This window comes from Taurulus bubalis, assembly GCF_910589615.1.
Source record: "Taurulus bubalis genome assembly, chromosome: 14".
In the NCBI taxonomy this organism is placed as follows: Eukaryota; Metazoa; Chordata; class Actinopteri; order Perciformes; family Cottidae; genus Taurulus; species Taurulus bubalis.
In genome coordinates, this window is record NC_136602.1 from 16,603,385 (window position 1) to 16,747,563 (window position 144,179).

The 144,179-nt window shown below is 42.5% G+C and overlaps 6 protein-coding genes across 7 annotated transcripts; 3 read left to right on the forward strand and 3 right to left on the reverse strand.

The window, feature by feature from the left end:
- The first annotated feature begins 3,647 nt into the window (after nt 1-3,647).
- micu1 (mitochondrial calcium uptake 1) lies at nt 3,648-33,676 on the forward strand. Of its 2 annotated transcripts, none has more exons than XM_079229475.1 (12): nt 3,648-3,739; nt 7,739-7,903; nt 8,732-8,924; nt 10,947-11,109; nt 13,532-13,593; nt 24,526-24,640; nt 26,437-26,519; nt 27,059-27,259; nt 29,116-29,253; nt 30,743-30,851; nt 32,549-32,638; nt 32,831-33,676. In XM_079229475.1, the coding sequence occupies exons 2-12, from the start codon at nt 7,740-7,742 to the stop codon at nt 32,992-32,994; spliced, it is 1,482 nt and encodes a 493-aa protein (XP_079085601.1). In that variant the 5' UTR covers nt 3,648-3,739; nt 7,739; the 3' UTR covers nt 32,995-33,676. The 2 variants fall into 2 exon arrangements, with proteins under 2 accessions (XP_079085601.1, XP_079085602.1); XM_079229476.1 differs by having other exon boundaries at nt 13,532-13,575.
- A 2,653-nt stretch (nt 33,677-36,329) lies between these two features.
- Nucleotides 36,330-43,525, reverse strand: nolc1 (nucleolar and coiled-body phosphoprotein 1; the record flags this gene model as incomplete). The annotated part of the gene is made up of 14 exons (XM_079229556.1): nt 36,330-37,368; nt 37,471-37,572; nt 37,645-37,766; nt 37,963-39,918; nt 40,344-40,451; nt 40,547-40,633; nt 40,711-40,827; nt 41,286-41,385; nt 41,544-41,668; nt 41,781-41,883; nt 41,990-42,144; nt 42,251-42,414; nt 43,045-43,100; nt 43,415-43,525. 14 exons carry the CDS (start codon nt 43,523-43,525, stop codon nt 37,210-37,212), a joined length of 3,465 nt encoding a protein of 1,154 aa, XP_079085682.1. The 3' UTR covers nt 36,330-37,209.
- A 508-nt stretch (nt 43,526-44,033) lies between these two features.
- On the forward strand, nt 44,034-46,492 carry mrps6 (mitochondrial ribosomal protein S6). Its single transcript, XM_079229629.1, has 2 exons — nt 44,034-44,463; nt 46,369-46,492. Exon 1 carries the CDS (start codon nt 44,125-44,127, stop codon nt 44,455-44,457), a length of 333 nt encoding a protein of 110 aa, XP_079085755.1. The 5' UTR covers nt 44,034-44,124; the 3' UTR covers nt 44,458-44,463; nt 46,369-46,492.
- Nucleotides 46,493-48,038: 1,546 nt separating this feature from the next.
- psap (prosaposin) lies at nt 48,039-56,249 on the forward strand. The gene is made up of 14 exons (XM_079229967.1): nt 48,039-48,143; nt 50,808-50,941; nt 51,164-51,238; nt 51,361-51,486; nt 52,207-52,419; nt 52,501-52,644; nt 52,741-52,797; nt 53,732-53,866; nt 53,968-54,060; nt 54,193-54,376; nt 54,705-54,868; nt 54,955-55,035; nt 55,164-55,271; nt 55,440-56,249. The coding sequence occupies exons 1-14, from the start codon at nt 48,110-48,112 to the stop codon at nt 55,473-55,475; spliced, it is 1,584 nt and encodes a 527-aa protein (XP_079086093.1). The 5' UTR covers nt 48,039-48,109; the 3' UTR covers nt 55,476-56,249.
- A 481-nt stretch (nt 56,250-56,730) lies between these two features.
- On the reverse strand, nt 56,731-60,995 carry slc29a3 (solute carrier family 29 member 3; the record flags this gene model as incomplete). The annotated part of the gene is made up of 5 exons (XM_079229700.1): nt 56,731-58,117; nt 59,322-59,484; nt 59,660-59,886; nt 60,150-60,232; nt 60,675-60,995. 5 exons carry the CDS (start codon nt 60,993-60,995, stop codon nt 57,460-57,462), a joined length of 1,452 nt encoding a protein of 483 aa, XP_079085826.1. The 3' UTR covers nt 56,731-57,459.
- A 12,408-nt stretch (nt 60,996-73,403) lies between these two features.
- Nucleotides 73,404-115,593, reverse strand: unc5b (unc-5 netrin receptor B; the record flags this gene model as incomplete). The annotated part of the gene is made up of 17 exons (XM_079230001.1): nt 73,404-73,569; nt 74,059-74,237; nt 74,361-74,525; nt 75,020-75,169; nt 75,951-76,190; nt 76,277-76,451; nt 76,888-76,975; nt 77,099-77,467; nt 77,879-78,073; nt 80,552-80,584; nt 82,556-82,720; nt 83,226-83,393; nt 83,904-84,081; nt 85,107-85,210; nt 85,695-85,838; nt 86,168-86,398; nt 115,506-115,593. 17 exons carry the CDS (start codon nt 115,591-115,593, stop codon nt 73,404-73,406), a joined length of 2,838 nt encoding a protein of 945 aa, XP_079086127.1.
- Nucleotides 115,594-144,179: the final 28,586 nt, after the last annotated feature.

Sequence of the window (144,179 nt, forward strand, 5' to 3'; positions counted from 1 at the left end):
TTTAAGATAAGATGAGGTTTTGCATGATTTACAACATTAAATCAGTGTAATCAGCTCATAAAAAGAAGCTATGCAAAGGGTAATTACTTAAATCAGATCTCAATATCTGAGTTTGTTGGATCCTGATGCAAGTTATGCACAATATGCTAAATGATTACACCAATTTGGATTCAATTCAATTCTCATCTTACTGTTTCCATAGCAAATAAAGCCCTTTATTATAAAAGTAATACACAAGATTATGCAAACAATATATCTACGGTACCAACTGCATGGCTATTCTTATATGACATATACATAATAATCAAATCAGCAATTTGCCAGCATAAAGATAGATAGTAACAGTGCAGATACACAACAATAAGATTAAACACTGGTGGCGCCAATATTCAACTAGTAAAAAAAAAGTTTTGGGACAGACACTGATTTTCATTTCAAATTGTTCCTCAGAAATTCCAGTTTCAAATGCATTAATGTTCTGAATTATGCAATTATACAATATGAGCATGGCAAATTCTCATTAACCTAGATTTATGTAATTCAAATATAATGTTTTGCCGACACTAATCGTTTTTCAAAGTCGTCTACAGACTGTGAAAAAAATGTAAGCTTGAAGAGAGACAGAACTACACCCATATCTCAAGGTCAGAAATTAATATATTGAGCACAAGAAGAGGTGTGCATGCATGCCTGTGTGTGTGTGTGTGTGTGTGTGTGTGTGTGTGTGTGTGTGTGTGTGTGTGTGTGTGTGTGTGTGTGTGTGTGTGTGTGTGTGTGTGTGTGTGTGTGCATGTCTGTGCATGCGTGCCTGAAACGTTTCCTAACAGCAAAGCATGAAATAGCCCCTCCCATGGGTCTACAAAAAAGGCAATGCCCAAAGCAAGCACGCGTGGGTGTGTAACTATTTCATCACACCACCCATCTATCTCATGTAAACACAGACCTAATCAGGCAGTGCGTGCTGCCTTTTCTTTTGGTCTTGCTTACCCTTATGATGGCTCAGCGACACCACACAGTAATATGACTGCTGAAACCTGAGCCTGTTCTTGTCTGCCAGTCTTAACTTGAACCATCTTTCACCATTATGGAGAGCTACAGCTTGTGGATCAGGTTTCAGCGTATAGTTTTCATTACAAAGCAGCTCTGCTGCTGCCTTATCTCGGGTGCACAGAAACACAGAAAGGTAGCACTCCCATATGGATTAAGTGTGTTCTTAATGTCGCACTCAAGAGTGAGACACCCTCTTTGACTAAACACAAGTCACAGGGGTAGCAACACTGTCGTTACGTACTAAATGAAGCGACTCTTTTGCAGGCCCGTCTTATCACCTGCGCCACCTTTGCACCGCCATAATAGCACTCTATCGTAATCGGCATGTAATGCTATTGTTAAGATTACCGTTGCAATGCAATGCAAAGACTGCAAGGTAAACAGTTACCTTATAGGCATAACCTTCAACCCAAATAAAGTCAGACAATTGGGAATTACAGAGTAGAAACTTGAGTAACAGAAAGCTGTGGTCTCATTTAAGGTTTACACGACTCAGTTAGTTGATGCCTAACTTCCAATAGGCCAGGACACTGAACCCTACACCATGAAAAGACACCCTGGATATGGTGACAGATTTTTAAAAACACTCTGGTCATTAATACTTTAGCAGCAATTATTTTCCAACTTGTTCAGACTCATTATCTGAGTATGTATTTTGCATGTGTAACAGAGTGCTGGCCTATGGGGTGCTGATTAGTTCCATTATCCAAATCGGTATGTCTTTAGGACAATTTCAAGAACTGATCTGCATTGTGTTATGCATATTTATAAGAAAAATAAAAGACTGACATAGCGATTGCGAACAAGATTAATGGCTTTAAACCAGATAAAAATGAACTGCCATTATGGGCATCTTGACTTTGCTGAGGTTATTACTTTTCTTAAGCTATTCAAATTCAATATGCATTTTCAATAGTTGACAATAACATATTGTGTGGCCCTTTTGATAAATTGCTTGCATTAATGAACCCTGCACTGGAGGTCTGCAGGCACAATTAAGTAGCCTCCCTTATTAAAAAAGAAGGAAGAGAGAGGGAGGGAGTGAGGAGGAAGAGGAGGAGGGGGTTTTACAATTGCTAGAAGATGGTAGAAAAAGACAAAGAGATTAGTAAAGACAATAATTTGGAATAAGAAAAGTGGAGATATTAGTTGCGATGTAGTTGCTGTTAACTTCGCTGACACTTTACTGAAAACAGTAACAGAAGCAACTATAAAAATAACATACAAGCTCACAGAAAACTGCAGATGCCCCCTGACCTTTTCGACCACAGGCCATCCACAGGTTATTGTAATTCTTGTGTGGATTGAAAAATATAGACAGAATGCTCAGATTATGTTCTCCTTCGTCAGCACAGTGTTACATTTCTAAATGCAAAAAAAAATCTCATTCTCTTTGAATATCAGGAATGCTCAAAGGAGACACATTTGGCTTAGTTTTCAATGTTTATACCTTGAATCAATTCTAAAGCTATTACACCTGCTGGCTTCTTGCATCATACCCAACAAAGTGTCACGAGAAATTGATGATCTGATACAACAGAAGATTGCAGGACTGGTGTATTAACATTCTGTAGTTAATGTACCAAAGTGGGATGACATTATTGTGTTTCCATAAACAGCATGCTAAATGAGGAGTCCCAGACCTGCTGAGCAAAGAAGGTGTATGGCTGTTTCCAACGTGCCCCCTCCTGCTTTTAAATGTAAAAGGCACTTTTGAAAGTAACCAGCTGATATTTGGAATCGACCAAACAGTCACTGCTGTATAGAATTGTATTGTATCTTCACTCTATTCATAACCTCATTAACATATGGCCACACCAAGCTAAAATTTGACCTGCACTTACACTGGATGTGACAAGTCACTGACTTCCCCAGTTGACTCAGCAGCTCCCCAGCTTTTCCGTTCACATTATGCTTTCAGACCAGCAAATATGTATTCAAGGCAATAATTAGAACTGGCACACAGCCACAAGGCAAGTCATTTAGTTTTGATACATTTTTACACTGGAGATCTTTCTAGGCATGCATGACTGACAGGAGAGACCCCCTTAGCCTCAGCTCAATTCAGTTATGTTATTAAAATGATTTTTTTTTTAATCAGAAATAGAATTGCCAAAGCTGTATAAATCAAAGCATACAAACAGTTTATTCATTGAACTCAAATGCTAAATGCTCTACAATAGTCCGATTCACAGTTATCCAATTTCATTTAAAAAAAAGTAACATAAAAAGATACTATTCAATCCAATGGGATTAGTCAATAATAACAGATTGGATTTATTTAGCTCATTGTGCTTTTAGAGAACCATTTTCTGCTGTTTGCCTTTTGTTGATGGCCAAAATGTAAGACCTATTAAATATCCAGCTCTTGCGTTTGGGGAGAGGCTGTGCTGAATAGAAGCTTGTAATTGCAGCTAGCTGATGAAATTGCATGAAATGCGTGACAGACATTTGATTTTGGGCCATTCACACAGTAACCAACAGCGGCGGGACGGAGCCGTCTAAACTACACGGGGCGGGGTGCGCGTGCGTCCCGCCCAGCCCCGCTGTCTCCGCGCGGTTGTTGCTCAACGCGGAACTGCTGTTTACGCTGCGCTCCATCTCTGCAGACATAAGAGAGGAAGACAACACGTCGGAGACTTTTTTTGTTATCTTTCAGGACTGACGGGCGTTTCGTGTCCTCGCTAACGTGAGTAACCGTGACGCCAAGTTTGTGTATAACCGATGAAGTCGCCTCTCCACGGAGCGGACAGGAGACGTCATGCTAACGGTCATCGTTAGCTTGCTAGCTAGCGTTAGCTGCCCTGCGAAACAATTAAGCTACCGGACTGCTGGACTCGACAGCTGAGCGCTGTCACACCGCCACGAACGTGTGAGACACAATTAGGACCGGTGTTGGAAACATGTCACGTTATTGCCTGTTAAACAGCTAAACATTAGCTAGGTTATATCATCGCAAGCTGACGGCTACGACGTCAACTTAACGGCTAAAAACAAAACATTGGGGTCTGTCATGGGAACAACTTTTCGGGTTTCCGCTCTGACACGTTGACACCATTATGTTTTTGACCATTATGTATTTGCCACGTTAAAGATAGATATGTCTAACTAGTTTAGTGTGCCGTGGTGAATGTTGGTGTCAAACATCCTCATGTCATCACTTGCTAGTCGTGCGCTAACTCCTGCAGAAAGTAGACCTTTCCCCATTTTACCTGGGGACGGTTTCACGTGAACCTTGCAGGTTAGGACCCCTGGGTGTCTCTGGACCCCTGTGTGTCTCTGGACCCCTGGGTGTCTCTGGACCCCTGGGTGTCTCTGGACCCCAGTTTTCCAGCAGGAGAAATTGACCAAACTGAGCTGTCAGGTCTGTTCAGGCCGTGGCACAATAAACGCGTTGGACCATTCATTTGTGACACCTTTACTCCAGTGTTTGTAACCTTTTTTTGACCAATTCACTTGCAGCACACACAGTCCGTGTTTGAAATGGCTAACTATCTTGTGAGTCACCACCCTGACCTCCCAATAGCCCAACCTTCGAGTGGTGTTACCTGTTGCCTGTATGTCAAGCGTACTTGTTTTTATCCTGATGCATTTGCATGTAATAATTCCAAACAGTGGATAGGTGAAGGTTGCTAAACATTTTTACAAGGTGCTTTTGTCAACTTAAATTAACAAATTACTCACAATCAAGTCACAGACCTGCCTAAAAATCTAAGCAATTTAAAAGTGTCCCAATTAGATAGGTAGAAGGTAGACATGCAAACTTCTCTTTGTCTGTGCGCCTTGTACTCCTGACAATAATCCCCACTTTCTCTTTTATTTACCACTCGGAGGCAGAAAGCATCCCCAAGCACCAGAGGAGCTGCAAAGTTTAGCGTCTTGTAGAGAAATGGATCACCAGTTTGTGAGGGCAAAAGACATAATTTTTAGTGCCTCAGGCTGTTGAGATGACACTGCCCACCTTTTTGGGTTTTATAGGATGCAATCGTCCAAGTACAGAGAAGTGTACACAACATAAACACTTATGTTTCTCTTGTGGGCCTCTCAACACATAACTGTCAGGGTGCGGACAATGTTGATGACCAACGGCGATATTGGTTTACCAGGTCCCAGGTAGATTGAAAGGTCTGAATGTGATTCTGGATTGAGCTGTTGGACTAGCTTTATTGTAACCGCTAGGTAACATTGGATGTAAACTATAGCCAGGCATCCATTGTAAATAAGAATTAGTTTTGTATTGACTTGCCTGGTTAAAAAAAGGTTACATAAAATAATACATACTTTGCTAGGGTTTGATGTTAATATTTGAAGTGTTCAGTGATCTGATCAATTTTGGACAATCATTAAACATTTATCTTTATAACAATGACGAAAACTATCTCTAGAAAGAAGAGTCTTTCTACTGTATTATGTTATAGACACGGCAAACTATTCTAATGTTGTAGCTTACTTTATGGAGGTAGAACAAAGGCAAGAAATGGGGGATGCCAGTGACTTGATGATAATTGGCTGTTGTTCAGCGCCTGTTAGGAGCGCATGGCCGTTTGGAGCAGACCAGTTGCTTGGCCCTCAGAAGAGCTGCTTGCAGCGCTGTTGAGAACAGCTCATCTCTCGGTAATTCCTGGGAAGTGAAGAAGAGTTTGGTTGTAACGTTAGTATATCCAGCAGCAAAGGTGAATGTGTCAATGAGCTGTGGGCTGTAAACACTGCTTGAGAAAGCTTTTACCAAACATATGAAAAATAACAAAATGATGTCCATCAGTGACCCTTAACATCACTATTGATATGTGTTCTGTCCAGCTTTTACAAAATGCAGAATGTGTAATAATGTACTGTTTACATTGCTAAAACCTCACTCCAACACACGTACATCTTTATAATATATCAATATTTGTTGTCATAGCATATTGTAGTCCCTGAATCTCCCTCAACAATTGTTCATTGCAGTGTGTGTTTCTGCATTTGCAAGTTTTTGAATTTATGGTCTTCAAAATAGATTTCTCCACCGAAGGTAGTAGGTCACCATATTTTAATAACACAGTCCCCTTCAGTGCCCTGTGAGATACAGGAGTTGTAGCTGTAGTCTGGCTCACTGTTTTTTCATTCAATATAGCTTTCACATTCCCAGTGCTGCTTCAAAAAGAGTGCAATGGTGTGTCTCAGCTGTAAAAAAAAATCTATTTTCTTTACAAGCGCCAAGCTCCCAACTGGGGATTTCACAGATCATGGGTAACTTTCACTTTGAAAATAATTAATTTAAGCTCAGTTGACATATTCAGAGACCCAGGAAAATATCAATTATACTAGCATAAATAGGCAGTCCTCAGCTGGCAGCTTGGAGTCAAATGGACCGAGAAAAACAAATCTGTGTTTTTGTTGTTTTGTCCTTTGCCTCTTGTATATTTAGGCTTGTTGTGGCATATATATGTATACATATCTGTAGCTGAGATGAGGTTCCAGTTGAACATAAAACCATCTGAATGCATTTCAAGTAGATCTAATATGGGCATCAATACATTCTTCCATGTCATTTGTGAAATTATTCAGAAATGATTGCCTCAATTCATCATTTCACTTTGTTATTAAAAAGGTTATGGCTAATTGTTCATAGTTTTTTTGTACTTAATTACTTTATATGACACGCTCATTTGGTGAACGATTTTGTCCAAACAGACTTACAATGAGTGCATTTAAACAAACCACATTGAGCAAGAGCTAGAGATCATCCAAAATTGAAAGTGTATCCCCTTTTTTCAACAAATAAACATGTTCAGAACCACAATACAAGTGCTTAAAGATTTTTCTGTGCCATTGACTTTCATTCAAGTGGTTCTGTTTCACTGAAAAGATTTTTCGTCTCACTTATGTCAATAATATCTTTGGCACCGGTCTTTAAGCATCTCTCCAGCCTCATAGATTGCTGTGCATGCATGCTTGCTGTCCTCCTCGGTCCCAATAGTAATGGGCTGCCAAACCCCCCAATTAGCATATGCCATGTCTTCTCTCTTTCTACGGAATCCGTTTGACAATCGATGTCTAAATAGTTGATAGGATATCGACACGTGGCAGCTTCGGGCCTCAGTGGAATAAACTCATCTGTCCCATCCTTGGGACACACAGGAGAGCTGCAGATACACACTAGTGGCCCCTCGCCTAATTGTTATTCATCTTTCCATGACATGAAGCAACAGTCTGGTTTAAAAGGAAGTTCTGGAGCTTAGCTGCACTGGTTGCAATTTGTTTCATCCTTTCTTTCTGTTGTTTATTAATTGAGGTTGGTGAGGATTCCAGGACATTAATGCATTGACTTTTGAAGGTACAGTTTTGTCTGCAGCGCTGTGTGAAGCCGGATCCCACGAGTGCACTGCTATTGTTCTAAGCTTTGCCTCTTGAGATGAGTGTTAATTAGTTTTTTAGTCAAATTCTCCAAATTCCTACCGAAGACTTCCATGACTTATGACTGCAGAAGGACGGGAAGGCAGTGTCAGCGCTTCTGTGTTATTTAGTTGTGTGGTTTGAAACCGCTTTATCCACCTATTTGCAATAACAGAAGCTGTTATTTGCCATCTAACATTACTGTTTTTATTTAATGACATGCCAGAAAACCTTTTTTGGACAGTACAGTCCTGTGTAGGCCTTGTTAAGATTGTCAGCTGTTTCACTGCTTCCTTTATTCTTTTCTCTGCAGAATGTTCCGCTTGCGGGCGTTGTCCGCCGTTTCGCTGGGGCTAGTGCAGCTATCCCGGCGCTACCAGAGCGGGGCAGTGCGAAGCTCCGGCCGCAGGAGGCTGATGCTGGCAGCCCTGGCTGGTGTAACTGGTGTGTCTGCTACTGGTGGGCTGCTCTGGAAAAGGTAAGTCTGGTACAAGTTATACCTGTGTGCTTCTTTGTTGTACTGAGAAAATGGTAATGGCCTTCTGAAACTCCCATTAAATTTAAAAATACCTAATTTGTCCCTCAAGGCGCAATTCAGACCAAGCTAGTTTGCAAATTTGGTTCCCCAGCAATGTAAGGGAACCAACCCATACAGCTGCTTACCTGCATTCCTGTTGCCATGCCAAGCCACCACCCCAATTGTGTCACATTCTTTTCCCTACTTTTTTTTTATGGATATCCATTACGAAGGAGGCTGGTGTTTAGTTAAGGCGAAACAGTGGAAAGGGTGTTGACGTGAGAGCTCTATGGGGACAGGATGACTGTGCTGCAGGAGGCAGAGTGATGGATGGTGCCTTGGGGCATTTGAGTCTGATGGGATGAGACTGTTCCAGACCTTCACCCCAGGCTTCATTCTCCTTGTGTCTCGTTAAACTGAATTATTCAACCTACCCCTGACAGACTTGGCTATTCATTATTATTATTATTATTATTATTATTATTCCTATATTCAATTTAAGGGAAAAATGGTCAAGTGGAAGTTTGCCTCGGTAGACCCCTCTGCAAGCAAAACATAGCGAAGAACATAATCACTTATTCATCATTCCCTCTCTCTTTTTTAACTGTTAAGCATCATAGATATAGTACATACTTAGCTGCAAAAAAACATAGTCACTACGTACTTCCTTGATTCTACTTGGTCCCAGAGCAAAAGAAAAATTGCAATACTAAACCTTCTTTGTAAATGACATAGAAATGTCTCTCAGGTGTTAACGTGTTTCTAATCCCTTTTTTTGCTGAAAACTAGAGCATATGCAGAAGCAGGGTCCTCCGTTCGACACGCTGAGCAACCAGGCGGAGAGGGGGTTGAGTTTGTGAGGGATGCAGTCGCTGAGGCGGAGTCCGAGAAATCGGTGGAGGCCAGCAGTGGAGACGAAGAAGCAAATGACGGTGCTGAGGGGAAAAAAAAGAAGCCACGCTCTGGATTCCGTGACCGCAAGGTAATCAATAAACAATAAACATTCAGTAAGTCCAGTATTTAATTCACCTCTAGAATGGTGTTTTGAAAGCCCTCCCAATCAATGTCCAATATGCAAACGGCAGTATATTTTTTGACAGAATATTTTACGAAGACACACAAAGGTAATCAGCATGCATTGCTGCCGTCGTAAACAACAGGAAGGCGCCACCCATAAGATTTTATTGCTGTTAATTAGGCAGCAGATGACAAATGACAAACAGAATAAAGGGTCTTTGAAACGATGCAGAATAAACACAGTTGGCAGATCTGTCGTTGGAGGAGACAGAAGAAATAAAGAGGAAGAACTTTGAATGTTCAATGCCATATTTTTCAGAGGAAATGTGTTGCAATAGTACTTCTGACTTATGGATGCATGTCAGAATTGTGCAATCAGTCTTGCCTCAGCAGAAGCCTCAGTCTGCCGAAAGCATAGAGACTTCGAGGGGGGCAAACTATTTTAGTTATTCACAGCATCGCAGGATTCATTAGTGTGTTGGTAAAGATAGATTGTTTGTGCCAGCTCTCTCACGCTGTCAAATGAAGAGTCTTGAGGTTTGATGAAGCGTACTGACTGAAGTAAATTCTGTGTATGTGTGCAAATGTCCGAGCATGTGCATCACTGCTTCAGACTGAGAGTGCCCTCAAATGGGGATGGAGTTGTACTGAGTGTGCTGGGAAGTACTTACTACATTTCTTTTAGATTTTGGTTCTTCCATATGTTTTGTCTTTACCTTTCTTCAAAGGGCACTGTCTGAATAATGCGCAAATAACTAAAATGCTAAATAATGCAGAAAGAGGGAATTATCATTCAAATGTGTTTTAAAATACACTACTTTTACCTTCTTACTTTTAAACTGAATCACCACTCTTGTCTCAGATGTTGCACAACCATCTTTCAAAATTTGAGGAAGCAACAAATAAATGACTGTTGTGCTTTGAATTGTACTCCTCTGGTTGTAGACGTGCACTTTTTGTCATGGAAAGTGAGGGCATAAATGGCTGAAAGCTGAAAAGAAGGGGCTTGGGTCTCCATCAGTGTGGGTGATGAATTGATCAGTAGCCTGTAAATCTGAAGAGATGAGATCCAGAGAGAGATGACAGCGTGTCCCAGGCTCCCTGGCACTTCCACACGACTGTCCTATTACCTCTCATCCATACACTGATGGTTGTCTCCTCTGAGGGGGCATGCTCTCGTGATTTCCCTAAAGTGCAATAAGGTCTGCTAAAGAGCGGGAACCAACACAGAAGCATGCAATCATCGCTACAGACTCATTGAGAGAATCTAGTTTGATCAAAGTCTGTACAACTCTCACTCTTTCTGTTATCAAATTGTAGTGGATAACAGCTTTAAAAAAAGCTGAAGCTGTGAAATGTATTTTCCCCTCAGGGAGCGTGTGTAGTCCACACAATCATTCAACGTCACATGAAATAACAGTCTGTGAGGATTTACATGGCTGAGCTCGGCTCTCAAACATACTGTCAGTTTCCCAGTTATGCTGCATCTGTTTGGAATTTGTGCTGAAAAGTAAATGGCAAACATTGACGAGGCTAATGTGTTTAACAGAGCTGAATACATTTGTTTTTTGTATTTTACAAAATGTTGGACTTTGGTATGTCGGTGATGCCAATGCTGTTGGCCTTATGAGCGGCAGGCACAGCTCTGTGTGGCTGTGTTCGATGGGCAATCTCTTTTTATGTTAACTGGTCCGTCTGATGATGCTATACTATTTCCTGTTTTGATTATGTGATAGTTGAGTCAGGAGGTGAATATACTTTCCCATCAGGACTGTCATCCTGTTTTCCTGCCGCCACCTGCTTCTTTATTCTGGTCTCTCCTTCCCCCTCTCTGTTAACTTTACTTCAGATCGTTTACCTTGTCACACACATGATTAGAATATTGCTGGGTCTTTTGATTTGGCCGAGGTTTCGGTATGTTGAGGGATGCTCGTGTCTAATGTATCACATTTAGTGTCATTAATTGTGGCTCCCGTCTGGTCGGCAGGTGATGGAGTATGAGAATAGGATAAGAGCCTACTCGACCCCAGACAAGATTTTTCGCTACTTTGCAACGCTGAAGGTCATCGGCGAGCATGGCGATGCTGAGGTTTACATGACGCCCCAGGACTTCATACGCTCCATCACACCTAACGAGAAGCAGCCCGAGAGTGAGTGTCCTCTCTTTCTTTCTTAACCTTTACTTCGTCTTCATCAATGACTGCTTTGCTCCTACTGGCATGCTACAGTCATTTTCAAGGGTAAGTTTCGACTGGTTCTGCCTCTCATCCAGGTTCTTACCCCAGAATATACCCTGCAAACCTTGCTGAGATCATATTACTCCGGTACTACCGGTACAGCATTACTCAACAACACCCCCCATGCTCCATCCCACTACCGGGACACTCAGCACGCGCTTGGCAGTTCCCTACTAATGACAGTTCATGGTATAACTGTCCCGCTGACTGTGTTCACAAATATGAGCGGCGGAGGGGAGGAGGGGGCGAGTGACGGGGCTGTCCGATCCCGCTGAGTTGAGAGACTCGCGACACAGCAGTTGCTGCATCAATTAACAGGTCCAAACCAGAGCAGATCTCAGGCGTCACACATGGAGCGAGAGAGAGATATGTGATCTAAAGCCACGGGAGGGTTGGGAAGGCGGGGAGCTGAAGTTGGAATAGACATGTTTCAGCACTACGCTAGTCTTTAACTGTCCTGGTTATTCAACACTAAAATTAATTTAGATTTACATGACATGGGAGTGTATTAGGCTTCATCTTAGAATTGTGGTTGAATGTACAGCGTGTGAGGGCCATTAAATCCTGCACATTCACCCACAGTAACGGAGGCAAGCCTGCAGTTAGCACTTAATAAGGACTTAACGGGGCCTGTCACGTCTGCGCTGCCATTCATGCTCACCTCAGCACTTCCTATGTTAACTCGAGACTTGGCCTATCTTGGCCCGCATTGGCCTTCCATTCTTAGACCCGGTAACTTGCCTCCTCACTTCATGACGGCCCAGCTCTTCCTTTATTTATCCTGCTTCCAAACTGGAATTTAAGTAATGATGAGCTGAGCTCTGTCGGATAAGAGAAGGTTCAGCAAAGCAGATGAAAAAGCCAATAGAAGCTGCAGTTTACTTCAAAGGGAGCCACTTCAAGTGAAGTTAACCAACTGGCTTCCCGGGTCAATAAAAAAAAAAAAAAAAGATTAAGTCTCCGTTGCTGATTAGTCTGCTTTTGTTGTTTGAATGCTCTGCAGATTCCCTGGCCCTTATATGATGAATAAACCATGACCCTGATTTAAAAACAAACTCTACTTATAACATATAACTGAGTGTGTGGACAGGGTCTGTAAAGATGTAGCATGTGTATATTGCAAGGTTCACATAAGGGCTCCTTGTGAATTGCATGACGAGGTTGTTCTCTCTGCCCTTAGCAGAATAGATTGTGGAATAGTGAAGAATGCTGGGAAGACCAGTTGTGTCCGATTAAATTTAAACTAAACAAGGCTGCCTTTTTAAGTGCATTTGACAGACCTTGTTTGCCTGGCATTTGGACAACAAATGTGTCCCTTAGCTTCGTTATCCAGCCGCTTATTTGTTAAATATATTGATTGTGTTAACTGACCTGAAGTTTAAAGGATTACTGACTCGGCAGGGAAAGGTGGTAGGCTATTTTCAGAGGTCTTAGGTGATGAGGTTTTCTGTAATGCTGATGAAGCCAAGTTCAGTTTAATGAGATTATATTCTTGCCCTCAAAGTAAATCTGATTTGATGAGGCTTGTTTTAGCAGGTCACTGTGCTACTAGTCTTCCAGCGTGATAATAAGAGCCTGTGTGACTCCTTGAATAATGTTATATAATATTTTAATACGGCATGCTTCATTTAACCGATTAGAACTGCTGCCTCACGCTGGAGCTTAGAAACGAATCACCTCAAGAAAGTTTTTTTTGTTTGAATTTCATTATTTGGAGGTAGGGTTGTCTTTTTCACACAAAATTCACAACTCATGTTTGAAGTATATTTGATAAGGAAGAAAAAAAACAAATAATTCTTGCAGGGAGCAGAATATATTCAGCCACAGAATGAATTGCTGCTTTCTGCAGAGAAATAAATGACACAGACCAGTGCCCGGTGAAGACTACTCATTTATTAACTGATCCATATGTGTGTTTCATGGGAGTTAGTAATGAACCACAACACCCAGACACTTTGAGATACTCATTTGAATAACTCATGTGAATAAATATACAAGAAAACACAGTTTTTCTTGGTATGCTGGTAGAGAACTTTGTTTTAACTGATGAACAGAAGAGTCAAAGCTGAATGCTGATGATTGTTTATTATAGAAATTGCAAAATGGAAATGGATTGTTAATGACTATTATTAATCTCCAGCACATGTCAGTGATTACGAAATAATCAGTAATGACACCATGTAAATACATTTGCTCTGCTTCATGCGAGGCATAAATCTTGATGCTCCTGCTGTGTAAATGCGCTGCCTCACATCTTGTTTGTTATAAATATTTGTGTCATCTATTTGTCTCATCTGAACAATAATTCAATACTTTCTCTTTTTTTTCTCTTCAGGTCTAGGCCTGGATCAGTTCATTGTAAAGCGATATGATGGAAAGGTAAGAAGTGGGAAGAGGGTCAATTTAGCAATCCTGAGCAGCAGGGAATTATGTCTCAAACATTTCAACCCTAGTTTATCAATTCAGTAAATTCATAAATATACTGTAGTGAGTATTATTGTACTAGTATATACCGGTATTGCATTTCCCAGAAAGCTGTGCTAATAACATATTATTACATCTTATTTATTTTCCCAGTCTTCCAGAGGGGTTTATTTCCCAATATGGCAAATGGCAATAATTGCTTAGGAACTTCTTCTAACTAACCTAATTACCCATGTTGGTGTCCTGCCATGAAGACAATTTCAGTTTTATGTGCTGAAGTTTTTAGATATGTTTCTAACCCAATACAACGGAGGTGAATAGAGTTAGTGGCGCAAAAAGCCCCTTAAAGCAGTGAAAAATGTAATTTTAAAAACAGTAACATGTCTTTGCAGAAACAGTATTCCAGTTATTATTCACTCTTCCACAATTTACATACGGACGTTTGTAGTAAAAAGTAGTTCAAAGTAAAAGCTCAACGTTCAGTCAAACTGTTAATATCCTTCTTTTTTTTTAATCCTTTTTTTTTTAAGTTATCGTTTCAGAGTTTTGTCAGAAATTTGTCCCTTAACTCTTAAATATTTATCTTAATTTCAAATGACATCTGCACTTAATATTTTGGCATTATTATCCCCAGAGTACTGGGAGGGTTTTATCAGTTTATGGCTTGGATTTTGAATATGCATAAACAGAGAAGAAATTAGTAAAAAAAAAAAAAAAAAGGTCTTGTTCTGCAGCATCGGCTTTAGTTTAATTTGAATTTGTCTTTTGCTGAACTAAATAGTATCTGTAGAATACATCTATGAATAGCATCTCTGAAATGCAATATAAATCAAACAACTGCCACATTCATTCATCGTTTAGGCTGAAATGACATTGAGAAAAACTGTGTATAAATTGTGGTGTTTACTCAATGTCATAGAAATAAACTGCTACTCCTAAGGAGCAGGGGGATTACATCATCGTAAAAGATGACCTATGCAAAGAGATAGCAAATTCTGTCAGCAAAGAGTGCAGAAATTAATTTAACAAAACATCTAAATGATACCATATGAAACACAGCTATGAAAATGTAAGCTGGCATTTCTGGGTCTACTTTGTTGTTTGTTGGAAGCATTTCTGTTGATATCTTGTACACAAGCTGCTGCAGCCACTGCAGGTACAAGTTTTACAGGAGAAAACATGTGAATGACATAAAACATCCATAGTGCATGTTCAGAAAATGTGGTCTCCCTTCCCTTAAAAGTTAAAGGATGTTGTTTTTCACGGGCCAATCCTTGATCCATGATATTATGTTCATCTTTTTTCATGTCTTTGCTTTAGTTCCTGCTTTGCTGTTTCCTTCTCAACCGTCACCTCATGTTATTTTACAGTCACTAGAGCAGATGAGCAGAATATCTTGCTTTCCAAATGTTGCTTGAGCTCTTTGTAGTTCAGAACAGGAATTAAAGAGTAGGGTAATTAAGTATATTGTTTTCAACCTACAACTGGATCTTATGTGCCTTCAGTTGGTTAAGCCTGGTGCATAGCAGCCTGGTTCTTTAACAGATCAGCTCCACACTTAATCATCAAGAGGGACATGTACAAAGTGTGTCTGTCCAGTGCATAATGACCCATTTAAAGACAATAACAGCAGGTGAACTTTGGACAGTCTCCCCCCACCTCTTGCCACAGGCTGGCTTTAAAATGATCAATTCCCTGTTCTCTAAAAGCTAGGATCTTTCTGTTCAGTCAGGAAAATAGAGGTCATCAATATAAATCATCAAACATCATTACTTTCATTACTGCTTTCCTTGATATTGATTTGTGACCATTACTGCCCTCTCACTGATCCCATGCCACATCTCTCACACCCAGGAGCCAACCGTCCTCGTTCATTTAGCATTAGTTAATCTGCAGTGTGATGATTGTAGTTTCTAACCTCATTAGAAAATCCACCAGCCCCCAGGCTGATATAATGATGAATAAAGTCTGGACCTCATCTCCATATTGTCGTCCGATGAACCACACAGTCAGTGTGGCTAAAGACAGCACTCTTTGTCACAACTTCCTCTTTTTGCTTCCTCCTGCAGCTCCGTAATGAGTTGCAGGTTTAGAGAAAGTCCCCGGGAGAAACTTTAACTCGTATTTCAAAAGCAGATTAACCTCAGAGCTTGGGCTATTTATTAATCAGAAGTAAATGTAAAATTTCGTCGAGTCCTTAAATCAAAATGTAACACTTTTTTGATGGCCCTTTTCTGCTTATGTAAATGTCGTCCCTATCTCCAGGCCTCCCTTATTTGCCTAGCAAATCCCTGGACACATGGTTTTCTTTGATACTGTATTTAGCTTGTATTGTCCCCTGAGATTCTCCTGCCCAGGCAAGAGCGACCCAAGAGCTCCACTCCCTCCCTGGCTGTGCCCAATCCCGTTTTCTTCCCAGAGACGCGTGCCTCCTCCTCATTGGCTTGAAGGGCCCCCTTAGCTAGTTGGCAGAGGAATAAACTGTTTTGCGTTTTCCTGCCATGAAATTTAGTTAAAATGAAACCTAAACCTACAGAGAATTATGTGGTGCAATATATGTAGTGTGCAAATCATGGAGTTGATGGAGGGTGTGAAGTACAAGGGAAACCTTTCATCTGGGGGTCGGGTGGTAAACAGCAGTGAAGCTACGGTCAATGGCAGAGAGGTGTGCAGTATTGTAACATGAGAGCTCTTTTAATACTTACTCCCCCATAGTTTGATTTAAAAATAGCCACGCCAACTGAGAGATTTGTCACATACATACAGTTTGGCTGCAGCTAAGTGGAAGAGTGTTTAAACGTGTACGTGTTCTAAACCTCTCACTTCTCTCTACTCCCGTCCCCTCCTGCTGACACTGATTTGTCCAGGTTCAGTCTGTATGTAAACATAACACGCCCTATAGAGTTGTTTAACAACTGTTCATATTGACCCACCCTCATATTGACCCACCATGTTTATTTAATTTTGTATTTTCCTGTCAATGAAAACAGTTATTGGAGAAGTTGTGAAATGTCATTGTTTGCTCAACCAATTGTTTTATTACACCTTTCTCCCTCTCTGCGTGGTCTTCTGCTCCCCTAATCACGTGGGCATGCTCTCTGCTGCCTTATGTTGATGTGACCTGACGTTGCCATTGTTAACTGTTGATTATTCGTTTGTGCTTTTATCAGCCATCCTCCCTCATTCACATAACGAGTAATCCTTCCATTTTTTTCTCTCTTCCCTTCCTCGTGAATAACCATCATCCTCAAACTCCCTCTTCTCTCAAAATCCTCACTTTTCGCTGTCTCCTCAACCCCAATCATTCCATCTACTGATTCCCCAATCTCCACCGTCCCTCCTCTCCTCTTCTGTCCCCCTCCCTCCCTCCCTCCCTCCCTCCCTCCTTATTTCCTTCCCGTTCTGCCCCTCCCTCTCTGCAGGACTTCTGGCAGGTATGGGGTGTGTGCCGAGCAGCATGTGTGCACCTGAATGAAAAACTGCACTTTGTATTCTCTACCTACTTCCTCTTCTTCTGTCTCTGAATTGTTTTCTATCTTTTTATTACTCACTCTCTCTCTCACTGCTCTGTAGTAATATGGAGGGCATAGCTTTTTAGTGTTGTTAGTCCAGGGGAACAGCTAAATAAGTAGTTTTTCTGTATTTCCCACATCTCAGCTTCAGCAAGTGTGAAACCGGAGTCACAGGTTAAGTTTGTGACCGCCGTGTATAGAACGGCAGCCAAACTGTGCTTTTTTTTTCTTTCAATTATTCATTTCTAACTAGAAATCAGTGGACTGGTAATAAAATGTAGAATTTGCATTGAGCTTTTCTCTCAAAGGGTATACGTGCTGTAGGTGTTGAACACAGCTTGATGGGGGGAGGACGATGAGGCCGACGATATCATGGCAATGGAAAGAATTGTTTCTGATTGGCTGGTCAACAATTTAACCACATTGCAAAATAATATTAAACCACAAATGACCCCCACATTACTTATGATAACCAGCAGTTAGGTCTGTTTCAATGACAACCGTTTTTAAACAAAATTTAAAGATGATTGATGAATGCGTACAGCTTATCTTATTGCCTGTGGGAAGTTGCCATGGTATAAGCACAATAATACACTCAGATGTCCTTATATGGAAAATAACATATAAGGATGAGGAAACGCCACTCTGCCTTATCTGTTGATTTCATATACCAGGACACTTAAACCGCTTATAGCGCTTACATAAATGTGTATGAGTCAGTTCATTTGAGCATTTACTTGCTACTAGTTTCCAGAGATGCTCCAAAATGTTTTACCAGAGTGCGCTGGAGAAACCTTTTGTGATTCAAATGCTTCTGATATACACATTTTATATCGGTACATGAAAATAAATGAGCCTTGACCTATAAGCTTTATCGACTAAATATTTTGGCCTTTGAGCCGGTCTGAATGCCTCAGTCAGTCGGGATGACGCAAAGATAAGCCAAAGGGCAGGTTACTACCTGTGCACCGTATAATGACAGGGAGTGTCAGAAACAGAAATAGGCACACCCCTGTGTGTGTGTGTGTGTGTGTGTGTGTGTGTGTGTGTGTGTGTGTGTGTGTGTGTGTGTGTGTGTGTGTGTGTGTGTGTGTGTGTGTGTGTGTGTGTGTGTGTGTGTGTGTGTGTGTGTGTGCAAACTCAAACTCTGTATTGTTATGAGATGGTGCCCTTTGTACAGCGTGTTGGAGGCAGCTGCGTGCCAGGCCTTCCCTGCTGAATTATTGAAAGTGAAGACTTTATACGTTGCCTCTACAGGGATTATTAAACACTGCAGCACTTCTACATAATTTACACCCTAGCCAGTGCCCCAAAGTAAAGTTAACATACATGTATTGCCAAATTCTAAGTGGAACATCAAGTCTTGCAAAGCTGAGATGCAAAGAGCGGCTAAAATGAGTCATTCAATAGGAACTCGTATCAGTCAATGCCCAATCATAGCAGTGCTGTTCCCCTGCACTTCCTCTGTCTTGCTTTATAAACGCACCTTTTCTTCCTCATCCCTTCTATGAAATATCAGCTCTAGCTTTTCACATGCTTTGGCACTCTAGCCTTTTTCCCAGCATGCACTGCTCTATTGCCTGTGCCTCACAGAGAAAGTAGCTGGTGGCGGCGCCCCGTCTCTGCGCATGGTGGCCTTCACAGGGTTGTTTTGAACCCAGGAAATGGCTCTGTTAGCTAAACGTCGAGGCTGTATTGATGTGCTTGATAGCCCTCACAAATTCATCCTCGGGATTGTCCGGATGTCAGTGCTGCATGATTTCTGTCGAGCATGGTTTAGAGTCACTGAAGGCAGGACATCTAAAATGTATCCAAACTGTTCCCACATGCTGTGGCCTCTAAAGTCACGGCGTCTTCCATGTGACCAGCGACGACCGAGTGCGGACACCTGTCACTCGGAGGGAGTGCGGAGGGGGGGCTGCTCCGATGAAAACGAGCCTCTTGTCACACCAACTTTTATCACGTTCGCTCTTTCTGATTTCACAGGAAGCTCCCAGGGGCCGCAGTTTGGACAGTCGCCGCTCTATTACTCCATCTTTTCACACTGTCTTCTATTCTCACATGCCTTCTTTGCCCTCTCTGTCAATGTTCGTCCCTATAAAGGCTAACGCACACAGTCACACTCACACCTAGTCTTTCTCCGTCTCTCTCTGCTTTATAATCTACAGTAAAAGAGGTTGGGTTGTCTGTACTCGTGGTCGGCTAAATCGGTTCCTTCTCTCCCCTTGTGAGACAGCTGGCATTCCTCAGTGACTGAAATCTTTTTATTGAGCGTTCCACATCAGGGTACATTATTCTATTCGAGGTTCCCAGAATAATTACAAGTTATTAACAGTACACCTGCTTTGCAGTGACTCCTGGGACAAGAGGTGGAAAGCTAATTCATCAGTGTTCTCTCCGCCCACACACCCGCCCGCCTACAGACTGCGGTGTTTTTGTCCCAGAGTATCATCGCATACGAGCAGAAAATATTCACCCTTGACCACTCAAATGGTCACGGATGAATTTTGGTTATGTGTGTTTTGGTAGTTCAAGGAGTAGGAAGTAGTGTAGAATAATTTAGTGTGTGTGGTCTTCTTCTTCTGGTGCCCACGTTGTAGGTGGTGTAGCACAGGCCAAGTGCACTTACACACGGTGAGAGCTTAGAGCTGCCATTCAGAAATGTCAGGCGGAGGCCCGGGTTGACTTTTCCCCTCAAGCAGGTCATACCGAATTCCCTTTCCCTTGAAACACTTCTTTCATTGAACCTCTCAAAGTGACAGTAACCCCAGAGCTACCCCATCACACAAAGCCACGTAAAGGTGTACTCATCCATTTTTAATGCATTTGTCTCCCCTCCGCCCAGCCCCCCCCCCCCCCCCCCCCCCCCCTCCTCTATCACTCAGTCTGCGCTGTCCGTCTGTCACACTGTACACATCTCTCTCTCTCTCTTTTAATCAGTAATCAGTATATACCTGCTGGTGTAGCGCTCCAGTACACCAAGTTCTAGCGAGGCTCACCTTTACAAAAGATGAGAGGTCTCTCAGGGACCGGCATGACCCATGCAGACACACACTCCGACAAAGAGAGTGGGGGCAGATCTCCTCTTTTTGCAGGTTGAGCTTGCCGTCTTCATTGGCAGGACTCAGCCTCCACCCATACATGCATCTCTTTGTTGTGATGCTCACGGGAGACCACGCAGACAACAGTGTCTTATGACATTATCTGAGAAAGGTAATTTGCGTCTGTTGTGTGATAATTAATATTGTAACACAAACGGTTTGGCTCATATCCAGTTCTTTCATCATCTGCTTCCCTCTTCTACACTCTGCTGTTATCGGGATGTCTGCAGCTGCAGTGTGGGACGGGGTCACAGATCTAATCAATAAAGAAGCGCTGCAGCCAGTACAGTAGTATTAGAGAGGGCCAAGACTAAGCTGCCCTCAGTGCCACAGCCAAGCGCATGGCCACACAAAGTGCTGGCGGAGCAGCATAAATAACGAGACTGAAGCTAGCAGAAAGTGGACGGATGGCCTGTGATATCATTTTAGTAGCCAAGTGTCCATGTTAGAAATCTGCAGTATAGTGTATTAAATTATGTCAATCAGTCACTTTGCCAACTGCCTGTTTCCTTTTATTACGACATGATGATGCTGGATGTCTGCGCCGCCTCGTCAGCACAGCTGTGATTTAACTTGACCCATCAGTGTCATGCGGTAGATTTGATCATGTACAAGTTGGTTATATTCGTGATATATCATTGTTATTATAGTTTTAAGATGTACACTTTTATGTGTATAGTATAATTTTGGTAGTTAAAAAAAAAAAAAAGGATGTGTGTTGATCATTTGTTGAGAATTTTCTGCAGTCAGATATTCGTTAAAAACTAAGGCCACATAAAAATGTAGAAGCATATAATTCTTCAGTTTTGGATTTAACAATGAAATGTTAAAATCCTGGAATGTGAGAAAAGCTTTTTATGTAGTCCAAGTTTCCAAGTGTGCCACATCTTCATAGTGTGCTTAGAAAGTGTTCCTCTCGTGTGAAATGAGCAGAAAGAGATAACGCCTCTTTGCTGGCATGCCTCTGGCTGTACTTGACTTGTATGGGCCTCATTTGTTGGACTCTTTAAGTTCGGGTTAGTTTAATATTGGCCAAGGCAGCTATCCGGCTGCTCTGTCGCCCGGTGCACTGGAGAGATTAGCCCGTGGCCAAGCCCATAACCCATAACGCAGGCTGTGTGTATATGAGAGCAGTACATTTGATTGCCCAGCCAGCAGCTCTGTCAGAACTGTGTTTCTGCCCCAGCTCACAGGCTAGTTGGGTTGTCCATCATCTGGCCCGTGGACTTGGCCAAAAAGTAGCTGACACATACAGACATATATGAACACATGAGCAGGCTCAAGGCAAAGATGTAAAAAGAAATCACGCTCGCCTACACAGACGGCTACGAAGTTGACGCTAATCAACAGACGCGCGCTGACAGACGAGGCGTAAGATGTTAATTAACTTGAGTGCTGCAGCAATTAGAATTACAGTCATTTGAAGTTCAGTGCTTTGGGAAAAATCTAAGATGGGTGTTCAATACATACTCCAATGAAGTTGAGATCCTTTTAGTGATTGCGACCGCATATTTGAAATGCATAATGTCCTCTGGGTAGATGCATCAAAACTGAGGAAAGTATAAACCGATAAGATACAGAGTCCGGAGAATCAAGTAACCTAATAGGAATCTCTTGTAGGTAAAACCTGTTTTACCAGTTATCTGAATTATAAATGCATTTGAAAGGCTTGTTGCCGGAGCACCTAACTACTTCAGTGGGAATTTAAGGCCTTGCATCAGTGAAGGAAAGATGAAGAGTAGATGAGACAGGGTTTCACAGCGGAGCCACAAGCTCCACGGAAAAGGCTTAAAAGCCAAGGTGAAAGCCCCAACACAAGCGTGATATACACACTGCCATCCCTCTCTGTCTGCTGGAGAGAGTGCAGCGTTACATCATACAATTGTTGGAGAGATTTACAGCATGATAGCACATTATGTATGTGAGAGAGAGCAGGGAGTGAAAGCTATACTGTACGCTCAGCAGTGAGTCTGCGGCTGTCGTGGGCTCCTGAAAGAGAGACTCGTGTTCTCTTCTGACAGGAACACAGGCTGCGTCAGAGAAGACTAAAAGCTCCATGTTGGTGTGTTTTATTGGTTCATTTCCATACACACCTTGAGATCTCTTTTATCAGCTGAATATGCTATTTGGCTCCTCTCTTTGGCCAATTATATTTGCTTTTTCGTTGAACATCACTTTGGCTATTCTGCGGGGGTGTTTTTGTCCCTGACTCGCCGGGAAAAAAGAGTTATTATGCTTAATGTTCTCTGGGCCTGTGTTCTAATCATTATAATGAGGCCCAGTGTGTGTGTGTCTCGTGTGTAGCTTTCTGTGCAGGCGTGAGTACGCGCTTGCCCGTTGAAATACACATGTGCGCGGTTGTGTGTTTTTTGGACTAGTGCTAGGACACAGGCCTGGAGTCTCTGTGTGTCATTGGTCCAAACTTGGGGGGGAGGGTTGGAGGGGAGGAGGGGCAATACCAACCTCTTTTACTTTGTTTTTACTCTTTTCTTTTTTTTCTATGTGTACACACCTGTCCCTCTTTAGTATTCTATTACATCCACCTGTATGTTTATGACACAAAGAATACACATTTTGCCTTTTCTTCTCTCTGCCTCTCAACCACTAGCACAGCTCCAAAAATAATTTTTATTCTCTCTCACCTCCCCCTCTCTCTCCCACGCCCTTCTCCCTTTTATACTGTAAATGTACAGCAGATACCATAAATAATAAATGTGACAGTAAAAACCACTATTTCTCATATATATATATATATATATGTATGTATGTGTGTGTGTGTGTGTGTGTGTGTGTGTGTGTGTGTGTGTGTGTGTGTGTGTATGTATGTGTATATATATATATATATTTATATATATATATGTGTGTATATATATATATATATATATATATGTATGTATGTATGTATGTATGTATGTATATGTATATGTGTATATATATATATGAATGAGAAATAGTGGTTTTTACTGTCACATTTATTATTTATGTCATCTGCTGTCACTGACTTGTAGAGTCAAGACACCAATTGGGGACAGTGATATATTTTAAAAGCTTATACCAATTCTTTAGCAGCGATTTCTGTTCCTCATGAGGAGGGAGTTGGTTTATGGGGAAATAATGTGATGTTATGCTGTTAAGGGGGTTGCCACCAAATTTGTTGTATTCAGTATATGTTTTTCCTAATTAATTTAAGTCCATGTTCCTTTTAAGAGAGAACCCTGGACTAGCTTTCATTTGCAGATTTCACTCGGCATACAGCTCCATTGGCTGATTGTTATAACGGACTTGTTAGTGGTGCTGCATCAGTCTCACAGCTGCAAAGACAGCGAGACATCATTTAATTTGAGTGGCATCCCCCAATTATCTTGTTTTGAGCAAGATACTTTCTGTGTGTGTGTGTGTGTGTGTGTGTACACTATGAATGCACATACGTGTCTACTATGAATGCACATGCGTGTCTTTGTTGTTCAAGGCCCTGCTAAAGACAGCAGAGGCCACGCTGCTCTCTAACAGTTGTTTCTCCTCCTTCCTCCTCTGAATTGGACCTCTTACAGACGGAGGTAACTCCACATGGGCAAAGCGTGGCCCCGCCCCCCCTCCCTCCTCCCTCGGCATGCTCTGTCCGTCTGTCCGCTCTGTTTGATGGAGCGTCTTTCGGACGCTGTCTTTTCAAGTCTCTATCACTGAGTGTGTAGTGTGCATGTGATTAAGTCACTCTTTCATGCAATGCTGTGGATATACACATGCTGTCAGAAAAACGTTAGTGAACTGTGCGTTTGCGTGTGTGTGGAAGAGAGAGCTAAAGTTGCTTTGTTTTTAATGATTAATACATTTCGGTTGTGTCATCAATATGGTTAATCAATAGTGTGTGTTTGTGCCACAGTCTCTCGTGATGTTTTTCCTCTCTTTGTCAATTTCACACTGTGAGTACGGCCTCTGGTGGATAAAGCGTTTGGAACTGACTACAAACTAATTGCTTGTCACCACAACCTTGTCTTGCCTGTACGGCTTCATGTGTATGCAGCATTTGCATGATTGTTATTGTGAAAAACCGTCTCTCCATAACCATCCTTGTGTACCAGGAATATTGTTACTGTGTGTGGAAGTATAGTAAGTGTGTACATTTCTGTATTTTGAACATAGCCAGACTCTGATTGAGCTTAACTCTCGGACACACACATACACACTATGCTTACACACACACAAAGACTGTTGTAAAAGCTGTAAGGCTTGTGCTGAATTATGTGAAATGTTTTTAATATACATTTTTCTTCTCCGTCAACCTAAATGAGCAGAAGATCGCCCAGGAGAGAGAGAAGTTTGCAGATGAGGACAGCATATTTTTCACATTGGGAGAATGTGGCCTTATCTCCTTCTCTGACTACATCTTCCTCACCACTGTGCTGTCCAGTAAGTACTTTGTTGACTCCACAGAGATCTCCAGGTTAATAATGTGTGTCTACCAAGCTAGCCGCCTTGGTGATGTTTCACAGAATCTGTTTGCTTGAGCTGGATCTAGCATTGGTGGTGAATACAGAGAGTTAATGTCACATGAAATTACAGTTCATAGTACTGAAAATCAGGCTCTGACTCCTAACTCTTTAATGCCTAGTAAAGTCATATTCCAATATTAGCTTGACCATTTTATATAATCCGTTCATATGGAGAAAGTCTCTGGGGATGTTTTCAAGGACGAGTCATTTTTAAGCAGACCCGACAGTATACTTTATGGTTGGTTTCAATCCATTTAACACAACCACAAAAATTGTGCAAAGGAGGATTTCACCTAACAGACACACACGGGTTCACGCCTGGTGGTCGTACATATTTACTGCTTTTATGCACTTATGAATCCTTCAAGATAAGACTCAATTTATCTTTAATGTATCCCTTGAGGGTGTTGGTTTGCTAAAGCAAGAATTGTTTATCACTGTATACGGTAGTAAAAAGTGAAGCATTGAAAATAATTTACCGAAAAGATGTTGTATAAGTGTAAATAATATTGCGTTCTCTCTATATTAAATCAAATAAACAGTGTTGACATTATAGCCCTTGTGCACACTGTCAAAAAATGGGCAGCACTGTGTATAAGCCGGAAGTGGGCCAGATAGTTAAAGCTCAATAAAGAGTAATTATGATGTAAAAATGTACCAACGAAAGCTTAAATATAATGGCCTAAATGGTTACATGATTGCTTATGCAAATGATAACATTCTTTTTTGTATTACTCTAGATATAGATACAGGATTTGTGAGAATGTATAGTTCATACATCTGATCATTTCAAGAATCCTACAGGGGGCCAAAGAAAATGTTAATATGTTCACATTATTCAATTTAATGTAGTTCTATTGCATCGGATCATAGCGGATGTTGTCTTAAGACCCTTTGACCTCATGATCAAGCACCGGGGCGATAGTGGCAAGCAAGGAAAGAAAGCGGATAGAAACCTTGGGCAGAACTCGGCTCTGGGTGGACGGCCATCTGCCTCGGAGAGAGAGAGAGAGAGGGGGAGAGAGAGGGGGAGAGAGAGAGAGAGAGAGAGAGAGAGAGGGGGGAGAGAGAGAGAGAGAGAGAGGGGGAGAGAGAGAGAGATAGAGAGAGAGAGAGGGGGAGAGAGAGAGAGAGAGAGAGAGAGAGAGGGGGAGAGAGAGAGAGAGGGGGGAGAGAGAGAGAGAGAGAGGGGGAGAGAGAGAGAGGGGGAGAGAGAGAGAGAGAGAGAGAGGGGGGGAGAGAGGGGGGAGAGAGAGAGAGAGAGAGAGGGAGAGGGAGAGAGAGGGGGAGGGGGAGAGAGGGAGAGAGAGAGGGAGGGAGAGAGAGAGGGAGACTGAGTCTCTATAAAACTCTAAATGGAAGTAATGTTTGTCTAACCATTCGCTTTTGTGTTTGTTCTGTCATTATCAGACTGGGTGCTAACACTGTGAACTCAGCCTTGTTATCCTGCTGTACTGAAAACTAATTTCACTGTCTCTGGCCGTGTGGTCATTAAAGTGACGTGGGCGTTTAGTAGCAGAAGAACAGCAAATGCCATTTGCAGAAAGTGTCCACGGATTGGAAAAAAACAACATATTTTGTATTCCAGATCTGTACAGTCTGGTGGCTGTAGAGCATCTAAAGTGTCCCATGTTGCACCACTGGAGGCTCCAGTGCCATTTTTATATTGTCGTATTGATTTCAGAATGTGTGTTTGTGTCCTGTGGTGTCCAGCTCCCCAAAGGAACTTTGAGATTGCTTTCAAGATGTTTGATCTGAACGGTGATGGAGAGGTGGATCTGGAGGAGTTTGAACAGGTAACTAGCCACACACACAATCAGCATATTGAAAGAGACATATGGTTAAAACAGCCATGCCACACGTTTGGACTGTGCTATATCTACAGTGGCGACTGATTGCATTACAGTAACCATTAACTCAAACTGACAGGCACTAAAGGAAGGTTGATGTGCAGGACTCTGACATTTTCTCAGAGGGAAAAGATAAGTGCTGTGTTCGGCACTCTGGAATATATCATGATCTCTACCCCTGGATGTGATGGGGTTTATGATGTACAGTAGTACGCGTACAGTATTGTTTGTATAGAGTTTTTTTTTTTTTTTTAAGTGAAACCTCATTCTGTAAGAAAATGAATGAAAGATGCTTTTAATTGTAATATGAAGCAACCAAGTGATCTGCTTCTACAAACCGTAGAGGCTTTTTATTGTTGGCGGTTGTATGATAACATCTTCTTTTTTAAACAATTAATGGATTATCATAAGTAAATGGTCACTAGTACTTCTGACACCTAGTCTACACCATCATCCTGGCTGACATGGGACCTCTCAATCCTTAGGTCCAGAGCATCATTCGTTCCCAGACCAGTATGGGCATGCGACATCGTGACCGCTCCACCACAGGAAACACGCTGAGGACGGCCGGCTGCAGCTCTGCTCTCACCACCTACTTCTTTGGAGAAGACCTGAAGGGGAAACTTACCATCGGCAGCTTTCTGGAGTTTCAGAGGAAACTGCAGCATGATGTGCTCAAACTAGAGGTAATGAAAGAGGAGGAATAGAGTATTATACTCTGAGTTTTCATCAACTTTAAGGTTTAATGTACTATTGCTTCCAATTACAATAAATACATGTGAATGCTACAGCTTAAATCGTAGTCTCTGCTGCAGCTATTCAGGGTCTAGCCTATGATAATTGACAGCGGATAGCTGTAAATATTATTGTCCTTGTAACATTTAGTCCCCCGGTAAACACGCAAATAAACCCCCAAAAATGTGAGGAGGTGAGTGACAGGTGAACGTTGTGTATGAAACAAATGAAAACCAGTGTTGAGGATGACAGAAGCGCTATTCGGATTGTCTGTCAGCACTGGCCAGTGTCAGTCTCTCACATTTGGTTATAAAAGCCATCTTCTGTCTGCTCAGTGACACCCGACCCCTCCCCTGCCTCTACAGTTACAGCAACCGATCAGTGTTGTTGAGCATATGGTTATTCTATTTAATTAGCGTGGGTGGTGCCTAACGAATCGCTGAACCGCAATGGGCGCCGTCATCTGATGCTCCAAGAATAGGATAGGAGTCGGAGCATCTGCCAGAAAGAAAGAGCTATCTGTCAGGTCTTAATGATACCATAATGCTATGCGAGGGAAATCATAACATCACAGATAAGGAGGACACCAGGATGGATAATCCAATATAATTCCTCCAATTCACTGCTCTGTTTCTTGATTTGCTGACCCTGCAGCTCACCCAAGGCCATGTTTCACCAGCTGCCAGGTGCTCAGCTACGTTCTTTTATTCTGTTCTTAACTTTTATGGTTCCCCTTGTTTTCAAAATCCCAAACAAGCTGGATATGCAAAAAGGTTTCAGAGCATCATGTATACATAACAAACAAAAAAATGCAGTAAATCAAACAGAAATGTAAAAATAATCGTACGGTCATGGAAAACCTGGAAAAGTCATGGAATTTTAAAATGGTTATCTCCAGGCCTGGAAAAGTCCTTGGGAAGAAAAAAAAATCCCAAAGGTTTTGGAAAAGTCGTGGAAATTTGTTATATTCATATGTTCATGTCGTTCATTTACGCTGAGTTTAAAATAATCAATATGCTTTTAAAAGAAAGACGCTCAAAACATAAGCAGGCATACGCTCTTATTCTCATTGTTGGGTTGAATACTACATTTTCTCACTTTTTCATGTATAGACCGAGATTTCACAAAATGTTTGGTCATGGAAATGTGGTTTAAAGTCATGGAAATCCATTGGTCAAAATGTGTATGAACCCTGCTTAAGCGTGTCCTGCTATCATCTTTACTGTTTTGGTTCACTCTCACCGCTCCAATAGTGTCATTTTCAGCAGCCGTCTGTTTTCAGCAGAAAAGGCAAGAAAAGAACAAGTTAAACCACTACGCCACCGGCGCATCACCTACTTTAATGTGACTTTGCCTGACAACAAGTAGATCCTCTGCGGGTGCATGAACGGTCAAGTCACCCCTGAAATCTTTACTCCAAGCTTATTTCTGCTCAGTCATGAGCTGCCTCTCACAAGTGCGACAAATTACCATTTTGAGAGGTCGGCATGTTCAGAGAGAGAGAGAGAGAAAGAGCGAGAAAGAAGGGAGGGAGCTGCATAGGCTCAGACATAAATCGACTGGATTGACCTGACACAGCCACGGCCCACTGCTGTTAAGCCATGCTCCAGTGGAACATTGTTAAAAAAAAAATACAATAAAAGCATGCAGATTTAGTGTCACCAATGCCAGCTCCAAGCATGATTCAACTTGAAGCCTGACACCAATATTTACCGTTTCCCATCTCGCCAGGCCCTCCTCCTCCTATTAATGTGTTTGTCCCTCTGCACGGCACTGAGTCTTCATCTGTCTCTCTCCTACACTACAGTTCGAGAGGAACGATCCTGTGAACGGCAGAATCAGCGAGAGACAGTTTGGGGGTATGCTGCTGGCCTACAGTGGCGTCCAGTCTCGGAAACTCAAGCAGATGCAGAAGGGCTTAAAGAAGATGTTTAAGGATGCACAGGTAGATACGTGTGTGTTCTTCTTCACGCTTCTACGGAGCTCTGAGATAAGTGATTGGTGCTTTGTGGTTATATATGGCGCTAACTAAGTGGACTACATGTGAGGATGCGTGACAGACGGTGTGTGTGCCTGAGGGGGGAAAGAGATTGTGCTGGGACATTGAGAGTGTGTGAGACAGACTGGATGTAAGGTAATACATCACCCACAGAGGACAGTCTGACGTTATCCACTTGACTGACACTTACTCTCTCCCATTCCTCTACCTTCCACTATCTCTGTTTGACGACCAAATACAGTGAAGCCAGTGCTCAGCAGCTGGACATAAATACTCCATCTCTCTTTGAGCTTCTTGATAAAGCCTTCTGGCTTTGTCCTCCTGGGTTGCTCTTCTATCAATAAACAACTTAAGGAGTCAGTTTACTTATTATACTCAGTATAATTATTTAGTTTCAATCAGATGCATGGTTTCTTGCAAACAACAGTTTTCACATTGCTCTATGCAACTAAAATGACTCCGCTGGGACCGACCAAACAGAGGAAATAATTTAAAAATATTTAAGATGCAGGAGGCTCGGAGCCAACATCAGTATATACCTATCCCGCTGCCATTTCCACACCGTAATGAGCCGCATCAGTCAATTGACTAAAGATACGCCCATGCATATCGTATATCCCCCAGAAGTGATGCAGCAAAAACACATCCCTTTTATTTTTTTTACCCAAAGATAGTAAGCATCACATGAGCCTTAATAAGGCACGTTTGATGGTTAAATGCTGTGTTTAGTAGAGAAAAGAATGAATGAATGAATATATACTTCATGAATCCCAAGGGGAAAGTTGTTGTCAGAGTAACAGCAATTTACAGACTGAAATCAACATATTAAAAACAACAACAGGGATGAAATATATAAAAATAAAATAGCAGGGATGAAAACTGAAAGCTGGGACGTTACCGTGTCTCCAAGGCATTACAAAAGATGAGGCTGGTGCTGCCAGAGTGGTGTCTTTCTAAGGAATTAAACTGCAGTCCCCCCTCCCTTGTTATCCCTTCTTTTTCCGTGTGTGTGTGTGTGTGTGTCTCTCAGCATTGGCATAACCTGTAATGTAACTGAGAAAAGTGTTATTTACAGCCTGAGACCAGCTGCTCACTTTTCTTTGCAAATGAGCTCATCAGCAGTGTGGCAGCTGTGTGACGATGCGTCTCTGTTTGTCTGTGCATGTGTGTCTTTAGACCGTCTGTTCTCTGTCTTTCCATGGAACGCTGTTCATCCACGTGTGTCGACTGCCTCTGCCCACCTCCTCTTGTCATTTGTGTCACACTGCTGCTCTTAAAATGTGTTGTGCGGTCTCTTGTAGTGACAACGTTAGGCTCGTTTTTGTAGTGATCGGGCAGCTCTCGTGGCTGAGGCGGAACAGCAGGAATGATTTGTTTCTGATTTGTCAAGAGTTTCTCACCAGACTCATTTTGAATGTCTTCCCATCTTGTGCAGGGCATCAATTTTGAGGAGGTGGAGAATTTCTTTACCTTCTTAAAGAATGTGAACGACGTGGACACGGCCTTAAGTTTCTACCACATGGCTGGAGCCTCCATAGACAAAGGTACACCCACGTTTGCCCTTTTCCTCTGACATTCTCACTTTCCTCCATAATTACTCCCTTTTAGACTCAACTGTTGTCACTTTCACTCTCTGTCTCTCAGAGCTGTTAATACTTCTCCAGCCAGGCTTCCCACGTCTTCTTTTGCTTGGCTTTGGTCCCAATCCCTGCTCATCCATTTTTCATCGGGTTGTCCATCCATCCATTTATCTACCGCGTCTTTCTCCAGGCCTGCAGGAGAACGCGTGCTTTAACCCAAGAACCTCAAACATGCACACATGACGCTTCATTTTGCAGGCTACCAATGCTCACGGACACAAGCCAGCATCATCATCACTGAGGGAAGGAGAGAAGGTTGGGACTGGGCTGAGCATCATGACCTGGTGGCTCCAGGACGGTGTATGTCACCTGTAAACTGGAGCATAACAAAACCTCAACCAACACTTCTAAAGTACCCTAAAGCAAGACGCTAAAGTACCCTCCAGCTGGCTCTCACTGAGCAAATACTTTGTTAGAAATACTACAAAGGAGCGACTGGTGCATCTGTTAAAAGTGCAGCTCAACAAACATACATTGTTTGTATAAAGGATCAGTCAATAATCTGCCTTTCCCATCAGAGGGGTATTGAAAACATCCGGCTGCTGTTGGTTTGTTGGGAGCTGTCAATATGCGGCTGCATATTATCTCCGTCCTCCAGTTGGACGTGCAGTTAAACCGTCTTCACACCCGTCAAGCCTTAAACTTTAAGGAATACTTCGCCCACAATATGATCTTTTGTTTATCAGTTACTCGCCTCTTGTTGCCTTGAATCCCTAAAGGAAGCTTTGCTTTTCACGCATGCCTCCACGGGGAACGATGGCTCAAAAGAAACAAACTGTCACACAACTCGTGCGGTATGATCCGAGTCTCATCTATCCAGGTGATTGCTCACGGTGCACGCCAGCGTTAGACTGTTCATGCGGACGTGTTTTAAATCCTATGGTAAGTTTTCTTCAAGAATTCAAGGCAACACGAGGTGGAAAAGGTCATTTTGTGGATGGAGTATTCTTTTAAGGAGCGCTTATATTCCTCTCTCCTCTTTTACATCTTTTGTGTCTCTTTTTTCTGTCTTTCATCTCACTCTCTGATGATTTCACACCCTTTTTAGTACGGTTTCCCACATGTGGGTGTTATCTGGAACTGCTCATTGTTGAAGGTAGAAAAGAAGGCCACTAATGAGATTCTTGGTGGAGCCGGGTTCTTTTTTGTCTTGCCATTTGCAGGGGGATTTTGTTGAGATTTTATCCCTTTCATCCCCACCCTCTTCCTCATACTCCTCTGTTTCTCTTTAACTTCGCTCCTCCACTTGTGTGCCTTTTTGATGTCTGAGACTAGGTACGTTTTCACCATCTTATTATCTATTTGTTTTTCTGAAATGACCCCAGAGGCTTTTTTTTCATTCCCCTCAGCCAGTCTCCTTTTAAGCGAGATGTCTTGCTATCCGCTCCTCCTCCTCCTCTCAGCCCCTTTCTCTCTCTTTCACTGTCAGTTAAAGTCTGAATTGGAGTCCTGCCTGCTATCGATCCCAAGCAGTTTGACTTGCACTCAATGTCCTTCACATGAGCCATTTATGAGCCGGCTTGTGTGACACGCACTTCTATTATTCTCTTCCACAAATGGTGAATCTCTCCATCTGTGGTTTTTTCCCTCTCGTCTCTCAGTCACGATGAAGCAGGTGGCCCGCACCGTGGCCAAAGTGGAGCTGTCGGACCACGTGTGTGATGTGGTGTTCGCTCTGTTCGACTGCGACGGTAAGTCCCTGGCTGACTATATCCATGGGAAGCAAATAAAACCTCAACTGACGTGTGGAAAATCATCAATAAATGGACGTTGTCTCCTCCCCTCACTTCCTCTTGCCTCTATTATTCTGTCATCTCGCCCCCTGTCAATCATCCTTTCTCTCCCTCCTCCTCCTCCTCTCTCCACCTGTCTGTCTTCCTCAGGGAACGGAGAGCTTAGTAATAGGGAGTTCATAGCAATTATGAAGCAGAGGCTCATGCGCGGGCTGGAGAAACCGAAGGACATGGGCTTCACCCGGCTGGTGCGGGCCATGTGTAAGTGTGCCCAGGACACGGCCTGGGACTTTGCCACACCGAAGACACAGTAGACGCTGCGTGTGAATAACGCAGCAGCATCAAAGACCTTCACTCTCAACTGGTCTCAACGCTTCAAACGGACAATTAATGCAACGGACTCATTCAGACTGCAGCTCTGAAGTGCATCTTCAACCATTAGCGCATGTTGCTGTAGTTCAGACTATCAATATAGTGACTGGAGCATGCTGACGCAGCACTCTGTCCCTGCAAGGCTCCTCTAGCTCGCCTGTCCAAGGCATCGTGGGTGTTTGTATATATATTAATTGTTATTATTTCTGCCATGTTCTATTGAGGGAATGCAGTGTCAGCAGGTAACTGTGATCCTGTGTCAAACGCAAAGAAAACACTCTTTTATGTTTGCATTTCACACATTTCACTGCAAAAGAATCAATCTGATTTGACCTTCAGCTGTGTAAATGCTGCACTATGTCTGTTCTACACGGTAAACAGCGTAGGTATTTCTTTGTGGGACAGAGCAGACGTCTGTAATCTTGTTAGCGCCTCTTCATCCCGTCTGCTGGCTCCAAGTGCGTCTTCATTTTGTCCCTGAAAAGATCAATGATGCTCATCTTGTACTGTTCAGAGTGTGTATTCTTCTAATTATTATTGCCCACTGAAACACTTTATAAAAGACGGATGTTAAAAGAAATGCAATATTAAAGATGTTTTTAATAAATATAACTGTATGTAAAAGTGATTAAGCTTTATTTATGAGCGCCTGTGTTCCACTTGACTCGTAAGTTGGATTGTTGTCCTGCCATGTTCTCATTTTCGCTCTTTGAGGCTGAAGGGAGAAGAACAGACGGAGATTAGTGAGACTAATCTGTGGTGCACCGAGGAAGTCATTTGTCGTGTGTAATGAAATTGGGTGTAACATTTCAAAGCAAAAGTGTGTGTGTGTGTGTGTGTGTGTGTGTGTGTGTGTGTGTGTGTGTGTGTGTGTGTGTGTGTGTGTGTGTGTGTGTGTGTGTGGTGTCAGCAGTTTTGTCTAATTGAAATGGACAGGATGAGCAGTCCTTGGCCTGTGCTGCCCATTTAAAATATTGTCCTGCAGCCCCTCATCAGCTCACACTGCTGCATTGGCCTGAAACACACACACACAGCGACTAACACAGAAGAGGTGCTCCGGCGTGATTGCTGGGCAGGAGATTAGGTTGAAGGGCCTCTCAGTATTCCTCACCCAGGTTCTTGTCGGAGCTTAAGTCTGGCGTTCCAATCACACGGATTGTAAAATGATTTTTTAACAGCCTTTTTGTTGTATCAACTTTACAACACTTTCCGGTAAGAACCATCTATTTCCAAATCATCCACTTTCCATGAGCAAAAAATAAACGTTTTCCTGTTTGTGAAAATGCATTTCTTTTAGTCCAATGGGTTTTTAAATGTTGAGATCCCAATAATAGAACACCGAATCCTTTTTCTTTCTTTTTTTCAGAAAGATTTGAAACTTCCCAAACTAGGATTTGGTTTCCTTTCATCTGCTGTAGAGCCTTGCCCACCAGCACTTCCGTCATCATAACTAGTTCTGCTGATACTGGGCAATTATGAAAATTGGGCATTATGCAGTCAATTTGTCGTATCCAATCATCAAACCCCCCCAAAACAATCTATTTATCTTGATATAAAAACAGAAAAGCTGCTAAAACCAGTGATGGTACTCGATAAATGACTTTCAAAACTAATTTACTATAAAAGAAATGTTGATTTGTTTTCTATCAATTCATAATAAACTATTTTATTCCAGCACTAATAGCCGCAAAGCCAAACACTGGTTTCTTCTGCTTTAAAAAGCCTCAGGACTCCTGCAACTGGTCGTGTCGTCGAAGACTCCAATGTGCTGCCGGCACTAAAATTGCCCAACTGCATTGAGTCTCTCAGCAACAGGTCCATCTGCACTGAGAGATTGCCCGGTAACAGTAACGGCTCTACAGGAGCTGTGAGGCAGACCCCTCCTCCTCTCAGCACCTCCGCTGTGTAAACCCCAAGCGAGCGCGCTGTCAGATCTCCCTGCTTGGTGAGCACTGAAGCAACGCTCAGTGGTTAACTGTTGTCAGGCTTTGGAAAGGGGGCTATATTTGGAAGGACTGCAGACCTCCCTCCAAAGTCAACAGCTCTTTGTGTGTCGGCACAGAAACGTACTCGCCATCTCAGTGGAGACTCCTGAACTGGAGGGACAATGCTCATGCTGTTTGTCAAGTGTGCCGGGAATTAGGCTTTTTTCCTCACACTGGATGCAGCGAGTGTGTGTATTATACGTTAATGCAAAAATAATGAACTATATTTATTATTTATTGCAGAAACGTGAGAACAGAGTTCATCCAGTCAGCTTAGGCTAAAGTGTACAGCCAAAGGATCACTTTGCCCGCTTCTCCATAAGGTTTTAAAAAGGATATACACACACGGCTTGATTAAGTTATTGACTATCACAGCTGTTAAAAATGGGTTACCAAGAGAAGTTTTATCTCTGAAGCCAGATTATTATACTGTTTGTATTACAGATAGATTAGCCTTAACATTAGTTAGCTTTTTTTCCCTTCACTTTTTATGTGGCCTACCTATGGGCAAACGTTTTTATTTCATAAAACACAAGTGACTGAATAAAAGACCCAATTGAGTTGCTTGAAAATGTAGTACAGTATTGAAATAAATAATAGGTGATGAATTTATCAGATCATCTGCTTGGTAAAACAATAAAAGACATCCTGCTCGTCTCCACACTGAACACTCTGGGCAGTTAAACTGAACCATTAAAAAACCCTTAGTTATTTAATAAATATTATAAAATGTAAGTTAAACTGCATTTGATATAGTCTATATTAAATCAGACACTGATGTCAGTGCTGTGTATTACATCTTTTTTTCCACGAAAATGCTTTGTGCTGGTTAGGGGGTACACTGCTGAAAAAATATTTCACTGAAAAAAAAGGTTGAGAACCACTGGAGGTAGAGGTGATCTCCCTTTGGGCTTGATTAATAGGCAGTGTAAGGTTTGGATCTTACACTTCCCTCTGGAACTTGACCCATATTAGCAGCCACCCTCAAAACTGTCCCATGGCAAGTAATCAGCTGTCAGTTCGGTGAATTGACAGCTTATTAGCTCTCGCGCTACCCGACTGCCACCTAGTGGCATCGATGAAAGTTTAGGGAGGGCTTTTCTATTGTCCACTCTGCTTCCCCCCAGAGAAATATTTAATTTCCTTATAATCCTTTAATAAATAAAAAAAACTTTGCTACATCACCACCATCCCCATTTCTACATAGGTAAAACACAGCAAGAAACAGGACATATTGACATCAGTATTATTTGAAGTATAAAAAAAAAAAACATTTAAGCATTTAGATTTTAATTACAGCTACAAGAATGAATAAAAATTTAATGAACAAACATTCATACGGGAAATTCAAATAATTGCAACACACACATACATGGCTCTGTTACGTTGGCGAATAATAAATTTGATACCACGGATGAACAGATTAGGGAAGGTTTAACAAAAGTATCGTATCAGAAGAAATGATGATTTCAAAGTAAAATGGCTTGAGAATAGGATGGAAAAGACTTACACATTTAAATGGAATACAACTAAATAAATACACAGTATAAAACTCAGTTCTACTCCAAATGTTTGTGTAATGTAAAAAGAAAAACAGCACAGAGCCCTCCACTCAAATGTGGCCAAATAAAAGTTGACAAACCAAACAAACTGATCGAACCCATGTAATCCATTAAAAGTCCTTACCAGCCTTTTCCTAACACACTATTATAAAGAACCCGGTGGGACGCATGGCTGTCATTCATACGTAGACAAATGAGAAAAACGTACAGGTTAACAAAGTCATAAAAGCCCAAAACAAAAAGGGCTCAACATACATCCGAGTTATTTTCCATTAACAGGTGGCCTGCAGCCACCTAGTGGCTATAAGTGGTAATGTCACATGCACGTCAACCTTTAGCAGTACAGTTTTAAATCAGTTGGGGACACCTCTCTCTTGCTGCCAAAGCTCCACTAACCGTTGCTGATGATCAGAGAAACAAACCAACGGCATCCATAATGAACTACAGGCAGCAAACGGAATTTAAATGCCAGCTCAGCAGATCACATCCCTGTCAGTGTGCTGCTGCTGGATAGTGATGATAGAGGACCGTTTACAGGGGGAGAACGCAGACAACGGATAGTCCTGATCACAGGTACGGTAACGTTCAGGTGGGCGGGACCAGATTGTCCTTAATCACTGTCAAACTTAATAGAGTTGACTGACTGGGAGATGGCTCCGCCGCAGTAGCTTCCCCTCTTCTTCTTTGTCTTTTCTTGGCGGAATGACTTGCCTTTTGTGAACCTGAGCGTGTCGTTGGCTCTCTGGCCCCAGTCCCCTCTGGATCCAGCCTGGAATAGCAGAGACAAAATTAACATGTTTGAGAGTAAATTATTAGAACACTAGGATCATTAATGGCTTGTAAGAATGCTCACAGCAGTAACTGAGCTTACCTTTGCATCAAAAGAGTTGTCTTGCAGACGGGGATCCACTTCTACGTCTTCTTCTCTTATTCTACGGAATGGCAGGTTGGAGGTCTGAAAGACAAGTAATTTCTATCAAATTATGGCTCCTCCCCTTCAGGAAACTCAGGCTAAGACGAAGTTCCAGTATAGCAGACTATTTACCTTGTTGGCTTTAGGAAACGTTTGTGGTGTGGTGGTTATTTTCTTGGTTTTCGGTGTCTTGACTTCCGTCTCTTCCTCTTCACTTTCTGTTGAGTCATCTTTTTTTCTCTTTCCATTGGTACCTGCATACATCAGAGGGAAAAAAATTACTTGTGCTGCTCATATAAGTGGAGGATATTTGTGAATCAGTCAACAATGTAAGTGTTGCATGAAATTGTGCAACATTTTTTAGGAATGGCTATTTGAGGGATCCAGAGTGCCGTTAACAGAAATCAAAAGGTATCAAAGTGTCCACATCATTATTTGTTCGGGACTCACTATTTGTCACAGGGGTGGTGGGTGCTGTGGCTGCCTTTGTTGGTGCTTCCTCTTCATCTGATGAACTGTCTGAGGAGCTGCTGCTCTCCTGAGGTTTAGAAGCAGGGGTCGTCTTGGGTGTTGCAGCAGGTGTAGCGGGTTTTACAGTACTTTTACTAGCTGCCTCTTCCTCATCAGAGCTGCTGTCACTGGATGAGGACTCGGCTGGCTTTACTGGGGTCTTTGGCGTTGCCGCCTTGGGTGTTGCCGTCTTTCCATTGGTGAGTGCAGGCTTAGCAGGGGTGGCCTTGGTCTCCGTCTCTGAATCAGAGCTGTCCGAGCTGCTATCCTCAGCCTTCTTTGTTGGAGCTGCAGCTGCCTTTGTGGCTTTGGGCGTGCCAGCAGGGGCCGCTGCTGCCGGAGTTTGTTTCTTGACTGCCGGTTTGGCTGCCTCATTCTCAGAGTCTGAGCTGCTCTCTGCTGCTGCAGCAGGCTTTGCTGCAGGAGTAGCAGGCTTAGCCTTGACTGCTTCATCTTCAGAAGAGGAGTCTGAACTGCTTTCTGCTGCTGCAGGCTTTGCTGCAGGTTTAGGTGTAGCAGGCTTAGCCTTGACTGCTGCTTCATCTTCAGAAGAGGAGTCAGAGCTGCTCTCTGCTGCAGCAGGCTTTGCTGCAGGAGTAGCAGGCTTAGCTGCTGCAGGTTTAGCCTTGACTGCTGCAGGTTTAGCCTTGACTGCTGCTTCATCTTCAGAAGAAGAGTCTGAGCTGCTTTCTGCTGCTGCAGACTTAGGTATAACTGGCTTTGCTGCAGCAGGTTTAGCCTTGACTGCTGGTTCCTCGTCTTCAGAAGACGAGTCAGAGCTGCTTTCTTTTGCTGCAGACTTAGGTTTAGCAGGCTTTGCTGCAGGCTTAGGTGTAGCCGGCTTTGCTGCAGCAGGTTTAGCCTTGACTGCTGGTTCTTCGTCTTCAGAAGAAGAGTCAGAGCTGCTTTCTTCTGCTGCAGGCTTAGGTGTAGCAGGCTTTGGGGTAGCATGCTTTGTTGCAGGCTTAGGTGTAGCAGGCTTTGCTGCAGCAGGTTTAGCCTTGACTGCTGGTTCCTCGTCTTCAGAGGACGAGTCAGAGCTGCTTTCTTCTGCTGCAGGCTTAGGTGTAACTGGCTTTGCTGCAGCAGGTTTAGCCTTGACTGCTGGTTCTTCATCTTCAGAAGAGTCAGAGTCAGAGCTGCTCTCTGCTGCAGCAGCAGGCTTTGCTGCAGGAGTAGCTGGTTTAGCTGCTGCAGGCTTAGCCTTGACTGCTGGTTCCTCGTCTTCAGAAGATGAGTCAGAGCTGCTTTCTTCTGATGCAGGCTTTTGTGTAGCAGGCTTTGCTGCAGGCTTAGGTGTAGCAGGCTTTACTGCAGCAGGTTTAGCCTTGACTGCTGGTTCTTCATCTTCAGAAGAGTCAGAGTCTGAGCTGCTCTCTGCTGCAGCAGCAGGCTTTGCTGCAGGAGTAGCTGGTTTAGCTGCTGCAGGCTTAGCCTTGACTGCTGCTTCATCTTCAGAAGAAGAGTCAGAGTCTGAGCTGCTTTCTGCTGCAGGAGTAGCTGGTTTAGCTGGTGCAGGCTTAGCCTTGACTGCTGCAGGCTTAACCTTGACTGCTGCTTCATCTTCAGAAGAGGAGTCAGAGTCTGAGCTGCTCTCTGCTGCAGGAGTAGCTGGTTTAGCGGGTGCAGGCTTAGCCTTGACTGCTGGTTCTTCATCTTCAGAAGAGTCAGAGTCTGAGCTACTCTCTGCTGCTGCAGCAAGCTTTGATGTAGGAGTAGATGGTTTTGATACTGGCTTAGCTGCTGGCTTGACTTTCACCGGTTCATCCTCAGAGGAGTCGTCTGAATCAGAGCTGCTCTCAGCTTCCTTTGTTGGGGGTTTCGGAGCAGCAGGCGTCGGTGTGGCTGCAGATTTAGTGGCAGGTTTGGCTGGAACCTCATCTTCAGAACTGCTTCCTGAATAGACCGAATATTAAAATTATGTAAATATACAGTAATGTACACTAAATTGCCAGTTTATTGGTACACCCAGCTAAAATGATTACTGTAAAACAGCTCTGTAACAAATAATTTCACAGTGTCAAACAGTTTCAACAAAAGCTGAATCGCATATCCCTGATGAAGGTAGAATGTATTATGGGACTGTTGTAATTAGACTGCATTAGTTTTAACTGGGTAAAGCTACTAATCTGGCAACTGGAGTGTATGAAACAAAGCAATGGTAAAATGGAAATCATTTCATAACTCATGCTGGACTTTAATAATGAAAACTAGTCTTGACAAAATGTTAAAACAGGCAAAGTGATTAACATAAATTACACCAAATTAAAGCTATTACACTTTCAGAGCCTCTCACATGCTCAAAATCTGGTGTCTATTACCTGAGCTTGAGGACTCGTCTTTCTTTGCTGGGGTAGTCTTGGCCGCTGCAGGTTTAGCTGCAGGTTTAGCTGCAGGCTTCTTTACCACCTTTTCATCCGAGCTTGAATCTGGAAAAAACCCAGGCATGAGGAAAAACATTGGTCACGTGTTTGTCACCGAATGACGGCAGGGATTTTGTGTGTGCAGATGATCTGATTATTACCCGAGCTCTCAGAGCTGGACTGCTTCTTTGCAGCGGGTTTGGGCGCCGCAGATTTGGAAGCCGTGGTTTTTGCCAGTGCAGGTTTTGCTAAAGATTACAATGCTGTTAGACTTGGCATTAAAAACACAGATACTTCAAAGTTGGAAAAGGTGGGCCCCTCTTACCAACTACTTTTTTCTCTTCTTCCTCGTCACTACTGTCTGAGGAGTCGCTGTCCTTGGCCTTGCTGGCTGCTGGTGCCGCCTGGACCGAAGCAGGAGGTGGGACTGCACTGTATGCGCCTACCAAGGCAAAGGAAACTGTCACAACATAGACCTCAGAGTCTCTGTACAATATTTTAGGCACTCACCTGATGTTCACTAATATTCACGGCACCACTCATCCTTTATAACTAAACATTTTTGAGGTATTACATTGCGGTATGGCTTCCATCTTCATTTAGCCATATTTCTATCACCAAAAAACTAGCTCAACAAGATTTCACTAAAATGATGTCCATTCAGATTACTTAGTGTGTTGTCCAGCGATAGTCTGGTAGATGAAGCAGGTGGTTGAACAGAAGGTCAACGTGTGTGCGTGTTAAACTACAGCTACAAAAATAAAGGATATGCCGCTGCAACAATCCAACATGATACTTTAACTCAATAAGAAATGTAGCTTGCCCCTTTTGGCTCCTACACATTGTGTGTGGATGCCATTAAGGATATAATGGTATAAAGTAAAGGCATTAAAAACATACCTGCTTTAGCTCTTTTGATGGGCGGAGCCTCGTCTTCAGATGAAGAGTCTTCACTGCTTGATGCAGCAGCAGCCTTTACCGGGGCAGGTTTGGCTGGAGCCTATCAGGACAGGTGGCGTAAGCATAGTGTCGATATATATTTACCTCGTACAATTGCCGTTTGATTGAGGTTGCTCTACATCTTTCTAACCTCTGGAATCAAAATTATTAAGAACATGTAGTGATATTCAGATATGGCCAGAATATATGTTTGCATACCTTGGCTGGTTTTTCATCTTCAGAATCTGAGGAACTATCTTCACTGCTGCTTTCCTGCTTTTTCTGAGCTGCAACTTTAGCAGGAGCAGTTGGTTTGGGTGCTGTGACGGCACCAGCCTTAGGTTCTAATAATCAGAGGCAAATTAGATAAACACAAATCATCATCAGCTCAATTTTAGTTCACAATTCAAGGCATTTGCATGATACAATATTAATGACTTCTGGCTCTATACTCACTCGGTGTCGGGGCTTTGGCGGGCTGCTCGTCCTCAGAATCAGACTCTTCACTGCTAGAGCTGCTGTCTTTCTTTCTTAATGCTGCAGGCGACGTCACAGGAACCTTTTTGGAGAAACAAAAGTCAGATTTATAGCATAAATGCACAAGCACACCTTTGCACCCCCGACTAGGTCGGGGATGACTCTTTAAGATGGATGCTTCCTCTCACCTTTGCAGGCGTCTTTGCAGGAGCCTTTGCAGGAGCCTTTGCAGGAGCCTTTGCAGGAGCCGTCTCCTCTTCAGAGTCACTGGAGTCTTCACTGCTGCTGGAAGCAGCTTTACTAGCTGCTGCTGCTGCTGCTTTAGCAGGCACAGCTTTGGCTGCTAAAACAAACAGAACTGTAATCTGATATAAGATTTCAGAATGGCACATTACTGACAGAATCCAACCGGATGCATCAGTTCTCGATATCCAAAATATTGACATTACCTGCAGGGGCTGCCTTTGTTGGTTTGGCAACGACCTTTTCATCCTCGCTGCTTGACTCTTCGCTGCTGGAAGTCTCCGTGCTATTTTTTGCTTTCTTGGCTGACGGGCCGTTTGTAGCTTCACCCTCGTTAGGAGGAGCCTTTCGTTTCTTGGCTTCAGGCGATCTGGGAAGACCCGTTTTTATATTAAAGCTTACAGTTTATTTTTGCAAAGGTTTCTCTTCAACAACAGAACAGAAGAGCGAAAGAGTGTATTGATGTCCACTCGAGACAAAGCCGGAAGCAACTTCTCCGGGAGCAAATAAATCCATGAATACTGGGAGAGCAGCAGTGTGGATTCTATACATTAATTTATAAATACAGGGAAAATGTATAATGGCTGGCATCACCATACATGTACTAGTGTTAACCAAATGCCAAATGGTGTCTTCCATACGTCAGATATTAAATTAGCTATTAAACATGCTTTTAATTATATATTAGGATACTTTCTACTTAACAATTGTAAACAGAGTTAATCACAAATTCAAGGATTTGCAGATCATTTAAGTGTCCTGCTAATGTCACCTGTTTTAAGCACTAATCTTCCAGGGAAAACGTTGCCTATGTTTGCACATATTGACAGTATGCTTTAAGGTAGATTTGTGCTTTGGAGGGATTACGAGAGACACAGATCTGGTGAGACGTGAAAGCATCTGAGCTGCTAGGCCACATTTTCAAACTATATTGATAATCGTATAAACTAAATAGACTTTAGCATTGCATTAAGAAGGAAAAAGACAAAAAAATACTCACTTCACCCAGAAGTCGTAGATGTTGACGAGGCTCTCGTCATTTTGATCTTGTTGAGTCTGTAGAGAAACACGTGAAGCACCAACTCAGCCACACAATTCCAGGAGTTTTAACGTGCACAGAATGTAACAATCAGTTGCATGCTCACACAATGCAAACCACCCACTGTATGGTTCCCGTTTACAGTTTAAAAGATGCCACGGTTAATTTTTTGCAACTAAACAAAGTGGGAGATGAAACAACGTGTGCGTGCGTGTGCGCCGTGACACGTGCCAACTTAACCGGCGGCTAACGTTGTACTTTTACTCCTCGTGAAACGACTTCACGCCAAAGCCACAGACGGACCGTCAACCACACGCGGGGAGCCGCTTACCACTTTTGTCTGTTTTATAAACTGCTGGGCCGCCTTCGTGAACTTGTTCTCCAGCAGAAACGAATATACGCATTTGTAAAGATCACTCGGCTTCGAGTTCTGCTCCGCCATCTTCAACACGCTCCTGGAAGGAAAGGAAGTGAGCGGAACATGTGAGCATGTGCGCAGGCGCCTAGTGATGACGTAGCACGTGCTCCATCCCGTTTACACGACTTTGGTTTTTGAATGTTTGAGTTTGAGGCATTTTAACCTGTTTTAAAATCGTTTTCATACATCCATGGTTTGGACTAAATACTTTAATTTCATCTACAGTTCCCTGACTATTTTATCTTTAAAATAATGTGACGCCTTTATACAAGTTACAGCTCTGGGTTTTAAACATGTGTATATCCGGTGTCACCAGGAAGTTTCGTCACACCTCATTTCTCGATATCAATTTCCTCCTATGATTTTTTTAACGTTTTAAATGAAAATATATTCGTTTATTGGCAGTTTACTAGTAGCACCACATTTTTTATATCGCATTTTCCACATTGTATTCGTAATTTTGTTATCAACATAGACGCAGACTTTATACGTCATCACCAAGGACCTTTACTGTCCCCCTCGTGTCATAACATGGTTGCCTTAAGCCGAGTACTCTGGCAATGACACCGACCCATTTCCAGCTGAATTAAAAGTGTGAATCAAGGATTTTCAACGCGGAAGCCATGCCTCGCTACGAGCTGGCCCTGATCCTGAAGGCGATGCAGCGGCCGGGGACATCGGCTGCTCTCCGGCGGACGGTGGAGACCTTGATGGAGCGGGGCGCGGTAGTGAGGGACCTGGAGAACCTGGGGGAGAGACTGCTGCCATACAGGATAACCAAACACAACCAGAGGCACAGCCGAGGGGCTTACTTTCTGGTCGATTTCTACGGAGCCCCCAGCATCCTCACTGGCTTACTGAACCATCTGCACCGTGATGTGGACGTGGTGAGGCCCACTGTGCTGAAGAAGGACGACCAGGTTCCCAGCAGCAACTGCTGTGGCCTGCAACAGTGATTGAATGTAAGGAATGGTGGATCAGAATCAGCCGTATTTGCCATGTGTATGTACACATACATGTCATTTGACTCCGGTTACACATTGGTTGTACATATTATATACAAATAAACAAGATAAATATAAAAAAGACATTAAAGACAACAGAGTAGAACACAGAAACTAGGCATCAATATTAACATTCAACTACTATGTACAATATAAATATACATCGAATAATATATATTAACAAAATAACAATGGACAATTCATTTGGGATATTTAGTGCAGAACGGTTGTAATGGTGCAGATGGAGGTGTCTAGTTAATTGTCCATCAGAGTGACCGCCAGTGTAAAGAAGCTGTTCCTGTGTGGTGGTTTTGGCGTACAGTGCTCTGTAGCGCCTACCAGAGGGGAGGAGTTGGAACAGCTTGTTTCCAGGGTGTGAATCAGAATCAGAACCATTTATTTGCCAGGTATGTTACACATACGATGAATTTGTCTTGGCGGGTGGTTGTCATTAGACAAACAACAGCAAATGCAATCAACACAGTGCAAGAAATAAAAACATAAAATGTACAATAGAATATAAAATAAAGTGCACAGACAAACCGATAAGGGTCTGCACTGATCTTTCCAGCCCGTTTCCTGATTCTGGAGGGGTACAAGTGATGTGGCTAAAGCCAAGTGCATCAGTGCTGCTAACCATGTATCTGTTTAAAAATTAAACCCACAGCTGATCAGTATACAGGCGCTGGCTCAAATTGGGTTTTTATTTACACTAGTTTGCACAAGTTGCCAAAAGGTTGGGATTCTTGCATCCACTCATGTAGGATAACTGTTCCATGCATACACACTACAACTACAATTTGTTTATTAACCTGCTTAATCAATCAGAAAATAATGTATTCTGTGAAATGTCAAACACAATGATACATGCCTATTACCGGTTAAGATGGAGCTCAATGTGATTCCTAAAGTGAAACGCTGCAGTTTCAGGGATCTTTCTTTTAAAAGATCTTTCACCGAGAGGAATCCTGGGAATCCCTGATGAGGTCTTCAAACTAGTTTTTGTCAGGGCGCTCACATCTTCCAACAGTTCACACATAGCGCTTGAACGTAGATTTGCCAGCATCAAGCCAACGTAGACTTGCCTCTGATCTGGGGCTTTTTTGTGTATCGTGAACTTTGCATGACAGTATCGCTACATTGAATCGTAACCCCTGATACCTCGTAAATCCTGATCCTTATCGTACCGCGAGATTATTGCCGATAAACAGCCCTAGTCTGTATTAGTTGACAAAAACAAATTCATAAATGTTCTGTTAATGGACTAGCCAATGAATTCACTTCCAGTACAACCTGGTTAACAACTAACCATGGATCGAAAGGGCCCAACACCATGCATAACCTTATTTATTTTCTTGGAAGCTTTACGGCTCCATTATGGATAATGTAAGGCAGCAGGGCTGTCCTTCAAGTAAGACAATGTGTATGGTTAGCCATAATATTACTATTACTTTTACTACTACAGTCTAATATGTAATGGTGTTGGCCTCCTTGTAGTTAATAGTACTGAATAAAGGAGAAATCCCCAGATACAATGGAGCAGTATAGGCTAATAAATAAAGAGTTGCAGTCCAGAAAGTAAAACAATTAATGATAGTTTGTCAAACATAAAGCACTTTTTATTCAACTGTAAAATGTCATGCTCCACATATCTTTGTCACAAGTCTTTAAGAATCAACTGTAGTGGATTTTGTATCAAACTTTTATTTATGTGTTCATGATTTTTTGTTTAAACAGTATTGTTCAGAGTGATTTCTAATGTATTAAATGTGTCAATGTTCTTTACCTTCTGTAAATGGAGATCATGCTGTGCTGACTGTGTGGTAACTTAACCCTATTGATTGTTCCCTTGTTGTTTTACAGGTTTCCACATCTCATATCCAGACCATGTACAGTGTGATGCTTCCCTCTTTGACCTTTTCTCTAGGTGTTGGCTTACATTTGAAAGTTATGTCATAATAAAATACTTTTTTCGTTTTCTATCTCATTTAGTTTACTTGACTTTTTGTGAAAACATGATTGTGCATCACATTATGTTAAGTAATGTGATGGCAGTGTCAGTTTATTTATTTTCATTCGCCCAGAAATGGTTAATGCAGTTCTTTTATTTTTATTTATTAGTCTTTATTTTACCAGGTCGGTCCCGTTGAGATACAATGATCTCTTTTCCAAGGGAAGCCTGGCCAGGATAGCACCATAGACAAAGTTTCAACATAAATAAAACAGATAAAAGACATTAAAAGATAAAGCAACAGGACTAAAACTCCGGATTTATACCAAAACAAGAACAAGTGCAGTATGAAGCCCCTCCAATTTCCCTCACACGAGTCTTAAAAGTTTCGAGGTTGATAAGCTCCTTCAACTTTAAAGTTTTTTTGCAATGCGTTCCAAGCAGCAGGTACAGTGAACTTAAAACAGTGCTTACCAAATTCAGAATGAACTTTGGGTATAATTAATAAATAAAACTCATTGGAACGTAAGCAGTAATTGCTCTGGGATTTAGAGATGTAGTTGCATAAATAGTGGGGGAGCAGACCCAAGATAGCTTTATAAATAAAAATATGCCAGTGTATAAGGCGTCGTGCTGCCAGCGATGGCCACTCAACTCGAGCATATAAGATGCAGTGGTGAGTGAGGGCTTTACAATCAGTGACAAACCTTAAGGCACCATGATATACAGTGTCTAGAGAACGCAGACAGTTTGCTGGGGCATTCATCTATAAGAGATCACTGTAATCAAGTACAGGGAGGAAAGTGGTAGCAACCAACTTTGTTGTGGTAAAAAAAGAAAAACAAGATTTGTGATGGAAAAAGAATCCCAGTTTCACTCTTAATTTTTTTTACCAGATTTTCTACATGTGGTTTAAAAGAAAGTCAATCATCAATTAAAATTCTGAATTCTTGTGGATAAGTAGCATTTCCGACTCGACCATTGTCCTCTGAGAACTGTAAGTAATAAACAACTATTGCACTGCCACTGCACTTTTAAACCTGGGTGTGTTCTCCTCATCAAATCCAACAACAAGAGATCAAGTTTGTTTTTCAGGGACTTTCTGGGGCTTGTTTCTCATTAGTTAGTTAACCGGAATGGCATTTGTGTAAATCCACCTTTGCTTGGCTGTGCCTAACCCCACCTGGAGTAGGGAGAATTCATATTAATGGTTTTAATAAAAAACAAATGTTTTGTGTAGAAACACAGGCGGTCTAATAATAATAATATTTTCCTCCAAACATCCACACAGACCACTGCACTATTAAACTCTCGCTCTATCTATCTATCTATCTATCTGTGTGTGTGTGTGTGTGTGTGTGTGTGTGTGTGTGTGTGTGTGTGTGTGTGTGTGTGTGTGTGTGTGTGTGTGTGTGTGTGTGTGTGTGTGTGTGTGTGTGTGTGTGTGTGAATTGAAACTAAACTCCTTGAAATACGTTTTGCTCTTGGTGTGATCGCATCAGCCGAAGGCTAGGCGGTCACGTGACTCGTCGAGTAGTCAGCTGACTGAGACGAGATAAAGGCGGACCCGCGGCCTCCCGTCTGCATTGCAGTGCTCGCAGCGCCACAGCGAACGTCAGCCAGCGGAAAGACAAACAGACAAACAGCGGAGTCATGCTGCTTCTAACTCTACTTTTCGTGTCCTCAGGTAAAGGAAACGTTGTTTTCTTATAGAGTCTGTGTCGCCGGTCAGTCAGTGGTCAGTTGTACAGTGAAGGGCGTCTGGTTGTGTAACTACGTAACGTTAGCTAACGCTCGCTATGTCTCAACGCGGAAGCCTCTACGGCGGCGGTTGCTTTTGTAAACAAGTTCAGAGCGTTGCCTTCCCTCAGCAACCCTCATACCGCCGGTGCTTGTTGTCTAGTTTTTGTCCTCGTTAAATTGAAACGACAATGTATAAAACAATATAAACTCGAGTTATGTTCTGTGAATCTTGACGTTTGCCTTTGTTAATTTTTTAGGACGTAATTGTTGACCCGCTCGTTAACATTAACTAGTTAACTGTTACATGGCATTAGCTAGCTAGCCTGGTACAGGTTGATTCAACGTGAGGATAGACTTAGAACATTTAAATAGTCCTAAATAATTGTTTTTTACGTACGTATGAACCTCACCGTGAATCTAGCTGCATCAGCAGCTAACGTTAGCTTACTAGCACATGAGAGATCGTGTGTGTGTGTGAATAGGTATCAATAAAACATATATAAATAAGGGTTGATACGCCTCGACTTCCCTGCTTTGACCAGACAATGAATGCATGTGTTGCGTTGTCGACCCGTGGTTTGGTTTGACCAGGAAGTTCCGATGGGATCCTCTAAAGTTAAACCAGACACTTTCAGTTCAGATTTTCAGTAAAAGGTCAACGTCGTTTTTGTTCCTCTTTGTCAGTCAGTGACTGATACCCGGATTTTTCTTCACGTGCTCTTATGGCACTAATGGCTTTACTATTTTCACTGTATGATGTGGCAAAAATTCGGGCCATTGAAATCAACAGTGGGCCAAGTTATTGCTGCCATGAAGCTAAGCATGACACGGTCTCCGGGGCTTTTAATACGATTAAATTATGTTGCCTTTTGGAAGTCTGGATCTGAAATGATTAATGAATGACTCGTTTCTTCTTATCGGAGCACAAGCTGGCCGTCTTTTGGAACCATTGGTTCCTTCAAGCCCCGGCCTCTGCGCCTTTTTGTGTTCGTTGCTTAGCTTCAATCTGACTTCTGGTTCAGTAATAATGTTTAATTTAATGTAGTCTTTGCTCTTGCACATTATTGCATGTGCATGTTCTACTGTTAGGCTTCAGGTATGCTACTCAGCAAGTATCATGTTTGACTTCCTTCACCGGTGTGTAGCCTGAGACACTGAAACTCTTTCACAGCCCACTAGATGTTGTTCAACAATGCAATCTGAATGCTATTTTAAGCCTTCAGAGTGACTTGTGATGTTGATTCACTGTCAATACGATGAGCTTTCTGTTTCAGGATCATGGCTACAGAAAGTGAGTCAAACATGGGCCTGGTCATGTTTTTTTGCTGAACTCACATGAATCTAATGAATAACTTGTTTTTCTGCTGCGTTGATACTCGGCATAAAAACAAGTTATACATAAAGTATTCAAGACCCATTTCCCTCTGTGGATTGCCTTGTTAACAGTTTACTGCTGTGCAATACTCATGCGCAGAGATGTCCTTGTAGTCTGTCTGCTTGGGAACAGTTTGTTATTTTGTCTCACTGCTCATGTGACATAAGTGGGGGAGGGAGGGAGTGCCCTGCCTGTACTGGAGCAGGAGGGGGTCTCTCAGTGGTGTAACTGGGTTGTTTGAAGAGTTATTTGACCTCCATTGCCAATCCATGGTCGTTATCACCAAAAGCTAGTCTCTGTACTCTCAACTTTTAGTGAAACAGGAAACGGTGCTCAGAACTTTTAGGTTCTTTCCCATTTAACTTTCCACTGGTGTAAAATGGAGAACTGAGAATTAACCTTTTTTTTTTGTTCCCTTTTTTTGCATTGATCCAAAAGATAGTCTTCATTGTATGCAAAAACACAAACTCACTTCAGCACAAATATTTAGTTCCTCTTATGGTGTTTGCTTTCTGACTGGCTGGTTGCTGGTGGGAAATTGTGTCGGCTTGAGAGGCATATGCTAATGAGATTTAGTAGTTGGAGCTAATAGGATTTAATGTGTTTTTCCTTGATTAGTTATGAAACGGTTTCGAGAGTAATTACCCACAATTCTCAGTGTTTGAAGTTCTGTCTTCACAGAGCGAGTCCACTGATTTATCTTGATCATCAACAGGACATTTGTTTGGTTTAGGGAGACAGACGAGTGAACGTCCAACAATTGCATTTCTTTGTTGAAATGTCAAAACTTTCTGAAACGTGAAAGCGGTTCTGGGGGGGAAAACAAATCCTATATGACCCAAGTGATGCATAGTTGGTTTCAAGGCATTTGAGCACTTCAATGTAGTAATTCATGCTCATCCGACTTGGTTAATTAAATAAAACACTGCGCGCTTAAAATGTCAGCTGACAAGAGTTTAGTTCACTTTTGTCGTTTTTTTTTTTTTTTTTTTTTTAAATATATGATACGAGGAAGTTGGCCTTTAAGTACGAACTTTTATAAAAAAAAAAAACTCAAACCAATAGGTGCAGGCAGTGGCTCCTAAAAAATGAAACAAATGTTATATCTGCAGAATAAAAGACCATTTTGGGTAGTGCCTCGTTTACGGAGTAATAACCTACATCCAGTGATATGGTTTTGTCATGAGCCTGCTTCTGAAAAATATAACATTTGACCATTTGTTTGTTTTTCAGTTGCAGCGACTCCTCTGCTGGGCACTGAGCAGTGCGCTCGTGGCCCCCTCTACTGGTGCCAGAATGTAAAGGCGGCTTCTCTGTGTGGAGCGGTGACTCACTGCCAGCAGAATGTCTGGAACAAGCCCCAGATGGTGAGGGGTTTTTTTTTTTCCCCCAATTGAGTGACAATGCCATTTATGTTTTTGTTCTACAAATTATATTGAAATGTATTACTAACAGAAGGCACATGCTAGTAACAAATTTCCCCTTGGGGAGGAATAAAGTATATATCCTATCCTTCCTCAATCTTTCACACTTTTCTTATCGGTATTGGAGATATTATTTACACGACACACCCAATTGTCTGGTTTCAGAAAACAGTGCCATGTGACTTGTGTAAAGAGGTGTTGGTTGTCGTGGAGCAGATACTGAAGGATAACGCCACTGAGGTAAGATTTAAACAAACAACTTGTGTGTTGAGAAAATCTTTGATGAGAAAATGAGTTGCTTTCAACTTTACCAAGACTTTCACACTCTTGGAAGACTGATGTGGGAATTCATGTTATTGCAGGCTGAGGTTCTTGGGTATCTGGAGAAGGCCTGCCAGCTCATCCCTGATCAAGGCTTGACAGCCGAGTGCAAGGAGATGGTGGACGACTACTACCCCATCCTCATGGGAATCATCAAAGGAGAACTGGTGAGCACAGTCAACCTGTTTGTCCAAGTCTTGGCATGTATTCAGTTTGAATATAGATGGAAAACCTGTGGGCGACGGTCCAGGGTTGTGACTATTAAACTAACAGTTTATGCACATCACAAGTTTGCATGAAACTTGCTTTGTCAAATCTTGTTAAAGTTTATTTTGAGTTCAGTTCCTCGTTCGGCCTCATTTACGACTCCAAGTAAATGGTCCATCTGCCCCTGTGTGTCCAAACGGAAAAGAGCAGTGCGCTGAATAAGGGCTATTGATGGGGAAGTGAGTCAAAGTCTAAATGGGAACAGGGTAGCCATTGTGTCATACTCAACCTCATGACTGGGAGCGTTTGGTGTGGCTTTCTTTGTTTCAACTCTCACCTGCTGCAACTTTGTGAATAAAAGATGCTGCTTTACAATACGTAGTATAAATTAAGCGTATAACAGGATCTGTATTGTCCAGTTTATTGCACATTGATGGAGACTCTTAATTAAATTTACAAGTTGACAAACTAAACAAACAATCAAACATTTTTGAGATATCTTGTTCAAGTTGGATTTCTGTTAAAAAACATTTGACTTTGTCATCTAGAGTTTAAGCGAGGGTTAAATTTTTTACTTCCGCTAACGCCTAAAGACTTTTGAAAATCGCATAATTATGAAGTGACTATCAAAATGTTCCAGTTATTGAATTAACTTAAAGTTGTGTGGGTTTTTTTTTTAGGAGGATCCCAGTGTGGTGTGTGGGGCCATCGGGCTGTGTCAGTCACAGCAGGCAGCCCTGGCTAAGGCTCATGCCAAGGAGCAGCTTGTGTCCAATGAAATCCCTTTGGTGGACCTCGCCCAGCAGGTGTCCCCCTTCCTCCTCAATGTGCCCGCGCTCCTCTATCCTCAGAGCCCAAAGCAAGAGTCCCCAAAACAGGAGAGCCCAAAACAAGTACAGTGTAACTGCCCTCTATTTCCACTTGTTGATGAATATTGTCTGGATTTTGGGCCCTGAATCTTGTCTTCCCTGTAGAACAATGATGAAGTGTGCCTGGACTGTGTCAAGTTCCTCACTGATGCTCAAGCTGAAGCCAAGACCAACACCTCATTTGTCAACGCCCTCATCGAGAATATTGAGAACCAGTGTGACCTTCTTGGACCAAGCTTGGCTGACATGGTGAGAGCTTTTTATGAGTGAAGGAGGTTTGATCAAATGCATGTTTTTCTTTGTGAAACAAATTCCATAATGCAATTGTTTTTTTCCTCATTGCAGTGCAAGCAGTATGTCTCCCAGTACGGTAGCCTGGTTGTTCAGCAGCTCATGTCCATGGTGAGTCTCCTCCTAATGCACCGAACGATTTTAAAAAATGAATGTTGTTTGTATATTTGAGCCACAGTTCAACCTGACTGATGATTATGTTCTAATATTTAATGACAAGCGTAATCATCAAAACTAATGAGTCTGATAATTTATCGTTTTGCTAGTGCTAAGTCCAAATCAGTCTTGCAGCGCCTGCTGACCTCAATTTATCCACGTCTTCAAATCGTTCTGCCATTCTTTTATTCATTTGTTCCTCCTTTACTTCTCTCCTCTCCATTAATGTTCTCCTGATCTGTTTTCTCCTGCTCTGGGTTTTGTGTGCTGCTCCCCAGGAACAGGTAGGTCTCTGTGTTCCGCCTGTGGCTGCTTAACCCTTAGCTCTTGTTGCTTGTGCTGTCCACTCCTAGTGCCACTCACCTGACCCCCGTAGAGATGCATGTAAACGATTATCTCGTGAGGAGTGAGACTACTTTACTTCACCTGAACACCGTGCTTGTGTGGCTAACGTCTTGACATTTGAGTGCCTGTTGGAACGCTGTGATGAAGGACCACATCAAGAGTCTCCTGTTTCTTCACATGAAATGAGCATACAGCGCTGTCATATTTTACAGTATGCTTGGATGTCGTGAAGTTACTAACATTAAAGTAGCTATCCCCATTAAAAAAAAAAAAGCACCATCTTTTTTTTGACGTACGGCGGTTTAACACTGGCTGAGCTCGTTGGTTTCCTGAGGGCTGCATATGTTTTTGCCAGTATGGGTGTGTTGCTTTGTGTTTGATACTAGTTAAAGTAAGCTGTTATTTTTGTAAAAAAAACTTCTGGATATTGCATGGGTGGCAATGCTGTGGAATGTTTGCAGATTACAGACACATGGCATGCTGTGTGGCTCTTTGGAGGCCTTTCTCCGTGTATTCTAAAGTAACCATTTCTTTGTGTCCTCAGGAACCCAAGGACCTCTGTGTCCACGCTGGCTTCTGTTCTGCGACGAAGAAGTCCGTTCCCATGCTGAAGCTGCTGGCCGCCAAGGCTGTGCCTGCTCGCAAGCTTTTCCCTGCCACCAAGGTCGGGTCTGCCAAGGTAATTCATGGCGGGCGCCTAACTGCTGACGTCTACCAGTCCTTCATGATATGCGATGGAACAGTATTGTACATGCGAGTGAGACTTTCTTTGTGTTCCAGCCCATGGCGCAAGTCCGTGAGTCCCCAAAGTGTGCCATCTGTGAGTTTGTGATGACACGGTTGGAGTCCATCTTGCAGGATCAGAAAACGGAGGTGGGATTTGTGCTCCTAGATGTATCCAATATGGCCATAAAACAACTCTACAAAACTGCTGTAAACGTACTGCTGGTGCAATAAGTTGGCCTCGGCTCCCATGTCAAGCTGACCCATTTGTCTCCGTTTCAGGAGGAGGTGGTTCATGCTGTGGAGAAGGTGTGCACATATCTGCCCACCTCGCTGAGTGGCCAATGCAAGGACCTGATCGAGACCTATGGCCAGGCCATCATTGAGCTTCTAGTGCAGCAGGCTGACCCAAAGACCATCTGCACAGTGTTGGCACTCTGCAATGAAGGCAGCCGTGCATTTGTCCGTATGTTCTCACCCTTCAGAAGCACACTGAATGCAAATTAATAAGAATATATATTGTCATACTATTTTAAGGCACTCATGATTAGAATCTGGCAACATAATGTGCCGTTACTGTAACCACAGCTGTGTTAGGCTATTTATTTTTTGCTGGTGTTTATAACATGTTAAGGTGGCTTCATAGGAGGCTGTATGTGTGATCCCTAAAATCAAACTGCTCTGTAAGTTGTGACGTCTTATTGTAGTGTTTATTTTTTATGTAATACATCTGATGGCCGACGCTGTACTTGCCCATATTGATAACGGTGGTTTCGGTTCTAAATTCTCTCCAGCGGCACTCGACCAGACTCTCTTTAAGACTGGTGGCTATTGCGACGTATGCAAGATGGCCGTTAATTACATCGATGGCATTCTGGAGAAGAATGCAACAGAGGCACAGATTGAGGAAGCTGTGAGGAAAGTATGCAGCTTCCTGCCCAACTCGTTCCAGACCGAGGTGATTAGTTATAGTAATTTGAGCTCCTTAGCTTGTGTACCTTTTACTTATCCTCCTTGTAAACCCTTGTGTGTCTTTGTCAACAGTGTGACCAGATGATTCAACAGTATGAACCAGTGCTCATCCAGCTGCTTCTCCAGATGCTCGACCCAGACTTTGTGTGCATGGTAAAGACTAAACTAGATCGTCTTGGTTGTACCAGGAAATCTGAGTGCTCACTTTGTCACACATTGTTGGTAGCAAAAGGTATATATCTGAGCTGTTTATTTTTTTTTTTTTGTTGTGTGTAAAACAGAAAGTGGGAGCCTGTCCTGAAGCTGTGCAAAAGCTGCTGGGAACAGAGCAGTGCAGCTGGGGACCTACATTCTGGTGCAAGAACATGGAGACGGCTTCTCGCTGCAATGTGAGTAGTTCAGTCATAGTGACACCCAAAGAGGTGGTTTTAAGCTGGTTGTCCTCTTTCTGTATAACTGTATTGCCTACCACTACTGATGATCTAAACCTGGATATGTACTGTTCTTTGTCAAAATTTGCTTCAAGGCTTGTCTAACCACTTGTTTCTGTATTTTAGGCTGTGGATCATTGCAAACGCCACGTGTGGGTCTAGAGGAAGCACCAACTGACCTGGAAGTGAATTAAAAGAATCACTGTACTGCTGCTGCTTCCCTCTTCTAATTGTTTTAATTTTTTTTTTTATAAATGACTGCAGTTTGTTTAAATGAACTTTGATATTTTGAATGATGTCATGTTGGAAAGGGACTGGGCTTTTGTTATTCGGGGGGGGGTGGCAAGGGAGGAGTGGTCTGCAGCTCAGCTTGTTACTGCTTCACTAGGCAAAAGTCCCAAGGCACCACCGTCAGGCTTTGCAGATTTGCATCATTTAGGTTGTACTTAACAATGTTGCTTACTGGGTGTGGCGTATGAAAGTACACGGATTGTATCATTTTTAAATCGGCAGCAGAGTGCTGCTGTACTAGTTTGTCTTTAGACTCCACCCCCATGTTTGCTTCTGTCTCCCTAGATTAAGTGAATACAAATGGGAGGAACTGCTCAGTGTGTTTTAAGAATGACCGGCAGTACGTCTGAGCCCTAAACAAATTTGTATTTTGTAGTGGGGGAAAATGTGTTCCACTATTACGTGTACCTCCCATTGTTTGCACTGTTTGTAAATCACTTTCTAACGTACAGAGAATTTCTAATGCAATGGTCTGTCTGAAACCATGAGCCAACTGTCAGTCAATCTGTAAATTCTTAACAATTAAAGTGATCCCAATCCACTTGGTTTAATTTATGTATTTTTTTTTCTTCTCCCCCTTCGTTGTAAACTGACATTAACTCTGCATCCTTATCAAGCTTGTCATAAAAACCTACTGATGCTTGTTATGAGGGAGTTTGGTCCTTTTTTATATCTTTGTATCCATTTGGGAGAATACAGTCGGACTTAAAGCGTTGCCAAATATAGATAATGTACTTTATATTTATTTTATATATACTTTTGTCTAGCAGTAATGGTACATCAAGTACAGATTTATATTGAGCCCTCTGCGTGCTGTTCACCAGCCTTCCTCACAAGCAGGATCTCAAGTCAGACTGTGGTGTCACTCTAGCACGAACAGCACACCCAAGTTGATCAAAGTGTTCAATGGGTTGAGGTCAGGACTGCTGGAGGACATCCCAGTCTCTACATCTTGGAGGATGGAGTTCGGTCCCAGACTGGAGAAATGGGATTGATGCATCATCTCATGCGCTCCAATGAAGCACCTTTGGGGTACAGGAAGCTCAAAACGAGTCAATAGCAACAGCAGAATTAGCTGTTTGGCAAATTTTTCATGGGCGCAACCCACATACTCAGCTGTGCTGCTCATCCCACCAATGCATGTTCCTTACAAATGGGGCACCGTTTGAAAGGGAAATAAACCGGCTTTCCAACAGTATACAATGTATTGCCAAGAAGCATTGTTACAATAGAGAAATAATCTACCAAACAGTTCTGAAATTTGTTTGATTTTAATATGCAGAAAAAAGCTTTATGTTAAAGTTGGAACATGAAATATTTTAAAAAGGTGTCTTCCATCACTTAATAGACTGCAATCTTTAAAAAAAAATACAATTCTAACTTTTCTGTTCAAGTTCAGTTACAAGGTGTAAAAACAGCAGAGACGCATCAAATACGTTCAACAGCAATGTGCCAGCTGTAATCCTCACTGATGCTTCTTTGCCATCTACATATTTTAATACAGCGGAACTAAAATATCACCTCATGCATAACTACTGTTCCACAAATTGAACCCCTTGGTTTAGTTTTGCAATATGAAAACTTTGGTTGTTTATGTACCTTATGGACTCCACTGATTGCTAATGTTGCCTGGAGAACCACCTCTTGAACTTGAATATGTAACAACTAAGTCATGGCGGTCTCCTAAGGTGCACAGCATGAGCCACATCAGTGGAAATGCATATTACTGTGAGGCTTCATAGTTAAGAGAGCCTCATCAGTCCTTTTCCTTCATGGCGGAAGTGGCTGTACAGGTGCACTTCGCATCAGTGCTTTGTAACTATGTAAATTACTAGGTTGTTGCTCAACAGCCTGGTCAGATGTAGTGCACAATAAGCACGGAACAAGCCGATCCCACAGCCAGTCCCAGAGAGAGAAAGAAGGACATGACCACTCCTGTGGCCTCTGCCAGCTCTCGAGGTACGACCTTGGGGCCATAGATCATTGGCAGAGTGCCCAGGTAGCCATTGGTGAGGCCTAGCAGGCAGTTAAAGACCACAGGGAACGCGTCGTGGGTGAAAAACACAGTGTGGAGGGGGCTCCTTGGCTGGTAGTTGCAGAACATCAGAAGTGGCACTAAGACGGAGCGACACAGCACCAGTACAGGTAGGACTCGACTGGTGGGTCCAGGGACCTGCAGCCAGGCCGTGGCCTGCCTGCCACAGAAGTCGGCTACATTGTACAGGAGGAAACTGGTGAGGGGCACAAAATAAGTGGTGGTCCAGAGGCTGCCACTGTCTTTGTTGACGGACTGGATCCCCGACGTTAGTGCAGGGTACACCATGATGGAGATGAAGAAGACCAAGAAGACACTCAGGCCGAGCATCCACGTCTTCCTGAGGATGGGCTTTATGGGCGGCATGGAGACGCTGCTCCCCACGTCTGCTGCTCCCGCGTTTGTTCCTCCCGATTCTGCTGCTCCTCCCTCGCTCCTCCTTTCTGAGCTGGGGCACGCTGCCGCCTGCATGTAGTATCTAGAAAGAGACACAGAACGCAGCAAGTGACTTGTACAACTAAAATCTCAAAGTCTTTCACTCCTAAAACTAAACTTAAAAAGATAGATTGAACCTGTCCCCTAAACACAAGTTTTATCATGAGATTGTATTAATGCCGTCTTAAAAAGGGGAACCATAATTCCCATGTGTTTGACCAATAGGGACCACTGTTTCTGAAATTGGTCACGCATTGAGCGATAGCGCTGCATACAGCAGATGCCACATGGGCTGCAGTGTATTCATTTTAAGGCAATTTGGCACTATCAATGAACATCCACTGAAAGTGCTCATTTTTGGCACCGACAGGCTCCGATTCTGTCAACATTATGAAGAGAGTCTCCCTTAAGAAGGTCTGAACCTGAAATTGTGTGAAGTGACGTACCAGCCAGGCAGAGTTTGTTGTGTTGGTGTAAAGAGATTGTAGCTCAGTGTTTTGAGATATTCAATGTCATGGCTGCATATTTAGATGATTTCGACTTTGAATTTAATGGCCATCAGTGTATACAGATAAGGAGCTCCTACTCCTCGAGCGGAGAAACGGTTAGATGATGTAAAGAGTGAGACCTTTTGTTGCCTCAAAAGGTAAGGAAACACATTATATTTCTCAGGGTCTTTTCCATAATAGTCCTACATATACTGTATAATAAAAATCAGAGCCCCTCAGTCTCAAAAAACACTTTCAGTGAATGAAACATTACATTGACGTTGCACATTTGCAGCTGACGATTATGGAGTTATCTCATAGTCACTGAGACACAAACATGAGACATCACTTTAAGTCTTTAAAATTACTTTTTATGTCAATAGTCCAACTGTTAAATGCAGTGTTATTAAAACAATTTGTGTATTATGTCTATTGCTAGTGACATTAATAAAACAACATTAATAATATGGAATAGGTAAGACTATTTGTTACAATTATTATTATTAAGTAATTTGACCCCACTTTGTCGGATTTGAACATTTCTAACGTTGGCACCGTCTGGTGGTGGTGGGAGGAATGACACACTGGAAGATATTACGCACACTGCTTCACTGTGGCCTATATAGGATTCAGATGAATGTACATTTTACAGGACAAGGTAAGGCGTAATCATAACCTACATTTGTAAAAGCAGAATGCAGGGTGATAGAGGGTGTATGTATCTGTATAGGAACCACAACATCTTTGGCTGCTGCTGACCTTGAATATGCCAGCTTCGGCAGCAGCACGTATGTGAAGATGCAGAGCAAGATGAAGAAGTCGGCCGTCAGGAAATAGAACAAAGCGCTGTCTGTCACATCCTTCGCCACTGCCAGGTCCACTATTGACGCTACTGCGCTCAACGTGCCCCCCATGCCCTGGCCTGAGACAAGAAAGGACCTTCGCTAATGTATTGTGCAGTCAGTTCAAAAGAGACATACATAACACGATTTCATCAGTGAACCCTTAATGAAGCAGCTAAGTGCATATTTAAGACATTTGTACAATGGTAATGTATAAATACTACAAAAGGCAATATGACCTGAATGAGAGCTTACCTGATATAAGAGCCTGAGAGATCCTCATGGGGAAATGCCCACTGATGCCGAACACGCTGCTGTAGAAGAGGTTGGACGCGCCGCTGACTACAGCCACACAGGCCAGCGTGCTGAAGAAGAACTCTGTCCTGCAGTTCGACACGTCCACCTTCACCAGTACCGTGGTCACCACAAACACCAGCAGGATCACAAAAAGAGACGACAGGATCCGCAAGTTGGAAGATAACCTACCGACGCCACAAACACAGATATACAGGGATGAGGCAGGAGTGTATCAAAGGTCGGCTGATCAACTGAAAACACAAGCAGAAGCACGCGTGCAGTGCTGTTGGACAAATGTGAGACAGTAAGCTATTAATTATCCCCACGTGTATTCTGCTGCTCACAATGACAATCTGTAAGGCCCTTGATAGGATAAATGTGACACGGTCAACATCCAGAGACAAAGAAAACCATCTGAAGGGAATGTGCTGCATGTGCGTGTATTCACCTGTTAACGAGGATATAGTTGAGGATCAGACATAGCACAGAGGGCACCGTGGAGGCAATGGCCAGATAGCTTTCAAAGTAGTCCTGTAAAGACAAAACATGTTAATTTGCTTGAATAGAACACACACTCAGTGTCTCACACAAAATGTAACAACCCAGAATATTTTCGCTATGACTTCTATCAAATAAAAAAATCAAGTATTAATCTCACAATAGCAGAAATCTCTAGGATTCCATCCATTCTTGAAACAAAGAAAGCGGCTCATCCTCACGAGCCTGACTGTACCGCTCTACGCATTTATCTTAGTTGCCCTCGACAAGCATCTTGGCATTACTAATTGTATAATTGTGTTGCAATGGATTTCTTTCAGACATGCGATAGGACACTCGGTCCTCACATATGTCACAGGACCGTGACAGCGCTATAAAAAGCATGCAGAATTGCGCTGAATGTGCATCGTCCTGTGTCCATGCACGCACAATGAGCATAGTCGTTGTAGTTGTGTTTGGTATCCCCCCTACTCACACCGAGGTTTGAATGTTGCTCCTTATCGCCACCCTGGGTGTGGTTACTCAGTTTGTAGAGCCAGTAGTGTTTGGCTGTTATGAAGAAGTTCCAGGGCAGCAGGGAGCCGATGCCCATCAGAAAGAAGATGATATACACCAAACAGTAGGAGTCATCTGGGCTGTAGCGCATGGTCAGAGGCAATGAGGATTGTTTGGGCAGGAGTGATACAGAGGGACTCAGGTCCTCGCTCTCCTCATCCTCAGACACATGTTGGTTGCCGAGAGCAGTCGGAACATAGGTGGAGTTGAGACTGGGCTGCGAAGGCTCCGGGTCGTCCATTTTCACCGACGGAATTAAGGAAGCTCTCAAAGTAAAGATGAGAGGGAATAGGGAAGAGTGTGGCAGTATAAGAACATCAAGGCAGGAAGTATTAGACAGAAAGCTGTGAAGAGGAGAGAAAAATAAAATACAAGTTAAAAAAAAAGAATCACTGTGAAATAATAATGGTATTGTAAGAAGTGGGCTTGTATGATGCTTACATCTACATGTGATTGTCCATAAAGGAAAAGACACATGATCAGTTGTGAAGCCATAGTCTGGAGAGATCTCTGTGTTGGAAGAGACCATTCCAACTGTCCAGATCCTGAGACGCTGCAATGCAAATAAATTACTTTTAACCCAGAGGATGATCATTCACTGGTGGGCATAATGAGAGATATTATCCCAAATGTATTCCTCTATAGATACATGTGGTGGAAATTTTATTTAGAAGGCATTATTCTTAAACGTGTGGATCATTTAGTGAGGTCAGTTCGCCCAGACTGAACCGGGCCATCTTGGAATGATAGCAGGGGTATCTTTTTATTGTTTGGATTCTTCTGTTTCTTGTTTTCTTTCTCTGGGCTATCACTTTTCCTTTTTCAGGGCCGCGACCAAGCGGCAGGCGCCAGCTGGGTGACGTGCAGGCCCGTAGAGATTACCCCCGCAGCCTCCGCACCGCGGGGGGGCCTCACAGGGACAGGGGGCCTTGCGTGGCAATTATTATTATTTTTTTTTTCCCCAACTTTCCGCGACGCAAGTAACGTTTCACAAAATCGCTCGTAACTATCCTTTAAAACAACGGATTTCAATAATAAACACATCTCCGTGACCGTGCGGGCATGTAGGAGTCGAACGGCGCCATCTAGATCCTTACCAGCCACCTATAAGTAACTTTAAATTCCGTCAACCGTCGGAGATTTTTTTTATTTTACATTTCTGGGTCCAGCATTTCCCCTGTCAAATGGACGATCTTTGATCCACCTCAGACGGCACATGCGCAGTCTACTGAAGAGAATGCACCCGGGCTGGCTTCTGAGAAATGTAGGTTTCTTATAGAACTTTGACGTTTTTCATTTTTGAACCGATTTACACAGGTTTTCCCCTGAAAAGCCTTCAAATGACCCCGACACTTTGTTTGTGTGTGTGTGGTTTCATTGCATATTCGGGTTCTTTAGGCTCTGTTCTTTCTAACAAGGGGTGTTATTAGTATGTGAGACCTTGGTAAGGGTCTGAAGCACACATTTTGAACATGTCGGAAACCGCTCGAAAAGCATTTTTCTGCCATTCTTAATTAGATCATGCTGGATGTTCATAGTTATGATAAAAATATGTTATAAAAGTTTTTTTTTTTAAATATACATTTTCTTCACAAGAAAATACTGAAAAAAATGATATAAAATAATACAAGCATGAGAACTCATTTGTGGTTCATACGACTATTTGAAAACTTAATTTTAAGACGCTCCCACAGTACCGGGGGAATGGGTCTTCACAGTTTGCTATGTGACAGTTGACTGTTGCTATGTGAACGATGCCTGGTTTGTGTACGTTCCAAACTTCCTTTGCTTCCCGACCTCTGTGGCCGTCAAAATGAAAGTCCCATTCACCGTTGACACTTAAATCATATTATAATACGAGTAGATCAAATCAAGCATTCTGATTGGTTGAGAGTGAGTCACGAGGTGTAGTTTATTCAGCCATAAAGTACTGTACAGCCTGTTTACATTTAGAGCGTTCCATATCAGTGCGCACTTAAAAACAACAGGTAGATTTAAATTGCGCGACCGTTAGTTGTCATTTCAAGCTTGACAGTTACCAAACATGTTCGTGTAAACTTTGATATTGTAACGTCCGCAGTAACGACCCGCAGACGTTGGTTTCCTTAACTTGCAGGTGTATTGCTTGAGTGTTCACAGTATTGCAACGGGGCTCTTCGCTAACAGTAACGTTAGCTCAAACGTAACAGCTAACAAGCTCACGTAGCATCCCCCACACTAGCATAACGAACGACAACACAACGTCACTTCCTCCCTAAAATGAGATGAGGAATGAAAAGGGTTTGACCACAAAATCGTAATAATTTCTAGTGAGAGATAATTACGTCAGTCATTTCCCGACGCGAGGCAAGTTCTCTAAACATCATGGAGGAGAAAAATGACGGAGAAAAGACGGACAGAAACAGCGAGAGCACTTCTTTACATCGGTGGCTGCGTGTCATCCTCCACCTGCTTCCAACCGACCTGACTGCCTGGTCAGTAAATCTGCGATTTACTGACCAGGCAGTCAGTTTTATAGTCCCGTATGTGCGTCCCGTACGTGTATGCACGTACGGGACTATTTTCTCTGTTGCTGAAATGCGATACACAAGGTTTGGTGGCTACAACTATTTTTTGCTGAAAGGGAGCTTACTATTACTATTTATAAAGTCACAGGTACCCGTATTATAAAAGCAATAAGGTACTCGAGGCAGTACTGTATCTACAATAATGTACAGTTCAAGGGTTTGCCGGCCCTCCGCTGCGCGTCGGGCCTAACAACTCCCTTGAACAGTACATTATTGCACGACACAGTACTGCCTCTCGTACCTTATTGCTTAATTCTGTGACAGAGGATAAGGGAGAGCCAGGCGTGCGCCAAGGTTCTGCAAGTCCAGCGAAGTCAGGCTGCAGTGAGGAACCAGGCTGCCGTGAGGAGGCCTCGGGTAGCCATGCGACAGAGTCAGATGAAACTTCTAATACTACACTTTACCCTGGTGACTGGGCACATTTCCCGGTGGATATTACTGATGCTGACATGAAAAAGTTCATTTTAAGGCAGGGACCATGTAAATGTGAAGGTCCGTATCCTAAAGATAAAAAGGGGAGATGTTTTTCTAAAGATTTGTATCATAGAGTGTCAAAAAAAGGAACCAGGCTACAACGCAAATGGCTGTGTTACTCCCCCAAAAATGACAGAGTATATTGTGAGCCCTGTTGGCTTTTTGGTGAGAGAAGATCTGCATGCCAAAACAGTGCCTGGACTACGGGAATACATGATTGGCAAGGACTGTCTAGAAAAATAAAAGAGCACAAACACACTCGCTCACATACCTGTTCATTTATCTTTGGATAATGACCGCCAGACAATACATTATCCCTTACATATTGGGGGAGAGGGGTATTCTGCAGGGGGGCCTCATGTGTTTCCGTTACGGCACTGGTGACGTGGACTGTCTCCTGTCTACACACGGATGGCAGTGTTGGGGAGGGGAAAGGGGAGGGGCTATTTTTTCCAGGTCAGACCTCCGAACCATTTGTGGGGAAGAGCTCTGCCCATTCAATTGAATTATTTCCAAGTTTCTGTTTAATAAATACTTTTTTAGACATTTTTTTTAGACATTTAAGTGTTTCACATCACATTTGTTTTCCACTGAAGGAGATTGACAAGTTAAATTGTCCATTACAATACACATGTAAGTCCCAAAATAGAGAAGCTGTACTCGGTTCATTTGACACAAAACCCGTTGAGGAGTATACGATACACTGCTGCCTCAATGGGGACAGACAGGCTCACAATTTAAAAATGACTCATCATGATGATTCAGATAATGTGGAATTTGACATGAACACATTGTCCTGTTGCCAGTGTGCCACCATTGCACCAACAATATGAGAAGAGGGCACTGGAATCACGACTATTTGGCAACAGCGTGTGGATGTGAGTTGGTCCTGGGCTCTTGTGCCTGGAGTCAAGGGCTTGGCAAAGTTAAATGCTTCATACACTCAAGTAATTCAGCATTTAGCACGAATCATTTCTTACAGGTCATGTGATTGTTTGACCTATTACACAGAATTTCAGCAATAGCTAGAGTTTTATCTCACACCTGCACAAGGGTCCCCTCGCAACCACTGACAGCCTTTCAGCAGCACAACCTGCTTGCACAATAGGATGTTGTGACTGAAACTATTTAAGGAGGTTAAAGGAAAGCTGACCTTGCAACCTAAAAGTATCACGCGTGCTACTAATAAGGAACTAATGATCACGTGACGATAACCAATTTCGGACTCAGACTTCAGGCTGCAGTATAATTGAAAAGCATGCTTCAGGTCACTGCGGACAGCAGGTTTCACCAACATGTCATCACTAATTATATATATATATATATATATATAGTAGTATCAGTATAAAGTATTCTGCCCATTCTGCCGCGGTCTAGACATCAGGTCACGTTGTGTTTGTGTGCAATAAATAATCATGAAGAAACATCAACGCTGGTCTGTTGTGGTCATCGTGCTTCGAGAAACTTTACTTGGGAACGGAGAAGCGCTACAGCGGTCTTTACTATAACTTTTTTTCTTTTTTTTTTTTAATGTTATAATAATTATAATACTCGGCGGGCCGGATTAAAATGCCCCGCGGGCCGTAGTTTGCCCACCTCTGCTATAGCGTCACAGTAATACAGTTTAAAGAGACAAAAATCATGTCCTACATCATTGGGCTCCCCCTTGTTGTACTACAGTTGTCTTTGTGAAGAAATATGTTTTGTATGATTTTCTATTAATATTTAATTGCAATTAATATTCAATAAGGTCACTTTAATACAGTTTAAAAAGACACAAATCATGTCCTACATTAGTGGGCTCCTCCTTGGTGTACTACAGTTGTCTTTGTGAAGAAATATGTTTTGTATGATTTTTTATTAATATTTAATTGCAATTCATATTCAATGAGGTCACATTAATACAGTTTAAAAAGACTAAAATCATGTCCTAGATCATTGGGCTCCCCCTTGTTGTACTACAGTTGTCCTTTTGAATAAATATGATTTCTATGAATTTATATCAATATTTAATTGCAGTTAATATTCAATAGGGTCACATTAATAAAGTTTAAAAAGACAAACATCATGTCCTAGATCAGTGGGCTCCCCCTTGGTGTACTACAGTTATTACTTTGAAGAAATATGATTTCTATGAATTTGTATTAATTATTATTCATATTTTTTTGCAAACAATATCCAATAGCATCACAGTAATAAAGTCTAAAATGACAAAAAACATTTACAACATCAATGGGCTCACACCTTGTTTTCCTACAACAGCTATATTGATGATGTGCATTTGATGTTAAACATGATGTTAAATATTATAGTAACAATAGAATTAATGACTAGAAGGAAGAATCTGAAGCCTGCTGACACCTCTACAGACTATAATATTGAAATGATAAAAGTATAATAACTATATACTCACTTTTGTTAGCCCTTGCCTGGCCCTTTGCTCTCTCGTGCCGTACACATTTATACCCATGGTATAGTGATTCATGAGGTATAGTCGGCCAGCAGTATCCATAGAATTGAGGATGGCTCTAATCTAACATTCAATTACCTCTTGGAAAAATTGTCAGGAAAATGTATATCCAAAAATAGAAGGTAAGTTAAATTAAGGTTCAAGTTAAGTCATGTTTACTTCATGCAACACTTTGATGGGTTTATCTGACATTACACTCCAGACCATCTGGATCAATCCAACAGCAATCCAACTCGTGATATTTTAGCATATGTTTTCAGGTTTGATGCATCAACAGATTGGTTCATTGGAGATAAATGATCTGTTACAACAACAATTTGAATAATAAAATTGCTGATGATGATGTACTACATGATTTTTGTCTTTTTAAACTGTATTACTGTGACACTATATCATATTAATATGAATTAAATATTCATACAAAATCATAAAAAAACAAAGAAATCATATTTTTTCAAAAGGACAACTGTAGTACAACAAGGGGGAGCCCAATGAGCTATGACATGATTTTTGTCTTTTTAAACTGTAATACTGTGATGCTATAGCATATTAATATTAATTAAATATTAATACAAAATCATAGAAGATCATAGAAATGACATTTCTTCAAAAGGACAACTGTAGTACACCAAGGGGGAGCCCACTGATGTAGGAAATGATTTTTGTATTTTTAAACTTTATTACTGTGACGTTATAGCATATTAATATTAATTCAATATTAATAAAAAAATCATAGAAAATCATATAAATCATACTTCTTCCAAAGCACAACTGTAGTACAACAAGGGGGAGCCCAATGATCTATGACATGGTTTTTGTCTTTTTAAACTGTATTACTGTGACGTTATAGCATATTAATATTGATTAAATATTAATAGAAATTCATAGAAATCATATTTATTCAAAATAACAACTGTAATACACCAAGGGGGAGCCCATTGAGCCCAACATTATTTTGGCAATGCTACAATTCATAATAGTGAAGTCATTGATTATTTTTGTAGTATGTATTTTCTGCATTGCACTTTGCAGTGCATTTTGCCCCTGCAGGGCATTTTGCCCCTGTGCGCACTCGTCTCACAGCAGGTTGCACATAGAGACCAATGTTATCCGTACAGCTCGGAGAACGACCCGTTTTTGTAAAATGAAGGTTGTAGCTTGTTGTCACTACGATTACAGAGAGGTATCGTTTGTGTTGTAACACCGTTTAGCGAAAGAGTTATTGATCCTGGAAGTCCGAATCTGTGAATCTCTTCCAACTTTACCGGACTCTATTTCATCTCAATCTGAATCCCAGCCGCGTGTACTTCACCTCCAACCGTAGCAGTCGGCTCACATACTAAGCCCGGGCCGGATGTTGGGCTCATTGAATACTAACTAATAAAGTTAAACATACCTCACAGTTGGACCTGCCCGACTGTTGCTCCTGTCTTTTCTCCAAAGTGTTAGACTGACACAACAATCCATGTCACAGAAAACTTCCTTTCTGGTCAGCTGACAGTAGCGATCACAATACCTCTTCCGGGAAGAATCCTTCAAACTAAAAGCTTAACAAGTCGAAACAGATTGACTCAAAAACGAATATTGCACACAAGACCAACGCGACTTGCATTTACGTAATACTCATTATAGCCCAGGCCAGAGCTTTATTATTATTATTAATAATAATAATAATAATAATAATAATAATAATAATAATAATAATACAGACTCTTGTTCGGAAAAGGCCAATCCGCATACCGGAAGATCTGTTCTTTTCCGGTTATAAAATAAAAGCACCTGTTTACAAATGAACCTTATTCCTATGTTCCTATACTGATTTGGGAACCTGCACACCCCAATTTAACTTTGCATGCTTTATTCTACCATCCAATTTTGCAGTATGATGATGATATGTATGTTGAAAAAAGTCGTAAATAGTCAAAACCCATGTTTAAAAAAGTAAAGTAGTATTTCATTTGGTCCTTGTGGTCCCTACCTTGATGTTAATATGTGACAAAAGAGTCAAATTGTAAATAATGCTAAATGCTTAATTAAGTAACTTACGTAAATAATAAAATGGGGTATGTCTGTATAGACAAATGTCTATGAGTGAGTGATGAGGCGGGTGTGTATGAGTATCATAGCCTGCTCAGGTGTGCTGGAGGTGACGAGGGTTCAGCTCCACCCACCAATGGCCTGAAGCAAAGGGGAAAACACAGCCAGCAACAAGGACAAGACGAGGCAAACCTTGAGGCCGTCACACTAAGCTAAAGAAAATCTACCCTCTTGCAAACTTGTGCATATACCCACGAGATTAAATCAGAAGAAACATGCCGGGACTTTGTTCACGATTGAGAGTAAAATTCAAAAACACATTGCCATAGAACGGTCGTTCCTATCCTGTGAAGATGCTGAAAAAAATGTATGCTCTTATTTCTAAATTTAATTATTCCAATGTTCTTTTTACTGCCCTTCTAAAACAGTCATTTGCAATATTTCAATTTATTCAGAACTGCGCTGCTAGACTTCAGAGTTTACGGTTAATTTACTTGTTAATGGTCGTTAATGGTTTGGGACCAGCCTCATTGCAGACTCTCTTTTGTTTAATAATCCTCCACAAGCACTCATATCTTCTACTGCTGGGTTTTTATATACATTCAATTATACGCAAAACAAAATAGAGCATAAGATTTTCTGAATATGCTCTAAAATTATGGAAAACCCTACCAAGAGCTACAATAGCTCTGTGTACATTTTGAAATGGCAGCTTTTTGAATTCAGCTCCTATTTAATATCATTCTTCTTATATTTTTGACTACTTTAATGTTTTATTTTATTGACTTTTAACCTATTTGAACTAGATGAGTTAGATATAGCCTCTATATTTCAGTTTAACACAATAAGCAAACTGTCACTTCCCTAAAATAATAATTACCTTTTTAGTTTCAAATAAACATAAAGAACATTGTGCTTTTCAAGATACATTTATATTTTCAAGTAATTTCCAGTGCTTAAATCCATCAATGATGATAATGATGATACAATTACAGTGTAGTGTCAGAAATATAATACTACCGGTAATTGCAATACATTCTTATTTGTATAGCATTTCCTTAATCAAGCTTTAAATACAATACTATCATACACTTTGAAGTGCTTAATACAGCAAACATAACCTTCAGATATCACATGTAAATCATTCCATAATACAATAATATTTTTTTTATAAAAATGAGAAGAAGAATTATTTTTGAAAATGAATACATGTGTACTGGTGTTTGTTGAGAAGTGAGTAACCCATCATATTTACCAGGTGAGGGCACCATAGGACAGCATATCCAGTAGTGTGTATTGCACCTCGCTGGAGTGTTAAAAAGATTACAATAACAAGAAGAAAACATATTTGAAGTTCTGTACAGTCAAACATGACACTAGCTGGTTTTGTGTCATTGACTGGAGTAAAAAGCTGCAGACGCTTGGGTGTCAGTGACACATGAGTGGACACCACTGTACCAAACTAAGAATTTTAAATGAATCACTGTCTGAAATGTAAAGGGTTCTCAACTCACAGCTGTTTCCCCCTGGCAACAACAGATATAATTTTGCAGTGCAGGGACAATCCGCACAAATAATACACTTCAAATTGTTTTTGTTTGTCTTTCCATGATGAGCCTGAAATCAAATACATCCTCCATGTACTTATTCTGGAAGTTAGAATTCTATGCCTTGTTAAGACTTGTATGTTTTTAGGAAAGGCTTCCATAGTATTCTAACGAAACACGTTATGCTGCTCTCAAAGGATATGGCCACAAATGTATTTAATATTATGTTTAGGTAGACTCAAAAAATACTATTATCATTTCATAATGCAACTTAATATCTGTTGTAAATGCTGCACGTCACATAAGTGTGTGCATTTGCTGGCATCACATGTTCTCAAAATAGTTTTAAAAAGTAGCAAAAGCATCCTGTTTAGATGTTGGGGGGGGTTGAAGCTGCAGTCAGGTTTGTACTGTCCTATATCATTTATGCGTTGCAAAAGGTTCAGTTAAGTCATGCACTGAAGGGTGGCATATTAGCCACAATTAGCAGTGCATCTAATGAAACAGGTGCAAAGTATTAAGACAATACTGCAGTGCACTCTCACTAGAGATGACTCATTTGATATTTGCTCGCAATATAAGAGTCTAATCTGGCAAATCCCTACACATCCTGCAGTCGTAACTCCTCCCTCCCAAAAAAACCCCACAAGGTTAGAAGTCGGCCGGAGTCAATCCTTAAAGGACACTATTAGTGCTTCGAAAACCTTGTTAATTTGAAGGCCGAACAGCCTGCCAGTTAAAAGCTTTCGAAGCTTAATAGACCTAAAGGGAATTTTCCAATGAGGTGTGAGGAAAAGAGGGACAGGTTGAGTAGCTCTCTATGTGCTGTGAAAATACGGGGTAATTGATAAAAACACATGGCATTTTCTTTCCTGCAAATAAACTCCAACGAAAACTACAATTTGCTCTATGGATTTTATGAAAGCTACTCTTATTGAGTTTGGTTTTGCACGTTTTAATTCAATAACAACACACAGACTATTGTTAAACTAAGAAATATAATTTATTGCATAAAAATTATATTTAGTGACAGGTAAGAAGGCTAGACGTTTATTTACAATTGATACTTTACAGAGATAAAATAAAGTCACTGAATCCATTTTGTTTTTTTTCCATAAAAATGTCTGACTTCTTGAAACAAAGGCTAAATATTTCTCTTTTATTGGAGCAAGGTAGAATCCAGTCCAGCTCCAGCATAAATTATCCAGAGGTATAGCCAGAGATCCAACAAATACTCGAGAATTATGGACGAATGAACACTGTATTCTACAGCTAGCCAGTCTCTGGAGCAAGATTTGAGGAAAGAAAAATAGTCCTGCAATGTTCAAGGATCCAAAGTTCTGAACTGGTTGTATTCAGATATTTCCTCACGGACAAAGACCTGCAGGGCACGAGTTCATGGTATTAGTCACAACTTGTTTCGTAGCCATTGTCACACTTTGTTTTGTTCTACCATATGGGCTTTTTTAACAGCAACTTTCTTGGTCAGTGATCCAATCCTTCCGATCCAGATGAAGAATTCTTACACATACCACTGTAACCAAAAATGTTAAACCACTTTAGAATACAAAATTAAAACCCTGTCAATGCCCTAATCTGAAAAAATAGAATTACTCTTCCAGGAAACAAAAGAAGTCAAAATGCTTCGCTATTCTTTTGTACTTGCATAGCACTTACAAAGAGAAATGACAGCTTTTAAGCGTGTGCACACACTGTACGTGCACACCCACCTGCCCACTCATACCCTCACACTCACGCACGCATACACACTTGTGTTTTCAGTTCATTCACACAAACAGTGACATGACTCACTGCTGTAGAGGGGGGGGGGGGGGGGGGAGATACTGCCTGTGTTTTGGTTTTTGTGGTTTCAAACAAGATACGAACACTTTTTTTGCTTTGAGGGAAGAAAAGAAAAACTCACAGAACTTAAGCATTAACAAAGTTGAAAGATGAAAGTATTTAAATTTCCGTCTCACAATAACTGACAGAACATTATTGACGATGCAAAAAAGCTTGAGGACCCTGACCACAAAGCAGGCAGCTTAGTATAACGATTAACAATACGTTATGAAATTGAGAGAAGGGAGACATAATGAGTTACAGGGTGATGGATAGACAGATGGAAACATGGATAAGTGGTGGACAGAGAATAGATTGAAACATAATGTATTAGTGTTGCGGTCAATTTTATGGTCCCTTGGTGCCAAGTTGATTTAACGAAAGGCTAATCTACTCTGTAATATTCATCTCTGAATAATGGAAACTGCCCTCAGTTCCAGCAAAGCAAAATGCCTAAGAAATACAGCATACAGCATATTCACCTGGACATTTGACCGTCTCTAATCATGTTTTACAGTTTACACTTATACATTTCAAATAGATGCACCGTATTAAAAATAACAAACACACATGGTTTTGTTATTCACTGAGACATCCACTAAGCACATAACTCTCCCATTTGGCCTGCTCTACTAGAATGAAAAATAAAAACAACACAGCAGCCTAAATAAGCACAGATGATCGAACAGGTTCTGTATGATTGTAAAATAAATGACAATGAAATAAAAAATCCACAAATATGGATAATAACTTAAAGAGCGTTCCCCAAAGGAAACTTTTAAGGAATGACCAGAAAGCTCGTCTGAAGTTTATTCTCAACAGATCGGAGGAGTGTGGGAGGAAAGAGAAACACCCCTGTGAGTCGGAACGACATGCCAAGGCTTTGAGGCATTTGTTGGTACAATATAAAGAGTCTGTCGGTTTAATTCTCAAATTAACTTCACAATTCACCCTCCTACAACAAAGAAGAGGCAGCTCTTTTTCAAGCACAAAGCGACATGCTCAAGCCCTCCAACCTTGAGGCTGCGGACCTCATGTGACTCGTCCACAGCCCAAGCAGTTGGACGAGAAATCCTAGCCTGATTCCGAGCCTGTTAATGATCAGTTTGTCTGTGTGCGAGTGTGTATGTTGGAGTGTGTCTATAGCCTGAGGAGGTTTCAGACAGGTTGGTGCTGCCTGTCATTCACTGCACACACAGAATGACAATGGAGAAAACAAAAGCCCCTGCCATGACGTGAGATGGTGTTAAATCATGCACTTTCATGCTGCAACTGGAACATGGCTAATCCCGTGTTAGCATTTGTCTGTTTGCGTTATTGTGCGTGCGTTCGTATTGAATACAATTTAGTTTGTTTGTCCCAAAGCTTCTGTTATCTATATACAAAAATAGCATCATTTTCAATCTTTTGAAAAAGACAGTCAACACCACACATGACATGACTTTGCACCCATTTTACGCTTTCCTACCCTCAAATTGGTTTCACATCTTACAGATGCAACATTGCTTTGGAGGAATCAGATTAGCAGTTATTTTAGGAATGGGTTTATGGTGGACGTAGCTACAGATGAGGCAGAGGTAATACAGTGCATGTGAAGGAACCAAAATGCTCTGTGGGCTTATGGTTTGTGCATATTCATCGGCAGGTATTCTTATTTTCATCACGGTGGAGAAAAGAAAAAAGTCTGGCTCGCTCTCTTGTTCCTTGACCAATCAACAATCCCCATCTGTTGTCATGACAACTAGCACTTCACTTTTGCCCATTTCTTCCAGCGCAGTCGCCAGAGAGACCAGGTCTGCGTCAGCTTGGTGACAAGCTTCCCATAAGTCCAGGAGAACACCTGTGGGGCTGGGCTTTGTGGCAAAGTAGTTCAAGTACCTGAGGGAAAGGAAGACAAGGCAAGTTGTGAGAAGAGTAAAGGATGCTCTCCATTATTGATTATAGACATGTGTAAGTCATTAATATTGTATGTGGCAAATACTGCTTGAACCACTTTATTTTGACAGGCCAAAATGAATGTAACTACATATTTTACAAATTAGGATTAGCTCATTAGCCATGTGAAATATCTTCTGAATCTATTTGTATTAAGCAATGTATAACATGCATGGCTAAACCCCTGAATAATATTCAAGTCGTGTTTTACAATTTCTAATCCGTATGACAAGCATATGACCCAATGCTTTTCCCAGTTGCCTGTCTACGTAAAAAAAAAAAAGTAACCCCTCAGACAGAGAATAGCTTTATGCCTTCTTATACACAAATCTGAGGTATTGCTTGACAGTAGGAACGAGGAACCTGAGCATCAACACTGGACTCGAGCATAACCAAGCTGCCTTCCACACATACATGTAAGGCAGATCTGACCTGTCAAAGCCCAGACTGCGTGCCAGGAGTCTCCAGTCACATCCTCGAGCACTGGGTGCATCCAAACTGGCACAGATCTTCTGGCGTATGGAGTCAGGCAAGCGAAAGGCATAGGGTCCCACTTGAGAGGAAGGCAGGCAGGTGCCTCCTGAGGGGAGGGGTGAGTGTGGGGGTAGCGTCTGGATGGACAGAGAAGGTGGGAATCATTGAGACCAACCTTGACATTTTGTTTTTGGCAAACCTGTGTGGCTTTCATTGCATTTTTCTATCTACGTTTGCATTATCTAAGTTGTAAGCGTTACCTCCTGAATATCGGTGTGAAGCTGGAATATCTGTCCCTCCCCTTCCACCTGCCGGACACAGATCTTACAGGTGAGCTGTGACACAGCCAGGCCTCCTCTCTCTAGGCTGAAGGTGCAGTGCAGGGGTCTCTGACTGCCGCTCCAGATGTGATAGAACGGGATCTCCTGTGAACATTGACAAATATTAAAAAGAAAAGCTGAAAAAAGATGGTGGGATTTTGTCCTGAGCAGCGCAATCAGGAACGATCTAGAAGACAGTTTCCATTCGAGGAAAGTGCAATATGCTTTATATTGATATCGGGTGTTTCCACCAACTGGATCTGGTTGCAAGAGGACAATTTATTTCCAAAGCGAACTGTCCATAAATTAGGACCACTATCAGATTTCTCTATTTATTTATTTTCAGAAGGGGTTCAGACTGCAATCTCGTTGCAGCCGTGAATGCAGCGGAGAGATTGTTTACAACAGAAGTGACTAGTCGACTAGCTGTGCTTCTTAGGAGGGACATTCACTTAGTAGATACATTCATCAATAGTTTTATGAATCTACATCAATCAAGCTGCTGCTGATTTGTGCTTTGTGGGCATGAACATGATCTATAGAGACTCTGCATATCAACAGGCTGATAACGAGTGTTCGCTGCTTTCTGAGTGTCTGACCTGATACTTTGCCAGAAGTTTGCTCCTCCAGTGAGTGTGAGGAATGTCGTGGATGGACAGGCGCAGGTTGTGATAGCTGTCTTTGAAAAACAGAGGCTTGGGATCCTCCAGCAAAACTCCTCCTAGACTCCTCTCCAAATCCAGCACCTCCTGCAGAGAGGCAGAGAGAAGAAGGGCTTCGGAACACATTGATGTCATCAACGTCATCACGGGTTCATCAGTCTCGCACATTTCAAACCGTGCTTTCTAAAATGCTTAATTCAAATGCACTGTGCATTCTCTAAATTGGGGTCTCCATATGGAAACGTGTGAGAGCAAACAGTCTGAAAGCTGTTTGAACTTTAGCAGCCAGCAATCATGGAATGTGATGCCAATAAAATGCACACAGCACGCTCATGTTTACTCCCTCGGCTGGTGTGTGAACACTTCATACGTGTCCAAATTTCTCCGGATGATCACTTGCTGTTTACTTAAGGGTTTGTATTGTGCTGTACTATTTAGAGTTGTGGTTTCTACCGGGTAAGGGAGATTCAATGTAATACCAGAATTTGATTTGGGGCGAACAGTGTGGTACTTTTGTTTTAATTATAATTTTGTGAATATTTGGAAGTGTGTTAAATGTTGTTTATGAAGAAACAAAGCTCTATTTCTGCTGTACGTTCTAACTAAAGCTGACATGATGGATGCATTTGTATTTTTAAATATTATATTTAAATAAATTACCAGCAAAGCACTTGTTCATACTCACACCATGTACCATGCACCATGTACAGTACTGCCAACTTGACTCACACATCAAAGAAATGAACAAACAGAAATATAAAGTGACCAAAGAAAAGAAACAAGAAGAAGAAAAGTGAACAATAAAGAAGAGAGGCGAACAGACAAATGCAGACATTTTAACACAGAGTGACAAACACACAAGCGGCACCTTGAGCGCATGCGGGGTGTCATGGATGCAGTAGATACGAAGGCTGTAGTCCAGGGAGAGGCAGGGCGCTCGAGGGGCGAACAGCGCCAACTGCAGCCGTTTGCAGGCCGGCTGCGGGGGGCAGGACTGGCCCACAAGGCCGTATGTTCCCAGCTGCTCCATGAGAACGTGACAACACTCCTCCTCCAGCTGCAAGTAGCAAGGAGACGACAACGTCTCCTCTCCTACCGTCAGCACCTCCTGAAAACAGATGTAAGTAGGGTTTCATGATGTCACATTGTCCAACGAGCTACCCATTATATTGTGCTCGTCAGAGGATGTCTCACCTCCCACGCCCCCTGGTGAGTCTGGGTCTTGAGTGTGAGGGCCCAGTCAGGTGTAGGTGTGTCTAGCTGGGCACAGTGGGGCAAAGTAAGAACCACGGGACGATTCAGCAACATACCGGAGGGGCCACAGCTCACCACAGGACTGAGTACAGTCTGACTTCCCTCAGAGGGTAGCCTGTAAATGTCAGAACACACACACACACACACACACACACACACACACACACACACACACACACACACACACACACACAGAGGGAGAACACCAGGTGTTTGAAACAGTTGCCAAAACATCACATTTCATTTATAAAAGAACATCACGGCCACGACACGGTTTGGAACATGCTGGTATTGACGTATATACGAGGCAAAGTGAATGTCAAACTTCCAGAAAGAAATTGGCAAAAAAAGTCCACTCCAATTTCAAAAGTTCATCAATTTTTTATCCTCACAAAAAAATGAAAGAACTTTCAAACAAACTTGAAGTGGTTCGCAGTAGGTGAGCTGCGCATGGGAAAAATATTCTGATTGATCTGAGCATGAGGTCTGTTCTGCCTTGTGGTTGTGAAGGAGATGAATGAAAAAGAGAATTGAATATGAAGGACACTCACGTCGTTTTGTCCCACTTGTTGATAATAAGGTACATCTCATAGAACTTCCCCTGAGGTATTGTGCCAGGGGGTACCAGCAGACTCACACCTAAGGGAGAAGATGTCATGATTTATCTTATCCTATGGGGGATTAACTGAACATGTCATTGGTTCACACTGGATGCTTATGAGTTCTGCATGTGACAAGACAGCTGCTGGCAATGTATATTACCTGTGTTGGGGATGGTAAGGCGTCCTCCCAGATTACCCAGGGTGGTGCTGGTGCTCAGCCCCGGCTCTCTGGAGAGGGTGTGGCTGTGGTAATCTCGCTCCCTTCCCATAGTGCCCACTGACTTCAGGCTGAGGATCTCTCCATCACATAAACCCATGTCCACGGGGAGCTCCAGGGAGGACAGAGTAGAGGCGTTATACACCTTGATTTTGAGACTTGGCAATGGGTCCAGCAAGGGAGATGTGGTCATGGGGATTTTGTGGAGGCTGTCATTGACCCCCTGCTGCAAGGAGAAAAGCGGCCCACGGAAAGCTCCCGCTGTGGCTGTCAGATCCGGAGGAGCTGAGGGATGCAGAGGGTGAGGGTTATCTGTGGACACAGGAGAAGAGAGGAGCTGCTCTCTCATCACCAGAAATGACACAGACTGGCCTGAAAGTGCGAAAAGTGACACGAGTGAAATGGATTAATGTTTCTAATTAATATTTAATGGCAAGAACAAGGGAAGGGATACCATGACAAATGCTTGAAATGTAATGCATTAAAAGAATGGAAAATGTACTAGGCAAGAGGAGATAATGGTATAAAGATAATTCATGTATGGGATGATATACATAGTGGTGTGTTAATTAACTGAATTGTGCTTCGATAAAGATGAGTAAAAACAAGCAAAGTTGGGGAAATAAACACTAAAACAATAAACAGAAAGTTGTTGTGAATTTACACTGATTGTGCGAGTGAGTGAGTGAGTGAGTGAGGGTGTGTGTGTGTGTTTGAACTTACCCTGTCTGGGAGGCTTGTAGTTGCCAGGGTGGAAGGCGGCAGTGAGAGCAGACGAAGAATCGGTGATGTCTCCATGGAGATGGCGGCATCTGCGGCGATATGCAAGCACTCCCACGCACAACACCAGAATCACACACAGCAGCAGGGCGCCCACCAGACCAGCGTAGACTGCGACACCCATACCTGGGGCCAGCGCTGAAAGAGGGAGAGGCAGACGGTCAAGACACCACCCAGGGACACGTGGAAACAAACAGATTCAAATGAAAGGGATGGACAAGAGGGAAGAAAACACTTTTTACACAATATATATCATCTAATGTACTACATATCAGTTGAAGCAGAAAGACGTGTAAATAAGTTATTGTTGTCCAAGATTGGAATTTTTAGTTGGGCTTTGGGAACTGTGACAGCACTTCTAAATATACCAATACTGACTGTTTTAGTTTTTTTTACATGATTATTTATGATTACTGGAAATATAACTAATAATCCAGGGTTGTAGCACTTTTTTTATATGGACAGTCTTAATTTAATGTAATTCTTAGGAGTATCTTAAAACAATACTGACATTTCCACATATGTATATTGTTATTGGTTACTGTGATTGTTCCTCCGGTCCACGCTGGGCCTAAAGAGATCCCTCCTCAGGGTGATTCCAATGTAAGTGAAGGGAGGACAAAATCCACAGTCCTTCTTCTGTTTAAAAATGCATTAGATGAAAGCTAATGTGACGCTTCAGCAGTCTCAAGTAAAATCAATGTATATCTTAAATTACATTATTTTTAGTTCCTAATTACTTTTCTGTGTTACTTTCAAACTATCACGGCTCAGCGAGGAAACACTGTCCGGGAAAAAAAGGAGATAATTAAACCCTAAAACTGTAACTGTAGGAAATAATAGGAATCCTATTTAAGTGGATCAGGTATCAATAGGCCATGATGTAACCAAAGTTACTTTGTCATTGTCATTATAAAATGCACTCTTTCTACGAGTGATTTAGGCTGGCATCATGTTACCTTATAAAAAGTAAGCCAATGCAGTCAGTATTTTAAAGTTGGAAGAAAGAGAGCATTGGTTTCTTCTACTCTAGCTAAAGCTACTGTTTGTTGTTCAAAGAGATCATCGAGGTAAGCAACTCTCTTGGCCTGCAGGGCATCTGACAACAAAAGTCTGCATGGATCGAACTGGTGGAAGTTGGGTGGTTTGCCATAACTTCACCTGCTCCCTGTTGGGCTTCCTATCTTTTCTCCTGCTCAGTGATTGGCTGTGACTTGTCAGCAGGGACACCACAGCCTGCTTAGGCCCGACTGCCCAACACTAGCAGTCATACCCAACTCAGACACATGAGTCATTCACACCCGAGCAGCAAAAAGGAGCAGACAATGAGCAAGGTTGGTGGGAGACAAAGAGGAGTAAACAAGAAGAGGAGGCAGAATAAACAGAGGAGGAGAGAGCTAGAGGAAAGGCAATTTGGCAAAAGGGATAGGAAGGAGTTAGATAAGGTTGTGATTTGTTGAGAGGACAGACGGATTATAAGTGTGGTGATGAGGAGAGGGGAGATAAGGATAGCGGTGCTTTAGGAAAAGGCCGACATTAAAAAAACAGGAGAGGGCGAGGAAGAAGTTGGAGGAAACCACAGACACTACAGAGCAGCAGTGAGAGCAGGAGAAAGGGTGGAGGAGAGGAAAGCCGGAGGCAGGCGGGCTGGCAGAGGAGAGCTCCCGTGCTCACGTGGCGCGATGGAACCAAATCCGACAGCCATCCGCACTTATTACCAGAAACGGAACAATAGCGAATTAGGTGCATTACCGTGGCTGCTCTACCCTGAGCCCACGTCACATTGAGCTAGAGGAATTACCATCAGTACCCATATAAACTATATTACAGATTAACAGAAAGTCAGATATAAATCGACTGTTTTCTTCAATGAAGTGCTATGCATCCACCTCATAGCCTGTGGATTAATGGGTCTCAGTTTAGCGACACGCCATTTTGCTCCCTTCATAACAGAGCTTGTAGATTTGTTTTTAGCACACAGGGTTAGAGCCAGATTAACTGTTTTGTGGCAATTTGTTTAATTACACCAACAGCTATTAATCATTTTGATGTAATTGTATCTTTTTCCTCCGTTCAGTTTCAGTGAATCATCATCAGAATCAGACTCAGAATCAGAATCAGAAACTGTTTATTGCCAAGTACGTTACACATACAAGGAATATGGCGAATGGTGCATATATAACAATAAACACAGTGCAATAGTATAAGACATAATTGAAAAATTAAAAATATGAAAATTTACAATAAAATATAGTAAACAAACAAACAAACAAACAAATATGAGTCAGTTAAAACAAAAAGTTATGTAACCATGATAACATGGAGCCAGCTCAGAAACCTATGTTACACTAGAGGAGACGGGGTTACAACACTCATAAGAAGGCTTGACAAGAAGGTGAGGCTCAATCTGAGATGACAACAAAGTGAATCACTCAGAACAAAACGCTGCACACATTCAGCGACTCCTCATCTGTATGAGCACACGAACACACACACACACACACACACACACACACACACACACACACACACACACACACACACACACATACACACACAGAACAAACATAAGGTATGAAACAGAGAAAGAGTGAAGTCATGGAAAGGTGAACTTACGATGGCTTGCATGTTCAATAGAAATCTTTTTATCTGTTTGAACAGAAGAAATAAAAACAAGAGAAGAAGAAAAGAAAAAAACACAACAACATAAAAATGGATGGACTAGTTGTTATGCAAATGAAAGATACAATAACATAATACAAAGCAGAAACGAGAAAGTAAACAATAGCTCATCAATATGAAAATATAAAAGGCGTACTGCAAGAAAGAAAACATACTTTATATCTAAAAATTAATAACTTCTTCTTGAAATGCATGAGAATATGTGGCATTGTGGATTGAAGTTTAGCATAATTGTTTATATAATATACAAAAAGAGAATAAATGCCAATTGGAAATGACTGTGAAAGAGATTAGGATCATTTGGATGAATGTTACGTTAAAGTCAGGCTTAAAAATGAACAAGGACGCTGGTGTTGTATGGTACAAGAGGGAAAATATGCAGATTAAAATCTGTTTCTTATAAATATACCCCACAGGGTATGTTATCACCTTCATCATATGAAAGAAAATCAACTCTATCCTGACAGGAACAATCTTTTCCAATTGAAATGATCCCTGAGTGGGTTGATGAATTCGAAACCGCCTGTTGCCACTTACTAGATCTCAAACCAAATAACCTTCTCTCCCAAGGATCATCAAAACATCAAATGGTTTCCTCCAACTTTTCCATTCATTCATTCAGCAATTAGCAATTAAAGCTAGGATGCAGCAGAGATGATGGTTTGTGGCGTCTCAGAGCATTTTACATTTATGACTGGGTTATTTCAGTGGCCCTCAAAGGGATTGAATATGAGTGAGTCATTAGAGTCAGCCGTTGTTTGATGGACTAAAGTAAGGTCGGACATCAGGACAATCCGTAACAACAGAATAATCATATTATTGTGCTTGGAAAATAAATACATAAAAAGTCAGTAACCTCTACTGAGCCAAGTGATACATGTACAGATGTCCAACAGCACAGTGCTTCCCCTTTTCCATCTCTTCCAGAGCCACTTGAGGGCATGTTTTCCTAACAGCCTCTTGAGAAAGCGCCACTCTGACAAACCAGAGAGTGTATTTGTCTAATCTGGCTGCTCCATAGAAGCCTGTTTATGTCAAGGCTTGCATGCATGTCTTATAGAGTTGAAGCACTGTGTGCATATGATCCCCATTCCCCCTCCCCTCTCGTTGCACGTGCTTTTACAAGGATTGTCTGCCTGCTTGGGTGTGTGTTGGTTTGTGCATGTAAATGTTTTTAAGTGTGTACTTGAATATATCTCACTGCCTCTGCGGATGTGCGTCTCAAAGACTCTAATGTGCTGTCAGCTGGATTCTTCCCAACTCATCACAGGCTGCACATTGGGTGTCAGTGTGAGTCTAACTCACTCTCATATGCTCTTCCCTGTGCTAATTTTTTTTCGACTGGGTTGTGTCATGCTCGCATCCCACTCCATGTGCTCTGTTAGCCTGCACTTGCTTCTTCTCTTTCTCTCTCTCTCTTTCTCTCCATCTGTGCTCTTTAGATGTGGATCACTTGACTTCTCTCTTTGTGAACCCAAATGTTGCCTTGTTTTTTTCTTCTCTCTCTCTCTCTCTCTCTCTCTCTCTCTCTCTCTCTCTCTCTCTCTCTTTCTCTCTACATCATTTGCTCGTCCACCACGCTGCAGTGCCAAATCACCTTGGAAATCCAGTTTTACACAAAATAGTTTGGGAATACAATTCACCTTCAGAAACTGTGAACTACGAGAAATATCACCACCTGCAACACTCACGATTAACAATAAAACCACCACCTGAAGCAACACATTTTCCGTTAGGGAGTTGGCCCTTATAGATACGTCGGATACAGCTGTTTCTTTTAGATATTAGATAGTTGAACTATGTGCACTAAAACTAAGTTCTTAGTTAATCAGTGACTTATTTGCATTAACTGAAAAATTAGGCTATATTACAAACAAACATATTACTCTTGACATTTAACAACCTCCCCAGTTCAAACCCATTGCTCAGGGGACTTACTCCGTGCACACAACCCCTCAGTGCAGTTTTTGCTCTCCATCATACTGCCACTGCAGTGCTTTCCTCCATTTCTAGGTGGGGGGGCTTGGCACTCGCGACTGCGCCAGTGGGTGCACTCTGTCCCACAGGCGGACCACTTCGCCCAGTCTGTCCAGCCTCCGTCCACTGGAATGAGACAGCAGAGATGTGAGTCATTTTACAGCTAACCAACGGCTACATACTTCCAGCACTGCAGGTTGAGGGGAATCGGGCATGCATTCATAATGTGGCGCAATGCATATGATGCATATGTAATGTGCATAATTTTGTAATTTGCAAAATGCATTCAATGGTATGTTTTTAAATTGAAGCAATGAGTGGCAGAATGGTGTGTGACGGTAAATCAGATAACACAAATCAGATGTTCCTGGTTTACTTTTCATGATAAAATCAAAGCAGCTACATGACCAAAAGCTATTTTGTCTTGTTGGAAAAATGTTTTTGCATTGAAAACATTTGGGGTTTTCCAGCATTTTATGTTTCATTTAATTTCATCCTGGCCTTTCCTGCAAAATACCCTATTTGGGAAATTCCCTGATATTTCAGTGCTTGACTACTTTGTCTGAAGCTTGACAGACTTTGTCAGACTTTGTCTGAAGATAAATAATACTGATGAGTATGTCATCTTCACCTGAGCAAAGTGTGGTGCAGGTCACTCTCTGGAAGGGTGGGCCTTCACAGAAGGCTCCTCCATTCAGAGGGGCCGGATTGGTGCAGCTGCGTGTTCGTCGCTGCCAGCCCCGCCCGCACCGAGCATTACACTCTGACCATTCAGTCCAAGAAGACCAACCTCCGCTTACTGACAGAGAGACAGACAGGCAAGTCTGGCAGTTAATACCGTTGCCATCTTTAACAATAATCAGTATATAAACACCAAAAACAAGATTTTGCTGATATATGTGATGTAATTTACAATATGAACCTTTAGTTTTCCATTCATGTCTTTACCAGATCAATCCATTCTCCAACTGCCAACCATTTTTATAGGCTTTGTATATTCAGATATTAGTTCTTATTGATAGTTCAAAAAAGGATGGTGTTTTCCAAATATATATACCATTCAGCATTTTCTTATCTTATCTCATCTTATGTGAAAGTGCAATATTAATAAAGTTAATTGAGTCATTTAATGTTTACATTTTGAGCTGCTAAAGTATCTAATTTTGCAAGTCACCTATTATCAGGTAACAGTGCATCGTTAAACCAATCTGACTAGCCACACATGGATGATTTTGATTACTGTGTTATGTCATGATTCATAGAGCAATCTCCCCAAAATGGAAGAAAAGGAAAAACATGTTTGTGTTACCATATACAATAAGAGTCGCCGTGCTGCTGCGTCTCTTGGCCACCACGTTGCGAGCCACACAGGTGTAGTTGGCTGTGTCAGAGAGTCTGGCCTGTTTGATAATCAGATCGTGATCGATGGTGATCAGGAAGTTGTCCTGCGATGGATCTATGACGTCCTCGTTCTTCAGCCAGTCCACCTGGAGAGAGGCAGGCACGCACACAAATACTATAGTTATAGGCTATTCAGGCAAAGTGATGAAATGAATGAAAATAGAAAAAGTAACCACAGCAGCCACCGTTTTAGTTGAAAATAAAAACAAAAGAAAAAACATCTGTACTCTCGAACCTCTGTGTCAATGATGGATTCTTTGAGTTATTTCAGCAGATAACTCTTCATATAAATTATTGTGTGTACGCATACACATGAGCCAGCACACCACAAACAGAAGTAAAAAAACCCACTATGAACGAGTATTTAGCCTTCACAACACGCTTCAATGCTACAACCACTGTCAATATTTAAGCATTTTTTGTTTGTTCTTAGAAAATATAATTTGTGGCTCACATAAACTCACATTTATTCTGCGACATCCTCTATACTAATGGATATAATATCTTAGCGAACAACCACAAGTAATATCTTTATCATAAATCACATGCTAAAATATTTTTTACGGCACACAATAACATGTTATTTAACCACTGTAATGAACAATACAGCCTGGCAGAACATAAATGTTTACTTGAATAATAAAAATATAAATTGATAAATTATTTGTTTTCATTTTTTAATATATTGTTGCACGACGGTTTTATGTGAGAAATAAAACTATTTGATATAGCGGCGTTCAGTTAAAGCATCTTAGTGTTAAAACTTGACACAACGTGAATTTATGCACAGCCTTTTTACCATCGTTGCTTACATATTAATACTGATCATTATACGTTTTAGGGAGTTTTTTTTCTTGATGTTGCCACGTTACTGGATAGACGTAAATCTCTCAAACTCAAATGCCCTTTACTATACTGCCTTTTGCATCATGTTTATGTTGCTCTATAACTTATTATTTAGAGCTCCGCTTTGTTGTCTCCATTGAGATATAGAGCTATTCAAAATACAAATGATCTTGCACTATTACCCTTCAGTATCATGAACACAAATGTATAACCTCTGAAGTGATAGAAATGCAATGAGAGTAGGGATGAGGCGGTAGAGTTCTACCTCGGCAGCGGGCATGCCTTCCGGGGGGCGACACTGAAGCAGCACTTCCTGTTCCAGTCGCACCTCCCTCCCCAGTGGCTCCTGCTCGAAGTTTTTCCTCAGGTCTACAGGGGGCGACACAGATGTAGTCAGCAGTTAGAGAAGGCTGCCCTGTGACAGCAGTGAAACCCTGTGACATTGGCTGTCACACACACACACACACACACACACACACACACACACACACACACACACACACACACACACACGCAACATCCTCAAATATGTCTCTTTGTCTTGTTTTTTCCCTTCATACCCTCATAAACATGCACAGTGTCAATCACACTATGGCACCCATTTCCACGAGGGACTAAGATGGGTAGCTACAGCAAATTTATTTGCATATATACTTAAGCTGACACATTTCACATTTGACAAGCAAAAAGTCCAAAACACTTCAACAAGCTCCCTTTCTCACATAAACAAACACACACACACACACACACACACACACACACGCGCACACACGCGCACACACACACGCACACGCACACACACACACACACGCACACACACACACACACACACACACACAGCCTTGGTACTGACATGCAATGCGAACGTAGGCACGGTTGCTCTTGGTGGTTCCAGCAGAGCTCCAGGCCACACACTGGCACCAGTAGTCCTCCAACCCAAATAGCTCCTCCACCTGAGTCCTCGCCACCGAGATGTCCACCTCCCGCACCACCAGACCTGAGCAGAGAGAGAGAGAGAGGAAGAGAGAAAGAGAGAGAGAGCGAGAGAGAGAGAGAGAGAGAGAGAGAGAGAGAGAGAGAGAGATACACACACAGAGAGAGACATAGGCCGAGAAAGAGAGAGAGATATTAGTGGGACATAATTTTCACTGTGCATATAAATAATGCATTGGCTGCAGGCCAAATGCAGTTAACGTGCACATAAAGTCCTATGGGAGCTAATAGATTATGTAGTTGAAAATTATGTTTGTATTGACTATGATGTTTATGTCTGTGAAATACTAGGTGACATTACCATGTGTGTGTGTGTGTGTGTGTGTGAATTACCAGTGATCTGGTCCAGGCTCTCTCTGGTGACATGATCGTTTTGATTGACCCATTCTCCGTTACATTTGAAGTAGATCTGGGTGGCTGGGGACGCCCGGCACCGTAGCTGTACTGGACGGTTCTTTACGATGAAAGCGTCCTCCGGTTCCAGCAGGAATTCTGGGAGAGGTTCTGCTGGTGCCGATGGGAAGGAGTCAGGGAGAACCTCGGCCTCGCTGTAGTCGCTGCTCTCTGAAAAAAGAAGAAGTGATTTAGATTCCCTACAATGGAAAGACCTGACTTATAGTGTCTGCCTGCTGGAGGCGTATTCGAGCAGCGCAGCCAGACCCCATCAGTATTCTGATGGCTGCTCTGTAGGTGACCCCGTGCCTTGACCTAACAGTTGAGGAAGTAAGAAATAAACAAAATGACAAATGTATGCCTCAGGGATCAATAAGCTACCAAACACCTAAAAGGAGTTTAGGTGTGTATGACACCTTGTCTCAATCCAGCTTTCAGCAGCAAATCTGTCAGCAGTGTTCCATGGTATACAATAAGGCAACACTGTTTGTGTATTTCAACATTTAAGGTGTTGACAGTTTGCACTGTAAATGGAAGGGCACGGTGACATTTTGCATTGCAAGTAATCTGGTCAATGCAGGCCTCCTGCTCTGGTCTCTCTGGGAGAGTCCATGCCTCTCAGCTGGGGAGGAGAGCTGCTGACCTTCCATGGACAGGTCCTGTTGATCGCACATTATCCCCTGACATTCTCGATGTGACAAATTCCTCCTGGCAATGCTGCCAAGAGCTTCTCCTGGCAGGAAGGACACAATATTTCCGACCTCTTCACTCTGACGTGCTACTTGAATAATCATGGGTTGATCCCAGGCAGTGCATCATTGCTGCAATGTCATTGGCTAATACTAGTTTGCACAGCAGTAGATGGATTTAAGTATATGCACTGATAGCATTGCTATGTATTTACATTGCTTTTGACAGGACTTGTCAAACAAATCACATCTCCAGCTGTTGATCCTCGTATAGGGCTGCAGGATGGCAGACTATGATGCAAGCTTAATCCGTGCCATAACTCCATTTGTCCATCCACTGAATTGTATCCGTGTGCGTTTGAGCAGAACACTGAAGCACTGGCAGACTGGCAAAGACCGTGTCACGTGATTGCAGTAGCCTTTGGCATGAAGAATAACCTGACGACCGCATAGCTATAATGATCTGCCTGGAACCTGATATGTATAGCACAACACCTTTCCCCTTGGGGATTAATAAAGTATATACAGTATATATATATATATATATATATATATATATATATATATATATATATATATATATATATATATATATATATATATATATATTTCAAAGCAGGTTCAAAAGCAGGTGCCAGAAATTCTTTATTGTTATGCAATAAACCAGTGGTTCTCAACCTTTTTTCAGTGATGTACCCCCTGTAAAATATTTTTCCAGCCAAGTACCTCCTAGCATTCTAAAAATTCTCATTATCACTTTTTTGACTCGGGTAATACAGGTTCTTATAAATTGTTAAAGGATCCAACCTTCCAATACAAAACCTTGCTCTGCTTATGAAAATGAGCTGAATTCAATAAGCATTAAATAGAAGTCAGGAGCAGGGTGCAGAAGATTGACAGGGTCGGCTCCAGTCAGTCGATGCCCTAAAGGTGTGGGGATATACAGCCCAGTGCTCTTTCTTCCCTTGACTTACACGCACAATTGAGGGCAGTACTAGTGGCGCTACAGTTTTGAAATATCATTCTCTACATTCAGACAATACAGAAAGAAGTGTAAGGGCAAATGCGGCTACTTTTCCACAATGAGACTTAAGGCGGACAAATTTGCTTTGTTCAGTCTTCAAAATGTATCAAGCCCAACCTGATCAGTTATTCTACAGCCAGGGAACAAGAAAAACTACTTAGAAAGATACCATCTCCTATTTTAAGAAAGGGACAGCTTCCCCAGCCCTATCCCACTGTTTTCCCTTGACAGACTCTGAGACATTAGGGAAAAGAAAGAGGAACACTGAGCATGAAGGAAGTGGGTAAGAAAGTTCTGTCGTGATTCAGACCAAGGCCAACAGGGAGTTTGGGATTCAAGAGGCGGTACCATCTTCAGATATAGGGACGGGGCCATCTTTTGACCCAAATCTCTTCCATCAAAAAAGGGCCGGTCTGAACAAAAGAAGCTGAAACAGCACAGCGCATTGCCTGGTAGTGCTCTGGCCACAGGACAGGCAGAAAGGGCAACAGCTGCTCGAGGCCCGACAGCCGTCCAGGATGAACCCGTCATCCTTAATCTGTCGCTGTCCATCCTGTCTCGACCGCAAACACATCCGTGTTCTTCTCCAGTGACTTCTTCTGGAAGAACCTTCCACCAACTACATTTGTTCCCTCACCGGTGACCTCAAACTGAACCATCACCACTGCAGCTTTCACTCCACTCTGACCCGAGTGCTGTACACTAACAGAGGATGACATGATATAAGTAATGATATAATATAACCACTCAAAATGACGGATGAAATATCGTGTGTTTTCATCGACCAAATCTGCTTATTTATTACTTGTAAATGTGTTTTTCCAAAGATGTTGTACATTATGTTTCCCATTTTTATATCTCACCAGAGCAGGGCTCGCAATGAATGTTGTGCATTTACAGGTCATGTTGTACTGGATACACACAATGAATTTGTTGACTAATCGACTGAATCGACAGATCTGTAAATTAGTTACTCCACAAAGAATCATGCACTTCACACACACACACACACACACACACACACACACACACACACACACACACACACACACACACACACACACACACACACACACACACACACACACCTGGGAGATGTCCACACATGCAATTATGCAATTAAGCATGTACAATACTACAACTAGGTAAACATGCAGGTAAAGACAAACAAATGTGGAAAATGAAAATTAACAGGTGTCAAAGTGATACTTAACCATGACCATCAATCCCATATATCTCTGTGCGTCTCTCACAAACCTCTCCTCTCCGTTTTCTCTCCTCACACCTCCTTGCTCTCCTCTTACGAAGCTGTCGCCTCCAGTATTTCAGACTTTGAATTCACAGTCAATAAACAATTGTGTTGCCCCACCCCGCCCCTCACCCCCGCTCTTTCCCTTTGTCCGGCATTGATCGTTGGTGTTCAAACATCGGCTAAAAAAACACAGCCTGTCACTCTTCAGGCACAATGAGAGGGGGCACGGGGAGAGAGAGAGGAAGGCAGAGGAATAATGGCAGCAGAGACAGACAAACAGGGAGAGACAGTGGTTCAGACGGAGACAGAATGGGAGGAGAGTGCTGCACACGATGCAGTGTGTGTGTGTGTTCTGGGGCCTGCACTGAGGCACAGTTTAATTAAAACACTTTTGGATGACAGAGGTAGGAGACAGACAGACAGCGTCTTTCTCTCCCTCTGTCTCTCTCTGGGATAATGGAGCTGGGGGTTTAACGTGGAACCTGTGTTTTTGGGCCAGCATACAAACATCCATCAGAGCTCAGCAGCCGGCAATTTGTGCAGAATGGAGGAAGACAAGAACTCTTTGCCGTGCATCACAGCAAGTCTTTTATTACTCTAATGACAGACAGCAGACAGCTAGAAAGCAAACACAGGCTTCTGGGTATTATTTTACAGAGCACAAGATCGCAGGAACACACGCACGTAGACGCAGACACCAGATGACAACCTATGCTTATACAGTACATTCTCACCCACTCGTATATGCTAAACTCAGATAGCTGAAGGAGTCCCCTCCTTCGGTGACTGTGTGGCAGAGTGCGGAGCTGCAGTTCAATGTAACCGAGAGTCGGAGTGACAGCGGTGGTGCGAGGCCACACTAAAAAGGCAGGACTGCATAGGAGAGAGAAAGAGGAATTCTGGGTAGAGGTGACAAGATGGGAAGACAAGAAGGCTGGCCAAAGACGGGTCAAGAGAAGAGACAACAGAGCACACACACACACACACACGCACGCACGCACGCACGCACACACACACATACACACACACACACACACACACTGTCATAATAACTGTCAAGGAAAAGGCATCACAGCAATGTCGGTCTTTGTCTAAACCTGATGTGGAAACGGTTGTTCTTTCTGCCCTCTGTCTTTCTCCACCCTCTCTTTTCTCTTGCCTATCATTCTCTCTCTTTCCCCACACACGGAATACTGTAATTTTCTTAGCTCCAGCGCCTCTAGCCAAAGTGGAATCTAAAGTGTCAGTACTTTATTATTACCTTTAGAGAGTTAGTCATGACTGTCCCCTCCAGAGCCTTCGCTATCCCAACACTGTTCTCAGTGGGGAGGGAGGGGGGTGAAAGAGACCAAGAGAGAATAAAGCATTGGAAGAAGAATACTTTGAAGCAGCCTAACAACAGAACAACACTCTAAAAGACATTGGGTCAGGTTGTGTTTGGCAAGATCAGGAATAATTTTTTTTGTAGGTGTCCTATGAGGTCAAAAACAACACAAACAAGAGTACAATGTCCCACCTCCTCCCTTCTGCTTTTCAGTTTGGTGTCTGACGTTGGGAGTGCTTTTATTCTGGCCCTCCTCTGACTCCAGTCCTCCTTCCCTCCTCTCCGCTGGATTCAAAGCACTTTGTGCAGCTTCACTAGACTTCGAATGACATCCTACAGCCTTAAACACAAACACACACGCATAGAGAAAGACCATAGCCCACAGCTATGAGGCTCAACCGGTTCTCTGAGTCCCTTAAGGACAAACAGCTGTGAGGAAAGAGTCAAATATGACAACACGGCTGGTGACGGAGAAAACAAGGCCAATGAATAGAGTGATCAGCAGTCATCATGTAGCATTGATGGACTGAGCATATCCATCATCCTCACCCAATCAACCTCATTATCATCATTCTTGCAAGCAAGCCCTAAGGTGGAGTCACACGTGGCACGTGGAGGCAGGTCGAAAGAGACAGAGATGGATGGGGGTAGACAGCCTCTCCTTGCCTTCCTTAAAGGACAATTACATTGAGTGATTGATATTCAGACTGCCGGAAAACTACTCGCTACAGGAGGATAGAGAAAAAAAAACATCGGGGAGGGAAATAATGAAGTGAGGAGACGTGGAGACTGGAAAAAAGCAAGTGTCTGGATTTGGACGGAAAAATCACTGAACGTGTGAGTGGGACAGTCCCGGTGTGAGTGTGTATGTGTTGGCATCAGGCGTTGCATGAGGCGACGCGAGTGCAGGTTGGAGCGACACAGCATCACTTCTCACATCAACAAAGGCAGACGAGGTGTGAGAACTCATGCGGTTAACCCATCTGACTGAGCGCACACACACCCGCACAAACACTTACTGTGTATAAGCAGCACTTTTGAGCAAGACGGGGGGGATCTGTCATCTTTTAATAGCAAATGAATGTCGTTCATTCACTAGTGGCTTAAAGACGTCATTATTTTTTATTTGATTATGGTTGCCGGTAGGCAACCAGGAGGCAGGAAGCAGATATTGACATCCTGCTAAGAGTGATACATATCTGACTTATAAAAGCCCTCCACACGTTGGCTTTGAAAGTTCTTGTTTGGATATTTTGATACTACCACCTAGATGTGCACCTGCGGCGGCTCCATGTGGCTCTGCAGCCTGTTTCTGTGTAGACTCACCATGGCGAACCTCTCTAACTAGCAGACTTCATGTCTCACACAGTCAGGCACACACATTCCTCTTCATGTCCTCCTTGATTCTTACCTCCCTTTTCTGCCTGTAGCTTTTTTATGTTTTCTTTTTTTTTGAAGATCAAAAGAAAGGGCGGGTATTTGAGAAATACACTTACTTGTCATTTTTCAGATACAAATAACAGTGTTTCATCTCGTGTGTCTTGCTCAGCAACAGGTCAAATATGTGTTTGCCTGGCTTCAAACAAACACTGGAAACTAGAGAAAGCTGATAGGCTACCTCCAGCATAAGACTTATAAAGAACGTACTCATTATATATTGTGTAATTTACAGATAGTTGCACATCTGACGCCTTTTCTTGAAGAATCACAGCTACAATTTCCCACATAGTGGAATTTCTAAATTTCTTTTGTCAATTAAAAGGAGGATTAGCTAGCAAGCACCTCCGGTGGTGCTGAGCAAATTATTACTTTGTCAATACACAACCCAATCTACATAAATCCTTATAAGTAATATTCTAACGTTTGTTAGTTGTATATAACAAATATTTAAAAATATTTGTTATATACAACATGAAAAATAAAAAAGCTTTTTGGGGTCTTGTTTTAACTTCACTATCTGTTTCTTAAGTGTGTACTATGAGAGGCTAACGCGTCCTAAACCACTTGTTGGACACACAGGGGAATTGTTGACACAATGGGACACAAACACTTGTTATAAATGTTGGTCCATTCTTTCCCTATAAACTGAAAAAACTGTTTGTTAAAGAGCTTGTGCGCTGCAACTTGTAAGTTCATCATAGAAGAGGAAATGTCATGGCTTTGGTTCCAACATGCAATTGAAGGTGTCTGCCGAGTGACTATTTCTGTGAAGTGTAAAACCTTGTCTGTTTCATCAAGATATGAGAGTGTGCATGTAATTGATTGATCACGGCACAATTGCAAGCAAATGCAAGGAAGTAAGAAAGATGGACGATCCATGTGAGCCAGAGAAAGAAAGAGGGATAGAAAAGGTGTATGTGCGTGAATGTGTAAGTTTGAGAGAGAGACACAGAGAGAGAGAGAGAGAGACAGAGAGAGAGAGCGAGAGAGAGAGAGAGAGAGAGAGGTGACAGGAAAGCAGATTGGCAGAGGGAGAAGACTGAGCAGGTGATGGAGATGTAGAGTGACAGAAATGCTTCGCTTGTCCATCCAGCATGTCCGGGTGGCATGAGGAGAGAGAGCAAGCATGAGGACATGATAGCGCACGTATACACACACACACATGTGCTCACACAGCGAATGCATTGGTTTGCAAGACCTCATTTACAGATCTGCTTGTGAATAGAATGGTGTCACACACTCTTTTAGCTGCAAGGTGTGTTGACCTACAACCCACTAATTGCAAATGAAGTGTGACCTCCTCTTTCTTAAAGGACTCACCTTCGGTCTCTCCTATAAACCCTTGGTGGTTGGTTATAACTACACTTAATCAGCCCTGTTGGAGGGTATGCCACAGGGGAAACTGACATACACACACACACACACACACACACACACACACACACACACACACACACACACACACACACACACACATAAATATGTTATCTAACTCTGTGGTAAATAAGACAGCAAACGAGGCCCAATGTCAGCAGTGTTCTACTGATAACTGGCTGTTTCACATGGACCCACACGACATTCAAAGTGTGTGTGTGAGAGGTAGGGCGGGCGTGTTTGTAACAGACTGTGGATTAAATATACCCCACTGTGTATGCAAGGGACAGCCTCCACTAAGTGAGATTGTGTGACTGTATTTTTGGATGTGTGGGAGAGTGTGACTGCGAGTGGGAACGCTAAGAGGATTTGCGCTTGTGTTGTTGCTGTGATCCCGATGCTGCTACTGTGCTTTTGCATAGACGGGGTGGGAGCCTATGTTGTGGCTGAAAGTGTGCACTATCACAGCTAGGGGGCGCCACCCCCCGTAGAGCTCATTAATCATAGCCCATCAGAAAGTGGCCCTGTGCTGTGTGGGTGTGCCCTGGCGACCACCTACTGCATGGGAACACAGACGTACACAAGCGGCACTATCAATCACTATCAGAGGGGGGGGAGAGGGGTGATGAGGCAGGGAGAGAGAGGACGGGTGGGAGGGAGAGGAGACAGAGTGAGTGAGACAATGTTGTTTTCCTATTATCCTTACGAAATTACAGACCAATGTCACAACTATTACTTGGCGGTCAAACTCATATGCTAGAATGAGACTCTGTGTGTGTGTGTGTGTGTGTGTGTGTAGACATAAGTGTATGTGTTGAGTGTAAGGCGCCACTGCTCGTCTGCTCCAGCACTGCTCAGCTGCTTGATGAGGGTTGCGCAGATCTACCCAGAGTGGCCGGTTGCCATGGTGGGTATTCACATGGAGCCGGCTCCTCTAGAGGCCCGTAGTCTACACAGCCATTAACTATGGTGCACACTCTGCAGCTACACACACATATTGTCTGTAGTCTGTCTCTCTTTTGCCACCTCACTTTCTCCATTTGGACGTCTTGTTGAAAATGTGTCCATCTCTGTCACTGATTGTCTCACAGTGACCGTGTGTGTGGGAGTCTGTGCGTATAGTGAATAGGTGAGCAGTACAGTGGGATGAGTGTTTGGAAGCTGGGGCTGTTTAAATGGCAATAATTACATGAGAAGATGAGCTGCATTCCTTCCTGAGGGCAGGCTGATTACAGGCCTCTCCTCTCTGGGCCCCTGTAATTACCCCCCCCCCCCGCCCCCCGCCCCCTCCCTCCTCACCCTAACCCCACTGTACTTGCATCGGCTCTGCCTCGCCGTGGCTACAGGCGAGTTCACCCCCCCCCCCCCCTTCTGTCCTCTGATCCACCTCTCTCCCAACTTCTACCAGGTCACTCTTCTGTCCTCTCTCATTGCTCCTCCAACTGATTGCTAGTCACACACGCACATAGACAGACTCACACTTAGAGACCACTCAGTGGACAAATAGCAGATGTGGCATCTTGCAGATAGTCCCTTAATTTTTTGCCAAAACGTCTCCTAGCCATTGAATTGTATCATGAATCTTTTCTTTGTATTTCAAAAAAAGAGAGACAGGATTCTGTATTATGCACATAGAGCATATATATATATATATATATATATATATATATATATATATATATATATATATATATGTATATATGTATATATATATATATATATATATACATATATGTATATATGTATATATATATATATATACATATATACATATATATATATATATATATAGAGCGAGAGAGAGAGAGAGAGAGAGAGAGAGAGAGAGAGAGAGAGAGAGAGAGAGGGGGGGTTGTTGTCAAATGCCATTCAATCCTGATGGCCACTCCTCGAGACCAGACTTGACAGCTTCTGCCTTACAGGTAAATTCCTCACTCTCACCCTATTTTTTTGTCTCCCACAAAAAGACACAAACAAAGAAAGGGTGGGGTTGCGCATGACCTCACACATACACAAACCTCAACAAAACCAGTAGGTCCACCCCAGGGAATCAGGAAAAACTGGCGACACACAGACAGTCTAATTACATGTCCTTCACCCAAACGCTAAACAATTGTTGCACCAACCAACATTCTGAGTCCCTCCTACCCTTTGATTTGTGCTAAAGCACATATTCAGCCCATCATTGAAGCTCTTAGAATTTTTCAAGATGCTTTGTTGTTCAAATACAAGTTTTTGTTGGAGATCTTGAGATATTGTGGTACTGTCACGTGGCCATACGTTAAGCCTTGCACGAACTGTGGTGTGAGAAGAATTGGCCGTCACAATATATGCGTGTTTTATTATTCGATATGACAACTCGGCTCCTTAGTGACAGGAAGAAGGCCGGATCAAACTTCCTGAACAAATCACATCAGACACTCTGAGCAGGTGATAATGAAGAGAGAGGAGAGTGTTGGGTGTCGGTTTGTAAAGCACGAAAGAGAACAAAAACATCACGGGGGGGATGGATGGATAAAGAATAAGAAGTCTTGATCTCTTTGAGCATTATGAAGTCACAGAGCAGGAGCAAGGGAGACAGAAGTAGGGATAATCGGGAAGAGAACTTCAGGGAAAGGACAAGAAAATGGGAGCCATGGAGAGGTAAGTACAGGTAACCCCGCTAATGTAAGGTGATGATGGAGGGAGAGCGGGAGGAGGGAGGAAAAGAGTGAGATTAATGACAAGACTGTAAGAGGGTAGCCAAGCTGGATGGAAAGGAAGCAAGGAGGGAGGATATGTGGATGGAAGAAGCAGGGGAGAAAGAGATGAAGAGAGACACAGAAACACCCCCTGGGTGCAGATCAAGTGCAACTCTCGATTGGTCCAAGTGTGTGTGAGTGTGTGTGCGTACCGTGGGCATTGGCTATGGTTGCCACGACTGCCAGTGCTATTAGAGATGCGTGCTGCTGTAATGTGTTGTGACAGAGGCTGATTCTTGTGACTAACTGCTTTGGCAGGAGAGCTCCTCTGTCATGCTAATGACCAGATGAGGAGATGAGCCGGATTGACAGCGGATCGACGGCCACGCACACGACTTCTCATACAACTCACACACAGAAACAGACGGTTCGATGGTATGTACCAAGACACGAGCAGACCTCCCCGTCATAAAAGTGTACAGTGCATGACACGCTGATGCAGACATCCCCGCTCACAAATAAGTAGTTACCAAGTCAATGTGACAGAGGTGACAACACACAATCAAACAAAGTGAGAAGAAAAAAAACAACAACAACACGTGCATGCACCGAGGCGCGATTCCGCCCCACACAAACACAGCGGGGTTGGCGTCACTCTGTTCCTACATTGCGTCCCCTTGCATCAGAGAAATCCCTAGATAACCAGTACACAACAAGCAACATGCTGAAGGCTGGCCTCTGTGTGTGTCTGTGTGTGAGAGAGACAGGGAGAGAGATGGTTTGTGAGCTTTGTACATTTGTGAAATGTACAGCTCAATGTACGTTTGAGATGAAGCGCTTTACTATTAAAAATAAATATGCTATGGCAAAACTATTAGCTAAACTTACTTCAGGATTACCAATGATTAAATATTGGCAATAATATAAAGTTGTTGGTTAAATTAATAAAATAGGTTCGGATGACATTGTAAAGAGGGACTCGTTAAAAACAGAGGATTTCAAGAAGATATTATTTAATAAAAGTGAGAATGATAGATAGAAAGAGACCCTGTAACCCTGCGAGGAGAGACAGAGGTAGAAACGAACAGAAGGAACAGAAAAGATTTGGGCACTAATAGGCTGAGAATCCATGTTGGAGCAGATGGATGACGAGAGGTGATGTGGCGATAGCGGAGGAGGACAAATGGAGAGGTAGAAGATAGAGATGAGATTCAATCTTCTCACCATGCAGAATGTTGGGGTCTTGTAAGCTAAAGCAGTCCAGTGCAGAAGCTAATGGTTGTTTTATCCCTTTGATCTTTTGCCCTCACTCCCTTTATACCTCAATTCATCATTCTCTCAAAATAAATTTCCCTCCCCGCCTCAACTTGGACATACAGTACTTGCTCAAATCCGGCCAAAGGATGAAAGGGAAAATGAGTGATATCCATCCAAACCTCTGGTTTCAGTGAACCAAATTTGGATCGATGCAGCATGTTTTTTATTATATTTTAAGTCCCCTTTCAATACATTTTTTAAAACTGGGGTTTTGTAATTTTCTAATAGTTATTGTGGTACTTTTTGTTTTTCCAATCCAACAGCAAGCAAGAGAAAAAAAGCGTTGAAACCCAGAGGAAGTAAAACATCAGAAGGAAATGTGCAGCTCAAGATAGGAAGGGGAAAACACAACACACTGACTAACAGGTAATCTCAGCGTAGTGCACCACCAAAACATAAAAGTAATAACTAAAGCACAAGCATCTCGCAGGCTATCACTTTAGGCAAGGACAACTTTTCCATATCTGGCAATCTCCGCTGCTAAAAGATTGTAAAACTGTGAGGACTGATAACTCTGCATTACGCAAAGGGACTGGCAGCATCACTGAAACATTATCTGCAACCTGGAAGGCCCGCGCGCATCTCTGCACGATTCTACAGATGTAAATCTCGTTATGCTTTAGGTCAAAATGTTGGTTTATTTCTCCTGTGGAATGAGTCAGCACTCGCGCAGCAATCAGTCATGAGGCTTTGGTTCCTGTCTGATGTCAAAGTTTTTCACTGCTCTTTACTGCAGCTTCTGGAATCATGTCCTTGACCCAGGGACAGGATGGTGACTGAACTGGAATGGAAAAGAAGACACCCCACAGCCTCGGGCCAGGACCAGTAGGTCTGGACTGGCAGGAATGGCGGTGATGGAGAGCATGACGAAAATCCCCTTGGCATAGATTAACAAAATAGGCGGCTGTGAATGAGAGAAAACAACGTGCTTGTGTATTTGTATGTAAGCTGCAACAGGGAGAGATGGATGGACAGAAGGAGAGTCAGAGTGTCACCCGCCAGACGCCGAGGGCCAACACAGACTGATGGCGACACAGAGTGGTCAGAGTGTGGGACACTGTGACAATAACGATGAGAGACTCTTTCCCAATCTCTCTGGCTTCTTCTCCGACTCTCCTCTTCTCCTCCTTCTCTCGCCCCCTGCAGCGGGCTGGTGCTTTGATCCACACCCTGACCATGTGTCCTCCTCTGGCCTGGGTCAAATCGCATCGGCAGGCAAAGTCTCTTGGTCCTTCAGACCCCACTCATGTGGAACTCCTTGGATGTCAGACAAACTCCCAAAGGTTTTTCCATGTTTAGTACCGACATATTCAAGAAGTCTTCACAAGAAAATGTGAGATATTGTAGGTCAGTAACTGTACAAAATAAATAAAAAAAGTAAGAAACTCGTGGGAAGCTTTCTGGGCTTGTGATGTAGCGAAATGACCAAAACACATCCATGTGGTGCGCAGATATCCAGAAACAGAAGAAGTGTAAGCAGGCTCCAGCACATTATCATTTATTTAACAAGACTAAGAGTCTACAGCCATGCTAGCGACTCTGTGAAGCTATACTTAGGCATAGCTGTGCTCTGAGCTAAATGCTAACATCAACTTGCAAACATGCTCCCAATGACAACGCTAACATGCTGATATAAAGCAGGTAAAATGTTCACTTTCTTTGTTTAGTATGCTAGTACTGTAGCACCAACGAACAAACAGACAGCGATCCCTTGGAAAGGATCGGGTCAATGATGGTCTCAAGGTTTTGAAAGTTGGCTTTAGTACCTGGACTAGACAAAAGGCGAAATAGAAGAGGCATACCCCCATTTCATTACCCAACTGGTTCTATGGAGCTACTCCGCAGACAGCAGATCGGATTGTGGCTTTATTGGGCAGCTTCCAAGTATGAATGTGTGTAGATGTGATTAAATAAAATGGAGCTAACGATAAAGGTTCAGTAAAAGGATGCTTTTTTTCTCTTTCTTGTGCTGCCATTGTTTTTTCCCCTACATGTAAAATTAAAATGCCTTAAAATTAAATGTTCAAAATGATCAAAAGTATAATTATCATATTTCTGTTCCTTACTCTGGATCGATGCCAGTGGAGAGAGGGGGGCACATGGCCGTGGCTCCCGTGGACAGCAGGGCTAACTCTCTGTCCCAGATCCCGATGGCCCTGGTCCACTGAACCTCTCACAAAACCGAGCCAACACAGAGTCACGACTCCTCCCTTGCCAAAAGCATTGTTTTGTGTACACTATGAAAAAATGTCTGACCTGTGCCCTTGTGTATGTTTTCCATACAGTCCTTTGTGTGCGTGGCCCGGCTAGTCACTCCGCTCTCTCCGTCTCTCTCTCCGGCTTCACCCAGCTGAAGCCATGGCAGCAGTGCTGGTTAAGAGGTTTGTGTATCCCATTAGGATGATGAAGAGGCCTTTCATCAGTACACTCCCTCCGGCCAGGCGCTGACAGGAGCTTTACCTCGACAAGCCTCTCAAACACACCGCTCGACATGAGACAGCACCCAGCGAAGAGGTCCGCAGGCGGTACACATACTCACTGACAAAACTCACTGCTTCTCACACACACAGACACACACATACTGTGAGCAGAGAAAAAAATGGAAGACTGGACCATTTTGTTGCTAACTTTTCATTGTCAGTCCAAAATCCATTTTTAACATTAGCCAACACGGTTCAGTGTACGAGAAGGGGAGACAAGAGGAGGCTGGAGAGGAAGAAAAGTCTTGACTAATTTTGACTCGGTGCTCTGCTCTATTTTTAATCAGTGCCAAGCGAAGACTAATAGTATAACAGCTCTGTCCAGATGGGCAAAGTAATTTTTCAAGTGGAGAAGAGCGGGAGGAAGAGGACCCACCGTGAGGACAGAAGAGGAACATAAGACGGGAATAGAGAGGGAGAAGACAAAGATGGAGAGAGAGTCCAAGCGAGAGAGGAAAAGAGTTGAGTGAGAGAGACAGAGATTGATAAAGACAGAGAGCGAGAGAAAAATGGAGACGGAGAAGCCACAGGAGCAAAGATGACCTGGATTCATAGGACCAGTATTGATTATTGACGATAAAAAACAAAGAAAGAGCTTTACTTCGAGACTCGATAAATGAACTCATACGCAAAGACCAGGAAAGACAAAAATGAGTGAAAGGGATAAACAAAACATACACACCCTGAATGTGATAGCTGCTTTGCCTTAAATCTGACAAGATAATACATGCTGACAGACAAAAAAAAGTGTGACAGATAGGGACTGGAACTGTTTGTATGTAGGCTGAATCCACACATAAACAGCATATGGGACGATGATCTGATTAGATTTTATTCTGTGTAGGATTCACAGGGCAATCTATGGAATTGCATAGAGATGACTTATTGGGTTTGGAAACACCACACACACATGCATATAGACTACACAGAGGCCCATCTACCCATTTTGCAGTCTGGATTATTCCATTTCTCATAGATTAACTTTGTATAATCGCTTTGAGAATTCTGAGCTTAAAGCACTGACGCCATCCAAAGACGCGCCACCAAAGACTCATGGTACACTAAAGTGATTCACAGGTAGCACATAAACAACATTCGTGTGGTATTTATGATGTGAGGTGGACACAGTTACAGCACTTAAGGCTTCTATCCACATTCAAAAACAGCTACCTGTGCTCTTCAATGATGAGCAGCGACTCATTTAGAAGATGGATTCACTAAAATACTGTCCATTGTCTGGGCTGAGAAGAGGAGCTAGTGGAGAGCTATGATATTCTTTAGTGAAAACCTTGAAGAAGATTTAGATGGTTGACAATCAATATTAGCGGTATTCCTGCACTTGACATAATTTTCAATAGCAATTTGAAAGATAGCGGACTGAAAATAATGTTAAAATACATGCACACAGCACTTAATCTTAACTATAATGTTACCTTAGCTTACCCTTTTCCAGCTGTGGCCTGCATGTTTTTTTTTGTTGTGTCCCTGTTTTGTTGTTGCTTCTGTTTAATTAATTAATAATTATTACCAGTATAAGAGACCCCTTATGACACATGGTCATTTGGTCCATTGTTGATACAAAAATGTGATTATAGCAGGTCTAAATAATAAGAGTTTCACAATCGTATAGAGCTCAAAGGATGGAGGTGTTGTAACCGTAACAAACCAAAACCGTCTAATATCTTTCCTGAGATATTTCTTTGTAATACTTTTTTTTTCTTTGTAATACTGACGGCCCAGAGAGCAAGTGCAGGCCTCAAACAGCAACACTGTGCTGGAAACCGTAGGAATAGAACTGCTTGACTCTCATACGGCTGCGGTCACTTGGGTCATTTGTGAAGCACAATGACAGGCTGCACACATAAAGATATTTATAATCTTCCCGACAATTTACAATCTATTCAGCATGACTGACTTCACAACTTCCATTTTCCACAACAACAAAGAACCAGCTTTTAGGGTGTGTGTGTGTGTGTGTGTGTGTGTGTGTGTGTGTGTGTGTGTGTGTGAGTGTGAGTGTAGAGGATGTGCTGGAGAGCATATAGGCGAGTGGTGTTTGGGTGGCTGACCACATTACAGAAAAGATGTGAGATATACAACGCTATATGGTTAACTACATCATATGTACAATAATAATGCTGGGGCTTTTTCAATAGTTAACATGCCAGCACCAGACCAAAAACAGCAAATGATTGGTGTGAATGAAATGAGACTAGTGTGTGTCCAGCTTCTCGGCAAATACTCTTAATTTATTCCAGACGCTATGGCTTTATCAACCCTATAGCATATCAAAGCTAGTTAATAACATTAAGTATTCATGTTGAAGTTATTGCAATAATAGCTCACCTAGTGCCCTCATTACATCAACATGTAACATTAAATGTATATGGTGCTAATCGGTAGTTCAGAGGTTACAGCCCTTAACTCTATATCTCAGGCTTCATTGCGCACCATTATAACACCTTCCTGTTGCACTAATACCTCATGCTGCATTATTAAAAGAGATGCTTATGAAAGGTCTCTCAGCCTTTGCCATGGCCCCACCTTTCAATGATCTCTCACCTCCACCTGTGAGAGAGTACAGCTATTCTGCACATGCTTCTAGAAAAACAACAGATTACAATCTCAATTTAATTACCCGACACAGAGGCGCGCTGCTGTGTTTTCTTTCCTCCCCATGAAATATTATAGCATGCACAGCAAAACTACTCTAAAAGTACAAGCACATTAATATACATTACGCACTCTCCGATCATTTTAATGGCTGTGGAGATGCTGAAAGCAGTCAGAGGAGAAAATAAAAAAAGAAAGGAAAGAGGAACAGAACAACACAGGGAAGCAGAGTGCACGGGATGAGGTGAAGGTGCGACTTAAGGAGTGTGACGACGAAAAAGATAGAAAGTCAGCTGAGCAGAAGAGGCAATTTTAGATGGTGTGAAATTCACGCCGTCTTGTCTTAGAGACATCATGTTCCAAGGTGGTCCAAAAAACAAGGTGTGGAGATCAATACCATCCATTTACTGAGGTGCAGCTCATCTAATCTTCTGGCGCTACGCTGTCCAATGAAGGAGCTGCGACACACACCTGGGCCTCTGGAGGAGAACAGAGTAATGAAATGTACACTGCCGCCTGGCCGGCTCAAGTCCCCAACAGCTAGCACAAACACAGCCCCCGCAACTCTCCCCTGTCTCCCTTCCTTTATCTCCTTCCACCTCCACATATGAGCAATAAACCCAAGCTTCACTTCCTCGGCCCTCCTTCTCCCCTTCTTACGCACATGCACGGGCTCTCGTACGTTCTGCTAAAGTTGCATATCGTGTGGTCCATTAGGAATCTGAGGGGTGTGAGGCACGGAGACCAAAATATCCACAGCACTCTGTTTCTCTCTCCAACTCATTGACTGAGTGCCTCGGGGTAACATCACAATAACTGCTGCTTGGCCTGGGTCCCCAATGCAATTCTATAATTCATCTTAATTGAGAAAAACAGGCAAGCAGAGGGGAGCACTGGAAGGACGTAAAGTGCAGGTTGTGTACAGTATTTCAGGGACCGAGGGACCTGGTGTATGTTTTGTGTCCGTGAAAGGTGAATGTAGGTGCTTACTGTGGCAAAACATGTATTCAACCTTCTTTTTTTAGGTGCATATTTACCTAAAAAGACAGGTTGAAAACGAAAACTACTACTAAGAAAGAACTACATACACAGGAGAAGACATTATGTGATGATTCACTGTCATTTGGCTCAATTGCCTTGCAGGTAGAATAGATTGAGACATTTGAGATATGTTGTTGAAAGATGTAGCAATATTTTACTCTTTGCATCATTTTCATGGATTGATATTTTGAGAAAATGGAGAGGAAAACACAGAAAATTAGACCCTTCATGCTACGAACATAATAAATGACAAGTAATGCTTTTTTCTTTTCTGCACTCACTGTAATTTTAACGGATATACTACAATTTATTCAAGGGTCCTCTGGTTTAAATTCCCAGGCTTGGAGACAGGGCTAAAAGGCAGATGGTGTTTAAACACAATCTTGAAAATGCAGACTAAACAGGACGTCTGAATGATGTTGTTGAGCAACTTCCAGGACAATATGGCAGCTCAAACACAGATGGAGCCCCCAGCTTTAACTGCACGCATACAGACTTTTACTTCAGGTAATTAGCTGTGTTTTTTTTGGGTCTCCTTATGAGCGTTGGAAGTTAAAAGCAAAGTCTAACTGGTTGGCCAAGGCAAATCTTGCGTTTCAGAGTAGTGTTTAAAATTCATGACTTAGAATACCTTTGCTGTTCTAATGTAGGATCAATGCAGCATACAATGCATGAAAGGGGGATTTTCACATTGGCTGGCACTGTACTGAGCCTGTACTCCCACAGTTCTATTCGAGAATACATGCTTTTTTTAAATATGCAGCACTATATCATTTGTGTTTGCTTTTATTTTTCATCCACTTTCCAGATTTTGCGCTATCTAGGGCAGTGGTCAGCAGTTTTAATCAATTTTCCGAACACAGGAGCACTACGACAGTCGGGAAATCCCAGCAGGATAGTAGGGAATGGACAGAGCAATAATAATAATAACACAAAATATAATCTGAATTATAGTCCGAAGAGATTAGGTCAGAATAATCCCCAGAATAAACACAAGTGGGGAGGAGGGGTGATCAAATGCAGGGCGGGGACTGCAGTGCCTGTGTGGATGTTTTCATTCCTGATGGTGGGATTTGTGTAAATTTGTGTTTGATTTTGGGTGTAAGAGTGCTGATGATGTTTATTTCAGGAAATGAGAGTATTTCTAAGGCTCAGAGAGTTGCTATTATTAAAGTAGAAGAAAATGCTTTCCATTGCCTGCTCAAACAAAGAGAAATTCCCTCAGTGTGATGGATTTCTGAACATTTTAGTCACAAAGCCAAATTGAATGCATTCAATTCTAAATGGAATCCAGATTTATTTAAACAAATCACCTCCCAATTAGACAAAGACCCATTACATCCATTGTCCTTTTTATAGTGAAAAAATATAGTTTAAATGATGTGTAAACTTACTACCTTCCACTTCAGATCTTCTCATCTGATTCTTGACAAGAAAGCGAATCGATGCATTTCCCAGAATGTTTCACTACTTATTTTATTCAGTCACTAGCAGTGTAACACACTCGGATTTGGGATTGATTTGCTTGAATTACTGCAGGATCTCTGCTGTGGCTTTCCCGGTGCTGAGTCTGTGTGGCGCGGGTTGAGGGATCAGAGTGGACGGAGCCCGAGCAGACCTTGAGGTCACCGGCTGCCTTTCTGCTGAGCAGGCTATTGTCCAGCAGCTGCATGGCCGCACCACTCCGGGTCTATTCAGAGTCTATTCAGCAGGTTCAGCTAAGTGCAATAGAAGACCCCAGTCTATTGTCTGACGCCAAGTCTGTTTGAGCTGCACCAGAACGCTCACTTCATCTCCCAGTGAGTTCAGAGAAACAGTTAAGTCCCTTTGAATGGGGGCGGATTTACACAAGTAAAAAGACACGTTAAACACATTCAGGCCGACTCCATCTCTCAAACAGAGAGCTGCTTGACCTCAGTGACCTTTGCAGAATGTCAAACCACACTGTATGACCTCTGTTCGCTTACTTCAACACTCAAACATATATTTAGATACAGAGAAGAGGCGCCAACGGACGAGAGAAGAAAAACGGATTTGTCCACTAAATTCACGACAAACGACTTATTACTGGAAACATCTATTTTGTATTTCTGCAAGCATTTCATATTAGCAAGCGTTATTTGCATTTATCTTCTGTTGCGGGTAAAAAAGTAAAACATTAATAAAAACATTATCATGGAAAAATGGTTACCAAGAGACCAGCGGCATTGCTAGCATGTTAGCTATTCCCAAAGTATCGGGTAAGTGTATGATCACGCACACAAAATGGCCATATCACACTCACACAGTAAAAAAGCCATCTGGAAGCATCAGCACTTCTATGAGGAGAATTAAGTCAGAGTGCAATGACTTTCTCGTTTAAAGTGCCTCCAAAGAGCCCCATTATTACCTTCCCAGAATGCAAATGTGCTTTGGGCCAATTAGAGGTTGAGCCAATACCAATGTAAGCCCATAAAAATCCGCCCTTCTATAATCATTCAGCAATATGACTCATGGGTAAGATTGGAACACTGGCCTGTAAATGTGTCATGATTATGACTCTGTGCTTAAAATGAATGGAGGAGCTGTGTATTTCATTCCCACGGGGCTGGAGCTGAGCCACGCATATGTTAGTGTCAGTGCTTCTAATGAAATAAATAGACTTGTGATAGCACTTATTAGGTCTCCATAAGTGGCAGGTAAAGACAAGGGCCCTGCGGTGGATCAAAGGTAGTTAAATGTCTCGTTTTAGATCTCCCCCTATCAAGAGATATTTAGGGAGAGAGGGGTTGCTTTTTTTTTTTTTTGTGGAGACAGACGCCCTCATCCAGGATCCCTCTGTGTAATTACACGCCACAGAAGACCTTCATTCCTCTCCTCTTCACAGAGAGAGATGAAAGACAGGAGAGACAGAGGCATGTAATCGCTCCTCTGGCTGAAAGAGGTGGGGAGGGAGGTGAGAGACACAGAGAATAGAAGGACAAAAGGATGGTGAGTGGTGGTGGGGTTTTAATAAACCTCCTCTGCCGCTTGTTTACAGAGTCTCCCCTACCGTTCTCTCTCTCTCTCACACACACACACACACACACACACACACACACACACACACACACACACACACACACACACACACACACACTTTGACTGAGACTTTTGTTCTTCTCAGAGTTTCCCGTTCTTCGCCTCAGGACAGATGTGTAAATTGTTGCGCTAATGTAAGGCCCACTGCTGGGCGCTTTATAGGGAAGGAGATTTACACACTCCACACCACTGTATAACTGTCACTCACAAACTCACGCTCACAGGGGCATAAAGAGGGACGCCGTCATAAGCGACAGCATCTCAGCGTGCACGGGCTGATGAGTGTGCGTGCTCGCAAATGCACGCATGTACACACTCTCCAAGGCGTGGGCAGACATTGACACGCACACGTAAATGTTCTATTTCGTTCTGCCATTCATCCTTAACAAAAAAGACTCCCTCACCTCATCACAAAGGGCTTGAGTGCAGCAGAGAAGTTACAATCTGTCAATGTTCGACAATAAAACATGTTTTCCATTACAGGCATTAAAAGGGCAAAACACCAGAAAGGCACCTGTAAATGATCTCCCCGTGCCTTTGTGGTTAGGTTGAGGTGCTAGTCTGAGGCTTCTTTGTGCCGTTTTTAATAGTTTAGTGACAGCTGGTGTTTGGAAACCAAAACAGTGCTTATCATACAATTAAGAGTGATGTGAGGAAAAGGGATGATATGTGATAAAAGAAATGAATCACAATAACACAGAAGGCACCTTTGCTATTGAGCCGTACCATACCAGGGATGTTACTGGTTTATCAATTAGTTGAGAACTTTTGCTTTAACATTTGATTGTCTCTCAAAATTGAGAATGTGTCTTTGTTTTATATCATTGCATATTGATTATATTTGGTTTGGACTGTTGGTTGGCCAAAAAAAATCAATAAAAAAAAAACACCTTGGGCTCTGGGAAATTGTAATGAGTCTTTTCCACTATCTTCTTGGCATTTAACAGACTAATTATAATGAAACATAATCCAGACATGAATCAATAACGAAAATAATAATTTGTTACTGTATTCGTACTGTTTCGAACATATTTCCTACTCCTGGTCACATCTCTGGCAAGGTGTCTTGACACCAGGTGACTCACTGCTCTGTCCGTGCCGAAGTCTCGGGGGGTTTCAAACAACCCATCTGCCAGTCCGTCTGTCTGTCTGCCTGCCCGGCTCTCCACAGTACGTCTATCTGTCCCTACGTGATACATGTTTCTTTTATTAAGTTGTGGAAGAGGGGGAGCTGGAGCTGGCTGCGGCGTGAAGGTTGAAGTTTTTGACAGGGAGAGACACCGCTCAGAGTTTAATGACCCTCTCTAACTATACCTATCCATCTCCCCCGGGAGAGCAGCGAAATGCCATGGAGACGGTCCTCTGCTGAAGATATTGCATGATGCTGAACCATAACTCCTCAGTCGGCCCTAGTATGATTACATGAAACATGTTTCTGATGCTGCTTTTCGTGTATACGGACCTTCCTTTGACACAAACTACATCAACACGGGAGTAGTAAAAAACTAAAAAGTGGCATCTACTGCACTGCTTCCACGTAAACCAATCAAGCAGGAACTTGAAGCTCACATACAGAACATCCCCCAATCGATTAACATCTGTATTGCTTTCCTTTGCTCATGTGAGCGGCTTTCTCTACCTGCTATACCTAAACACACACACACACACACACGCGCGTAAACACACACATCACCCCTTGCCGCTGAGCGGATTGGAGGCAAGTGAAGCTGAGCAAGAGCAGAGACACCCAGAGTTAATGAACCCTCAATAGTCAGCATGGTTGTCCATCTGCTTTGATAATCCCCATAAACAGCAGGCTACGGGCACTGCCCAACTAGCTACACACACAAACAGCATGTCGTCATCCTAAATATCCAACATGAAGAATGAGGGCTACATATGTGACGTATTTGTGTGTGTGCAGGGTTGGGTGCTGCATGGGGAGGACGGTGGGAGGGCTGATGTGTCCATGATAATGCCTCTCTGCCCTCGCTCAGCACACCAGCTAATCTAAGCGAGTGGCGGGAAGAGGTGAGCGTGAGGTCGGCTGCTGAGCCCATCTGGTCAGCAGCAGGTAAGAGGCTTGAGACACACACCCGCTGACACACTTGATGCGTGTGTGAGCTCATACACTTAAATATAACCTTAATTACATGCAGGTACATCTGCCACATTAGACCAGACCTTGTCCACAACTTCACACATGGCGCCCATTCAAAACGATTCCTAACTCTACAGCGACCGGCGCCTGGTGGCATTTTGTAGCGTACTTGGCGTACACCTGGCTCAGTGAATGAACCAGGAGGATAAACCAGGTTTCCTCCTGTGCAATCAGAGCGCCTGCCAGAGCAAGAGAGAGATGGGTGTGTGCGCAGGCTGTGTGCTGATTGAGATTGGGAGTGTGACCCCACTGTGACCCATGCAGAAAAGGGAGTAATACCTAAGTAATACGGCTGGCTTCCCATCAGCGCGCACCCATCGCACACGCAGACACACGCACTCACACGCACGCACGCACGCACACACACACACACTCACACACACACACGCACACACACTCTCGTGGCAAACACTCAAACCCGAGCCAAGAGGCGCCTGTCAGTTCTTGATTAAGACCTGCATCCAAAGCGAGAACAGAATCTTTAGTGTGTGTTTGGAAGCTCCCAGTCAAAGCCTCTGGAGGAGAAGTGAGAATTAAGTCCTGGAGCTGAAGACGGGTGGAGGAATTAAAGAGTGGATGAGGGCAGATCTCATTCTTACGCTCGTCTCTTTGCTATGGTTGTGATCCAAGAGTCTCTGAGCAGAAACGGGGATTATTGCCCCTACTGTGCGTGCTTGTATGTGTCATATGTTTCGGGGATGAAGCTAGATCCTGCATAGCAGACCTTTTCCATAAGCACAATATTTAAAGCTCAAGCCAAAGAGAGGAGGGGAGAGAAGAGGAGCAGAACAACAAGGAAAGGACACAAGGAAAGGAAAACAGGGAAAGAGCAGCAAAGAAGAGACCAGGAAAAGGAAGGTCTGGAGGTGCCCTTGTTGACTTCAGATTAAGTGGCCAATCACTGGTCCATTACTGACGGGGACAATGGATTTGAGAGACAAACATGGTGCTTTACGACAATCACTGCATTAAATAACACAGCAGCACACTGCTGACATGCAGCCAATCAAACAAGCCCACGCTCCAACCCACCACAGCCTTTTTACACACTCACAAATAACAAATACACTCATTAAACATCATTCGCCTTGATTTAAAGCCTGAGGGAGAAAAAAAAACAAAAAACAAAGTTGTTTGAAAGTCCTGCTGTTGCCTAGCTGCCTGCCATGCAGACAGAAGGAGGCAGGATCATTTCCGTTCCCTCTCTCAGCCGGAGATATGCACACGTACGCTCAATACGCCATCTCTCTGGGGAGGTCTGTGTGTCATTCCCCTACTTTAGACACACCAGCTGCTCGATGTGTGCTCTGCAGTGCAGGAGCCCCTTCCCGCCTCGCACAAGCCCCCAGTGGCACCCACATCCACTTACAACACAGGCATGACAAAGCTCCTTTCGTCGTCATCCCCCAACACCCCCCTTTACCTACCCACGACTATCCTACACCCCCCACATTCATAAGTACCCTGCGGGCAGATGGGACCCTAATAAGTGTTACACTCAGAGAAATGGGATTCTTCACAGTGCCTTCTAAAGAGCAATTCCCAAACTCTGCCAGAGAGCTGGCTGAGGGAAGAAATGATGGAGTGAGAGAGATATGGATGACAGAGGTTGTTATATGTGAGACTATGAAGCTATAAATACACCTGATGAGACTATCAACTTGACTGAAGAAAGGGGAAGGGGAAATGGGGACAAGTGAAGGCAATTTATTAATGTGGATGTGGGGCAATGTAGCTTTGTATGCCACATTCATTAAAGGAAGTCAGAATAATACCAAATGCCATCGCCTTCCCAAATGCAACACATTTTTAACAGACGTTTAAGGTGACTTTTCCTCCAGTTAGCTGAGCTCACATGACACACTCACAAACAGACACAAACACAGGCATTAACAGATTGTATGTGGTCTAAGCTCTGAGTGGACTTGGCTCAACTGAATTTTAAAGACAAAAAAAAGCCTCTGCTAAGAAGATAAGGGGAATCTACATGGTCGGAGAAAGCTCCCTTTTTTAGACCAGGACACACACAGAGCCCTGGACCACAGCACAACCAATCAAGTGCTAACACTGCTTCTGGTCAATGGACCTCAGCGCAGCCACTTTTGCCAAGTGTGTGTATATGTGTGCGCGTGTGTGTGTGTGTGTGTGTGTATGTGTGTGTGTATGCGTCTATCTTAGTGTAAAGCGGTTGCTCGGGATCTTGCAAGACCCCCCGTGGTGAATCCTGATCCTATTGGTCACGATGCCCAGAGCGCTGCTGAGATCCTAAATGAAAATTCCTGCACTCCCTCTCCCACTCCTCCCAAGTGACCCAGCGGGTTTTCCACCATTATACAAATAAATGCTACCTCTTCATTAGAGGATGTGGCTCTGTTTTGCATATGTGGGCGTATGTGGGTGTGGGTGAGTGGGTGGGTGGTGTCCTTTTGATGTCAGATGTCCCTGAGCATGTCTTAGCATATCAATCGTAATGAGATTCAGAAATGTCTAAGGATTTAACAGGCAGGTGTGATCTTAACCTAAGCATGTGTGGTTATGCAACAGTAACACACATCTGAAGAATCGTGAGCACACACACTCATGCAAGTGTAGCAATGTTAAAGTTGAAGTGAACTAGCTCTGAATATGTGTGTGTATGTGTGTGCTCTGCCCCCCCTTTACCACACACAAAGGTCTGTGGAGGCTCCTATTCATCTAAAGCACAATGGAACCCCACAGAGGTTTTCTTCCTGTTTCCCTGTCTGCCCCACCCATCTCCCCCACAGGGCAGGATGGAGGGGCAGGGGGTACCCTGTCCTACCGGCCCAGCAGCAACTCAGCTCCCATCTGCCACCGAAACTCTTCTTCCTCCACCCCCGGCCCATCCATCCATCCATCCATCCATCCATCCCCCTCTCTCTCACTCCAGCTTCACATTCTTTACTGCACGCTGAAGGTCTGAACTCAAATATTTGTGTTTTATTCAGAAAATATCGACTTTAAAAGTCATTGACAAAGTAAAATACATGTTGTTATTACCATTTTAATAAAAACTAGTTTGACCTTGGTTTAAATAGCTCGGTGAAATTGGGTATTAAATTCAATCAATGGCTTTACATCTTGGATTAAAATGAAACATTCCAGCACATTATTACTGTTTGATATAAGGGCACACAGGTAGGAGAAACCATCTGGTGTGAGTTCAACAAGACATATTTTCAACCAGGAGGCATTACATGAAATATTTAAACAGCTTCACTTGATGATAATTGTGTACACCTTTTTAAATAACAAACAGTTTGAATTAATTGTCAGGCTCAGCCATATTGATTAGACCATTATAACCCCATTCTAAAGACTTTGAGAACAAAAGAAAATAATGGCCTGTGCCTAAAATTATATTCATCTCAAGTCAATCTCCACTCAAAACTTTCTTCTGCTGCCAATTCCTCTCTCCATTCTTTATCGTCAGCTCCTTCTTCCATTTACCTCACTATTTCGCCTCCTACAGAGCCCTTGCTGTTTGCTGCAGATTTATGGTCCGGTCTAACATGCAGAGTATTGGCAAAGCATTAAACATGTCTACTCTTAATACTGTGAGCTCTCTCCATCGATAAGAGCCTTAATAAAAACATCCCCCAAGTGGATTTGTGTGTCTCTTTTTCACTTTCCTCCCCCGCCTCCTTCCTCGACAATATCCGTCACTCTTCTTCTGCTTTGCTAGCGTTAAACTGGGCCTGCTGCACATCCCTTGCCTTCCTCTCCTTCTTTTCCACCTAAACCTTCCCACCCACACTCCACCTCATTCTCTAACCCGTGCCAGAGGTTTAATGATGCTTGAATGCCACTGCTATGGAGGCTTCTTCTTTGCTCTTTTCTCATAAAGGATATTTAAAAGCACTGAAATCAATCCATCTCAACGTGTCTCTCGCAGATTCATTTCTCTTCCATCTCCTCTTTCTGTTTTTCCTCTTAACTTTCAGATGGATAACATTACCCTGCGTAACCCCTCTCCCTGTTTGGTTCACACGTCCTCTGCAACAGCCCTCGGCTGCAATTGGCACGCTTGCTCAAACTGCCAGTCTTTTATATCATCTATAAATGCCTATTGGTACCCTAAAAGCCTTCCTACCCCCTGCAGCCAATCAGGTCAGATACACCAATGAGAGCTGAGCAGCTGCTCCCCTCCCACTTCTTTCTCTTTTGCTGTCTCTGATGTCAAGAATTTGAGCATCATAAGCACATTTTAAATATTAACAAAGACCACTTTGCGCGAATGAATAATACAGCAGAGAGGGCAGCGGCTGGCCAGCGATCCCATCCCCTGCTGCCTGACGCCTGACGACCATAAAACTAATGCACTGCTCTGGGACAGAATGTGGCCTGGTCTGGTCTGCCAGCAGGACTTGCCTGAGGAACTGGTCTGGCCTGTGGCCTGGCCCAAAGAGAGCTGTCGCTCTGTGTATTTATCACGGTACCCAACCACCTGTCCAAATCTCTGTAGATGCAACAGCCTGGCAGCACTTTTGTTATGACTACATGTTTCAGAGACACTTTAATCTAATCTGACATTTCAATCTGTTGAGCATCTTTGAAGCCAAATCTACTTTGGTGTCTGTTGGAGGTTAACTTTGTTGTCACATTCCTTTCTTTGGATGCATCTAAAAATGTATTCTTTAACTGTCAGAAAATTACAGAATTTGTCAGAACAAACTGTTGAGGAGGGCAGCAAATATTTCAGCAGCCTGCTATTAGCTCACATATAATATTTAAAGAATCTTCTTACAGCTGATGCACTGGTATCGAGAGCAAGAGGATTCCCACACCGAACACAAATGAAACAGCACAACCTAGAGGGGTGTCACCATTCGCCCAACTGTCTGACGTGCTACGCTGCCTAACTCTGAACATTCGACTGCCTCTTCACTAGAGCCTTGCTCTCCTCCTGTCTTGACCGCCCAGTCTGGCCACTGGTCTCCCGTCCCCGCCCCCCACACAGGGCTTACTGGGAACCTTGTCGTCTTCATTTAATCCTGATGTCAAAAAGCAGTGCGTAAACACACTTCCCGTATGTCGGTTTTCTAATTCTGATGAAGTCATTAATAATGGCACACACACACACACACACACACACACACACACACACACACACACACACACACACACACACAGAGGCGGTGGACAGCAGGGAAGTTACTCCAAACAAGTGTTCCTGGCAGTCTGGGTAATTAATGTGTATGTCAACACAGAAAGAGGAGCACCATAGTAGAAATGTGAGCTCAGCAGATCCACAATGCAGGCAGAGACCGAGACAGGAGGGATCTGAGGGGCGGCAGCGGAGGAAAGGTATACACACAGTGGGAGAGAAGATAAATGCAATCTGTCTGTCCTATCATGCATTCCCTAAATATATCTCTGCCTTTCTCTCTCCCAGACAGAAACTTTCCTGGGGCACACTGAGCTATTGTCCCCTGTTGTCCCCCTCCTCTACTCCCCCAACAGGACCTCACTGCGATCCTCAACCGTTTACATCCACGTTTCTCATTTCTCATGCAAGGATTTCAGAACGGGCCACAATTTTAATAAACGTAAGCTGCTTTTCTGCTCTGCCTGTTCTGGGAATAATACACACACGAGGACCTCGGGAGGTATGGCGGCGAGGGGGTCTTATTGGCATTCAAAGAAGTGGCCACAGACCTGGACAGACAGTCAGCGTGTCCTCCAAAAGATTACTGCTGTCATTAAGTCAAAAATGGACATCCTCACCAGAGAGTCTGGTTTATTTCTCTGAGAGGTTTTTTAGCAAAGCTTGTGTGGATTCTGTTCTCATTGTTGACCGCATTGTTCTTTTATTTTCCGACTGTAAACCGAGCTTAATCCACAATCCAATGAACCCTCGGATTTCTGCCTTGTATTTCAATCCTATCTGATAAAGGGAGGGCATGAAAAGTCCATGCTCGCCTACCATAAGGCCCCACTGAGTGAAATCATCCATCTAACACTGGAGATGGGCAGTGTCACCTTGGTGTCCAGGTCCTGCCCTGTGTGCCAAATGATTTCATCTCCATGAGAGCTGCTGCAGTCTTTGAGGGCATTAACTCTGAACAATCCACTGATTGAAGTCTGCTCTTCCCTGATCAAAGCCTGCTCTGTTCAGACTGAAATAATATGTCGAACAATTAATTATTAAACACTCTATCAAAGATTTGTGATCAATGGGTGCAATATGTACTCCCAAGCTTAAAAATAAGTTAGTGTAAATTTAGATTTCGCAATGGGAAAATACATAAATAAAAGAATCTCTTTCCCTGAATCACTTCAAGTGCTCCTTCTTACTTTTCACATGACTTTTCTTTTTCTATTTGGAGGGGCCAAGAAGGCATGGAGCAAAACCTTAATTACTCCTTGCACACCGGGGGAGTTTTATTTTTCCGCTCTAAATAGAAAAGTCTACTGGGCTGAAGAAAGTGTGGTGAAGAAAGTGCTGGTCAGCAAGCGACCCCAGACCCCGGAACTCTTATAGCTGTAGCTACTCAAGAGTCCAAGGCATGTTTATTATTAAAACGTTTTTTTTTTTTTTTATTCAGGGCGTGGGATTGGACCCAAATCGGATGGAAATCTGAAGTTGTGTGTGTGTGTGTGTGTGTGTGTGTGTGTGTGTGTGTGTGTGTGTGTGTGTGTGTGTGTGCGCGCGCGCGCGCGCGTACACATGTGAGCGTGTTTTTATCAACGTTGCGCAATGCCAAATAGCTAACAGTATTTCACAATGATTACGTACTGGTCTTTGAATAACAACTTCGTAATGCACAATGATTAAACACGGATCTCTGAAGAACAACTCACCAGTGCCAGGCGCGACATATACCCCGACCAAGAGGAGAAGAACCAGAGGACCGATCCCGTGGTCACGCTGCATCCGAACAGAGAGCATCTTTTCCGAATACGATGTTGCGAAACGTCCCGGGGTCTCCCAAACAGCGTTATCTGCGGTGTTTCTTATTCTTGTCCAACAAAGTCTCTCCTCCTGAAAAAAATGTGCAGGAAAGAGCGAAATACCAAAGAGTCCAGTAATTAACGTTGGATGTCGTTGTTTTGGTAAATAGTTCACTCTTGACAAAACATTTCCGCCCGTAATCAAACTTTGACGAGGTCCGTATCACACCCTGTGAATGTTAAGAAACAATCCCTGGTAGATTTAATTTGCAGCTGCACTTACTCTGCTTGCCTTGGAGCCGTGAGCGCAGTGGTGCCACAAAAGTCACCAAAAAGTTTGACGCATTGCTGCTCTGAACGGAGAGGTTAAATCAGGCGATAGGGAGTCCGATTCCCAGCTCAGGAGTAATTTATTCTGCGAGCATACAAAATAAGTACCACTGGGAGATGCTGTCAGATTGCCGCGTCCACAGCTGACTGGTCTCCCGAGTCTGTTCTGGGGCCCCTGGCTGCCTGATCTCGTCCCCCCGTCCGCAAGGTGTAAACAAGAACACGGGGATCAACGCGTAGCACAATGCCAGCCTCCGGACTACCAGTCCCCGCCTGGCCAATCACATACCATCCTCCTCCTCTCAGAGTGAAGGCGGAACAAGTGAAGGTAAACTAGTGGCAAGCGAGGAGGAAATAGATGGGAGGGGAGAAAAAGAAAACCCGGACCCTAGCGCGCGCAGCACCGCTCTGGATTCAGCGGCTGTGGTCCCACCGCAGACTCGTGAGGTTGTGAGTTTCTTTCATGAGAATCAATTTATCAACCTATCAACCTATCTATCAACCTATCTATCTATCTATCTATCTATCTATCTATCTATCTATCTATCTATCTATCTATCTATCTATCTATCTATCTATCTATCTATCCATCTATCTATCTGTATATTTTCAAATCTAATAATAACTTTAATGCAATAACATAGATAATCCCTTTTCTTTGCTGCCCTACCTGAAGTGTAGTTAGGGCAGCTGAGTCGATAAAAGAAGTCCAGCAGGATTTTATGAGAGCATATTACTTCCTGTCGATCTCTCCCGCCTGCATCCTTGGGTCATATTTTACTCCCGGTGGCCACAAGAGAGCACCCTTTCATAAATGAGCTTAGGTCCAATGAGGATGACTCCTCAGCAGCACTCCTGACTATCGAAGTGTTTTCGTGTACGAGGATGGGGCCGATAGTGTTTAATTGGTGAGAGGATTCAACGGTGGGCATGTAGAGGTGAGCATTGCTTTGGCTTTGAACCATCTTTAATAGGTAATGTTAGAAATTCAGCCTACCATCACAATGTGCAGTGTTTTATCTTTAACGCGGAAATAATCTTTGATTGTTGTATTTTGTTCTCTGAGATCATCTGTCATTTCTAACAGTGGCATCCTCTTTGAGTTTTTGAAGTTTAAGATTCTTTCTCATCTTCGTGTGTGGAGCTGACGAAGCTAATTTCAACCGAACAGCTAATTTACTCTTGAATGTATTATAAAGAAACCCTCGTTGTTGATGCTTCTGGTAGCTGTAAACATGTCACTTCCTGTGCCTTTGAGAAACCTTCACACCACTGCTTTTTGGAACAGCAAATTGCTTTTATTAACTCTGCATTTTAATTCAAAGAAAGGAAACACCAATATAAATGAAAGGGAGCATAACAAGCGTAAATGCATCCATACAGTGGAAGGGTTTTATGAAGATGAGAATGATGTGAAGCATATGTTACAGTGATTAAAAAAACAGGACAAAATTGTATTTCTATAAAATGCCACAGATTATTACTTACAGCATAACATTGCATGGGCAGCATCACTCTCTGGCTCATACTGAGTCTAACATTCATACCTTCTGTTGCTGAGTCACAGTGATGATAAATGAGGCGACAGTTTATCCTTGCATGACTTGTACATAGAGATTGGATTAACACTTAATTGTAAAACGCTAAAGATAAAATAAGATTACATGATAGTAAAATCGAATGAAGCCAAGAGTTTAAGGCACAAGTATGCATGGATGCTGCTGAGCCCACAGCGAGGCCTTTCTCCAAGATGTGACAGTATCTGGCAACAGAACAGCATTGCTGTACTATGCTTAAATCCAACTTCAAAGGTTATAATTTGCCTGGACAAGTGATGACTCCCAATGCTTCCCTCTTCCGACACAATTATGCTGTTTCCTGAAGCACAGAATACACTCTGGATTATTTATTTATTCTCTAAGTCTTTATTATGACTGGTGAGAGACGGAGAGCGAGGGGGGAGGAGGAGGAGAGTGAAGGAGACGGGGACAGAGAGAGACACAGACAGAGACGATGAGAGTGAGAGAGGTTATGTATGAAATGGAGTTCGCAGGTTGTATTTGAGACAGATTTACCACATGGAGCTGCAAATGCATTTTTTTGTTTGCATGTCTGTGCATGCTGTAGCTTCTGATTGTGTTTCTATACCACTTTTACTGCTCTGTTCCTTCATTTAATAGCTCTGTGCTCTGCATTAATGAGTATATTGAGTATATACTTATGTGTCATTATCCACGATCTTTTTCTAATTGCCTCACTTAGCAGGGAGTTTCATGGTATATGGAGCACTTCGGGGTAAAGAGCTCATTCAACAGATTTTATGTGACAGGCTTTGGTGACACGTCTCTTTCTTTATTGAGGTCATGCAGGATGGTAACAGTTTACAAGCTCTGGACAATTTGCCCTCTCTTCCTTCATATCCACAATTATTACTGAGCTGATGGCACTAGTCCTGGTCGAGATGAAGTGCGTAAAGTGGATGAGATCAGGCGGCAGCAGCAGGGATCGATAACAAAAAGCTGTGTTCAAGTCAGACAGGATATATACATATACATATACAACATGGGACTAATAGCCTACAATCCACACAGGAAATTAGGATTTTCTACAAAACGTAGTGTTTGTTGTCGAAACTAAGAGCCAATCAGCTCATTGATCAAGCTGCAGCCAGGCATTTCCAATCATGCCTTGGGTCTTACAGTCGGTAGAGAGCAACTGCGATGCCTGGCTATGGCCGCCCTCGATCTTGTGAGCATATCGTTACCTCGTGCATGACGCCATGGGAAGTCGGGATTGAGTTGGACTCAAATCTAATTGGCATGCATTGGGAGGCGATCATTGGGGTCGATTATGCGCTGGCCTGGCTCATCTCGAACAAGCCTAACGCTGAACTTGCCAGAACTAAGATATTACGTTGTTGTACCCGTCTCTAAGACTAATTGAGGATGTACACCAAGGGCACGCAATGGAAAGCTGGAGAGAAGCTGTGGGAAAGGAGAGCCATAATCGGGTCGGATGGAACTCATATGCGGTGCGCCACACAGAGGAAGAGACAATGAGAAGGCTAGAGCTATTATTAAAGCATAATAGTTTGTCCGCCGAGGTCTGTTTAGCACTGCTGACTCTCCGTTGCTTTGTGTCGCAGGCTTGACATGAAAAGGATAAAACTTCCTATCTCTGTAAAACAGAGGGGGTCTAAAAATAGGAGACATGCTCTAGAAGTTGCTGTGGAGATAATTGAATATTATTTTCAGGAATGATTAAGTTGACCTATCCAGTAGACTAATTATTTCTTGCAGACCAGAGGAGAACATGTCTCATAGATTTGGTAGCACTGAATAAAGCAAAATAAAGTATCCAATCTCCAGGCTTTCTACTGAGCAAGAAGACAACATCTGTGGAAAAATGAATAATATTCATCATTAGAGTTTGACTAGCGGGATGTCCAGTATTTCAGAGTGCAGGCCTCTGACATTGTCTTTGGCTGTATTTAATGTTTCAGGTCATCCAAATCACATTATAAAAACTATCTCAGTATTTTCTTAAGCCAGAAAAGTTCCAGAAAGTTTTGGTTCTAACTCACACAATGAGCCCCGCCCTCTACTGCACTACTGAACTTTCCGAAAATGTGTGCCCCAGTCAGGAGCACGCATTTGGCCACTGAAAATGTGCATAAACGTAGCCAGACAATTATTTTCATATCACAAATACGTACAGACCCGGCAGTATTGAAGGCAGTACACACTGCTGACTGCTGTCATTTATTTCTCCAGCAAATGGTGATTTGCACATTGAAGTGCTTCCTCCTCAGATTGAGCTGCCGCGTCAGGGAAAGAGTGAAGATGGGCTGTGTTAGACACCAGTGGTAGTGGGATCCTTTCCCACCGCTTCTCCGCGATGAAAGTGAGCCAACAACCTCCACCGTCGCCTCTGGTCATCCCCGCTGGCTTCATTTGCAGATGATGGTGAGTCCACAGCTCATTAGGTTCATCAGCGCCCTGCGGAAGTCCATCGTTGACATCTTTTCCTGGCGTGCCCCCCTGTCTCGCAGCCCATCGATCTCCTAGGAGCCCCCATCGCCACAGAAGGGCTTTTTGGATGGGTATGGTGAGGTTTTTCTGCCCCCTTCCTCCTTATGGTTTATGTTGTCCATAAAGCAGATTTTTTGTGACGTTCATGTTGAAACTGTAAAGAATGTTTTGAGAACATTCACCTCTCCTCCCCACCGCCTTGGCTTTCCATGACCTCATGTTGAAACCGGTTTATATGACATCTCATTTTGCCCAGTGTTAAAGCATGTACATACACATCTGCCATCCCCGCCCCACCTCCAGTAAAGGAGGCAACTGCTCACGATGGTGTAGGCAGTCATAGCGGTGGCATTAAAGCGTTCTTCATGAACATGTTAATTGTCATGATGTTGTCAGAGGGAAAAAAGATCCACTCCAACCACTACCTCTAGAGTCCAGTAGAGAGTGAAACCTACGTGAGTTGGTACAAAGGATATAACATTTTAACCCGAGTTCAATAAGCACAGGCCAAGCCCTCAACCTAGAGGTCTTTTTGCTCCTACACCGCTCGCTGAAGAGGTGGTGTGTGCTGGCATATATACTGTCGGGTCTGCATGTATGTCCTGATTGGCAGACTATGTTTATGCAAATGTTCAGTGGGTGAACACATGCTCAAGATTACAGTAGAGTATTACCAATAGAGTCCAGTAAAGATCTCCACTTGCGCTCATAGAAGTAGGGTTACAATGCTGTAACCTTCGTTTCATGTGCCAAGGTTTGAGAAAATCTCCCTCCACCACAATGCAAAAAAAGGTGAATGAAATGTACATCATGCTTTAGTTTAATTAAACTATTGAACACATATATTTGAAACTCTACTTGTACTTTACTTGATTATTTATATTTGTACTCCTACTACACTACATTTTAATCAATTTGCATATACATGTTTTACAGACAAAGCACATGAGACAGTATTGTTGCACTAGTTGTTCCCTTGTCACAAAGTCAATGGTTTTTGGTTATATAAGGTCTGTGGTTAACACAAGCTTAGGATATTTTAACGTTTTGTTCTACAATTTAAAATACGCCAGAAGATACTTCTTTTTATAGGTCTTTAAAAAGGCAGTTGCTAACGAGTAGCTAAATGAGACTATGAAACGTCATTGCGCCCTCACAGCCTTGTTGTGTGTACTTGTGCTCAAATGACCGTGGTGTGGTTTCTTTATAGTCGCATGTAAGCTACCCAAACTCTATTGGTTTGGATTAAACTCACCATCAGCAACGGGAAATCAGAGACTGTTGATCACACATCTTTACAGAGACTTGGCTTCATTATAATATTCCAGATTCCTTGTGTTGCAAATTAAATAAATGCACTACAGGAATACTCTTTTTTTTCTTTCTTACTCCTGATTTTATCGAAACAAACCTCAGATCTGTTTTACTTAAATTAAACCAAAATGTCCACCTTACATTGGACCATGTTTACCAAATATTCCTTGCAGCTACAAAACTCTCCTCCGCCCCCCACTTAAGACAATGAGACCATATTTTCCTGCTTCTGCTGCCTACTTATACCCGGATGATTAAATGGGCCAAACCAGCAGAAAAAGAAGAAAAAAAAGGGATCAATCTTGAGTAATATACGTCAACTGTGACTATAACTGTGTGTATATATATATATATATATATATATATATATATATATATATCAGCAACTATGTTGATGATGTGGTCAAGAAAATCATTCCCGAACCAGAAAGTCTGGATGAATGGAGAGGAGTGGGCTCAATCCAGAACCCCAAACTGCCTTTCGGTCAGATGACAAGAAGGCATACATGGCACTCACCTCCATTCTGATGAAGTGCTTTGAGAAACTGGTTTACTAGCACATCAAAAACATCATCCCAGCCAGCCTGGACGCTCACTTGTTTGCATACAGAGCCAACAGCTCCACAGTGGATGCTGTCTCCACTGCCCTCCACACAGCCCTCACACATATTGAAAACAACAACAACAACACCTTCCTCAGAATGTTGTTTGTTTATTTCAGCTCAGCCTTCAACCCAATCTCCTCCATGCATTGAACTGATTGGTAGAGTCAGCACGCATGCTTGATTACCTAACTCTGCAACTAGTTATTAAACTTCCTCACAAACAAACCCCAGCCAGTTCAGATTGGCAGCCAATTCAATTCAATTCAATTCAGTTTATTTTATATAGCCCAACATCAAAAATACAAGTTTGCCTCGGAGAGAGCCACACCTCCTCCATAGTGAGAAACACCAGGAGCCCGTCAGGGTTGTGTGCTCAGTCCACTCCCGTTCACACTGTACACCCACAAGTTCAACACAAACATGAAGAAAACTCTGTTATGCATTTTGTAGATGACACTATTGTCATCGGCCGCATTACAAGGAACAATGAGAACTCAGATAGAGAGGAAATAAAACATCTTTCAGAGTGGTGTTCAGAGAACAACCTTTGTTGTAAATTGTTGATTTTAGAAAAACATCCACATCAATGGAGCTGAGGTGGAGCTATTTAGAAGTTTTAAGTTCCTGGGAATAGGCATCACAAACAACCTGACATCACACATCTCCATTCTGGTTAAGAAAAGTCACGAACAGCTGGATCTCCTAAGGAAACTTAAGAAGGCTAAAATCCTGTTTTTGTTAACAGGAGCAATAGAACGCATCCTGACAGGAAACATTACTAACTTGCATGGGATGTGCAGTACGTTCCAGGACAGGAGGGATCTACAGCGGGTGATTAAAGCTGCCCTAAACATCATTGGTACACATCTACTGGGCATCAGCGATATTGTTGAGGTGCCTCTGAAGAGCTCAAAGGATATTAAAGACAATACTCACCCTAACCACAACCTGTTCACCCGACTGTCATCTGGCAAGCGTTACTGAAGTATCAGCCAGATTTAAGAGCAGCTTCTTTCCTCTGTCTGTGAGACTCCAAACTTCATCCTCCACCCTCCACAAAATAATAATAATAATAATATTTCTATTTTTCTAAATATTTTTTTTTTCTCCTATGTTTTCCTTGAAGTTAAATGGGGCTAAAAACTGCATTCCTTTGCATTCCTGTTATATAATCACAATAAATTAACCTGGTAACTTTGTACAAAAACCTTTGCTCCACCTCAACCATGTGAAATTTGATGCCATTTACACATCAGGCGATTGGTTTAGACGGTGTGTTTGGTTATCAACTAACATCTAAAGGAACTACCAGTACAGTATACTGAGTCCATTGCTGCCAATATCGACTTAAAACTAACAGAACTACACACACTGCTGATTGCATTGACAGTGCTCAGAGACCAGTTATTATCTTTATATTGGTTGTCAACCTTACATTAATGCGAGTATTGTCCTAAAAATAGAATAAAAAAAATTAAATAAAATGTTTTTTTACTTGAATAGACTTCAAATAGGTAATTTAGTAGTGTATGCTGACACATGACCATACATATGTATACATGTGTGTGTGTGTGTGTGTGTGTGTGTGTGTGTGTGTGTGTGAGTGTGTGAGTGTGTCCCTGTCAGTGTGCGTTGACTTCACCTGTCCTCCACCATTGTAATCCCTTGGTACACCTGGGCCTTTGGGCTTCAGGGCTTTTAGCAGATTGCATGTGTCAGACTTAGGACAATTACATTGATTGTTGCCCTAGAAGCTCTACTCTCCTTCTGCTTCAGGGGATGAAACATTTAATACAATTAAGGTGACAGAAACATGGAGAAAATGAAATAATCTATTCACAAGCTGCTTTTAATATGAATCTAACTCTAACACACTAGACAGAAACAGCACCCGCTAAATTGTTGATATATATATATATATATATAGTTTATTTCAACTAAAAATAGCTTGATTAAATGTAGACCTGTTCTCTCTTCCTCATATGAGACCATACAAGCGTATTTCTAAGGATTCATCAGCTACACACATCTTACTGCAGTCGTTTGCAGATGATTGCCCTGTTGAATTTACCTTCAAATCTAAATTGTATTTGTTGATATTCAGGCAAGATAGGAAGCTTACTGCTCATTGTATTCTCTTATGGCCACGATCAGATTGAGCTCTCCTTTCAGCCGTACACACAACACTAGTAAACTGCAAACCGAGGAGCAACATGATGGTCGTTTGCACTGAATACTTGTATACAAGAGTGTATTGACGAGTTCCTGAGGAGATTGCAAATGTTTCATATCTCCACTCTGTTTAGATAAGGGCTGTAACTGAAATATGCAAAGCTGAGGGATCCTTCAGTAGAGAGTGAGGGATGCAACATGATAAACATGGATTATTAGAACAGCTGCATCTCACCCAGTGGTGGAAGAATATCCCAATACCACATCGTAAAAATACTCCATTACAGGTAAAAGTCCTTCACATAACATCCTACTTAAGTAAAATATATATTTATGATATTTTCATTACATACCGACAGCAATCGACAGCATCAATTTATGAAACGCTCTGACAAGAAAGGAACAAATTAGTAATCTATGGCTGTCGCATGACTGTAATGACTGTAATTATGATTTAATTTGTCCCAAAAGTAAATGATTGACAGTCTACCTACCTACCTGCGTGCACTCTGCCCGTGCACTCATTGCATGTCCAAGAGTCTTCCTCAAACTACTAGCTTGACAAATATGAGTTCTAAAAATACCCATATTTATTGTTCATTATATGTTTACTTTCTTCATTTTAGGAGGAGTGGCTTTGATGGGAGGCCTGAAGGGATGAATTGTTGATGTTGCCAACTTGAAAACTTTCTTGCTAGTTTCAAGGACGTTTGGAGCCAAGTGCTGCTAACTTCTTAAATTTAATTTTGAACTAAAACCCTTTACATTAATAGATTGTTAATACTGATGCAACAATGTGTAAGCAGCATTTTACTCTTATAGCAGGTTGAGATTGTTAAAGTGAACTACTACTTACTAGGGGTCGTGAGATGTTTCATGGGGTAAGAAAGGAAAGGAGAAACAAGGTCCTTCAAGACAAACTTAGATTTATGTTTTATTATTTATGTAAGAAGTTTAGAGGGTAAAGGATTCTTTGATGGAGCTGCTAACTGCTATCTGAACAAAAATCCCCAAATTTGTAACTACTAATTAATGTACAAGAACCTCAAAAGTACTAAGTGCTTCTGTGCTTAGTTACATATCACCACTGATCTCACCAGGCAAACATGTGATCCACTGAGTGCGCTATTTTGCACATTCTAGTTGTCTTACTGAGACACACTAACTAACTAACTAAAAAGGTGTTGCTGTTTATACTGTAGGAGTTGTTGCAGAGAGAGGAAGTAAAGAGAAGTGTGGTGTGTTGGCGAGACTGAGTGGGAGCGAACACTAATTAAACATTAACATCTGTTGGAAGTAGAAACACTGGCAGCTATGAAGCTGACAATCAAATCATCAGCTATTAGAAACCACAATGTTACTGTCATTTTATAACAAACAAAATACATTGAATTGATTGATAGCAGGGGGAAAACACATCCTGTGCTTTGAATCTTGCCTCCAGTAAGCTTCACATGTGGGAGTTTCATACGCGCTATGGGGCTTTGTCAGGTAATGTCTCAGTTTATTAGCCCTGATATGAACTATAAACTGAAATTTTGTTTATGACGAGGGGCGTCAGGGCATTGTTGAGTGATGATATTTCACGAGGGAAGCATTATGTACACTTCATAATATTGGCTGCTCAGCACAGTCCCTATTCTAGTTCAGTCCAGACTTGTTTTTTTTTTATGGTAGCATCGGGCTTTAGGACACTATGAGTCAATATTTTATCTGTGCGAGCAACATTATGGCTTTATTTCTGTATTGTGTGTATGTGCATGCACAAATGTGTGCTGATGTGTCTAGATTAATGACCACAGGCATAAGAAATGCCACTGACTAGCGTTTTACACAAACAACTAGTTTTGCGACAGTATGGGGAAACGCCTTGGGTTGGAAACATGACTTTTGCTGTCCTCTGTTACTCCCTCTATCCCTCCCTCTCTTCATCATCCATCGCTCCCGTTCACCTGTGCCACCTCACTAATGATTGTTCAGCGGCTGTGAGTCGACCATGCATCATTTACCAGGAGCTCCAGAGAGAGAGAGAGAGAGAGAGAGAGAGAGAGAGAGAAAAGGGAGCAAAAGAGAGAAATTCTCTTTTCATGTAGATGGGAAGGTGGAAAGGGAGCAATAGCGATATCCAAAAGGAGAGAATGAGAATAAGGAAACTGTCCGAGGTGCAGACACTGGGAGACAAGCATGTGCTGCAAAGGCAGAAGGAAGGGAGAAGGTGAGAATATGCTGGAGGGAACCAGGAGGTTCATTTTATTAATACCAGCCTTGATCTGGGGGGAAACGCTGACAGCTAAATAATACCCAAGAGTTGCCACGACTACACTTCTGCCTGTGTAGAAGAATAGGTGCACCGAGGCAAAAACAAAATACCCATGTCGATTTGGTGTGTTATTTGTGATTAACATATTTGCACAAACAGATTATTGTTATTGAGACGGCGCAGAATATAATGACCATGTTACATGAGACATGCTTGATATTTAGAGGTGTGAGATTCACATATCAATTATGGTTTGATTTGATATGTTACACTAGTGTCACAACTTAATAAATGTTCAATACAGCTGGAGTAAGGGCTGCCTAACGGTACATTTCTGGTTGCAATAACATTCAGATTAATCTTGGTGAATTTGAAATGAAACAATTGAGTTTCGCCGAACACATTTGAGTGGTTTCTCAGCGGATATACAAAACAGCAGTGCTTCACACAGTGCACAAAACAAAGACATGGTGAAAAAAACAGGAAATATTGCCTCAGCTCAAATATCACAGCAATGAAACGTTAATTGTTTTCTACCAAATGCATGATGAATTTTTTGATTCACCGCATGTGTGTCTGGCCTAGACAAGGCTCGTCACATCCCATGATGCAATACGGCACAGCAGGGTGTCATCGTGCTTAGAGCACAATATCAGCCAGTCAAAATGATTTAATATTCCAATTTACCTTTCCAGGCATAAAGACAGGGAAGAGCCAGTAGAGACACGTTTTTTTCACATTCCTCATGCAAACTAAATAGACACTATTATTAGGTGTCTGACAAGACGGCCAATCAAGTCGATGATAACAGGTTGGATTTCTGCAGACAAGGGATGGATAACACAGGAGCTGACCCCACAGTCCCGTCAGCCAGCGGTCATCCTATAGCCTATAAAAAGCTCAGGTGTGGGCGCGCATTGTTTGCTTGGACTTGGTCTCCAATCATACCAATATCACCTTGCTTCCGGAGGTGGGAGGCAGCTAACACTGGATGGAAAATGGTTAGAAGGGAAATACTCACACGAATCCCACACTATTACTGTGTGCAACATCTCTGATGAATATGATTATACTCGAACATGATAATAAATGGCATATTCGTATCACTGTAAAAGCTATGGAATCTAAATTTAATTTAATCGTGAACATACAAAGATTGTACACTGAGGGCCTTTCCATGGTTTACATTGGACTTCAGTAAATGGGGATAATCAATATATTGGCAGGTTATCAGAGCAACCAGAGGCTCAAAGAACAATCATGAGTTTATCTTGTTGAACATATATGTTCTTTATCGCTGACCTTTGTGCTCCTGGCAGTTGAGGTCCCTTTTTTTTTAAGGGATGCAAATCCATCTGTGGATACCAGTCAAATCCATGCAAAGCAGTCGGCTGAGGTTGAGTCCACAGAAGCCTCAAATCAGAAAGAGGAGCTTACGCTGCATGGAATAAGGTCATATTGTTGTGATGAGCCACAGGAAAAACAGTTTTTAGTCACTTAAACTCATTGAACCAGTGATTTTACTGAAATATTACTCTGTTTACAGCTTTTCTGTTAGAGTAGCTGATGACAAAGGAGTTTTTTTAACAAAAGAATTAAACCGCACTGTGCAGATAGCACATCATTTAATTGACAAATAAACATGAAAATAAAAGCATAAAATATGAGCCATTTTACATACTGCATGGTGAAAATCACAAGGAGAAGATGTGATAGGAAAAAGGAGCGTGATATGATTATTTCACAACAATGAGAACATTGATCATTAAATCCTAGTTTTAAAAAAACTGTAAAGAAATGATGAAGGAGACAGACAAGAGAACAAATAAGGCACCGCTATACTGTAAGGGACGTCATAACCCGAGATGAAATTAATGAGCAAGTATATCGCACCTGCTGATAGGGAGCAGACAGGGGTTGAAGAGGTGGACACCGGATGCTGGAGACACACCTGCTCCTCTCATCCTCTACATGAGACGCTGGTGGTTAGTTGGACAAAACCACCATCTCTATGAATTCTGACCTCCTTTGCAGTGCAATCCTATAGAGTTCAAAGATGCCTAAAGAAAGTAATCCCACAATGTGTAAAGCAGCAGGGATGTAAACTTGAAACAGACCTGCAGTCCTTCTCCTGTCACATTTCCTGTGTTCGGGCTGTAAAGCAGCTCCTTCTGCGACTAAAAGAGACAAAGGAACAATCAAACACTGTGAGTAAGCGTGCTCCCGGGCTCCCACATTCCCTTTGGAGGGCACACCACAGCCTTTCATCTCTGCTCCCCTCTCTGTATCTATCCTCTCATCTCTCTGCTTTATGTTCTGCTTTCTGAGCAGAGTTCAAACACCGGGGACCAGTTTAGATACTGGAGGTTCCCATTGCAGTGCTCCACTGAACTAGAGCATATGGTGAAACATTAAAAGTTTAGAGTTTTGCTCATTTAACCACCGTTTTTCTTTAGGTTATCCCTAAATTTATATGAATAGACTCACCCATTTTGAATTAAAGTATATTAAGGGAAGTGTTGTTACCCTGAATGTTAGCTTTGAAACTGAGAGAATACTGCATGGATGTAAAAAGACACAAATGATGAAACCTAAAACATGATATTCCAGCACTATGTGATGCAGTTTTCCAAATACAATGATGTGTGAATCAATAAATGAAAAAAAAATAAAATAAATGAAAGGAAGAAGGATGCACCTGGGTCGATAGACTTGCAGGTGATTGAGAGGAAATGGGAGCCGTTTGTGTGTGTGTGTGTGTGTGTGTGTGTGTGTGTGTGTGTGTGTGTGTGTGTGTGTGTATGCACGTTTGTGGTTAAGCTTAAGACTTATATTGCATGGTTGTACTGCACATGTGAATTGAGAATGAGTCAGTCTTTCTTGTGGCGTGTCTCGTGGCTACTGATCTCTTGTTTGGTATCGACTCCGTTTGAGTCTTCTACAGGAAGTATTTTTCAGGAGAACGGGGAGAGCTCTTTGCTGCAAACAGGCCTTTAAGTCCATCAATAAAGAGAAAGAGACCCCAGTAGAGAACTAGCAGAGAGAGCCCAGTGGAATCCACAAACACATAAAACAACAGAATAGTGTTAGAGACAAAAGCAAAAATCCACTTTTCACTCTCCAAAAGAATTCCAAAGTGAAACACGTGCTTAATCAATCATTTTCATTAGGAACTTGATGCTAGCATATTAATCTCGTGCCTCTACAAATACAATTATATGGATTAGGTAAAAAGACATAATCTGCTATTCAATCCTCATTACTATGGTGATTAATCCACACTGATTACTTCATTTTAATTAACATAATGAGACGCTCAGAATACCCACTCTGCCGACAGTGAGAGTGATCTTTAGTTACGTTTTCGTGTGGCCTGAAAGCTTCGTTGTTGCGTGTGTGTCTCTGTCACGTGTGCTCTACCTGACTGACAGGGACGGTCCGTCGGTTCAAATTAGATTACACAATCTCAAATGTCCCAATCAGGACTCATGCATATTTCATCCCCCAGCCTGGCTTCCATAATTACTTAATTAATTCCCATCTCCAAAGAGATAGGCTAGCGCTAATCCCCCAGCCTCCCCGGGAGCTTCCCGGGACCGCTATAGATGTCCTGTCCCAGGATGCACTAAATCAAAATAGAGGGAGACATCCTGAACATTTGTGCGGACTGTAACCATGGAGCTAAATCTGCTCTCAAAGGAGACCTCTCTTCATTCTTTTCGGCGATGTCGGGTTGGGATTGAGGATTCGTATTTCCCAGTGAAACTCTCAGCTGGGGTTGTGAACAGGCGAGGGTGTTTCTATCACACTGTGAGAAACATCCGGCGCCTGCAACCCTTGTGTTTCCTCCCACAGCAGAGAGAATGGATTCTGACTGATCTGACACATTGAAAAATAGGAAGACATGCTTAGCTGCATACTTTTACAAGCAACATGTGCTCAGCCTGTTTTCGCTGCTTCTTTGTCTCTTGTTCTTTCAGTGGAGTAGCACGACGTCTCATGCACTCAGTTTAAACTGGAATAAGATAAGGAAACAAAAGGGACGCTTTTCTTATGCACACCCACATAGTGACGCATTTGAATACAGCTTGAATAACCAGCGAAACCAAATTTAAACCTCTATTTTGCTCTGTTTCTAGACTGCTTTGATATTAACCAAGTCAGCTTATGTTGTAGGAATTAATTACTCTTAATTCTAAGGAGAAAATGTTGTAAGCCTGATCAGCTATAGAATGAGTAAGCTGAATGCAACAAGTTCCCTTTGGATCAATGGGAAAGACAAAGCAATTTTACAGAGAAACAGCAGTCACATTATAAGTCATAACTAATGTTGACAGTCATAAGCTGCACAGCATTCATTCCCTTTGGCTTTCAATGTAAAGTCTAATGAACCAGGCACAAGATTCCTACTGGACCAGCAGCTACTTAATCGCTGATGAATGGATACAAGTAAACAGAGCAGCACTTATTTAATCACACCTCCACAGCCATGGTGGTAGCAAATAACATCTATTACTGGAATAATGTAGACCCAATATGAGTGAGGCCACGACCTTCCTTCCCTTGCTCCCATTTGAAATATGTTCTGTCACTTTGTAGGCTGTAATTAGTAATTATCTGTTGATTCAATGATTTCTTTTTGAGCACTTAACACATGACTTATGTGTCCACTGAGAGACAAAATCATCACATTTGGCCGTGTGTCCACACATTGTGTAGGAGGACCGGTCACCTGCTGCTACTGTGCTACCACTGGGCTACATGAGTCCCTGTAGGGGGGGAGAGAGAGAGAGAGAGAGAGAGAGAGAGAGAGAGAGAGAGAGGGAGAGAGAGAGGGAAGGAGAGCTAGCGAGAGACCAAAGACAGATTTAAAACACTCCAATCAATCAGTGATTTGACTCTGGGCTAAATCCATGTTGATAATTAGCCAATCAGAGCAGTCTGGGAGGTGGGAGCTTGCCAGGCAGGTGCCTAGAGGCCCTCAGGGGACCCAAAGTGTCTCTTTTCTTCATTAACTCCTCTTGTCCTCTCCCCTTGTCCGCCTGATCCTGCGAACGGCCGGGGCTGCTGGGTAATTCAGTCTCCAGTCTCTGAGGTGACCCCACGCCGCAGGGCTGAGGGAGCCGAGGATACAACACTTCTTTTTAACCTCTTTTTGACTCCTTCTTTCTCTGCTTTCAGGACCACTGCTGCTGCCTGCTGTTATCTCTTTGTTACTGGGGTTGAGCTCAAATGGTCTAAATACCATGAACTTTATGTTTTTGTACTGACCTTCAACGTAGTCTTTCGATATCGAGGTCAAACGAAAAAATAGATGTCGCGCCTCTCTTTTGTATTTGGGTCTGCCATCTTCTCTCTGTGTCTGTCTGCCTGTCCGTCTGTTCGTGGAGAAATGCAATTTCCCCCTTCTCACTGTTTGCAGCTCTTTATGGGCGCTTTATTGCCAGTCTTAGCGGATTGCTCATATTTATTTACAACGAAGGTACGGACGTGAATGCAGAGGGCATATAAATGCAACACTCATCTCCTGTTAGCTCATTAGAATGTGTTCAATCATCAGAACACTTTTTCTACTTTTGTCTTTATGACTGCAATTTTGAACCTCCCAGGATGCTCTCTCAGATTAAGATTGTCAGAAAACAGTTGCTTTGTTCCAGTAAAAAAAACATCAAAAAATAAGGAGGGCCTTTAAACACGAGAAACACTTTTCAATATGTGTCAAAAACAGAGTTGTCATAATATCCAACTTTAATAAGGGATGTGCAGAGATCCTTGTCTCACAGAAATACACCCGCCGACCCACGCATTCACGCACACATGCACACACAGTAATCAGTATGATTTCACATTATGGTTTTGCGCATTGCCATTAAAGCTGAGTTACAGTGTGATTATTGCCTGTGACAAATGAAGAGGTTATATTCAAACTATTAAACAGCTCATAGCTTTTGATAGGAGACATATATGATCAGTTAAGATGCTACAGGCAGAGAAATGCTGTCTGTCGGTCCCTGTCTATTTATCCTTCCTTTTCTCCTCGCTAACACAGAAGATAGATATATTTATATATTTTGAATTATGTTAATCTGCAGTTTTTGAAGTTTGGAGGAAAGAACACCACAAACAATATCACCAATTGTTCTCTCTCCCATATACATGGGAATACAAATCTCTGTGTGTGTGTGCATGAGCACAAACACACAAACACACACGTATAACCAGTCTCCACATGTTTTTCAACAGAATGTTAATCTGTAGGTTTTCAAGTGCCACAAAACCCAACATCAATTGAAATGATAATGCTGTCCCATATATGCACATGATTGCTTTTGTTATGCCTGAAACGAGCCCACCCGAAGGAAGGTTGTCCTTCTAGAAGCTGCAACACAACACAAGTACCTCTTTTGAGAACATATCCATCAATACAAATGTAGGTGAAAAGACAGAAAGAGCGAGACGTGCACGCGCAAAGTGTGTGCACGTCGTGACACTCACTCACTGACAGGTGCAGTATGCTTCGCTGAGCCGCTTTGGTTACTGACAGATTGTGGCAGGTGAACAGGTCTAAGCAAATCAACGACTGTCACCTTTTATCTCCCAAATCCACACACACACACACACACACACACACACACACACACACACACACACACACACACACACACACACACACACACACACCGAAATGCTCCCACCACCACAACCACTTGCACTACAATATGCTTTTTGCTCCACACCCTGCATGTCTGATTGCTATCCTGTCTGCTGGGGACCGGGACTACCCCAGGGGGAAGCAGAGGAGAGCCAGCGACTAAACCAATCGGCCTCTCCCTCGAGACCCTTTTGCTCTCCCCCCAGTAGATACACACCCAATGTTCTGCTGCCGTCCCATCTCATCCAGCCCAGGCCCAGGCAGGCTCCTGCAGGGCATGCTTTAATGACTTCCTCTCGCCTTTCCCTCTCTGCATTTAGGTGTGGCTGTCATCTGAAGAAATTGTGTCTGTGTGTGTGTGGGGGTGGGGGGGATTAGCATATCAGGGGTACAGATTAGTGCTGCTGTGGTGTGTACATGTACTAACAGAGGGTGGTAATGAGAAAAAAGGACCTCCCTCCCCCAGCCCAAATTCCATCCGCTGGTTTAACAGAGGGAGTTCAAATGGAACCAAAGATAGAGAAGCAAATCCTCTTTATCTGCTCTTTACAGGTAGAGGGAGTGACCATGTCTCCTCAATTTTGGGCACAATGGTTCGATGCGCACTCAGGGATTAATGCGATCAAACTGCCAGGCAACCAATATAGAAATAGAAAATAACAGGCTCAAACTTTCTTTGTGGCTTTAGTTGTATTTGGCCCGTATCATGTGACCATTTTATTTCAACAAATAGACAAGCAGTCCCTTAAACCCAGCACTAAATGTTCTTCTTTCTATCTCGTTCTCAGTGAGCTTCCCGCTGGTTGGGTTGGTCTTGGCCGTTGTCCAGCTGACCCAGCACTGCCCACTCCCACCCAGCGAGAGGCCCCAGCTCGGTGTCAGTTGCGATACGAGAGCCTGACCGCCGGGCCCCTGTCTCTGCCACAAGGCCGAAGAGCTCCTTACCTTCATGGATTTTTCATTTGTGGATGCTGCAGAATCAATGTTCTGTTTTTGCTTTCCCAGACAGGGACCGTGGATCAGCATCTTTTTTCACCACTCTCTATCTCTTTGTTCCTCTCTGTGTGTGTGTGTGTGTGTGTGTGTGTGTGTGCGTTCATGTATTTCTTATTTTTCTTAAACTATCCCTACTCGTCTACTTTTGATATCCTTCTCCTCTTTCCTTCCGTTTTTTTGCCACACTTACAAGTGGTGCCAGTTGCTCAAGTATGAGACTGGCATTGCATTTTTTTTTTTAAAGCTAATCAGCCATCCAAAAGGGTATTTAAACACAGAGGTCTTTATTTATAGGGACACGTTGCAGTCTCTGGAGCCGTTCTCACCTCAGCAACGGTCTGGTGGCAGCTAGAATAGCTGCAGATTCACAGAAAGCTGGAGAAAGTAAGGCAGGAGTCCCTTTTTGACAAACTAAATGGTTTGAACCGTTCTTTAAAGCACAGCGTGGGACAGTTACAGAGCATTGCTTCTGCACCTGTTCTCAGTTGGATAGAGGAGGTTAGTGGCTGATATTTCTTCCTACCCATGGCTCTTTGTTTCCTAAGAGACTCTTATGGGGATAGAAGTCATTGTTGGCAATGTTAGGATAGGATGAACTTGCACCTCAGGATGACAATGGCTGTGTAACAGGGAGTCTAGCTGAGCCCTTAGGGGCTTCACTACATACAATGTAAATTATTCCTCTCTTGTGCTCCCTCAGTTCTGCTGTCCGATGGACCATTGGAAAAACATAATGAGCCACATTTTACGGCTCCTCCGAGGCAGAGTGGGGAAGTAAAAGGCAACTGCCTTCGCAACACTTGGAGCTACTACAAGATGCCGCTGCTGCTGGTCACTGCACAGATGACGTCCTAACTCAAGATGGAAAACATCATTACATTCTCACCACACTCTCAGACAAACCCTCCCTACAGACATTTGGGTCAGTTAATAGGAATTTCAGTTAGTGCCAACGAACCATCAAATAAGGCAGTGGGTTTATGCTGGCCACTGTTCATATGGTACTGCAGTAGGAATTGAAAACCTCCCACATTGCTCTAATTACCATTCTCTAGACAGTTTCTGAGGCACAGTGTTGGCTAGCAAGGAAAAGTGTTGAGATGAGTTAAACAAATAAAAGAAGGTGTCTATTTAAATAAACATGATCGATATTTGATTCATTTAAAAGGAACAGCTCACCCCAAAATCAAAAACACATTTATTTCCTTTTACCTGTGGTGCTATTAAATCATTTTGGATAGTTTTGGTGTGAGTTCCCTAGTTTAGGAGATATTGGCTGTCGAGATTTCTGCATAAAACTGCTCAGAACAAGGTCTGTGGATTATATTGAATAACCTGGTCATGATTTCTTGAAATAAAAAGTTTTTCAAATGTATTCTTTTTTGACACTTTGAGCGTCACAAACCAAGTGCCACATAGTCCCATTATGTTTGTGAGAATATAAACATCTCTATGGCCGATATCTCCAAAACTAGGCAACTCCCAAACAAATAACTACAGGTACAAATTTGATTTGATTTTGTTGTAAACTGTGTCTTTAAATGTATCACGTCTTTCAGGTGTACTATGATTGCTGCATTTTGTATACATTTGTTCTTCTTATGTTTCATTCCTGTGGAGTTACAGCAATACCAACAGCACACAGTGACCTTTAAAAAGCTGCAATAGAAAAATATTGAACCGGAAAGAAAGCTGGAGCTTCTGCACTGTCCCATCTCTGCAAAGGAGGGATTTTATTGCTGGTTTACTTCACCGAGGAGAAGGTACACAAAGAATGATGAGTTTGTACTGCTGGAAGACTCTATTCAGGCTTAAGCAATGGACTGCACTGGCAAGGTGTAAAAATACATTAACATTTACTCTGGGGTGATATTCTGAGTGCGCTACTACTTCCTTGTTCATGTTGGTTCTGCACCTGGTTGGGATGTGCATATTTTCGTCTTTCCCCAAGGTGTGGCCTCTCTCACGAATCGGACCTCTCATCAAACGCTCCGCCGTCCGCCAAAAAAACACTGCTGATTATTTGCACTCCTCTGGTGAGCAGTTCGTCATGCAGTACTGTCATGTCCCAGCCGTTATACGCTACAGCCGGATAGTATCAGTGTCCGGCATTATTTCCGAGACTCCCTTCTCCATAGCCAGGGGAAGCGTTAAGGGCAGGCAGAAAGCCATGCAGGGCTAGTTTCACCTCCTCATTCTGTCTCCTCCACCATATATTAAATCCCACCCACTCCCTTCGAAAGCCGGGGGGTCATAAAAAGCACTGCAAGAGAGGGGAAAGGAGGAATCATTACGTGCAATTTATAAACCATTAAGAGCCGTATTAAAAAGCCTGCAATCTAATTCACCCAGCGTTGGGCTCTGGCAAGGACGGTGGCTGAGGGGGAGAGGAGGGTTCATTTAGGGAGTGTGTGTGTTTTGGTCACTCCGAGCGAGTGCGATGTTAATAGGGTCCAGGGGGTCACCTCTAGCCAAGGGAGGCTTTACCTTTGCATTGATGCCCAAGTCAGCAGTAAGAGGACAGAGGGAGAACATGAAGGCTGACAGAGATAGAGAGAGATGGGAAGAGAGGTGATAAGAGAGTAGGAGAGATATGATTTCGCTCACCCGGCCCTCCCAGTCCAGCCGGTCATCTGTTACAAGTCATTTTATGTGGTTTCACAGCTGTACAGTTTAAACAGGGTATGCAGGTGAACTAAACGCTGAAATTTGCCTCTTCAACCCCATAGATGACCTCAATGGACCTCATGATGGGTCCCTTATTTCAGAACTTGAGGTATCTGAAAATATAAAAATGTCAAGATGAATTACTGAGGAATAAAGGTAACAGACATCTTCAATTTTCTATTTCATAGAATAATTCAGTCATAAAAATGGCAGCTTTGGGTTGAATATTTCACTCAATATGCACAATGTTGTAATACAGCTTCAATACATTTATGACAATTAACTTATATTAGCATAAAGACTGGAAGCAGAAAACAGCCTGGCTCGGTCCGAAAAGTCCTACAAGCCCACTTTCCAGCACTTTAGGTGTCCTAAATTTGCTTACGTTTTTGCCGCATTTCTAAAGCAACTCAACTCGAATGGTTTTCCATGAGCAAAGGTTGTGGACAGTATCCTGTAGTTGTTTTATAATACCACCTCAGTAAAGGTTCCAAGCTAGCTGAGCAGATATTGTAAGTTGGAGTTAAACTACTGCAGACCACTGATTTGTCAGAGAACCGTCACTATTGTGACTAAAGACATCCTGCACAAACCTCCCATTTTTAAATCTACGTACAGTCAATAGCAACCCAGCGTTTAAAATAATGACAGACTGCAACACCACACCGTACACTGTGCCGTACAATTGACGGAGTACAGACATTCATCTGTTTCTTTGCCAATAAAAGGATTCTATTGTTGCATGTCATGACAATGTCATGCAGTGTCGCTATGGCATCAGCTAAGAAGCTCGCCTATACTGAGGGTGAACTATCCAAAGTGGAAAACAATAGAGAGAAAAGGTACCTGACCTGGTACCAAAAGTCTGTCAGAGTCAAGTAGAGCGAGGTATTCGCGAGCTTTAAACCAGCTAGCTGTTTGCCCCTCCTTCCTTCCACGGACTGTTACAACCTGCAAGGTCACATGACCGGGGGACACAGCTAAAGGCGGCAGTTTTCTGTCTTGCTACTTGATTCAAGGACTACATATAGTAAATGATGATGAGTTACTGAAGACATTGTCGTGTTGCTCACAAGTATCTGTGAATCTATATAGCGACCACTCTACTTATGAGTTGCTCCTGATTAACTCTGAATCAGCTACTGAGCAGCACAGACTAGTCACCACTCATTTATTACTAATTAGTTCATTATTAGTTTCCCTTTTGTGCAACCCCAAGTGATACATCACTCAACAAAGGGCTCCCTCATTACATGATTGTCCTACCATCACCTACACTTTACTGCTAAAGTGGTACATGTAATAAGTAGTATCAGTAGTACCTCATTACATCATGATTATGACAAGTAGCTCATGAGTTTTAACTGAGAATTTCCCAATTCATTCCTAAATAACAAACTAGAGGCTGCAGGGTTCTCAAAAATATTGTCATCATCATTTTTCAGATAACATATGCATTAATATTCACAGCCATCATATTCTGCAGTATTAGTAATAGTGACGCCTTGTATGTGTATTACAAATAGTACTATCTCTGCTTAACCCGTCATGTGACCCTTACAGTTTATAGCAGTCAATGGAAAGTCTCCCCCTTGCAGGTTTCATGATAAACTAAACTGAGATAATTTGGTACTTAACGGTCAATAAATCAAAATCAATCAAGCATTAATCAACTTAATAACACTTCAGCTGAGATGAAGTTTTCCCTGCAATGTTAGTCACTGTGTTAAACGATCCACAAGTGATAATTGAGTGATAATTTGAAAGTCATAGCAGGTTCAAACCTATCATGTTTTATTTTTGGGTTGTGGAATGACCCTTTGGTTTACATTTCGATTGTGAACTTGTGACGCCAATACGCACTTTAACTAAATAAAGTAGAGCATGCAGTCAAAACCCAGGGGTCATGACTCAGATAAAACAGGCTGTAGAATATGTAAACAAGAAACTAAAAAGAAATGATACTTACTCGACAGTTTTTGATACCTGGTGCGACAGGAAGGTTTGATCCACAGCTCTGAGGTTTGATCCACAGCTCTACACTACACTACATGTGTGGCTTTGGGTAGAAACGTTGCACGTATTCTTGGTTCTAATAAAGGTAGACCGACTGGATGTGTTTAAGTCACTTGTTGTTAAATCACAGCGTTGTTACAGTAGGGACTACCGTGTCGTCTTTGTATGGAGAAGGTCAAGAGGGTCAATAATTGTGGCATTGAGAGCGTCTGCCCGGAGCCCGAGGCCCTCCCTCGCCATATCACAACAACACTATAGTCGATACGCTCCAAATTGAGCGCTCATGCAGAACACTGCACAAATCAATATTCTTAAAAAGGTTACACGTCAAACTATTAAAATACTTTATTGATCCATTGCCGATATGTAGTGCTTCTATAGCTGTTATCCCTGTCCAATGGCAAAGAACAATTCTCATTATTGCAGTCTCATTATTTAGATTTCTTCTGGTATCACATGGCTAAGAAGGTGTAGGAGAGAAGCGAATAATTCCCATTGAGTTGGCCACATGCCCTGATAACTGCTGCTCTCTCTATTGAGAACACCCTGTCATACTCAATGCCAAAATCTGACAGTTTAACGTTTCCGGCACGCAGTTTGACATGATGTTCTCTCCCATATAAAAAACGAAAGAGGGAAGGGGACATTTAAAGGGGGTACGTTAAACTCAGCCCTTACATAAGCTGTGTTAAGAATATCTCAGAAAATAGGCTGAACAACCCATTTCAAACCTATTCATCTTCTTTCTTCCGGCTGTCAACGTTTGGAGAGAAAACTCTTCCAGCTGAGAGACGTGGACAGTCAAAGAGCATCTCTCTCAACAATTCCAACTATCTCAAAACCAAAAATTAACGTTCTTCACATGCCAGCCACATGTCATTCAACTAAACGGAGCAGCTGGACAGAAATCACTGAATGCACAATACACCTGTCACAATCTGTACTCGTAGGGAAATAGGGAAATTAGAAGACAAAAGCAGGTGTTGTTGAGGATGGAGAGTTTAGTTTGCCAGGTGTAAATCTGGAAAATGGGAGAGAAATGGAGCGAGAGAGGGAAGAGTGACCATGATAGATTGAAGGAGTGATATTGAGTATTAAGGTAAATGGAACAGCATGTAGGAGCATAGAGAAAAATGCAAGGCAAAAAGTCAAGAATCAGGTGTCAGAACAAGTCAGCTGGTGGTCGCAGATGTACTAGAAGAAAGTGTTACAACTTGCTATGAAAAAAAGAACAAAAATATACACAAATGGTACTTACGTAATGGTTGCATCAATCAAAGGCTTTTATCTATATCGCCATGAATGGCGAATAATAAAACCATAAGTGGCACTCTAAGGGTTGATGGTGTTCTCAAAATCCACTTGCACCATTATAACAGAACTTGAGAGGAAAAATCACAGAAGAGAGCAAGAATAGAAACTAGTTTGGGTGAGGAGGAAAGTACAGGGACACGGTCACGAATAAGTGACCAGAGGCAGTTGTGAATGCGCAGTCAATAGAGAGACAGAAAATAGGCAAGAGAGGAAAAATCGAAAAGGGCACATGAGAGCAAGAGAAAGTGAGTGGAATAGAGAGAAAAGGGTCTGACAGTGAAGAATGGAGGCAGTTAAAGATATCTGCAGAGCGATCTGTTATTACAGAAGGAGGGAGACAAACAGCGTCGTTCTTCTTTTACAGCGAAATAAAGACACTCATCAATTTAAATCGGCAGGGTTCCTGTGTCTAACCTTTTCTCTGTCAGACGCCGGGTGGTGAAAGCGTGTTCCTCCCGCCACTTGTCCACTCATCACAGAGAGGAAGAGGACACCTCTCCAGGGGCATCTTGGGTAATCTTGCGTGCCCGGAAACGTTGCGATGGTGAGCGGATGGCGGCAGGACCCTTTGTTATTTACTGCTCACTTAGCCCCTTTGCACCCCGACACACACACAATTTATGAGGACAATCGGCGGGCCCGCCGCGCTCCATTGGAGCACTCCCTGATGGATGTACATGGAGCCCGGAGAGAGGAGAGAGAGGGACGAAGGCAGGGAGACAAAGATTGAGGTTGAGGTGTCTTACAGTTTTCTTTGCTGTAAATGAAGCTCATTGAGCTAAATAAGAGAAAATCAGTAATATCGAAACAATAGATAATGAAGATCACTTTGTCGCACAACGGTATGTGCAAAGTAAAAAAGGTTTTAAATATGCTAATGAGCACTTCTGTGAGGCAGCTTGGATGCCTCAGACAGTGTGCGTTCCCATCTCATGCTAGGAGTGATGTGAACTGGGCTACCTGCTCGTATGTCTTGCCAAATGTCACTGACGCACCAAATGTCACCAGAATGTCAGCAATTCCACTGTCTGCGTTTTGAGCTTCTATTGTGGTGCATTTGTTTCAGCAGATACCTCTGTTCCTTCCCTCCGCCCTTAGCCTCTTTCATCCTGTCTGCACGTCCCCAGACCTCACCTCTGCTGTCCCTGCGCTCTGTGCTTTTGCTAAGGCAGCCGATGTGCTACACAGTAAGTGTTCGATCATAACAATCCATTAGAATAATCACTGATAACAAGTCAATTTTCATGAAAGAGACGGGAGAGGGATTAATGAGCTTAACGCTACTTATGTTCCATCCATTTTGTGCTGTAAATCAATAATCCAGTAATAATGTTCTTCAGTAGGGCAACAGAGCCCCACGAGCAGCATCCACTCTCTCTCTCTCTTCATGAGTTATTTGATCTGCCCTGCTATCTCCTTTGTTCTCTATAAAGTTGCCTTTTGGGACGGCCAGAACCAAACACATATATTTTTAGTCTGTTCTACACAGTCTGGTGTGAAACAAACAACTCAAGGGATTGGTAAGACTCCAGGAAGCAGAGAGTGCACAGAAGGGAAGGAGGTGTAAGGGAAGGAGGAGATGGAGAAAGCAAATGAGCGGAGCGGATGGGGCTGAAAAAGCAGGGGAGAACATGAAATGCATGGGGGGAGGCGAGAGCATGGGGCAGACGCATGGAGGTGGTGGGGTAGAACATTTTTACATGACTCGGTGTCACTAGCCTATCCTCCCTCACTGTCAAGCTGTGCTCTCAAATACAATCTATCTACAGTCTATCTATCTTTGTATCGCTCACAACAACATTACTGTTTTGTAGTTATCTGTTGTTTCATTCAAGATTCCTTTTAGTCTTTGATGGCGTTCAAATTTGCTTTTTTTCACTTGTATTCAGAAACAGCCAAGAGTGCAGGCTCTGGACATTTAAATTAAAGCATTTGAATAAAGGACAAATAATCTTATTTTTTTAACGTTTTTGAATGTTCGTTAGAATCAGAATCAGAAACTGTTTATTTGCCAGGAATGTTTACACAAACGAGGAATTTTTCTAGGCGGAAGGTGCATACAATAGACATGAGACGTTAGACGAGACAAACAACAATCAACAATCAACGACAACAACAGTGCAATGATATTAAATCAAGTATAAGATATATATATATATATATATATAAGATAACGTAAATGTAAGTGTATGTTAAAGGGACATGTGTGATGTCTTCAATTGCTAGCCTGTATGCTGCCATAACTGGACCATGAGTGTACTTTGTATTGTGTTTTCCTGAGGCGCTCTTATAGCTGGATACTAAGAAAATACATTCACACTTTTGAAAAACCTGTCTTCAACCATTGTACTGTTATCTATCAAGCAGTTTCCACTTATCATGTCCCTATAGCCAAGGATGCCTCCTGAAGGTGCACTGTTGAGTTTTTGTAAACAAACAAAAGTTATGTTTACATTCAGTGTTAAAAACTCATATCCTTGAGGTGCAACAAACTCTTCGTTCGCACTGCATTTTATTTCTCATGAAATACTTTTAAAGCTACATTGGTAACATCATTGTTTACTAGCTAGCAGTTTTCTTATTCACTGCAGAGGTTCTTGAGGCATTGCTACCACAACTAGACCTTGTAATGCGTCACCCACGTACACATGCATCTGTGCAGTATGCATCCTCGTGCACAAGTTCCACTACTGGGTAAAGATTGTAACTGTAGCAAATGCTTCTTCAGGTTTGGTTAAATCAGCAGAAACAAGTTGTAAACCCAACCCTGAGTTCATTTCGGGAATGCCTATTTTCATTTCAGGCAGCTAGCGTTCAGTGGGTTTATTAGAACATTTTTCTCCTCTGAAAACAGCTTCCTGCTGCATCTGGAAACAACACTGATTAGAGCGGTGAGAGTGAATCAAAACGGTTAAGTTGCCAGGACACAAAACAATGAGCTCAAAACTGCTTAATTCCCACGTAGAGCTGAGCGGGACTGCAGAATTGTGCCATAATTCTCCGTGGGTTATTTACTAATCCCTTTCACATACAAGTCATCTGATCAATTCAAGACACAAACATATTGTTTAATGTTGCTTTAAGGTTAGGGTATGGTTCATGTTGAGGGAAGATTGTGGTTATTGTTCGAAAAAATCTCTTAATTGCTGCTCGGTAGGGGGACTAGAGAGTCAGACTCACTCATCCGCTACACACCATGGCCCTCCAAACCCTTACTTACCCTTTTCAAATAAAGTACTGAGTTTTGGTACTGCATTGGTACTGAGCTTTGGCATTGTTTGTACGTGAAAATATAATTAAAATAGGAAGATGATGAACCTAAAAATGGTTCATCATCTTCCTATTTTAATTATATTTTCACGGATACTGGACTGGTTTTGTGTCTTAAATGACACGTGAAGGGCTAGCACCAAAACAAGAAAGTAGTGGCATCCTGATAAAAATGTGTTGATGCCACATCAGCTTGTTTCACCACTGACTCAACAAGAGTCCTGATAAATGTATCAAATACATTTGATAATGATAATGACCACGATGTGCTAGCAGAGGACAGGACAGCAATTCATAAAGTGAGCGCTGACCTGAACAGAGGTGACGAGGCTCCATAAGGACCACAAAGATCCTAAAAACTCTGGACAGCTCAATACTGCCTTTGGGCTTCATTTCATCTTATCTTGCTGTGATCATTTAACCTTAGTGAGAAATCTTCACACACACTGTAAGGAACTGGTCCGTCTTCTCCATCTTCATGTCATAATCCAATGAAAGCATTACTCTTATAGAGGTATTAATATAAACAGGAAAAAAACACTCCGCTAAAGTGTGTATTCACTATTTGTGTGAATTTTGTTCCAGCCCATAGTAAAGATGAATGGTAGTGTGTGTGACTGTGCCCTGTTCTGGTTGGAGGGGATGAGAGCGGAGCTGGGTGCAGCACAGTGTTAATTTGAAACATGTTGGAAGCATCAGGGTCCAGACAGCCTCCTGTAGCCCCATATGGCAACCTCCCCTATCCTCCACCTCTGCTCTGGCACGATGGCGGCTCGCATCCCACACGATGCACTGGGAGAGCGGTGAGCGAGAAAGAGTTGGCAAACTCTGCTTCCCTTGTGCCAACGCAAAGGCCCAACACTGCACTGCCTACCTCAGCAACAATCTCTGCAACAGCATTTAGAACAGGAGGTAATAGCCCACAACATACCCCAACGCGGTAATTACTCACATAAT

What these genes read in the sequence shown, in the direction of transcription:
- micu1 (XM_079229475.1), top strand. Translation starts at nt 7,740, where the DNA reads ATGTTCCGCTTGCGGGCGTTGTCCGCCGTTTCGCTGGGGCTAGTGCAG. An exon ending in CTGGATTCCGTGACCGCAAG is followed by an intron (nt 8,925 to 10,946) that starts GTAATCAATAAA and finishes TCTGGTCGGCAG; the next exon opens with GTGATGGAGTATGAGAATAG. An exon ending in TAACGAGAAGCAGCCCGAGA is followed by an intron (nt 11,110 to 13,531) that starts GTGAGTGTCCTC and finishes TTTTCTCTTCAG; the next exon opens with GTCTAGGCCTGGATCAGTTC.
- mrps6 (XM_079229629.1), top strand. Translation starts at nt 44,125, where the DNA reads ATGCCTCGCTACGAGCTGGCCCTGATCCTGAAGGCGATGCAGCGGCCG.
- psap (XM_079229967.1), top strand. Translation starts at nt 48,110, where the DNA reads ATGCTGCTTCTAACTCTACTTTTCGTGTCCTCAG. An exon ending in TCTGGAACAAGCCCCAGATG is followed by an intron (nt 50,942 to 51,163) that starts GTGAGGGGTTTT and finishes GTCTGGTTTCAG; the next exon opens with AAAACAGTGCCATGTGACTT. An exon ending in GACCAAGCTTGGCTGACATG is followed by an intron (nt 52,645 to 52,740) that starts GTGAGAGCTTTT and finishes TCCTCATTGCAG; the next exon opens with TGCAAGCAGTATGTCTCCCA.